At 44.1% G+C, this 130666-nt stretch overlaps 1 protein-coding gene across 1 annotated transcript; it reads right to left on the bottom strand.

Moving 5' to 3' along the window:
* Positions 1-19757: 19757 nt before the first annotated feature.
* C5 (complement C5) lies at positions 19758-109688 on the bottom strand. Its single transcript, XM_004003966.4, has 41 exons — positions 109569-109688; positions 102686-102878; positions 100013-100175; positions 94740-94810; positions 93339-93430; positions 91760-91842; positions 89404-89494; positions 87478-87592; positions 85595-85721; positions 82602-82717; positions 80653-80838; positions 79190-79393; positions 78082-78291; positions 77812-77961; positions 76110-76239; positions 74948-75010; positions 73670-73867; positions 71865-71955; positions 70329-70402; positions 69258-69397; positions 63667-63894; positions 62421-62481; positions 55978-56067; positions 54121-54333; positions 53576-53651; positions 49203-49362; positions 47423-47518; positions 44878-45049; positions 41106-41311; positions 39146-39298; positions 38253-38318; positions 37070-37151; positions 35588-35636; positions 29810-29912; positions 29370-29444; positions 29148-29253; positions 27932-28015; positions 26958-27047; positions 24735-24818; positions 20842-20980; positions 19758-20284 (listed from the first exon to the last, which is right to left on the bottom strand). The coding sequence occupies exons 1-41, from the start codon at positions 109631-109633 to the stop codon at positions 20146-20148; spliced, it is 5034 nt and encodes a 1677-aa protein (XP_004004015.2). The 5' UTR covers positions 109634-109688; the 3' UTR covers positions 19758-20145.
* Positions 109689-130666: the final 20978 nt, after the last annotated feature.

Here is a 130666-nt window from a genome sequence, read left to right as displayed (position 1 = left end):
TTTTGTTTTCGTTGCTCAGACCCATCCATTACGTTCTCTACGTGTTAGGATCTCATTTTTCTGTCCTGACACCCAACCGGAGTTGGGAACTGTGTGTTCCTTCTTTGGTTTGGTTTGGTTTGGTTTGAGCCTGGGATGTGTTTGAGCCTCTAGCTCACCTGGGGTGGAACCCCAACTTCTGCTGGAGCTGCAGGACGGTCCTCCTGGAGAAAGGAGGGCCCCCAGTCCGTCCTGGAGGGGAGGCACCTGCCTGCGGACGAGCTGAGGGTCTAAGGGGCCTCCGGCTTGCAATCTGTGGGGCACTGACAGGTGGCTCTGTGGTCACTCTCAGTTCTAAGAGAAACGCACTCAGAGCTTGGAGTCCTCTGATTTAAAAACTCCTTGGTTCTCAGTGCAATCCTTGAAGGCTTTGGGGCCTCTAAAAGCCGTTCTCTGGTCCCGTGTCTGTCCCACCCACCCCTTCCTCTCTGCCCCAAGCCCGCCTAAGTGAGCAGTCGACCTGACCTTACTCTCTTCGTGTGCCACATCCTGTTTTCAGATTAATGAGCTCATTTGGTGGAAACTTACCGGGGGAAATAGTTTAATTTTGGAAAGTACCAAAAACTTATCTGTAGTCACTCGACTTATTTTGGGGGGCTCTCGAAATAGAGGGGGCATCACCAGGGGACCTCTGAGGCCATCAGGGAGCGGCAAATTGAAAGGAGAACCCGATGAGGCTGAACGTGACTCAGAAAGGAATCAAAACCTTTTGGAGACCACTCATCTCTACCCAGTAGAAAAAAAAATTCCAAAAATAATTTGAAGAAGAAAAGCAGTACGTGTGGCTGAGGCCTAAGATCTGGTGGTGTGAGCCTGGGGCCACGACTGGGCACGAGAAAGCCCACACAGGGAAGTACGGGGTGTGTGAGCCGCAGCGTGCCTCTCACATCCCTATCTGCTCTCCTTGTCCTAAGTGGCACCAGAAGGTTTCCGTTCTCCAGTCTTCGCCCGGTCCTTCAGCTGTCAGACTCTTGGCCTTGAGGCTGCCTGCTAGCCTTGTAGCCTGTTAAGCTTGTGGTTCCTGCAGGGAGCTAAGGATTGAGTAGTTAGGAGGACTCTGGAAAATTAAAGTTTTTTGTGCCGTTCTGCATTGAAGATGGTAGAGCACTGGTGACAAGCCCCCTAAGTGTCTGATCACCTCCTTGGCCTGCCCTGTTTCCTAGAGGAGAGGCTTTTCATCCCTCCTAAGAGGTAGGATAGAAAAATGGTGAAAATTGACAAGGCACTGACAATTTAGTACTGGAATGAAATTGTGTCTTCCTTCTCTCTGCCCCGCCTTCCCCCAGCTGAAACCTGTATAGATATTTTGGAGGATATATTTATATTTTGGAATGAGCACTGGACTAGGAGTCAGGACATTTGTGTGTGTGTGTGTGTGTGTGTGTGTGTGTGTGTTTTCTCCGTGTCACTAAAGCAGTCTTGGGGGAGAGTAGCTGAATAAATGAATGCTCAATAGTTCAACAAATTACAGTCCATAGTGGTGTTTTTTTTTCCTAAGTGGGTGGAGTGCCGTGGGTTATCTCAAAACTTGTATCAGCTGTGAGACTGTCTTCAAAGGCTTTTTCACCTAGAGCCCAAGGATGCATGCTAAGTCGCTTCGGTCGTGTCCAGCTCTCTGGAGACTCCGCCAGGCTCCTCTGTCCATGGGATTCCCCAGGCAAGAATCCCGGAGTGGGTTGCCATGCCCATCTCCAGGGGACCCTCCTGACCCCGGGATCGAACCCGCGCCTCTTCTGTCTCTTACACTGCAGGCCAGTTCTTTACCGCGGGCGCCACCTGGGAAGCCCAGAGCCCAAGCCTACAGACCAGCTAGAAGCATGGATTTTCTGTTAAGCAAAGCAGACAGCTAGGAGTCTGTGCCTTGGGCTTCTTTCCTCCCCATCCTGACCTCTAGGCTCTAGGAACATGGTTTAAAAATGGTGGGTATTACTCCCAGATCCCAGAGGTGGAAACTGGGATTCTCTCCTGAGCTGGCTTGCCTCTGCTGTCCCAACCGTTAGAACTTTTTTTCCCAACGACTGAGCCTTTCCAGGTGTTAGAGTCCTGATGGGCATCGGAGGAGGGAGAGATTGATTGCCAGGGTCATCAGCCTTCCAAAGGGTGGGGGGCAGGACGAGACTGGAGCCTAAGCGCTTGGAGGACTGAGGGTGGCGGTCGCGGTGAAAGCAGCAGTGACGATGTCAGCGGCTACACGTTAGTATCAGTCACCGCGACACTGCTCTCATCCGAGCGCACCACAGGCCTCGCTCCCTTTACTGATGCCATCGAGAAGAGGAGAGAAAACGACTCTCTCCTTTCTAAAAGCCAGGCCCCATTATAGCAGCGAACGAGGCAGGCGGGGCTGCTGGCCTCAGGGCCGCCGGCTCCTGGAGGCGGATGCGCCGCGTGTGTCCCTTCTCCGAATGCCAGTCGTTCACGCTGCTTCTGTGTGCGCGTGTGCGTGCATGTGTGCGTGCGTGCGCGTGTGCGTGCGGGCGTGCGCGCGCGGGGTCGGGGGTGGCGGGGCTCAGTCGTGTCCAGCTCTTTGCCGCCACATGGATTGCAGCCTGCCAGGCTCCTCTGTCCATGGAATTTTCCAGGCAAGAGTCCTGGAGCGGGTTGCCATTTCCTGCGCCAGAGGATCTTCCCGATTCAGGGATCGAACCTGCGTCTGGTGTGTTTCCTGCAGCGGCAGGCAGGTTCTTTATCGCCGTGGCGCTTGGGAAGCAGCAGTTGGACGTGACTGAGCATGTTAAGTATGTGCGGATTCCTTGACTAGGGATCAGACCGGTGCCCCCTGCAGTGGAAACGGAGTCTTCACCCCCGGCCTGCTAGGGCCGGTCCTGTTTCGGTTGGTCAGCCCTTAAACGGGGGCCCAGAATGGGCTACTGGCTCCTCTTCTCGTAAACGCCAGACATCCCCCTCTTTGCCCCTATATTCCTTCTCTCCATTGCCAGCTGCAGGCTTTGTCCCTGTCCCTGTCTTTAGTAAAAACAGTTAGTGAGCAGCTTTCCCGCTAACATCATCTGTATCTCCTCTGAAAACTTCTGATTCCTGGACCAGGAAATTTAATTAGACAGATGATTACAGGTTATCAGATATCTAGTATTGATAGATTAGAAGAGCAGATGGTCCTGAGTTCCTCAACCCAAGTTAAGCACCTCCCCATGGTAACTTATACACAGCTGACATCAGCAATGGAACCATCTACCAAATGATCTTGTAAAACCTTTAGCCTATAAGACACAGCCTTTGCTTTGATGTGATGATTTAAAATGTCCCAAGTTTCCTTCTGTTACTCTCCATCTTGTTCTTTCTATACTTGTTATAAGTGGCAACTTATAAACTATGCTTGTTTACGGGTTTTTTTCCTGTACCACTAGAATCTGTGAATTATATGAATATAAGAAGTTAAATGAATTAAAGGTGTTAAAGCTGTGTCTGATTTCTCTGTTGTCTTTTCCCCTGACTCAGCACAGAGGAGGCAATCAATAAACATTTGTGCAATCAATGGCTAATACTCAAGACACCATCCATGACCATTAATGATGATCTCACCATCGTCACAAAATATTACGTATCTTTGGCCTGACTTTTAGGGTGTTATGAAATTAGAAATAGCATTCTAATGGAAATTTGATAAGAAATTTGGGGTTCTTCTCTGAAAAGAGTTTCTATGCCAAGTGATTTTTTGTATCTCAACAGACTTCCAGATTTTAAGGAAAGAAACAAATCACTTCAGAAGTTCTTTCAATTGTAGGCTCCAGAGCTGTCCCTAGGGGTTTTCCAACTATCTGTGGGACTGGCCGCTTTGAGAGTGCCGTGGAGATTCCAGTTTGTGATGGGGGTACCAATGACACTCACAGGGATGGTAATGTGCTCCAGGCAAAGAGCTTGGCAGATAGCCCCTTTGATATTGACAAGCTCTTATGAGGCCAACGATGAGGAAGGCAGACAACTCTGGGTCTGTAATAGTCTTCACCACCTCTGGCCACCCGGGTGCCTTGTTCTACAAATTTGGTTTTTCTATGTGTCAAATCCCTTTTTTCAGGGACGCTTGACAATTACAAATGATTCTGAAGGCGGATGCCCGGTCCTCCAAGGCCTTTTGCTGGGCTACAGAATTATTGCTCTTCCTCACACTTGTGAGAGGGTGGGTTTCCCAGGCTCTTGGCTCGAGTGGAACAGGGATGACTCGATGTCCTAGCTGCAAAGCAGTCGACATCTGCCTGAGGAGGGATAAGCCTGGGGACCCTTCTCTCACTTTGTCCTGATGACTCAACCTGAGAGAGAAAATCAATGTGTGAGCAGAGCTCTTACTCAGGAATCAGGAGACCTGCTTCTGACATTGATTTCAGGACAGTGGGGAAACTCTGTTCCATTTTTGGACCTCATTTTTCCCATCTGCAAAGTGGGTGAATGACCTCAGAGGCACCCTTCCGGGCAAATTCCTTGGCCATTCAAACCCGGTTCTGGGGAAGGGGTGCAGCCCTCCCACCTGGTGGGGGGCCGCTCTCCCCACCTGGGCCAGGAATGTCTGTAATGGACGCTGGAAGCTCCCACCAGATGCCTGGCTTTTTTGGACTCCACACACAATTTTTTTTCCAAGACAAAGCAATATGAAAAACCTGAAGAATTTCTTTCAGAGCCCAAGCTAGATGAATTTACCGCACAAGAATACGGGGCAGGGAGTAACGGGCTACGAACCAGGGCTGCGGCCTGTGTTCCCTCAAAGGATACCCGAGCTCGGGGCTCGGGTCGTGAACACGTGGAGCTGATGCTTACTCATCTCTTCTGAGCTTCTTGTCTGAAAAAGGGGAAACGGGAGCTCAGGTTGGGGAAAGAGCCTGTACAGTAAGTCAGAGTTTCAGAGGCATCTTCCTCTGGGTTCTGCTGCCTTTTGTCCCCAGATGTCTCATTATATCCCCATTATATATATTTTGTCTCATTATATCCCTGTCCTTTCTTGTTTCTGCATTCGTTTCTCCTTGGCTGTCTCCACAAAACTGAGTTTCCCGAGGGCCAGAGAGCAGGATGTATCCATCTTTGTCGGCCCCTCGTGTTCAGCCTGTCTCACACCCTAGTAAATATCTATTTAGAGAGACTGCTTAGCCATCTTAAGAGGATCCAGGAATGTTAGGAAAATATCCATCCTGTCTTTCACATCTGTGGGCTCCGCAAAAGTAATTAACAGTTTTCACTTCTACCACAAATCTATTTGCTCCTCTTTAGAAGAACCATAGTATAGACATTTAGCCACATTTTCTGCGGAGATCATTGCCTCAAGCGTTTTGGAGCTAGAATGCAGGAATTTTTAAAATGCAAAATCAAATAATACACAAGAAAAGCTAGTCTGTCTGGCTCCCATCCTTGGTTGCTCTCTTCTGTAACCAGCATCCAGCTATACAGACAGAGGGCTGTGTGTGTAGGGGGGTGCCCCAAGGCCTCTCTAGCCCCTCTGATTACTGAAACTGGAGCTGCCTGGGGAGGCCAGGGCCTGGCACCAACTCTCACAGGGTCCTGCCTCTCTGTTCACAGAGAACGTGTCTGCACACGAGCGCTCCCAAGCCACCCTGGAGTCCCTCCAAGGACAGGCCTGGAGGTTGGCCAGGGGGAGGGTGCTCCTGGAAAGGACACATCTCTGAAGCAGAACCGTGGCGTACAGGCACACACACGCAGATGCTTGCAGGATGGCCAGGTCTTCCAAGGTTTCTAGAGAAATTGTAAATCTGGATTTTTACGTGTAATAGCTTAAATTTAGAACGCTCCCAAAAGCCAAACCCTAACCAAATGAGCATCCTCACAAACTGTATCTGAGGGCCACGATATGCAACCTCTGGTAGAGCCTGGCACATCACACACACGGCCTAAGCAGGGGAGCGAACGCCCTGCACAAAGCTCACTGGGCTGCACACACCGTGGGTGCTTATCCAGGTGCAGACCTTGGGCACGACCGACAGGAGTCACCCAACGTTTGCACATGCTTGCTGCCTCCTAGGACGTCCACTTTCCAGCTAAGGAGACTGAGCGTCAGCGGTCTCCAGGGCCACGTCGCTGGGGGCTGCCCGGCCACAGAGCTGGTGTTGGCTGCCCACTCACCTCCGGGGCGTCTGCACGCTCAGCGGCGTGCAACTCTCCGCCATGGGACTCTCCAGCAAGAACGCCGGAGTGGGCCGCCACTTCCTTCTCCAGGGGATCTTCTGACCCAGGGACTGAAGCCCACGTCTTCTGGGTCTCCTGCACTGCAGGTGGGTTCTTTACCTGCCGAGCCATCAGGGAAGCCTGCGACTGAACTGGAAAGCCGGCTGCTCCGCACCTCCCCGTCAACTCAGCTCTGAGTTCAGGGGCTGTGTTCTATTCGCTGTTGCACCCTCATCACCCAACAGACTATACAAGGTGCTCAGCAAATACCTGTGGGATTGCCTACAGGCATGCAAGTGCACATGGATGGAAGCACAGGGGACCCAGCCGCAGAACTGCCCAGGAAGACCTCACCACTCTCGGCGTGCTCCCAGAGGCACATGCCCACCCCACGTCTCCCACCTCCCAAACCAGGCCTCCCCAGTCCCCCAGCTTTGCCCAAAGCCTTCACAAATTGTTTCCTGGACATCTTGAGGCGACTGTGGTGTTCTTTTCCCCTAACTCAGGAGACAACTCAGCAGTTCTGTTTTTCAAAGTCTGGGACTCATAAACCTGGAATCCTTTCTTCGATTTTTCCACTAGAATTTTCCTTGGCTGGGTGCCTCTCCCCAGGGCCCCGGCCAGGAGGTCACACTGAGAGCGCCCTCTGCTGGAAACCGTCTTCCCAACCTAGTGGGCAGTTCCAGAGTGGGTACCTGTCCAGTCACAACTGCTGTCCAGATGGGGACACTGAGTCAGGTGGTAGTCTTGGGGAGAGGTGCTGGGGGGGGGGCTGTGGACTCATTCCAAGCACGTGCCAGGGTGTGCTACTACTAAGTGGTTTGTGATCTTTTCTTTTTTCTTTTTTGGAAAATAATACAAGAAAGAGCTCCCAGAGCTCAGACACGGCAGAGAAAGGCCCTCCGCTCTCCCCGGGGCCTGTATGTGGAGCAGATGGCAGAGGTTGGGAACCTGTTCAGATCCAGCTTCCTCCTTGAATCCCCACCATGTTTGGTAGGAGAGGAAACCGAGCCACAGAGAGACGCTGGGGGAAGGAGGAGGGGGCAGACTTGTTGAGAATCTGCTGTGCCTAGCTGTGCTAACAACCTCTCGTTTAATCTTCCCAGCAACCTTGTGAGGTAGGTGGTGTTGTTTCCATTTTACAGATGAAGACATAGAGCTGAGTGAGGTCTCAAGATCAGAAACGAAGGGGAGAGCTGGGATTGCATCCAAACCCGCTGTTTTTTTTGGCTGTGCAGCCTTCTGGATTTTTCCCATTTGGCTCCCAAGGGCCCAAGGCGGGGCCTTTGTGGCTGGGCTCATCAAGGCAAGGTTTCCGTGGCCCTTCTCCTCAGCCCCTTCCAGAGGGCACTGTTGGGCACCCTAGGGAGATGGGTTGACCAGCCTCATCAGGCTTCAGGCTGAGAATTCCAGGGCTTGGAGGAGGGTCCTGGCAGCTGGGCCAAGGCCTCTTAGCTAACAGGGAAAACAGGATTGGATGTCTTTATAAACTAAACTTGTGAGAGGTTCCAAAGGGTAAGGGTTTTCCTGGAAAAGAAAGCAGGTCCTGGAAGGTTTTTGTTTTGTTTTTCTTCTTAATGGGGCCCTAGTTAATGACTCAAGGAAATGAAGAACACATTTTACCAAGAATTAGTCACTGCCCTTCCCAACCCTCCATCCTGCTGCCCTTTCCAAATCTTCCAAAACTCCTCACTTCCGGCAGGAAAAAATCCAGCCCCCTGGTTTTGTTCGTCTTTGGTCCGGTTGGGCCTTATCCTCTGTGTGTTGCACTGAAGGAAGCCGCCCAGGGGTCTCTGTGCACTCTCCCTTGCGTTTCCCTGCTCGGCATTTGCTCTCGTTACTAAGACTGCATTTTGGCCTGTCCCGATTTCAGCCATTCTTTAAGAGCCAGCTAAGAAGCTGCCTTCTTTATGGAGCCTTCTCCACTGTGCCCAGTGGGAACCATCTTGCCTTGTGCTAACGGATGCCTGCAGTAGCCCTCCTGACCATCTGAGACCGTGGGAAAGTGTTGGACTCACCTTTGACCCCCTGTTTGGGCACACGGGCATGTGTGCTGTGGGGCACCCCGCCTGGAGGCCGGGTGCTGTAGAAACAGCCCTGAGATTCTTTATTCTCTCATCACTTCTGACTCTGCAACCCCATGGACTGCAGTCCGCCAGGCTCCTCTGTCCGTGGGATTCTTCAGGTATGAATCCTGGAGTCAGTTGCCATGCCTTTCTCCAGAGGACCTTCCCAACCCAGCGATCGTCTCATGCGTTGGCAGGTGGGTTCTTTACCACTAGCGCCATCTGGGAGGCCCATAGAAAGACCCCTGAGACCTCCTGTCCTTTCATTAGCAGATTAGGGTTGGATGAAGACTGAATGTGCTGGAGAGAGTTGCTTCTCAAGTCGAGAGAAGAGAACTTTATGCAGCCTACTTGTAGAGTGTAAGACGTGTCTGCAGCGGTTTGAGATGGGGGGGCACATGGACTCACCTGACAGCCGCCAGAGACACTGAGGAGATGAGAGATGGGTGTCATCTCAGACCAGCAAGACAAGGTCAGCCTGAACTCCCGAAGCTGGTTTATGCACAGGGTGCCACTCCCACCCACTAGGCAAGGGGCAGGCACCGAAGGACTGACGCGAAGGCCTCTCCGGTCTGTCCAGCGGGGGACAGGCACCATTGATTCTTAGGGCTTCAGAGGGGCTGACCCGTGGGATAGAGGATCGTGCGGTACTCATGTAAGGGTGAGAGGTCCTCAGAGCTTGGATGTGCCCACATGAAAGTCAGCTTTAATGCCAGCTTAAGACAGGGCCTTCCCTGGTGGTCCGGGGGTTAAGAACCCGGGTTCTGTCCCTGGTCAGGGAACTAAGATCCCTCATGTTGCAGGTCAGCTAAACCCGTGCGCTGCAACTACTGAGCCACGGGTGACACCGTGGGCCCCGGTGACAGGCACTGGCTCGCTGCCACGCAGCCAGAGAGAGCCGCCTCCCCACAGGACTGTCCAGGACGCTCCTCCTGCTCCCTCACTCTCCTCCTCTCGCTGCCGACCTTAGCCCTGGAGAGGTCAGAGGTCAGCTCGCAAAGTGGGGAGGGCAGTCTGGAGAAAGGGAAGCAGTGGTCCATGCCCTCTTTCCCAGCTATAGTGGTCCCAGCTGCAGCAAGCCCTCACTGGGAGAAAAGACAGGACTTTAAATCAAGTTTGGATTTTGCTTTTGTATGGGACTGATTTATAAACAGAGTTTGTTGAGTGACTGAAGGGACCACAGGAGTTTCTTATGTCCTGAGAATGAGCAGATGATCAGAAAAGTCGTAAGACGTGTGAATTTTTATCAAAGGTCAGGAAAAGGGCTTCTCTCCCTTCCCTCTGAACACATGTATAGAGTGGGGTGGGAGACAGAGGGAAGCTGATTATGATTGCGTACTTCAAGTCCTGCTCACTCTAGGTGTTGATTCCATTTGCCATTGTAAATGGGTTGTTGTCTTCCGTCCTGTTTTTCTAACTGGTGGTATTTTCTCCTATCACTTCCAAACAATGAAGTCCCTGTGCGCCCCTCAGGCAAAGTCACTTAACCGTTGCCTGCAAGATCAGCTGTGTCTCAGGCTTCATATCCTGACCTAGTAGAGATCTGAAGGCACCTCAGCCTTCGGGGAGGGACTGAAGGAAGAGGTGGAGGGACTCAGCATCCAGGCGCCTCTCCTGCTAGGTACCGTGCCTGCCAATCAAGCTCTCCACGTGGCTGGCTTCCTTCTAGTCTGTGTTTCCCTCTCTGTGTGTTCTTGTCTTTCGTTGTCTTACCTGGACTAATGACCCCTGCAACAATCCGATTTCCAACCCTATTTCCATTCCGAGGCGCTGGGTGGGGGAGGATGCCGACGGATCTTTTAGGGGAGACACAGTTCAACCCGCAGCATCTTCCTTTCTCACTTTCCCAAGTTTGCGTTTTCTCCTGCTTCCCCAGGTGTGTAAAGGGCACCTGCAGCGCCTGAGCCAAGAACCCCGTCCCAATTCCTTCAGCAAACTCTTTCAGCCCTAGCTCCAAAAATATCCCAGACCCATCCGCATCTCTCCATTTCCATCATGCTAGCTGAAGCTGCTTTCACTTCTTGCCAAGGCAGCTGCAGTCGCCCTGAGCTGGCTCCCTCCCTCCCCCTTTTATCTGTAATGTGGTCTTACCTGCTTTGCTGACTGCTCTCTACTGACAAGTCCAAACACCTCCCTCATGCTTACAAAACCCTACTGATCTGGTCCCTCCCATCCTCCGACCTCATTTCCCATCACTTGCTTGCTTTGATCCAGCGGCCTGCTTGCAGTTCCCCGGATCACTGGCCTCCTTTATGGAATGATCTCCTCGAGGTCTTTGTGTGACCACCCCTTCTTGTCTGAGAGTCTCAGCTTAAACGTCATCTTATTTAGTGACATCTAAGAGAACTTCCCTGACCGCCCCATCATCAAACCAGTCAATGCAAAAGAAAATCAACCCTGAATATTCACTGGAAGGACTGACGATGAAGCTGAAGCTCCAGTCCTTTGGCCACCTGATGCGAAGAAGTGACTCACTGGAAAAGACCCCGATGCTGGGAAAGATTGAAGGCGGGAAGAGAAGAGGGCGACAGAGAATGGGATGGTTGGGTGGCATCACCGACTCGATGGACATGAGTTTTAGCAAACTCCGGGAGATGGTGAAGGACAGGGAAGCTGGCATGCTGCAGTCCGTGGGGTCGCAGAGTCGGACGCAATTGAGTGACTGGACAACGGCATCAAAAGAGAACCCCGACCGCCCCCTCGAGAGCAGTCACTCGGGTTTTCTCTGCTGCTGACCTTTAGTTCCCTGCAGAGAATTTAGTAAATAGATTATTTTTCTCATTTATGTGGGTATTTATTGTCCTTCTCCCCAGAATTCCTAGGAAAGCAGGGACCTTGTTTATCTTGATTACACCATCTAGAACTGTGTCTGGCACATAGGACTAACTCTGTAAATATTTACTGAATAAATAATCCTGCATAGACGATCTTTGTGTATGAACTTTTTTCTCCCCCTACGTTTGGGGATTTATATAAATAATCCAGCAGGAGGAAGATTACTGGATCAAGGGATGTAAACATATCTTGGCTCTTGGAATGTATCGTCAAATAGGTTTGCCAAGATGTTGGGTCAGTGTTCATTTGTTAGGCATCCTTCTGAATCCCCAATGCCAAGGCAGTGATTTCTGGCATGCGGGGGAGGGAGGGAGAGAGGGCATGTGCTAGAAACGGGGGTGGGGGCAAGTCGGGGCTGGGGTCGGGGCTGCAGCAGTGATCAGCCACCCAGCCGGCCCCTCCCCAGCGCCTGTCTGCAGGCGTGACTGCCTGGCCTTTGCAGGCCTGCCTGGGGCTGGCAGGGCTTTCTGCTGTGTGAATGTGGGTCTGCTGTGGGAGCCACGGTGGGCAGAAGGTGCTCCTGCCCTTCAGGGAGGCAGGCCGGGGGAGCTGTGAGGAGAAGCTGAGGACGCAGAGCGGGGCTCGGACTCGGTTCTGGAGGCCCCTTTGCCTGGGCAACTCCCGGGCTGGAGCTCTCCTGCTCAGGACCCTGAACGCGGGGAAATACGAGTCCCTCTATTGCACGCCCACCTACAGGAACACAGACACGCATCTCAGGCACTTTCACGCACAGCCAGGCCTGTGCGTTTGTGCCTTGCCCACTCTCAAAGAATTGCTATAAGAGCTAAAGTAGCAGTTGTCTGTAAGATTCTTGAAATACAGGACCAGACGGGCACCATCCAGGTGTGGGCCGTTATCAGGCCTCTCCCATATTCCTCACGCGACTGTAAGCTTCCTGACGGCAGAGACCAAATTTGAGGCAGAATTAGTGCTAATGAGTCAGCCTGCCTGAGTTCTAAATCCCTGCTCCACCACTTATTGGGCCAAGTTATTCAACCTCTTTTTCCTTGGTTTACTCCTCTGTACCAAACTCATGGGGTTGTTTGTGGATTCATTAAGCTGATGAATGTGGTGGACACATCACAGTCCCTAACACAGCAGGCTCTTGGTGGGTAAAAGGATGAGTTGACGCCCAGACCTGCTCGGGCCACATTCTACAAAGGCGATTCAGCTTTCTTTTAATGCTTCCTACCTCCTCCTTTTTCTCAAGACCTCTTTCTCTTTGAAGCTCTGTGTTTCTTTTGTTCCCAGAATCCCCCAGAGTTTTCTGCAAGGCCTTGGGCACAGTGGTTTTCAACTAAAGGGCTGGCTGATAAACAGTTGCTTCCGTTCATGCGGGAATCCCTGACTTTATTGAACAATCTGGAACCTTGCTAGGTCCAAGAACCAGCGCCACAGGCATCACTTGGGAGATGCGGAGTCTCCGGCCACCCCAGACCTACAAAGTTAGACTCTGCATTTTCACGAGCTCTAGAATAACGCTTCTTTAATTTTAATGTACCTATGATATTTTCCTGAAGATGTTTAAAATATAGATTTCGGTACTCCTAGAGTTTCTGATTCAGTTGGTCTGAGGTGGTGACTGAGAATGCGTATTTCAGCACTTTGAAAATCCTGCTGTAAGACCGCCAGCCTGCGGAGCCAAAGGGATGAAGCTCTAACAGGGAAATCTGACGCCCTGGGGATGACGAAGATGGCAGACGCTCTCTTAGCCTTTTAAAAGCTCACCAGGCAGTCTTTGCCAGCGGTATCTTCGCACAAAGATGCTTTTGATTATTAATGCCATTACCATGTTTGTTCAAAATTCTATGGCTTAAACGTTCTCTCACTTGTTTGATCTAACTTCGTCCTGCAACAGCCCTGTACGTTGGGCCGGCTGAAACGAGTACCTCACTTCCAAAGCAGAGAGCAGACGCAGAGGAAGCTGTGTGACTTAGAGACCACAGCCAGCTGGCCCCCAAAGGGCAGCTTTGACTTCTTCCCCGTGGTAACCACTTGTGTCTCTGTGTCCGTCTCTACACACACTCACACAGCCATCACATGGAGCAGGCTAAGTTGCTTTAGTTGTGTCTGACTCTTTGTGACCCTATGGACGGTAGCCTGCCAGGCTCCTCTGTCCAAGGGATTGTCCAGGCAAGAGTACTGGAGTGGGCTGCCACGCCCGCCTCCAGGGGCTCTTCCCAACCCTGGGATAGAACCTGCATCTCTTAAGTCTCCTGCATCTAAGTCCCCTGGCAGCTGGGTTCTTTACGACTAGCGCCACCTGAGAAGCCCAGTCAAACGGGGCGGCTGCTGTAATTTCCACACCCAGCATCTAATTACGGAGCAGGCCACAATTTGACCTCTGCCTTTAGAGTTGGTAGGAGCTGGCAGGAGGAGGAGAAATGACCGCCAACCCTGCCCCAGGCCCCAGCTGACCCAGAACACCTTCTCTCTGCTTCCTCCTACCGGCCACACCTCCTTTCTCTATTCTCAGAAATGAGGGTTCAGTCCTGACTCTAATTTCCTAAAGATTCTCTGTTTGGAAAAGTTTATTAAGCCATATAATTCTTTCCTCAGCTCTGATTTCCTTGTCTTAGTCAGCTTCAACCCCCCTTTCCACCCACCCCCAGCAACGCCAAAACACACACACACGTAGACACGCACGACTCCAGCCAAATGAAAAGCACTCTTTCCAGGACAGTTCTGGTTCCTCTCATCTCATCTGCTAGCGATGTGAGCCCTGGACCCCAGCCCCTGGCTCCGGACTCTGCCCGCCTGCCCCTTCGGCCCAGCCGGTGGGAACAGACCCCAGGTGCTGGTACGGGGAGGTGAAGCCTGGTGCTCTGCTCCGGCCCTGATTCCCTCGTGGGACCCTGGGAGAGTCCCTGCTCTTCCCTGGCTCGTTTCCTCCTCTGCAAAACGGGGAGAGCTAGGTTAGATGATCTCTAGGGAGGCTTTAACTTAGAACTTTATGATTCTGTGTAGGAAGCTCACAAAGGCAAAAACGTCAACTCTACTGGCAACCTAAGATCCTTGAGGCGACGTAGAGGACCTGTCAATCCGAGGTTCTGCCAGTTGTGCTGTCTCTGCGTGGAAGCTGATTCCAGGATCCATTTTACAAAGCTCTGACGTGTTCCCACTGCCCCAGGACCCTGTACCCAGAGCCCTCATCTGCCTCACCTGCGGTCCCAGCACAGGGAAGGCTCAGAGCCTCCAATGAACACACATCGCTGAGGCCCAGGGAGGCAGAAGCTTTGCCAGCATTACACAGTGACCATGCTAATCTCCCTTCCTGTGTGGGAAAACGCAGTCAGCTCAGAGGCTAGAAGCAGGGTCCCTGGAGCCCCAAAGATGCACATTTGAGTCGCGGCCCTACCACGTGTAAAGGTATGAGACCCGGGGCAAATTACTCAGCCTCCTGGGGCCTCAGCTGTTTCCTTCCTAAAGTAAAGACGATGACAATCCTCACACGGTGGGTGTGAGATGTTGAGAGGATACTCCACGGAATGCAGTCAGCACGATGCCAGGCAAGAGCTTTGTTGAGTTCATCCCTTGTCGCGTGCCAACTGCAAGCTACACTGATTCTGCCAGGCCCTATGCTCATCACTTCATGTCCAAGGTCTGTGTTATCTCACTTAAGTCTCACAGAAATCCTCTGAAGTGGGAATTGTTTTCAGATGTGAACATGGGGCTTAAGGGAGGAAAGCAGATGTTTTCCTTTCTATTAATGGCCTCTCGGAGCCGCAGGGACATTGGACGTCACTGGGGCCAGCCCCCTACTTAGAAGGCTTCTGCAGCATCCCTGGACGGCGGAACTGATGGGGAACCTGGTCCCCCCTGGAGAGCCTAGTTTATCTTTGAACGGCTCTGGCTCCAAGAAAACGCTTCTTTACAGAGAGCCCCACTCGATTTCTCTGTAACTTCCGCGCATCTGCATGGTGGAAAGAACACTGAGCAGAGTCAGAGGCCTTGGGCTCGTGCCCCAGCCCTCGTGCTGAGCAGCACCGTGACCGGGGCAGCCACGCTTCTGGGCCCGTTTTCCCAGGTGAGAATGAAGGAAGTGCAGGAGGTAAGCTCTAGGTCCTTCCTGGTTTGGACGTTTTAGGATCCTGTAACTCCTGATGGTGTACCTAATAGACCACGTGTCTGATTATGATGACGGAACCAGTGAAAGAGTGGACACCAAGCTCCAAGGAGCAGATCGGCTTCTGCCAACATGTCAGGGTGGGCACCGTGCCAGCTGAGAAGAATCCAGAAGGTTCTTAGAAACGGCGCTCTCATCTTATCCTCCGGTCCTTAAACAAAACCCTGTCCCTCTTTTCCTTCCATCTTTTCCTACCCCCCCACCTTCTCTGCTTCATTTTTTCCTTTCTTCCTCCTAACTTCCTTTCTTTCTGAGTCAGAGGCATAAAGGGATAATTGAATCTCAAGTCAAAGTTAAAGATCAGGCCACTGGTGACAAGGTACTCACATTACATTAACCTGCAGAATCCATCCGGTTTCAGGACCAGGAAAACCCTAGGATGCCGAGTTGCTTTGTATCTCTGAGAACCTTCCAGATTTGGCTGCTAAATTTCCAGCTCTGAGACAGAGGTTTTCTGTCACGAGGTCGATGCACGGACTTGCCTCTGAAATAGCATGCGAATTTGTGTGCTGTGCGCACACATGCATTTTAAAGAAGTTGGTTTTGGCTGTGCCTTGCAGGATGCGTGACCTTAGTTCCCAGTCCAGGGGTCAAACCCATGTCCCCTGCAGTGGAAGGTGAAGCCCCACCCACTGGCCTGCCAGGGAGTCCCAAGTGTGCATCTTCTAGGAAGAGGGGTCTGAAAGGGAGGAACCGCCCTGAGAGCTGTGCCTTGGGGTCCCTTGGACCCGGCCTGGTTCTCAGAGTCTGATGTCACAGAACATCAGCATCAGACCAAATGGATCTTTACCAAAAAAAAAGACTGCTCCTTAATCATGTTTGAGCAGAGGATAAAACAAGTACATAATCCAGATCACGAAAAGTGACCAAATACCCCCCTTTCCCGTCTGACATAAGGCTGGCTGCTCCTTTTTTCCCTCCTAACTGGATAACAACTAGCACCCCCAATAATAGGGTCACCCCTGTTCGCTGACAGCATCCAACCCGGAGCAAAGTCCACTTCCCTGAACCCTCCCCAGCTAGTCCATCACAAGCCCAAATCCTATAACAAGCTCTTTCTGACTGAGCTCTTTCCTTTGACTGAGAAGCTCTGGAAACTCAGCTTTGTTTCATTACCACCAGCTTCAGCGGTTTTCAGCAGTAGCCTAACTGGTCAGTTCTTACCAGTGCCTCATTTTCAGTGCAGCAATTACCATCATCCTCCTAACAGATAAGACGGACCACGGCATTGCTCTGCTCCAAACCCTGCCCCCTGCATAAGATTAGCAGCACCCCACCCGTGACCAGCATGCTCTTGTCCCTGTGGCCTCTCTGACCTCAGCCCCACCAGCCTCACCTCTGCCTCGTCTGCTCCTGCTACGTCGGCCTCCTTGCTCTCCCCGGAGCACCCCGGGCCGAGCTCCTGCCTCCGGCTCGGGCACGTCCCCTCTGCCTGGAACACTCGTATTCGGATCTCCTTGTGACTCCCTCTTTCCCCTTGCTTGAGCCCCACTGCTCCCTGAGGCCCACCCTGAGCAGACTGTCCTACTAAGACGCAGCCCCTCTCTCCACCACTCCCAGGCTCCTTTGCTCTGCTTTTCCTTTTGTTCACAGCTCTTTTATCGCCTGATATTCAAAGTCAGTCCCCTAATGACTGACCGTTATTCACGATGCACCTCCTCTCACTGGAATCCACAAGGGCAAGGATCTAGGGACCTGGAGCCTAACCTTTGATGACCAGTCAGTACATATTTTTCTGGATGTGGCTGAATAAATTAGCAGCACAAGGGCTGGAAGGTAAAACTGAGCGTGACTTTGGCCTAGATCCCGCCCTGGGAAATCAGGAGTGAGCCTGCCCGCTTTAAGCTTGGCGGGTTGTCAACTCCACGTATTTTCTTAAGACAGGGTTTCCTAAACTTCTAGTGTGTGCATGCCAACCTCGTGATTTTTGCCCTAGGAACAACCTAGACTTTTATTTACTTAAAAACTTTTCCTTAAATAGACTTTTTTGACAAATCCATTTATTTTCAAAGAAAATTTTATATCATGGCTTTGATGTGCTAGCTGTATGCTTTTTTCTAACACATGTTAGAATAAGCATATGGCTGTTTACCACCTAAATCGTCTTGCTTACCCCTAGTGGGAAACTGCCGTACCCTTCTTCCTTTAACCAGAAAGGCCCCTACCTCTCTCTGGACCATGTGCTCGGTCGTGTCTGACTCTCTGTGACCCCGTGGACTGTAGAGCTTCGGGCTACTCTGTTTGTGGAATTTCCCAGGCAAGGGTACTGGAGTGGGTCGCCATTTCCTTCTCCAAGGGATCCTTCGGACCCAGGGATCAAACTCACATCTCCTGTGTCTCCTGCATGGCAGGTGGATTCGTTACCTGCTGAGCCATTGGGGTATCCTTGCCTGGGAAATCCCACAGACAGAGGAGCCTGCCGGGCTGCAGTCCATGGGGTTGCAAAGAGTCGAACATGACGCAGCAGAAAACAGCAGCAAACCTCTTCCAGCTTCTACTACACTATGCCTCTCTCTACGTTTCCAAAGTCCTCCAGAAAGCCTCTGGAAGCTCCTCCAACTCATATGCTCACTCACTTCTCTGAGCTCCCTTCACATTTACAGGAAGAAACACACGCCTGACATGTGGATGCCGACATGCCGAGCAGTCTTGTCTTCCGTTGTATAACAAGAGATTGTAGCATTTCTTCTTGGGGCTCTAGATAGAAGAGGCATTAAGGTGCTTGACTCCCCGATGCACAGCCCACCCGAAAGATGAAGAGGCTTGTCCCAAACCCCTGCCAGGGTTAGAATCCGCCAGGACCTGTGGAGTCCCTGGAATGTGTTCAGCGTTAAGCCAGGCACAGGACGCAGCAGTAGAGAGAGGACCCAGACTCTGCCCACCTGGAGCTCACAGTGAGGCCAGGAGGCTGCACACCGAACAGCTACGCATGAGCGAGCAAACACGTGCAAGCGCCTCAGAAGGGGAGTCGGAGGAGGCAATGGCCCCCCACTCCAGTGCTCTTGCCTGGAGAACCCCAGGGACGGGGGAGCCTGGTGGGCTGCTGTCTGTGGGGTCCCACAGAGTCAGACACGACTGAGTGACCTCACTTTCACTTTTCACTTTCATGCATTGGAGAAGGCAATGGCACCCCACTCCAGTACTCTTGCCTGGAGAACCCCAGGGACGGGGGAGCCTGATGGACTGCTGTCTATGGGGTCGCACAGAGTCAGATATGACTGAAGTGACTTAGCAGTAGCAGTAGCAGAGGGATACAGGCTTGAGGAGGGGCCCCAGCTGTGAGAAGGGCCACAAAAGCCTCGATAAGGAAGTACGTCTAAGTCCTTAGGAGTTTGCTGAAGAGGGGCTGGTTGGTTTTTCAGTGGAGCCAGGCTCATTCACAAAGGCCTGCTTTGAAGTTTGGAGTTCAGTTGCATTGTGAGTTAATTAGGCCGCTGTGGCCGACCTACTTGAAACAGTGCTCAAGGAGTAGGCCGAGACGCTGGGGCCTTGGGGAGCGGGGTTACGGCAGAGGTCCTGCCGCCCGGCCTTCAGCGAGAAGGTGACTGGAGGCACCGCAGACCTGCTCTGGGGGCCCCTCACCCCTTGTTGGCAGTGAGTTTGGGCATATTGGACACAAGGGTTGTTTTTGCCAAGGGAGTGCCTTCAATGTGAGTTCTGACATTAACGAAAATAAATCCTTAGTTCCTTGAAGCTGGAAAATCTTAGTTTAACTTACGAGGCACAGTGCAAGGCCTTGTGTAGCTTCGCAAGGCTAACTGGTAAGGCGCAGATTTCTCAAAAAAGGGAATGCGTTTCAGTCACTGTTGCCGTTTCATCCAGGGTTTGCGTTTCCTTGTGACGTTTCAGTGGGGCTGGTTAAACTATAGCTAAGGAAGAAAGACACTCCACCTGCATCCTGCCTTGCTCTTAGGAAATCAAACCTGACAAGCGATGGGATGGGGCAGTGAGGTGGAAGAGGGAGGTGTTCAGACTGTGAGCAAGCCTTGGGGTTTGGTCTCCCACTCTGCCCCTTACTAGGCTGGGTGAATCGCTTCCTTTTCTGAGCCTCAAACTCCTCATCCTCAAATCCCTTTGGGTCCTCGGCCTCAAAGTCTTCATGGAATGGGGGTAATAATAATTCTCGTACTCCATGAGATTCTGGAGACATTAAATGGGAATAAATATGAGAACTCTTCCATAAGATCTAAAGTGCTGCAGAATATCACTTAGAAATGAGCCTGCTGTTAGAAATCCGCATTGATAAATCCTGAAGGGAGGCTCAGAGACCTGGTTAGAGCAAGAGCAAAGGTGTCTGGATTTCCACTAGGTTTCTTTTCACCAGGTGGCTGCCCTGGGGCCTGCCTTCCAGGAGAGCAAGTTCCAGGGGAAATGAGTAGGCACTGGGAGGGGAGGAGAGGCTCCACAAAGGGGTGCAGAGAGGGCACCAGGAAGGGAGGCGGCAAGGACAAGGCTCCCACCTTCTCAGGTTGCTGAGGGCTTTGAGGGGCGGCCTTCTCCACCTTTCTCAATTTGCCTGTCTTTGTGCGGTTGCAGCTGACCTAGCATAAAATAACACGCTTTTTCGCACATTTTGAAAGCAAAGTCAGGCTTTAATGATCGGTTTTCTGTTCCGTGGTATTTTCTTTCAAGCAAAGGCCATGTTTTTGTAAGATACTACATTTCAATGGGGCTATTCTTTGTCCCCGGCAAGCATGCCTGAGCAGTAGGTTTGAGGAGGGTTCCAATTTATTGCTTCTGGTGTCCAGTAACCTTGGAATGAGTGTCTGTCTCCAGGCCCCCTGAAGGACATGCTGTTTCAGAGAGTTACTGCTCTTAAATTGTTCTCTAATAAAAGCAAATGTCCCCCATTCTAAGTAGAGTGAACTTTCCAAATAAGACCAGCTGTGAATGTTGGAGAAAAAAAAAAAGAACCTTCAACAACAGGAGTCCACAGTGCAAACTGGATGCAGCCGACCTTCAGACGTTTGCACAGCCGTTTAAGAAGATGTCCTCAGTAAACTCATCTAGATTAGCTAAAAATCTCTGGCATGATGGACACGTGGAGCCTGTGGGCCAATATTCAATCCAGGTCGAGGAATCTAACGGGTAGACGTACCTGCCAAGGAATAATGCAAACGAATCACTTGTGACGGTGGCCACGGATAGAGAAGAGCTGAATTCAATTGAGCCAAGCTGCTCAGGTGCCCAAGGGTCAGGCTGTTGGCCAAACTCCTCTGAACTGGCCTCTCCCTGGGAAGGTCCACAAACCCTGGAGATCATGAGCTGCTCGGGGCTCCCTTGGTTAAAGGCAGGAACAACATCTGTTTCAATGTCTATTTTTAAAAAAACAGATAATAAAACATGTATCCAAACACTGTCCTCCTTAGACAGAACAGTCTGAGGACTGAGAAGGCAGGTGCGGTAAAGGGGGAGTCGACGAGTGACCCCAGATTGACTGCCAGACCTGGGCACGCAGTTGATATCCTCAGCGAGACCTCAGCTACCCTGGTGGTTTTGAGGAGTTCTTTGTTTTAAGCTCACATTATTTCATGTATGCTCCTAATGGTTTGTTGGTTAAGAGCAGGGCACGAAAGAAACACGTAGTGGGTTTAAGGATAAATTGCACTAAGTTTTGGATGGAAGATCAGAGACTCCAAAATACTGGTGACTTACTTGATACGGAAATTGTATTTTATCTGCAGGGCCTCTTTACCCATGATTAAGTACTGTTTCCTTTTTTCCAGGTTGGCGTTGGAACAGGTTGTCTTTTTAATGAAGGTGATTTCAGCGTCTCTCTCGGCAGCAGCTTCTCCTGAGAGACACACAGCAAGGTTATCACATGTCAGTTTTCAACTCTTTTGAGCATTCCAGTTCCTCATGGCTATTTGTTATTCAGTGTAAATTTCTATCGACAGGCTAATGGCTATTGGCACTGTCCCTGTGGTTAAGACTTCAGACTCTGGGATCAGGCTCCCCAGGCTAAACCCCCCACTTCCTAGCTGTGTACCTGAACAAATGAGGCTCAGATCCTTCATCCCCAAAATGGGCATCACAGTAAAACCTACCCTGCAGAACTGCTGTGAGGTTAAATGGGTTAAAACATGAAAAGTGTTTGGAACATAGTAAGCACTATTTAAGTGCTTTTCATTAGAACCAGGAATTAACAGAACCTTTCCAGAGTTGAGGGGCTTCCCTGGTGGCTCAGCTGGTAAAGAATCCACCTGCAGTGTGATAGACCTGGGTTCAATCCCTGGCTTGAGAAGATCGCCTAGAGATGGGAACGGCTACCAACTCCAGTATTCTGGCCTGGAGAATCCCATGAACTATTCCATGGGGTCGCAAAAAGTCAGACACGACTGAGCGATTTTCACTTTCTCTGTTACACCCATCTTTAAATACATCTTCAATCCTCCCAGTATTCCATAAACATTCCCTGGTGCTCTTTGTCCTAAGTATGTGTTTTCTCCTTATTCCCATCACACTTGAATGTCCATCGTCATGCCTAACTCCTCTGCTAGGCTGGAAGCTTCTTGAGGCCAGGACAGGACAGGGCACCCATTGCTTTATATTCAGGACTGGTGTCCAGTTATCACACTCTGGCTGAGTCATCCTAGTTGTTAAACCCTGAAAAACGTCTGAAACTGTTGCTAAATAGCACATAATAGTAACTGCACAAGTGGTAAATGTTAATTAGTAAAACAATGACCGTGTACCCACATTAGTTCAAGCTAACCTTCTTAGGCTCTGCTGGTGACCATTCATACATGACTTCCTGTTGCAGCAACATTCAAACAGCCTGCCCAGCACTGTTTGCCAAGTCAGCCCCTGTTATGGTAAGCAGTGTTTCTGTGGGGGGTCTTATTATTTTTAACAACCTCTTGTTATGGAAAATGTCGAGCATCTTCAGAAGGGAGAATAATTAACCTCAGTTTCAACAATCACTCATCTTTTTTTCATTTATAGCCTCACCTGTATTTTAGGAGAAACACCAGTCACAAGATAATAGCATCATTATCCTTGAACTACGTAGTTGCCCTCGATTCCAAATAGTTTAGTTTTTATTTTGGCTTATTTTTAGCAGCACTTCTTGTGTAAGTGGTAAATGTGTGGTGTTTTGATATTTTATATAAATTAAAAAATCTATATATGTTAAAAATGAAGAGCCAGAATGAAAAGATAACAAACCATGCAAAACTTTCTTAACATTTCCTTTTAAATGTCATAAACCTGAGTCTCCTGAACTGACAGAACAGAGGAGAAATGATAGGGATAAAGAACTACAGCTTGGGAATCATCTGGTTCTGCACAAAGTTCAGAACAGTCTGGAATATCTTTTGATACAAGGCAATAATTGATACAAAATAAGCAACTTGCGTTTCTGGAATGAAAAGCACTTGATTATTTCAGTAAAAATAGGAATGTCTTATTGCTTATGATGTGTATGTTGGTTGCAAAAGTGCTTGAAAATTGGGTTGTGGAAAGATCAAAGTCCTAAGAGTGCTTACCTATTTTGTCAAAATGGCAATCATGTTACAGATAAAGAACACTTGTGATCATCAGTGAGCCACCATCACAACTCAACTCCACACAGTGAAACATTTGAAATAATAGTCAGAAAAAAATGTCAGAGTGTTGATCAAGCAAAGAAAAATTTGGAAAGTATTACTAGAATTTTAAACTCTAGTGTATGGTTAAAAATAAACATTTTCAGATTTGAAATACTTGATAGCATTTCAAAAGGAAAAAAAAAAAGTGTAAACCCAGTGCCACAACTTAGAGTTACGGTCCCACTTACAGCAAAATTTCATACCTACTGTAACGAGAACACAGCTTTCGAGAAATATACACGAGGTAATAAAAGTTCAATCATTTTCTAGAAAATCAACTATTTAATATGAAACATGTTTTAAATAACTTAAAAATCTGAAGATGGCTTCAGGGGTTTTGTTGAACTCAAAGTACAGGAAGGACAACATATCAAACTGGGAAAAAAGGTGTCAATGAGAAATATTTACAAGAACAACCTTATTGGCACAAATGTAATGTCAGGGAGAAATCTGGGGCTTCAGTAAAAATCCTGAAATGTACAGCTGTTTCAGTTTGGCACCTTCTGAGTCAAGTGTCTCCGGATAATGCAATCAAAGGCACCAGGCAAACAAGAATCACTTTAAATATTGTTTTGATAAATTTGATATTTATTCTACCATATACCTAAGATATACTAGACAGAATAAACAAAGAGTGTGGAGACTTCAAAAATTGCAATAATAAAAATTGGAAAAATACTGGCATTTTGAAAGGCAGCCAATAGCACTAAAACTGCAAAGGTACTTTATAAACCACATCATCTGATAGATTCACTTTCACAGACACAGGAGTAAACATTTTAAGTTTTTTAAAATGTGAATTCTGAAACTTTGTCAAATATGTTTGTAAAACTCTGAGGGTTGAAGGGGAATAAAAATTAAGAAAATTAGGAAAATTAAACATGACATTTCAATAAATTGTTTTTATAATTTAGCTGATAATAGATATATATTAAATACATGGAAATGTTAGGTGATATAATGAAGATGAGGAACATTTGAATGTAATTGCTGCCAGTTTAGCAGAAACTGAGAAAGCATTCCGTACTTTGCACAATACTGTTGCTATTAGGAGAAATTACTTTGTGAGGCAGACATCACGTAATGACCATCAATTCGATAGAGACATAACTGGAAACATTTGATGTGGATCCTTGTTGTCAAATCAAAGCTCAAACAGAGGCCCCCTACAGCGAGTCAAACAAAATAACACTGACAATTTCTAAATAAACCAACAAAAGCTTATTTGGAATTAAATATGATTTAACGAATCATTGGTTTTTCCATGTCCATCATTTGACAAGCAATTTCATAATATTTGTAGGTTCTCTTACATAGGGAACAAAAGGGAACATATTTTAAGCTGTTGTTTTATGTGCTATTTCCATATGGATTCATTTTATTGTGTTGGTTACTATAGCTCATTTAGCCTATCAAAACTCATGTGGCCTCTGAGCCGAGGCCCTGCACCTCATAGATGCTCCTAACTGGTTTCCCTCTTTCAACTCTTGCTCCCTTCCGTTGGAGCCAGAATGATTTCTAAAATCAGAAAACGTTTCTTGCCCACCTGAAACCATTTATTAGCTACCCCTTGAACTTCTAGAATAAAATCCAAATTTCTCACCTTGCCTTAGAAACCCCAGTGCGACCCAGCTCCTTCCCATCTGACTCCTTCCATTCTCGCCTTCAAGAACGGCTAACTCTTACTAGCATTTCCTAAAATATACCATCTGGTACCACTCTGAAGGTATTTCCTTTATTAATTCCATGTCTGTTCCAAATATAGTACTTACACTTTGTAATTGTTTATTTTGTCCATTTCCTTAAAAAAAAAATGTGTCTCCTCGAATAGAATAGAAACTTTATGAAGGCAGGAACTCTGGCTGTGTTACTCAAGTTATATCCTTTGTGTCTATTATAATGCCTGCCACATAGTAAGGACTAAACATCTGTTGAAGGAAAGAACTAATGAATCCTTACCAGCTTTGTAGATATCCAGGAGGGTCGCGGTGTACTTAACAAAAGCATTTTCTTCAGTGACAGCTATGATCTCAACTTTATAAGCTGGTAAAAAAAAAAGCACACACAGTAACTTATGCTCATTACCACCAATGCCACGTCCAATAGAAGCCAGAGTCTGTCAAACAAACAAAAAATGAGGTGTGGCAAGCTCTTATGGGCGCCCTGTGGCAAATCTCATTTCTCCCAAGAAGGCTTCCCAGCACTCCCAGCGAGATTTTACTGCCCATGACTCTAAGGGATCACTCTGCCCACTGTTACAGAACAGGCTGACTAGGGTAAGAGCAATATTAAATTTTAAAAAGCACACAAAACAAAAAGACTTAGATGTAAAGTTCAGATTCTGATCTTTCCAGATGAAGCCTCTTCCTTCTCTGCACGCCCACAGAGGGGCCCTGTATCTATCATTCTGACCTGTCGTAGGCGTCTCCGTGCTCCCTCACCTCCTTGCCTCGATGACTTTTATTGGTTTCAATCTTTGGGTTTTGATAGGACCCTGTTTTCCAACTCATCTTTGCTTGGATTGGCAGCTATTTGATATGAGACATTCTCAATCTCGTCTTCCCTTCATTCAGGCATCAATTTTTAACCTACGGTGTGTTTGACTTTGCATCTGAAATGACCAGCTTGAAGAGACCCATCTCTTCTTTGCGACCTGAGAAAAAATCCTCTTGTTCTTGCTTTCTTTGAGGTTAAAGTGAATGACCTAAAATTTTTTGTTCATTTTTGGGATCCCAGCTAGGTAGCAAGACATAGAGCTCAGTGAATGAACTCACCGTGGCAGAACCAAAGGCTGTGTGAATTAGTGGCTTAAACAATGCCCTAAATTTCAGATTCTTAATTATTTATAGTGGCTAAGGGCAATGAACCTACTGTAGGCACAGGCGGAGAGAAGGAACCGTTTAATTTTGTTTCTATTCTGTGGTTCCATCATTAACCTGCAGCTCCAAAAAAGCCTGCTAAGCTTTTTCTTGAATGTGGTAAACTAAATCCTGATTGCATGTACTCTCTGTGTTAAAACAGGTTTTTTTTTTTAAAATTTAAGAGTCAAAATTGTTTTATTATGGTGGAAAGAAATAATCTGGATCTAAATTTTAGGGGAAAACAATATAGAATTCTCTTCAAGTCTCAGTATATTTTAAAAGTTGCAGTGGGTCTTGGCTGAGTTAGGCAACTTTTTAGCATTTTTTAAAAACTCAAGATGAACTTGAAGGAAAGAAAGATCATGAGCCACACATCCATTCTCACGGCTGTTATTTCCATTAACAGAATTCAGTGTTACCTCCTGGAAATAATACTGGAGACCAGAATGTATCCTGGTTCTGTTACTTACTGCCTGCATGACTTTGAGCAAACTGTTGCGTCTCTCAGAGCCTCAGTTTTGTCACTGTTACCTCCAAGGAGGCTCATGGGACACCAATGAGAGACCATATGTGAAAACAATTGGAAAACAGAAAAGGCTCTGTGAACAGCACTGTGCTTATTTATTTATAAAAACCCTCCTGCCAGTCGTCAAGGAAAATGTGAAACAGTGTACTATCTGTTGGTTCTCTTTTTCTTAAAAAAGACAGAAGTAAACCCTGGAAGCCACAGGTGGAAAATAAAGGGTCTAATTCTACGAGGAACTTGAGTCCGCAACTCTGCTTGGGCATTTGATTTAGCGCTGAGATCTGGACAACAAGAAGGAGATGCTCCTTTTGAGATGGAGAGAGTCTCAAATGTGGATTGCAGTTGTGATATATTAAAAATTATTCAGTACTGACACTTTCACTTTGTCTTTGGAGGGAGTTTGGAAAACACTCAGACCCCCAAACCATCTTTGTTTCTGTCTCTGCTCGATCAACCAGAAGAAGGCAGGAGCGAAATCATATACCTCTGCGGCTTTTCAAATGTTCTCTTTGACTATGTTTTAGCACTTTTAATTCAATGGCGTCTGGTGGAATAAAATGTTTTGGCTGTGTGTGCACCTCACTCCCACCATTTTTAATGAAAATCATATTTCTTTGCTGAAGGATAAATAACTTTGCATGTTAATGCTGAAAATTGATGACATTTTCCTTCAAGGGAGCACATGGAACGTTGCAGCTACATAATCACTGTGCGAAGCTGTAGATCTTCCTAACTGATCATGTTTTCATAAAACGTCATGTTTAATGGAACTATATATTAAACGTTCCAACTTACCATATGCAATGTCTGGTTTACATGCTCTTTCCTTTCTAGTAGCTGCAGAGATTGTCAGATCCAATTCCGCCTGCATTTGCCCACAGTCAGCTGGATTTTGTGAAAGACAGCACAAGTCAGGTTAACGTAAGGAACAAACACCTTTGGGAGCAAACACAGTTCTTCCTCATCTGCCCTGAGACAATCCAATACAATCTTACAAATATCAGATTCCTAAGACCTGTCCCCATTTTCTCCTCTTCCATAAAGTGAAACAGTATGCAAAGCAAAAACAAAGCCAACAAAAAACAAAATCTCGAGCACGGGACTTAGAATGGGTCGTCACTCCACATTCAGCTCTTCAGAAATATATATGCTTCGCTGGAGAAAGGAGGACATGTTCCCATGTTGAGTGTAATCAAAAATCTCTTGAAGGAACCAAACTGATGACTGATTTATGCTGTAAGAGGGAGAAATGAGTACCTAAGAAATGTGTAGATTTTGACGGATTTTGAAAAACAAAAGAAAACCAAAATCAACTCAGACCCTCATGGAGTCTGCAGTTGATTATTGAGTTCTGGGGCTTTTTGGCCAATCAGGCTGCCTTGATTGGCAAAAGATTGAATGGAGAGCGTCTCTAACTGGGGAGGACTAGGGGAAGCAGAGAGGAGATGGTGGCTCATTCCAGAGCCGCTGTTCTCTTAAGCAATGGTCCTATTGCACCAAAAAGACCAGGTTTAAGGTAAGAATTTCACATCATGTTATCTTTCCGATATCCAACAACTGCCTGATGGTGTTTCTCTGAACGGTAGGAACTATCGGGTTGTTCTGGAGCTGTCTCAATGTAGCCTTACAGTGCTCGAGGAATGCACTTTCCATCAGATGAGATTACATTTCTACTTCTGAGAAATGGCAGTTTGTCAAACAGCTTCCCCCAGATTAGCCCCAGATTACGAGTGGCTGCTTTAAACAAGTATAGAGCCTGAACACAGTACCTTCGATACACTTGCATGTTGCTCCCTCACAGACTTTCTGAAGCTTGGTGTGGGACGTGCTATAAAACATGGTACACTGTTTATCTGCGCCAATGAAAGTGCAGTTAGAAGAGGTGGCTCGGCGAACGCGCAGTTTACCCATCAGTGAATTCCGCCCATGGCTCCTTGATCACCCACTCCAAACCCTCCTTCCGTAGCTGAGGCCCAGGAAAGTTAAATTAGGAACTGCCTGTCCTAACACAGGCTCCTCTACACTCAAAATATTCTCCCTCTCTGTGCTTGAAATCTTACTCTGCCATACTCATTTCTGAGAATGAAAGTATTTGGTGTTTCAATGAATGAGAAGAAATAAATTATGTTACATGAGAGTCTATTGAAAGAATTACAATTGATAATTGTTTAGGCTAGAGAAGAAAAGCATTGTTGCTTTTTTTTCCCTATTGTTCAGGAGGAGAAAAGAAACACACACATATGGGTGTGTGTGTGTGTGTGTGTGTGTGTGTGTGTGTATAGTTCTTTTTCAAGGAGAGGCTAAGTATCATAATCTATGATTTCAGAAGTAAAACTGGTTTGAATGGGTCTGAGTTTTGGTTCACTTTAAGAGTTTTGTTACAAGTAGAACGGGCCAAAGTGGAGTCGTCTGCCTTGTGAACCAAAGTGGAGAGTTATCAGAAGTGGCTGAGTGACCAAACGCAGAGGTCATTCATCCAGCGCTTATTGATGCATGCTATGACCCTGGGTTAGATGCTCGGGACAGAGGGTGAGAATGTTCTGGGGGTGGCACAAAGACATGCAAACACATAATCACAGTGCAGCGTGACGAGCGCTGAGACAGAGCTCTCTGCAAAGTGTGCTGAGAATGCAGACGGAGGGGAAGCTGACTCTGTGAAGACTGAACTAACAGGAGGGTACACGGCCTTCTCTAGAAAGCAGAGACGCAGTGGGAACAGAAAACACCAAAGGTAAACTTGAGGCGGAGACCGTGAGTGGGAGCAGTCGAGTCCGGTTCGCCTACTCTAAACATGAAGAGCCTGAGGGCCGGAGCGGCCAAGTGGCTCGCTCATCCACTGGTTGTCTGTCCCAGTGGGGACGTTTGTGAAGAGTGAGCCCCGAGAGAGGAAATGTATACAATCTGCAGGCCTCAAGCGCCTTTCTTCAGATTCCATAATAAATACAGAGCAGTCTTCGGAAGAAATGTGAGAGTAGAGCTGATTACCTGGTCTGTGGTATTCATACACTGTGAACGTGGCAGGGCTCAGAAACCCAACTTCAAAAAGTTCAATTATCCGGAATCGAACACAGAGGAACTCGTTGGAAGGAATCTGTTTGACAAATTCAAAGATTAAGAAAATCATGAGAGACAAAAGACTTAAAATATTTTAGGCAGCAGCTGATAAATAGTAATGATAAATGAAAAATGGTGAGCGGTGGAACTTACCGAGTTCAGTTGCAGAATAACATGCCCATCTTTGATTTCGTAATCAGTTAATAACTGATCCACCTGTTCCACAAGCTAAGGGAACAAAGAGAAAAGCTCAAATTTAACTTTGCAACCTTTCTGTTTAAGTGCATTCACCCAGTGATGGAATGTGAGGTCATGGGGATGTAATCTGCTATTTAAAGACAGTGAAGAACAGCTCCTCCCCCTGAAATGGTCTGAGCATGTCATCACATGAACTCATGTTATTCTGTCCATGCAAGCATAATACTTGCCCCTGTTTCACCTTGAAAAATAAAAACTTTGGTAGCTTATCAGTTTGAAAAGAACATTCTGGGAGAGTCTCAGAAAGTGACATAGAATGAATGGAAAGAGCTTTGTAAACTAATGCAGTAAATAAAAGCAAGTATCCATAACAATATTTAGGAGAAGACATTTACAGCCTTTAAGTCTTCTGGGTTCGCGTTGACTCCCGTAGGCAGAGAGATATCCATCACTGCATGGGAGGACCCAGACGACGACTCTTCACTGCTGAACTTGTAGCTGAAATAAGGGAGAAATGAGGACATGAAACAAGTCAATGGATGAGATTCTTGAAGGAAAGGCCCTATTCCTTGGTAGGCTTTAACTTTCTAATTTGAGTCTCCAAGTATTTGCTTCTTTATGATATATGTGTTATAATCTCTGAAGTTTAAAGAGACCTCTTCGTCATCTATCCCAACCCTTTCCTCACTTGATCAGTAACCTCGGTGGACTGCCCGTTCTGGAGTTGGAGGCAATCATAAAGGCTATTCAGTGCAATCTCTTAATTAGCTAGTTGAGGAGACTGCGGGCGAGAGTAAGGTACTTGTTCAAGGTCGCAGGACTAGTTCACCTCAGGGCTACATAAGTCTATTGATTCTCATCCGAATTCTTTCTCTAGCAGAGCATATTCGAAGAAAAAAATTAACTGTATATTGGCAAGAGACTCGATAAGCATGTTCAGAAATAGACTGGAAGGAACACACTAAATGTTAGCAGCCACTTCCTCTGGATGATGAGATCATAACAGATTATCTCTTTTCTTTCCCGTGTTTTTCTCTATTTTCTAAAATTTTCACAATAGATATTTTATTTTTTAACAATGTTTGAAGGACTACCCTTTGTCTAGGAATTGTGCTTGTGGGGAAGCGGAGGAGAGAGGCAGAGGGTATAACGGGGGCAGTTGGATTTATTTTGTTCGCGCCTCTGGTACGAGAGAGAAGAATGCTGAAATGGGGAATTAGGAAACTTGGGTTTTATCCTAGTGCTGCTGAGCTATTTCTACACATTACTTCCCCTTTCTAGAGTTCATTTTCTTATTTGTAAAATTAATTGTGAAAAAGTATAAACTGGTGCTTTAAAGTTATAATTCCAAGACTTCATTTTGAGAGGCAGAGAGGCCTGTTGCTACAATCAAGCAGAGTTAATGGTAAAAGAGGAGAAGGCTGGTGGGGTAGGGACTGGATCCGAGTGTGTTCTGCAAAGGTTGAGCTTTAGATTCCTGCCTCAAGATGTGGGAGAGAAAGCTGAACATTTGAGAGCAGATTTTCGGAGAGGAGTCAGGATTAAAGGAAGAGCCTGGGGAGACAGCTTCACAGGGGGTGAATTGATCTCACCCCCCAAAATAAGCATGAGTGAAATGGGAGCTATTATTCAAATTAGTGAGGTGATAAGGACTCTCTTTTCCCAATCTTATCTAGCATGCATAAAGCAGACCCTATTAGAAGTTTGAGATATCATATTGGCCATAAAAATATAAATAGTATAAAATTTCTGGTTATAAAATTTAACCCCATTCTTCACCAAATTAATAATTTGGAACAAAATATAAGGCAACGTGTAACTGAAAATATGGCATCCAGCCTCCCCGTGCCTGGATGATGGAGCGTCACCAAAAGTGGAGAACTCTAGCCAACAGATGCAAATACTCTGTCAACGCGACGGAAAGGGCCTCCTGAGTGGAGAGTGTCTATGAGAAACTGCTGGAGCCTTGATGACTGGTTGCCATGGCGACTGTTTCAACCTCGGAACAGAAACCTTCCTTTCAAGAAGCCCTTTGCCTGCTGCCAAAGACAGCAAGCCTTCCCAAAGGCATTTTGTTCCAAGAGAAGGAGAGGAATGAAATCCTTTTTTCTTTTCTTGTGAATACAACAGAGAAGTTGTAAAAAGCTAAATACACGAAAGAGACCCTCTCAATATAGAAACTGTGCTGGCATTTTCTTAAACCAGGAGAGTGTGCATTTGAAGGCAAAGAATTTCTCACATGAATAAGTACTACACAGTTACATTTGGAATTTGTCCAATCCAACTTCAGCATCATAAAGCCAAAAGCATGTTCTACCTGGTTTTTCTGGGGGAACATTCTGTCCCCAGTTTATTTTTAAAAAACAAACAAAAGGCAAAGGATAGAATACTGAATACCATATCTCTATTGCTTTCTTTTGTAGATTAACAATCTGGAATGCAAATTAATAAGTTTTTGATGAGAGCCCTTTTATGTATAGCAGCACTGTGGCGATACTGGAAGGTGCTTTGGGATCAGGTAGAGATGGGGATACCAGACCACCTGACCTGCCTCTTGAGAAACCTGTATGCAGGTCAGGAAGCAACAGTTAGAACTGGACGTGGAACAACAGACTGGTTCCAAATAGGAAAAGGAGTACGTCAAGGCTGTATATTGTCACCCTGCTTATTTAACTTCTATGCAGAGTACATCATGAGAAACGCTGGACTGGAAGAAGCGCAAGCTGGAATCAAGATTGCCAGGAGAAATATCAATAACCTCAGATATGCAGATGACACCACCATTATGGCAGAAAGTGAAGAGGAACTAAAAAGCCTCTTGATGAAAGGGAAAGAGGAGAGTGAAAAAGTTGGCTTAAAGCTCAACATTCAGAAAACGAAGATCATGGCATCCGGTCCCATCACTTCATGGGAAATAGATGGGGAAACAGTGGAAACAGTGTCAGACTTTATTTTTTGGGGCTCCAAAATCACTCCAGATGGTGATTGCAGCCATGAAATTAAAAGACACTTACTCCTTGGAAGAAAAGTTATGACCAACCTAGATAGCATATTCAAAAGCAGAGATATTACTTTGCCGACTAAGGTCTGTCTAGTCAAGGCTATGGTTTTTCCAGTGGTCATGTATGGATATGAGAGTTGGACTGTGAAGAAGGCTGAGCACCAAAGAGTTGATGCTTTTGAACTGTGGTGTTGGAGAAGACTCTTGAGAGTCCCTTGGACTGCAAAGAGATCCAACCAGTCCATTCTGAAGGAGATCAGCCCTGGGATTTCTTTGGAAGGAATGATGCTAAAGCTGGAGCTCTAGTACTTTGGCCACCTCATGCGAAGAGTTGACTCACTGGAAAAGACTCTGATGCTGGGAGGGATCGGGGGCAGGAGGAGAAGGGGACGACAGAGGATGAGATGGCTGGATGGCATCACTGACTCGATGGGCGTGAGTCTGAGTGAACTCTGGCAGTTGGTGATGGACAGGGAGGCCTGGCGTGCTGCGATTCATGGGGTCGCAAAGAGTCGGACAGGACTGAGCGACTGAACTGAACTGAACTGAGTCCAATATTCTTGCTTTACAGAAGAGGCCTGGAGAAGTGAGGTGATTTGCTGACAGTTTCCTGAGTCCTTCATGGCAGAAGCTGCCTTCAGGAGTCTAGCTATCCTACCCCAGGGCCCTTCCTGTGCTCACTCGGGGTGCCTCCCTGTAGGTCCAAGACACTGATTCTCACTTTGCCCAGAACGAGTTTGCTCATACCTCCCCGTAACACATGCTAGGCACTTGGACAGCGATCATACCCCGTCTGCCAGAGGAGAGGCACCAAAAGGAGGAATGGCAGCAACGGGGCTGCCTGGGACAGCGTGGCCTCAGCAGGACCTCAGCGAATGAAGAGGGGTGTGGAGGGGGAGCAGGGGGCAGAGCCTGGCCCAGGACGGAAGGCGGGGCTTCACCAGCTGGTGAAGGGACCCCAAGAGGAGAGGGACCGTCCTGGGATCACAGACAAGGCTGGGAGATGAGATCGAGCAACTGAGAAGCAGTGTGCTGTTCTTAAGGCTGGCGGTCTCAGATAGTGCTGCCTGAAGGAGGTGACTCTACCTCTAACTGTGAGAACTTGGCAGGTTCCTTCACCTCCTGGTGCCTCAGTTTCTTTACCATTGCTGCTGCTGCTAAGTCGCTTCAGTCGTGTCTGACTCTGTGTGACCCCATAGATGGCAGCCCACCAGGTTCCCCAGTCCCTGGGATTCTCCAGGCAAGAACACTGGAGTGGGCTGCCGTTTCCTTCTCCAGTGCATGAAAGTGAAAAGTGAAAGGGAAATTGCTCAGTCTTTACCTCTAAAATAAGGGAATTACTATATCATTCCTAAAAGCCTTTTCAGCTCTAATCTATGACATAAAATGCATGGGATTTCTAAGTTACCCATTCTGAATGCTTTGCATCCTGTGTGATAACAAGTATAAACAGCAAAATACCAGCCATGGAAATCACTGTTGATGAGAATAGGAAGAATTAAGGAAACAGCACGGAACAGGGGCCCTAAGGGGTGGCAGAAAGGAGGAGGGAGAAGCCTGCGTGCTGGCTCTGGCTCTTCCGTTGTCTGACTCGCTCTGTGATCACCAGGGTATATGGGCATGTTTGCATAAACATTTTAGGATGGTGGCTTGGTAAGGAAAACAATGGCCCACCGAGGTGTCCATCTCTTGCTCCCCAAACTTGTGAATCTGATACCTTAAATAGCAAACAGGACTTGCAGTGTGATTAAGGCAAGGCTCTTGAGTCAGGGAGAGTCTCCTGAATATCCAGGTGAGTCCAATATGATCACACGGGTCTTGATAAGGGAAAGAAGCAGGAGAATCAGAGGAGGAGATATGACGGTGGAGTCAGGGGTTTGAGTCAGAGGGAGATGCTAAAAGATGCTGTGCTGCTGGCTTTGACGATGGAGGGAGGGAGGCTCAGGCCAAGGAAAGCAGCTGTCCCTGGAATCTGGAAGAGGCTCCCCTGGAGCCTCCAGAAGGAACAGGGCCCCAATAACACCTTGATTCGAGGACTCCTGACTTCCAGAATGATAACACGTTTGAGTTAAGTCGTGTGTGTGTGTGTGTGTGTGCTCGGCTGTGTCAGACTCTTTGAGATCCATGGACTGCAGCCTGCCAGGCGCCTTTGTCTATGGACTTTCTCAGGCAAGAATACTGGAGTGAGTTGCATTTCCTCCCTTAGTGGGTCTCCCCAACCCAGGGACTGAGCCTGCTTCTCCTACATTGCACGTGATCTGCATTGACAGGTGGGTTCTTTCTATCTCTGAGCCACCTGGGAAGCCCCTGCAAGTCATTATATTTATGGTAAATTGTTACTAGCAGCAACTAGTGGTCAAATCAGGCCTTGGAGTTAGTCCGCTAAGGGTAATCCAAGGTTCTTAGCCCTGGCTACCATTAGAAGACCCTGCAGGGGGTGAACTCGGACAGAGTTCTGCAGAGTTCTAAAAGCTCTCCAGATGAGTTCAATGTACAACCTGATTTGGGAACCACTGGCTGGCTGCTCGGAGAAGGCAATGGCAACACAGTCCAGTACTCTTGCCTGGAAAATCCCATGGACAGAGGAGCCTGGTGGGCTGCAGTCCATGGGGTCACTAAGAGTCGAACACAACTGAGTGACTTCACTTTCATTTTTCACTTTCATGCACTGGAGAAGGAAATGGCAACCCACTCCAGTGTTCTTGCCTGGAGAATCCCAGGGTCGGGGGAGCATGGTGGGCTGATGTCTATGGGGTCGCACAGAGTCGGACACGACTGAAGTGACTTGGCAGCAGCTTAGCAGCAGGCTGGCTGCTAATGACCAGGGATTTTGTTGGGCGAACATGATTTTTCTAAGTAAATGACTGGGAGCTGCTTCTGAGAGAATACTTTGCTCTTTTCCTAATACTTATATATCATAATCTACCTTTCTGGAAGACAAATTAATAATATAGTGTTTGAATTAGAAAAAGGCCAGAAAATGGGAGAGAAAAGTGAATATGAGCAAAACAAAACTGTTCTGTAGAGTAAGTAGCTGTTCAAGAATACCTGGTATATTCCACATGTTTAAAAGAAGCGGACATCTTTATCATTCAAAAAGATCTGGAGAGAGAAAGCTCTGGCAGAAGCGAGGCCCTGAGGTGTGCTCTCCCCCTGGTGGAAGCGGACTCACCTGGCGCAGGCCACTATGCGCTTGTACTCTGAGCTGCTGTAGCCGAAGGCTGGCACATAACACAGACAGACACACAGAAAGAAGAGTAAACTGTTTTTAGCTTGTTCTGGAACACGTCAGAGCAGAATCATTAATGAGCAGGCCTCTGAACACACTTAGAAATTATTTGAGATTTGGAAGTTGGCACTTTTGATGATTTTAATGGAAATGCTGGTTTTAATGGAGCGGTCAATTGGCTCCTGACCATCCAGGAACTGTGGAAATCATTAGAACAGTTCTCTGCTTTCCAAGAACTTAATAAGGAAGGAGTCGTTTAAGGTACATCTGTGTTGGTAACGTGTCTGGGGAGGTGGCAGGGAGGAAGCGCCCATATCTAGATTCTCTGGTAGTTGGGAGTTTCCTGCAGGAACAGGACTCTGAGTCACAACAAAAGCTTTCAGGCAGAGGAAAGGCACACTCTCTGGTCCCAGGGCATGGGTCAAGGAGGACTGCGGTGTGCAAGTGGCCTTGCTTCTAGACTGGGACGGGAGAACCAAGCGGTGAACCAAGCGGGAGAAGCAAGCGGCCTTGCTTCTAGACTGGGACGGGAGAACCAGCCCAGCAGAAGAGGGGTGTGAGGGCCACATGCAGAGAAAAGGCAGGAGCATCAAGAAAGACTCATTGGTCCTGAAGAGACCAAGCTGAAGATGGAGGCAGAGAAATGTGCGTTTGCCAGGCTCCTAGGGACACAGAAAGGGTACGGGATGGAAGCCCACCAGAGTGACGGGAGAGACTCAAGGCTTGGGAACGGGACACAGACATAAAACTATCAACAGAGATTCAAGGTTCTGAAATTAGGCCCTTACTACCTGTTACATCCTTCTTTTCCTTTTAAAGACTTTATTGAATTTGTTACAATATTGCTTCTGTTTGGGGTTTTTTTCCCCTTCATATTTTGGTTTTTCGGCTGGAGGCCTGTGGGCTCTTAGTTCACTGAGCAGGGGCTGAGCTGGCACCAGGCAAAGCCTCACCCACTGGGCTACCAGGGAAGGCCCTAGTCACATGCTTTTTCCCCTTAGCTTTTATTTTTAATAGACTTTTATTTGGAGGATGACTGCTTTACACTATTGTGTAGGCTTCTGCCGTGCAACATGAATCAGCCGTAAGAATCCATGTCTCCTTCCCCTTGAACTCCCCCACCCCAGCCCCCACCTCATCCCACTTCTCTGGACCCTAGTTACATCTTTAAAAGTGTCTTTAGTCAAAACAATTTCTGGATCAACAGTGGATACATTTAACCTAGATATTGTTATTTAGTATCAGTTCCCAACTGTTATTAATGAGCTACCTCTATTCTAATAAATGGCAGTTATGTTTACTCGGACGTCAACCTATTAAAGAATCTGAATGAGAAATTACTTTAGCACATTTTTCCTAATCAGAGAAGCTCTTCGGTATTCTTCATGCTTAGCCAACATTACAGTGTAAATCATGCTGTTTTACCTTCAATTTCCTGGGTTTCAATTTTCAGATGGAAGCTGCAAACTTCCTCTGAGGTACTGATTTTGTGAACCACAGTTTTTACCTATATTGGGACAAGGAAACAAGAAGACCGTTTTTAAAAACAGGGAGTGGAAAAGGTATTATGGCAGGACTGCGGCTGAAAACGGGATGCGAGTATTTTTATCACCCGGTGCAAATGGGATGATTTGCACTGGGATCCAGGACCCATTTTCCCAGCAACTGGACTTTTGGCAAACTCCACAATTTGAAACCTAACTGAGAAGCCTAAAGTAAGCTAAAAATGATCTCTCTCCAGGCAGAACCTTGGTCCAAAGTCCACGCAGTCAACTCTGAGCACCTCACTCTGCAGGAACGTTTTTCAGACTTTCACCCCTGTGCCTGTGTACTCTGATATTACTCAGAACACCACAAGGTCGTGAAGTATGGTCTTCTCCAGCCCACAAACCACTGTGGTAACAACAAATTACAGGTGTGCATGGAAGGGCAGGGGTGCCGCCAGAAGTAGGTGTAGTGAGAGCAACCAGAAGTGACAGAACGGTGGGCCGCCCATCTGCCCGCCCGCATGCATCTGATAAACAGGCTTTGAAGGAATAAATGTACAAAAGATGAGCGCACAATTCAATAATCAGGAGAATGTTAATTTATGCTCAGACCACGTCGTTTGTATTATCTGAGGCATTTGGCATGTACAGCTTAGCTTTCCTAAGCTGTTTATCTGTGTCCCTGCAGCCTGTGGTTAAAAGGAGAAGATACTTGAGCCCTTACATATACACATTAGTCAGCGGTGATGCTGGATAAATGAGATGTGACTGTTCCTAACCTCAGCATCCATGTATATACGTGTGAATGTATACATACATACACCTGTCATAGGCATATACATGTCAACATTATTATTATTTATCTCCGTACAACTATGCACATATACTTATATATCATTTCTAGAAACACACACACATATAAAGATTAACAGCCATTTTCAAAAAGAAACTGTGAGGACAGCTATCAAGATAGCCAGAAGGAATGGTGGATGACTCTTAGCTCAGTTATGGTTACCCAAGCCCAGATTTCTATAACTTTGTGTCAAAGTCTCTCTCTTTTAGATTACTTACCATAAGCTGACAAATAACCTCAATCAAGTTGTTCTGCACAAAATACTCACGCGCACTGTAGCCAAGCCACTGCTTTGTCCGGTGCTGAGGACGACGAGGTCATCACTGAGAGGCACCTGGAAAGATTTCTGAATTCAGCACTATTCCTCATGCTTATTTACTTTGCACAAAAGGCTGTGGAAAGTAACAACTACTTCCAGTTATTTGTATGTTTAAATATACCTTAAATAATCTAAAATGTGGTAATTAAAAAAATACATATCAGCCTCTATATACCGATAGCTACTGTTACTGATACGGAACCTAGTTTTTCCAAAGTATTTTTTCTCTTGGGAAATTCTCATTGGCCATCAAGGTTTTCGTTTTTAAAAATCCTGTAGTAGCAAAGGACATGGAGTAGGCTGCTGGGCGACCTGCAGGCCATATCCAGTTTGGCCACAGTCTGCATGTGTGAGCAGGGTCGCTGGAACCACTGGCAGACTCCTGAGTGCGTCTTCTCTCTTACTCTACTGCCAAACCTTCGTCTACTGTCAAACCTTTGTGTGTGCTCTCTACGTCTGAAACACGCTTCACTTCTCTTCGCCTGGCTAACTCCTTCTGATTCTTCCAGATTTACCCTGCCCATCTGGATGCATTTGAGAAACGGCTCTCACCGCTCAGCCTGGCTCAGGAGGCTCCCCTCTGTCCTTCCGTGAACCTAGCAAAGGTCCTAGCTTTCGCTGTTTGTTGAAATGACTGTCTCCTCTACAGCACAAGGGCTGTTTGTGCTTTACTTCTGGATCCTCAGCGCCCAGGACAGGGCAGGCATCCTTGCTTCGGACACACTAAGCACTCATCTTAGGTTTAAGGGTGAATAGTTACATTTGTATAAGAAGGGCAGAACCGATGATCTTGAAGGTCCCATCCACTTACAAAGTATTACTTTAAAAAATCCTTTAGTTACCTCTATTGGCCTCCCAAGGAAATACTTGTCTGACATCTTATAGTGGTAGAGGTCACCTTTATTCTTGTAAGACACTTTGACATCCATGTTCAAGCGGAGTTTTCTACCCAGGAGTGAATACTCTGTCAGGCCCTCGATGGCGTTAATTGTATCCTATCAACAAACAGCAAGGTACAAAAATAGGTTTACTCATTTACATACCCCGTCTACAAATATACTTTCTTACGAGAAGGTGAGTCAGTGTCTGGAGATGAAACTCTGGGTGACCGAGTGGAACTAAAGGGCCCCTGTGTGGAGAGGGAAGAAGAGTCTCCCTCCACCAGTAAGGCTGCTGCTGGTCGCAGGGACAAGAAGGCAGTGTGGCTCACATCCGGGTTCTCCATGTGTCTTGAGCCCGTGACCTCAGGCAAGTCTTCCTTTCCAGAATGCCTCCAGCTCCTTGCACAACTGCGGATCTCCTTCCCATCCTCATCTCCACGCTTAACTAGCCCCACAGGGAAGACATGAAGAATCCCCTCTTCTATCATTCTGTTCAGTGTCCTTCCCTTCCGCTCCTTAGAGCATGCTTCTCGACTGGTGATACTCTACGTAGAGTTTATCACGGGCATCCCCTCACTGTGCCGAGACTCCTGGGGGCAACAGTACGTCCTTCTTGGCACCCGTCACATTCAGCAGGCACGCACATGGTAGTCATTCAACAAATATTTGCTGAAGGAATAAATGTGTGCGTGAGTGCTAAGTCGCTTCCAACTCTAAGTCGTGTCCAACTCTACGCAACCCTATGAACTGGAGCCTGCCAGCCTCCTCTGTGCATGGGATTCTCTCGGCAAGAATACTGGGGTGGATTGCTGTGCCCTCCTCCAGCGGATCTTCCTGACGTAGGGCTCAAGCCCACGTCTCTTATGTCTCCTGCACTGGCAGGCGGGTTCTTTTCACCACTAGCGGGATGAACTTAATTTTTCTGGATCTTGTCTTCCTCGTCTACAGAACGGGGAGATGTGGTTGAATCAGAGAGAGCAGATTTGTGACAACCTTCTCTCTCATGTCCAGGCAGTGGGTCCTCTTTTCTCTAAGCCTCCAGCTGTGCCTGTGGTGAAACCCATTTCCTTCCCCTGACTGGAATTAGAAGATCACCAGCATCACCCTGAAGACCCCTCTAGCTCTGAATTTTACGTACACACACACACCCTGCAGCGCCCCAGCATCCAGGGAACGGGGAAGATGCTGACATTGGAGAGAAGCTTGAGTGTAGAGGCACACTGCAACAGCATGGGAGTTATCCCCCAGTCGTGTCCGGCCCTTTGCGACCCCGTGGACCGTAGCCCACCAGGCTCCTCTGTCCGTGGGATTTTCCAGGCAAGAACGCTGGAGTGTGTTGCCATTTCCTTCTGCAGGGGATCTTCCCGACCCAGGGATCGAACCCGGGTCTCCTGCACTGTGGACGACGCTTTGCCGTCTGAGCCTCCAGGGAAGTCCACGGTGCCAAATGCACATACTCAGATGAGCTTACACTGGGTGCTAGACAGACGGACAGGCGGATAATAGGCATCCCTCTTACTTTTCACTTAGTGTTGCGGAAAGGAACATCAGTGCCTTTATTTACGAGGCAGCCGCTCTTTCTTACATAGGATTTAATATGATTGCTGATGACTCTCCTAGCCCTTCATGGTAACTAAGAATCGTAAAGGAAGCTCTGGGCTTGGAGGTTGGAGGTGTGAGTGCTGATGTTGGCTCTGCCACTAACTCTGTGAATGAACCTCCTCGAGCCGAGCTTCGCCTCTGTGTGAGGAGGGTGTCAATGCAGCTGTTCCTTCGGGCCCTGGATTCTAGCCATTTATTCGTATCTTTAGTGTGCTCATTTGGTGACAGAACCATGGAGGCAGGAAGGAGTGTGGAGAATGCGGTGTGGGAGGCACTGGAAGCATCTCCAGGAAGAAAACAGGAGAGAAAGCAGCATTACCTGGGTTGAATAAAAGCCGCCTCCGTACCTCTGCTCTTCTGACAGCCACCTGATGATTGGACTCACGTAATTCATGTCCTTCAAGCTCAGACTGGTGAGTAAGGCATAGGCCGTGGTCTCCACCATGCGAGCCGTGCCAGTATTTGGCGCAGAGCTGTCTTTCTGTTCCAGATCATCTTTCCAAAAACGGTAAATGGGCGGGTTACCTAAACATCAACAAATCACATGGGTAAATATCATGAAAAATTTGAACTTGGCGTGACAATTCTAGCAGGGTTCTAGAAGTTTCTTCTGGTAGCGGCCTTCTGGTTTCCAAAAGTTTCATATTCTTTTGTAAGAAGAATTTTCTCAAGGTGACCAACACAAACAAGATCTCTTAATACAGGGCTGTTTTAATCTATAATGGAAGAGAATTTAAATATGAGCAGACAGACAGACAGACAGATGATAGATATAGCTGAATCATTTGGCTGTACACCAGAAACTAACACGGTAAATCAACTATACTTCGATAAAAATAAAAAAAACACAAGGCTGTTTGTCTTTATTCAGAAAAGTCAACCTGGAACATTACACGTACTTTTGCATGGTAGAATGGAAAGGGCAGTGCACTGGAAAGACTAACAGTGCCCAGGTTCTAGTCTCTACTCGGCTACTAACAGACCTGTAAACTTGGATGGATTCTTTTCATTGTGAGTCTTTCAGTTCCCTGAAGTATAGATAGTGCTTTCTTCCTTGAAACTGAGTTTCCTCAGTGAAACTCAACTGAGATATCGAATGTAAATGGTTTTATAAACCAGGAAGCGCCATATATATATATATATATATATATATGCATATATACGCTTATTGTTATTACTATTGACACTACCAAAAAAATCAGAGAACTTTTATCCTTGATAGGAAAAAAAACTACAGTTTGCAAATTTTGAGATCACACCCAAACCTTACCTATTCGATCTCCTCCCAATCTAAAACACTAAAGACAATTTCATGCAGGTAGCACTTTTCATGAGTTAGTTTCTGGATTATATTTGGTCTTTGCTGTTCTGTGCTGTGTGTGCTATGCTCAGTCGCTCAGTCGTGCCCCGCTCTCTGCAACCCCATGGACTGTAGCCCACCAGGCTCCTCTGTCCATGGGCTTCTCCAGGCAACAAGACTGGAGCGGGTTGCCATTTCCTCCTCCAGGGGATCTTCCCAACCCAGGCATCAAACCCGGGTCTCCTGCATCGGCAGGTGAATTCTTTACCACTGAGCCACCTGGGAAGTCTTTATCTATATCTATATCTACATATTTGGAGGAGGAAATGGCAAACCCCTCCAATATTCTTGCCTGGAAAATTCCATGGACAGAGAAGCCTGGTGGGCTACAGTCCATGGGGTCGCAGAGTCAGACACAGCTGAGTGCCTGAGCACAGTGTGTATATATATGCGTGTGTGTGTGTACACATACACACATATATGAGCTTCCCTGGTGACTCAGACAGTAAAGAATCTGCCTGCAAGTCAGGAGACCTGGGTTTGATCCCTGGGGCAAGATCCGCTAGAGCAGGAAACGGCAGCCCACTCCTGTATGGCTTGCCTTGAGAGTTTCATGGACAGAGAACCCCAGTGGGCTACATAATCCATGGTTTGCGAAGAGTCAGATACTACTGAGCAACCAACACACACACAAATACACACACACACACACACACACACGTATTCTTTTCAATATTCTTTCCCTTCTGGTTTATCGTAGGATATTGGCTATAGTTTCTGCGCCATCAGTAGGGCCTTGTTGCTATGCATCCTGTACGTTTAACAGTTCATCTGCTAACCCCAACCTCCAGCTCTATCACTCCAACATCCCCCCTCCTCAAAATTCTGATGTATCTGTTTACAACTCAGAATTACCTCGCTTGCTTGACTTGAGGGACAAAATGTTTTCCCTCCCTCTTGAAGGCTTTTTTTGGAAGGAAGGTTTTGATTTCTAAAGATAGTTCCAGTTCAAACATGATGTGAATTAATATATTCCCTTCTAGCTCTTAAATTCTATTATTTTATGATTCATTTCTTACAATACCCTAGATATTTCTTTTGTGTTATTTGAAAAGTATTATAGAAGTGATTGTGAAGGATATGTTGAGATTCAGTCATTTTTTTAAATGGTGACAGAAGTCAAATTTTGTAGATGGTGATAAACCTCATGCAGTATTTATTAAACGTTTAGGAAACTTCAGCCAGGAGAGGCCTCAGAAGTACCCAACCATGCCAGTGCTGGTCCAGGCACATTGGCCAGTGACCACTACTCCTCTCTATTTCTTTACTCTTGACCCATAGGAAGCAAAGTCTTTATTCTTCAAAATGAAGTATGTGCCTTTTGGTCAGCCTGGTACCATATAAGCTAGGTCATGCACTCTTCTGCTCAAAGTCCTCCAACGACTTCCCTTCTCACCTGAAGTGGAAGTTAAGGTTCTGGGGAACCCCACTGGCCCCCATGGGACCTTGATATGAACAGGACTCAGGCACTGCTTGCTCTGTGTAGAGGCCGACCCAAGCCAGGGAGCATGGCTGGGGCAGTGGAACAGAAGCTGGATTTCAGCCTCCATTCGCCCACGCTTGGTAGACTACACAGCTGTCTACGTGAGTCCTGCAGAGCTCTGGTCACGCCCCCAGGTCCTGAGTGGTGCTCGCTCGCCCTTCCCTTCCCTGGCACCCTCCTGCCCTCACCCCACTTCTCTCCAGTCACCCTGACCTCCTTGCCTTCCTTGGAGCACCAGGCGAGCTCCTACCTCAGGCATTTTCCTAAACTGTCTCTATCGGGAACTACCCTTCCAGAAAGCCACTGGTTTGCTTTCTTGCCTCCTTCAGGTCTTGACTCAAATGCCATCTTCCCAATGAGGCTTAAGCCTGACCACCCTGTTTAAAGTTACAGCCAGTCCCCTCACTTTCTCTCCCTTCCTTGCTTTATTTTTCTTCATATCAGTCATCACTAAATAGGTTACTGTATCACTGAATAGTCACTATATGCCATGTTTTGGTTATTAATCATGTTCTCTCACTAAACAGAATATAAATTTCATGAAGGCCTGGACTTTCTTCTATTTTGTCTGTTGCATTATCCCCAGAGCCTAGAACAAAGCCTGGTACATAGGAGATACTCCATACACATTTGTTGAGTTGAGGAATGCATAAATACGTGCTGAATGAGTGCCTGAATGAATGAACGGTAGTGCTTATTATACAGTGTTGTGATGTCTTTGTTCCTTGAGGGTGGGGATTCTGTCTCACTCTACTGTGCATGCACCCACCTTTCCCAGAATTAGCAGAGGCTACGTGTTTACTTGGACCATAGAGAAGGCTGAGTGCCAAAGAACTGACCTTTGAATTGTGGTGCTGGAGAAGACTCTTGAGAGCCCCTTGGTCAGAAGGAAGATCAAACCAGTCAATCCTAAAGGAAATCAACCCTGAATATTCACTGGAAGGACTGATGCTAAAGCTGAAGCTTCTGACGTGAAGCTTCCTGATGTGAAGAACTGACTCATTGGACAAAACCCGGATGCTGGGAAAGATTGAAGGCAGGAGGAGAAGGGGGCAACAGAGGATGAAATGGTTAGATGGCATCACCGACTCAATCGGCATGAGTTCGAGCAAGCTCTGGGAGATCGTGAAGGACAGGGAGGCCTGGTGAGCTGCAGTCCATGGGGTCACAAAAAGTCAGACATGACTGAGTGACTCAACCACGTGCTTATTGGACACTTGCTGAACAAACGTCAGAAACGAGTCATACCTTTGACAAAAGCTTTCTTCTTCAGAGCAGAGACAATTGAACGGAACTGTGGGTGTGATTTATCTCCTAGGGAGAGGGCGTAAGCGGCAATGGCCAGCGTGAAAGCACTCTGGGTTGAGAGGGCGTTTTCATGCAGAAAGATGTCAGCTTTACTTACAGCTGTGCTGATTTTCTGGAAACAAGAGCAGAAGATACCTAAGTTTCTTTGACAAGATTTGAGCTATCAACTGACGGGATCTACCCCCAGGTTGCACCACCCTAGGTTGCAGGCAAGATGAAGGGTAGAAAGGAAAATGACCTAGTGGAAATGGATGGTGTCTCCCTGAGGCAAATCCTTCTGGGAGAAGGAGCAGAGGGTAACCAAGAAAATGAAAATAAGATTGTCCAAATCGGTTTAAGTTTTTGCTTCTGAAGCCTCCCTCCTTGGTGGAGGTTTTTCCATTTAGTTTCTGCTTCCCACGTCAGTCCTGGCCTCTGGGAAGAAGAAGCATCAAACACAGACCTGGCTTTCTTCATTCTGCTGCACCCAGCAGAGCTGAGTCAGAGTCACATTGTCAAAAGTTCTACTTGAGAAAACCATCAACAGCAAAAAAAGAGCCAAGCTGCCAAAGTGCTTTTTGATCCTAAGGATTCCTGGGAAAATAATCTCTATGCCTCTGCCTGCAGACAACTGAAATAGTTGTTTTGGATAAGTGGACGAGGAGGCAGTAGGGTGGAATATTCCTGACTCCTCGTCTGGCACCTTCTCGTCAGCTCCATCTGTCTCTCACTCACATAGCACCAGGCACTGGCAATGTTCCTTGCCGATTATCTTGTCTTGTTGAATATATATATATGCATGCTAAGTTGCTTCAGTCATGTCTGACTCTTTGCGACCCTGTGGACTATGGCCTGCCGGGCTCCTCTGTCCATGGGATTCTCTAGGCAGGAATACTGGAGTGGGCTGCCCTGCCCTCCTCCAGGGGATCTTCGGGGATCAAGCCCGCGTCTCTCACGTCTCCTGCACCGGCGGGCGGGCTCTTGGCCACTAGTGCCCCCACATATACGTGCGTGTTTGCAGATTGAGAATTATCTGCCGATTGAGAACTGAGCCCATGTCTCCTGTGTCCCCTGCACTGCAAGCAGATTCTCTATCACTGAGCCACCGGGAAGCCCCTCCTGTGTGTATATATACATACGTGTGTGCATACACACACAGGAGACGTAAGAGATGTGGGCTTGATCCCTGGGTCACGAAGGTCCCCTGGAGGAGGGCAGGGCAGCCCACTCCAGTATTCCTGCCTGAAGAATCCCATGGACAGAGGAGCCCAGCAGGCCACAGGCCGTAGGGTCACCCAGAGTCAGACAGGACTGCAGTGGCTTAGCGCGCATGCATGCGTATATGTACATGAATACGTCTATTTCGGGCTTCCCTGGCGGCTTGGTGCTAAAGGACCCACCTGCTGATGCAGAGATTTGGGTTCCGTCCCTGGGTCGGGGAGACCCCCGGGAGAAGGAAATGGCAGCCCCCTCCAGTATTCCTGCCTGGAGAATCCCATGGACAGAGGAGCCTGGGGGGCCACAGCCCAGGGGGTCACAAAAGCGTCAGACACAGCTTAGTGACTAAACAATAACCACAGCACACACACAGGACAACTCTCCTGAACTAAACTTAAAACTGGTTTCATTTTGTGGTTCAAGCCCTACCAGTCGCCTTGGGTTTTTCCATCTCGGTTCTGTCAGCTGGTTTGAAGGACAGGTCTAATCTACTTCCCAGGTCAGGATCTCATTTCTGTTCATCTGTAGACTCTTCTATGTTGATTCACTTAAGTGGATCCTCTCCTTTCTCCCCTCAGCTTCCAAGCAAACGAAACAGCACAACCCCAGGCAGAAAACATGGCTGGGGGTGTCCTTAGCAGTTTTGAGATACAGAGCACGTGAGCGCTCAGTATTCCATGTGAGTCCAGCCTTTGGCCACCTGATGCGAAGAGCTGGCTCCTGGGAAAAGACCCTGATGCTGGGGAAGATTGAAGGCAGGAGGAGAAGGGAACGACAGAGGAGGAGATGGTTGGATGGTATCACTGACTCAATGGACATGAGTTTGAGTAAGCTCTGGGAGTTGGTGATGGACAGGGAGGCCTGGTGTGCTGCAGTCCATGGGGCTGCAGAGAGTCGGACATGACTGAGCGACTGAATTGAACTGAACTGATTCCATGTAATAAAAGAACAGTCCCATACGTAATGTAAGAGTTAGTAGGGGTAACAGTAGGATCCCAGGGACATGGGGTCATCCTCTCATCAAATCAGAAGTTATTTATTCAAATCACAGGTCTACAATCCAGTATCTTGTGACATGGGACAATTAAATTCACCTTCCTTACAGGCCCCGCTTTTCTCAGCTGTCAATGAGTGGGTTGGACTAGATGCTCTTAGTATCTATCATACTGCTGAATTCCTCAAATTCTGGAGTTCAGGTTATTTTCAAGCGCCCCGTCCTATCCCCCGCTCCATTCCCCAAATATGGTACAGAAACAGACAGTGGGTGTTGGAGAAAGAAAACACTTACCTCCAAGGGGCATATATCAAAAGCCTTTCTAATTCCAATCACAGCAAAGGCTGTAAGATACAAAGTGTTCTCTCGGGCTTCAACAGGCAAGGTCCCCTAAAAGTAAGCAGTGTTTTAAAAGGAGAGTGAAATGGTGTCTTTCAAACGAAATGACCTGGATTGACTCTCCACTTTGGCCTCCCCTCCCTCTCTCTCCCTTCATGCGGGCCAGCTGGGCCCCTGGCGTTTTCTCAGAGCTCTGAGTTTTATGTGCTTTCACTTGCTTTTCTCTCCTCCACCTCAGCCTGGAGCTCCGCTTCATACCCCTTCACCACATTCAAGCTCACCTTCTCCTTCAAGACCCTGTTAAAATGCCAGCTCCTCTACAAAGCGCGATTCTTCCTCTGTCCTCCCGTATTTCTCCTCTTAGGGCAGTGACGTTCCAAGGCAGTGTTTCTCAGACCTCCCAGGAGATGACCTCCTACTCATCTCTCCAGCTTCATTTTGTGCCGCTCACCCCTGAGTCCTCTAGGCGCCAGCTCTTCGAATGAACCACCCTCTCTCCACTTCAAGATAACAGCATGATGCTTGTACTACTTGGGACCTTCTGCCTGCCTCCCTCCTACCTAGCTCCTAGGAACCAGGTCAAACCGTTTTCTCAACTTCCCCAATCTAAGTGAGAGCTCCTGCTTTCGAAGAAACTGTATTGACCTTTTCTTAGTGTGAATCACACACTTGAAATCACTTAAAGTCTGACTTTTCTGCTAGATGGTAACAATCGCCGTGGCCTCAGTGACCATACCTGTTCTGTTCACTATTATATCCCTACCAGGTAGCACTTGGTACACAATCTGTACATATTTATTGAATAAATAGATGAGCACACAAACTTCAATCTTGATTAGAGTTGTTAGTATCTGTGCCCTCCTCTCCCTACCAGTGTGTGAGCTCCTTTGTGGCAGGGGTACTTTCTGATCCATTCTTCACACTCCTCCTCCCTCAGGGTCCCCCAAAGAGGCCCTTGCACATTTCAGGTGCTCAGTGAATGGTTGTTGAATGGATAGGAACAGCTGGATAGATGGGTAGGATTTAAAAAAAGAATTGTTGTAGTATCTTACTTTTCAAATAGCACCTAGATGATGTCAGTTGCCCTCATTTCTTGTGGGAGTCCTAATCGGTCCTAATTATGGGACCCCGGTCAGCCAAGAAGGCCATTTGTGACGTGAAAGGGATTGGATCGGGGCAGGTAAAATAAATAAATAAATGAAAGCTGCTGGATCCTAAAAAATACATTCTAGGAGTAGAAGAGGCTGTAGCAGTATTTTGCAGAGATTTTGCAAATTTAAACATGTAAGTGGATTCCAGTATCAAGCAACACTTTGTTGTACTTCTTAATAAATTAACTCTAATCTTCTTTCTAACAGAGTGTATGTAGCATCCCTTCCATCTTTCACAACAACATCTTACAGCCTTGACCTATGCGAAGGCCTTGAAGTTCAAGTGCAGACTTTGTACCAAGTGTCTGCAGACCAAAGAGCCCACTTGCCCCTTCTGAGAGCCCAGCATTTGTGCTCTGCGACCCACTAATGCCTGTGAACCAGATGTCCAAGATCTTACTCATCTGACCTATTTTGAATTATCTGAATAACAGGATGAGAAGACCTTTCAAATTCTTTGCCTACACACAAGAGAAGTTTCTTGCAGGATTGCATATATTTTCCCCTTCTTCTAAAAATGAATGAGAACCCAACTCAGCCTTTTAAATCAAACTATTGTTCATCTGTGCATTTGGCTTCCTTACCTGTAACTTCACGGGTTGATAGTCAGAATTTTCCTTGAATGATCCATTTTCCAGCTGACATTTCTCAAGCAGCCACAATAAAGAATTACAAATTGAATTTTGGTTCTGATCTACATATTTACTTATTTGTCCAAGTACTCTTAGAGCAAAAGCTGTTAACCTTTGGGATGAAAATCAAATAAATAAACATTTAGACACTGAAGCCCTTTTGGCTTTCAACCTGCAGTGTGTTTTAGTTCACACAGTGTTTATTCTTGAAAAGAAAACATTTTAAAACACGCAATTCCGAAGTAAAATGTTACTATTTCAAAACATCAGGGAAGATACCAGGAAGATCTCCAAAAACAACCAAATGTAAGCAACACATCTGCGCCTGCAGCATTGCTAGCCTGCACACAAGCTGAAAATTGATGCCTGATGATACAAAAATCATTCTCTAAAGTTGGATAGCGTTCAAACAAATAGTTTAGAGTTAAAGCACTGACTCACAAACGTGAGACATTGAGGAGCAAGATCATAAAATTCTAGATGGTGAAATTTCTACAAGCTATCTGATCGAAATCCCCATCTGAGGTCTGAATTCTCTTCCCTAATACCCGTGGGGGTGTTTATCTTGCTTCCCCTTGAGTCACACCATTGATGGAGAGCTTGCCACCTCTCAAGGAAGCTTTATTTATTATGATCACTTAGTCAAAGAAAAGTTCGGAACACTTCACTGGTGGCCCAGTGGTTAAGAATCCACCTGACATGGCGGGGGACACAGGTTCGATTCCTGGCCCCGGAAGATCCCACGTTCCTCGGGACTATCGAGCCCGCCTGCCCTCGGGCCCGAGCTCCGCAGCAAGAGAGGCACCGGCAGCGAGAAACCCTGCGCCTCAGCTAGAGAGCCGCTCCCGCTGCCTGCGTTCGGTGAAGCCAGCTCGCAGAGCGACGACTGGCACCGCCCCAAACAAGCAAGCGCAGTCTCTGCTAACGTCCTGGAGAGACCATCCGAGGGGATCCACCGAGGGGATCCACTTCACGACCCCAAATGCCTCTTACACCTCCTCTCCTCCTCTCTGATTCCTTCACTCAGCAGCCTGGGGGCCAGAAACCCCCCACACTCAGACCGCTTCACTCTCTCCCTTACTTTAAAATTTTGTTTTCCCTTTTCTTTTTAAAATTAATATTATTCTCTTCACCTTTTTTTTTTTTATCTTCCCTGTATTTCTAAAAAAATTTTTTGGGGTATTCAGGTGTTCGCCATATATTTATATATATATATATATATATGTATATATGTATATATATATATCTCTTTGTCTACATTCAAATGGGTATATCTTTCCTTTTCTCCTTTGCTTGTCGCTTCTCTTCTTTTCATGGCTATTTCTAAGGCCTCCTCAGACAGCCATTTTAATGCAAAGTTCCAAAGAATAGCAAGGAGAGATAAGAAAGCCTTCCTCAGCGATCAGTGCAAAGTAATAGAGGAAAACAACAGAATGGGAAAGACTAGGGATCGCTTCAAGAAAACTGGAGACATTTCATGCAAAGATGGGCTCAATAAAGGACAGAAATGGTATGGACCTAACAGAAGCAGAAGACATTAAGACGAGGTGGCAAGAATACACAGAAGAACTGTACAAAAAAGATCTTCACGACCCAGATAGCCACAATGGTGTGATCACTCACCTACAGCCAGACATCCTGGAATGTGAAGTCAAGTGGGCCTTAGGAAGCATTTCTTTGAACAAAGCTAGTGGAGGTGATGGAATTCCATTGAGCTATTTCAAATCCTAAAAGATGATGCTGTGAAAGTACTGCACTCAATATGCCAGCAAATTTGGAAAACTCAGCAGTGGCCACAGGACTGGAAAAGGTCAGTTTTCATTCCAATTCCAAAGGAAAGAAATGCCAAAGAATGCTCAAATTACCGCACAATTGCACTCATCTCACATGGTAGTAAAGTAATGCTCAAAATTCTCCAAGCCAGGCTTCAGCAATACGTGAACTGTGAACTTCCTGATGTTCAAGCTGGCTTTAGAAAAGGCAGAGGAACCAGAGATCAAATTGCCAACATCTGCTGGATCATTGAAAAAGCAAGAGAGTTCCAGAAAAACATCTATTTCTGCTTTATTGACTATGCCAAAGCCTTTGACTGTGTGGATTACGATAAACTGTGGAAAATTCTGAAAGAGATGGTAATACCAGACCATTTGACCTGCCTCTTGAGAAACCTGTATGCAGGTCAGGAAGCAACAGTTAGAACTGGACATGGAACAACAGACTGGTTCCAAATAGGAAAAGGAGTACATCAAGGCTGTATATTGTCACCCTGCTTATTTAACTTCTATGCAGAGTACATCATGAGAAATGCTGGACTGGAAGAAGCACAAGCTGGAATCAAGATTGCCGGGAGAAATATCAAGAACCTCAGATATGCAGATGACACCACCCTTATGGCAGAAAGTGAAGAAGAACTAAAGAGCCTCTTGATGAAAGTGAGAGGAGAGTGAGAAAGTTGGCTTAAAGCTCAACATTCAGAAAACGAAGATCATGGCATCTGGGCCCATCACTTCATGGGAAATAGATGGGAAAACAGTGGAAGCAGTGTCAGACTTTATTTTTTGGGGCTCCAAAATCACTGCAGATGGTGACTGCAGCCATGAAATTAAACGGCGCTTACTCCTTGGAAGAAAAGTGATGACCAACCTAGACAGCATATTCAAAAGCAGAGACATCACTTTGTCAACAAAGGTCCGTCTAGTCAAGGCTATGGTTTTTCCTGTGGTCATGTATGGATGTGAGAGTTGGACTGTGAAGAAAGCTGAGCACCAAAGAATTGATGCTTTTGAACTGTGGTGTTGCAGAAGACTCTTGAGAGTCCCTTGGACTGCAAGGAGATCCAACCAGTCCATCCTAAAGGAGATCAGTCCTGGGTGTTCATTGGAAGGACTGATGCTGAAGCTGAAACTCCAATATTTTGGCCACCTGATGTGAAGAGCCAACTCGCTGGAAAAGACCCTGAGGCTAGGAAAAATTGAAGACAAAAGGAGAAGGCTGAAGCAGAGGATGAGATAATTAGCATCACCAACTCAGTGGACATGAATTTCAGCAAATTCCAGGAGATAGTGAAGGACAGAGAAGCCTGGAGTGCTGCAGTTCATAGGGTCCCCAAGAGTTGGACACGACTTAGCAATTGAATAGCAACAACAAAAACAATTCAGATTTATTAATTGAGACTGTCTTTCCCTCAAATCATCAGAATTTTGGAAGACATCGTGCCTCGCTGAATAAGTACTTACTCAGCACCTACAATACCAGGCACTAGGAATACTTCAAACTGCCTCTGTGGAACTTACATTCTAGTGACCAGACAGTAACTGAGATAAGGAGAATGTTAGGGATACATTTTTAGGAGAATAGGAAAAAGTAAAGTTGTGGAGAAGGATGTGAGGTACTGGAGTGGGATGTAATTTTAGGTGGACGATTACTGGAGCCCTCACTGAGGAGGTGACTTTTGGTAAAAGCTTGAGGGAGAGGAGGGGGCCTGCCTCGCTGGCACCTGGGGGAGCGTGTTCCCCAGAAGAGAGCGAACAGGGCACAGTCAGTGCAAAGGCTCTGAGGTGGAAGCGTGGTCAGCATGTTCAGGAACAGTAAGAAGGCCAGTGGGGCTCCGGGCGGGGGTGACAGAGAGTAGCGGGGGACGTGGCCAGAGAGGCGAGGGGCCGCTGGGCCATGTAAGATCTTGTAGATCATTGCAAGAAGTCTGGTTTTTACTCTGGGTAAGACGGGACACTTCTGAATGGTTCTGAGTGATGTGGCCAAACTTACGGTCTAACAGATTCCCTCTGGCTGCTGTGCTGAGTGCAGAGTGCAGAGTGAAGAGGAGACAGGGTTGAGGCTGAAAGACCAGAGGGGGCTAGGGTCATAACCCAAGTCAGAGCTGAGCATGGCCTGGACCGGCTGGTGTGTGGTGCTAGTGAGAAGTAGTTAAGCTCAGGGCTTCCCTGGCGGCTCTGAGGTAAAGAACCCCCTGCCAATGCAGGAGACGCGGGTTCCATCCCTGATTCAGAAAGACCCGCTGGAGAAGGGCATGGCAGCCCACTCCAGTGTTCTTGCCTGGGAAATCCCATGGACAGAGGAGCCTGGTGGGCTGCAGTCCCCGGGCTCACAGAGAGTCTGACGGGAACTAGTGACTAACCAGACGACAGCAAGTCAGGTTCAAGATGTACTTTGGAGGTGCAGCCAAGAGTATTTGCTAGCTCAGCTGGGGCTTGCAGGTGGAAGATGACTAGGCATTTTGGCCTGAGCCGCTGGGTGGAGCGCCCATTAAAGTTGTTGGTCTTCAGTTCACTACTATGTGAAGATACAAGCCAAAACTTTCTACTCACCAGGTGCTAGCGCCTCCGCCCTTCCACATGCTGTAGGAATAGTCAGCATTTCTGAAGGACATGATGCTCGCCATCCCTAAGAGGCATCAGGGAAAGAACAGAGTGCTTCAGTGACCCCCGTCTCTACTCAGCGCAGCATGAGCCCCTGGGAAAGGTAAGCTTCCTCTGGGGTTGGGCAGCGAACATATGCTCTGTGGCCAACACTGAACTTCTCGAAGGAAGTGCATGCATCGCTTGAACTGGGAATTATCAAGCAGAACATTCTGAGCTCATTCAAGGAGGAAGGAATGCTCTGCAGAGCTTGGAATGCAGGTGTCTTGTCTCTCAGCCAGGCGTTTCAGTAAGTTGAGCCAAAACGCTCCAGCAAACAGTATTTATTTGTGTAATAGAGCCCACGTCATGATTTTTTTTTTTTTTTTGGCGGAAACGTTTTTACAACTAAGGTTTTGTGCAATTCATAACCTAAATATTAGTTTAATCAAACTTTTAGCTTAAAAAACCCACAAGATTTTAATGTACAATATGTGAAACGGATTTTCTTTTACCTTCTTTTAATTTTGTCTTCAGGTTCTGTTTTTGAGTCAATGAGTTCGTAGAAAAGATGTCCCAATTATGTCCTGCTTCCAGGTAGTGATAAACATAGAATACTGGGACAGCGCTCATCAGTTCTGCCTCTGCATTCCCTTTGGGGAGGTGGGTAAGACTATCAATGCCTTCCTCACTCAGAACTGCAGACATGACCTCGCCTATAAGCAGGCCTGAAACAAACAAGCACACAAACAAAGGAATCAAAGTAGATACACTCAGTTTTTATCAGCTTCTGAGTCTATTTTCAGTGGTGATAAGAGCAACCATCCTTATTCTTTCCTTTTTGAATTTCTTCTCAGAACTGGGGAGAGGGAAAAATATCTGATTAGAAAGTTGTATTTAAAGAAACACCAGGCCTAAACATACCACTGGAACGTGGACGTAAGGTGGTGTAATACAGTGGGCAGATTATAGCATACTGGAAAAGGCAAGTTAGTTGCCATTCAGCGTGATAGCTTTAGCTGTTGTAAACCCTAGGATTCGATCATTTCCCCAGTGCAAAGCCAAGAGTCTGAGCTGTGGACACTCCGTGAGGGCTCTGTCTGTATCTCATCGTGAGACCTGGGAAAACCACTCTCTTGTATATCCAACAACAGGGCGGGGCATGCTTAGAAAGGTCCTTTCCAGTACTAACATTCTGTGATTCCAAGCTTTCATCTGAAATAAAACGTAGTCAGGATGTTCTATTATTGTGATGATAAGTCCCTGAATTTTTAAAGGCTAGAGGCCAGGGATCAGTTCAGTTCAGTTCAGTCGCTCAGTCGTGTCCCACTCTTTGTGACTCCATGAATCGCAGCACGCCAGGCCTCCCTGTTCATCACCATCTCCCGGAGTTCACTCAGACTCACGTCCATCGAGTCCGTGATGCCATCCAGCCATCTCATCCTCTGTCGTCCCCATTTCCTCCTGCCCCCAATCCCTCCCAGCATCAGAGTCTTTTCCAATGAGTCAGCTCTTCGCATGAGATGGCCAAAGTACTGGAGCTTCAGCTTTAGCATCATTCCCTCCAAAGAAATCCCAGGGTTGATCTCCTTCAGAATGGACTGGTTGGATCTCCTTGCAGTCCAAGGGACTCTCAAGAGTCTTCTCCAACACCACAGTTCAAAAGCATCAGTTCTTCGGCACTCAGCCTTCTTCACAGTCCAACTCTCACATTCATACATGACCACAGGAAAAACCATAGCCTTGACTAGATGGACCTTAGTCTGCAAAGTAATGTCTCTGCTTTTGAATATACTATCTAGGTTGGTCATCACTTTTCTTCCAAGGAGTAAGCGCCGTTTAATTTCATGGCTGCAGTCACCGTCTGCAGTGATAAAGCCCACTAAAGACACCAGTTCTACCAATGGCCCCAGAGCTGCTTTCCTGGGGCCATTTGCAGGACATGCAACTGTTTCTGGACTACGGCTGCCCGCTTGGATCATAGAAAGTCTTTAAATCCGGACACAGCTGCACTCTCATAAAGGCATGCAACTGTTTCTGGACTACGGCTGCCCGCTTGGATCATAGAAAGTCTTTAAATCTGGACACAGCTGCATTCTCATTTTAGAGAAGTCTTCGGGCCAGTGACAGCCCCCACCCTCCGTCACGGGAGCATGAATCTCCATGTAATCAAGCCTGAAAATCTCCATTAAACCACGAGCTGAAAGAGTGGTTAGGACGTGAAGGTGAGGGCAGGAGTGGGGCACTCCCAGAGTCCCCCATTGGACATACAACTGAGTAGAGAAGAGGAGAAATGGGAAAATCATGAGAATCCTTGACTTTAGTTTGAAACGCAGTGAAATAAGAAATAAAAATGGCTCTGGTTAATTTACCTTTTATACTCACAGTTCTTTTGACTTTTGTTTTGGGAACCATATTTAATGGTATCCTGTATGGGAACTCCTTTCGCCTACTAATGATTCCTGAAAAAAAAAAATAGACTCTTTTATAATCATAGTATTAAAATTTAAAAGGGAAGTTAAAAATAATCAAAGATTTTGATCAAACCCTAGGCTTACGTAATCTCATTAAATAAAGCATTAAAGTTGACTTCAAACTTCCTGGTCATTACAGGATAGGAAATAAATAGGTTATGTAAATCTTATTCACCAGTAAGAGGGAGCATGCCATTTTGTCCAAAGAGAAAATTGTTCTCGGAACTGAAATCTAAAAATAACTAACATATAATCCTTAGTCAAGGAAATGTGAAGATTAACTCCATTGGGAAGCATGCCCTGAAATCCTTTCCACCTTTTCCTCTCCATCTAACTTAGACACTTTTTCTCTTTGTACAGTTTTCTTTTTTTAGTCGCTTCTGTCGTGTCTGACTCTTTGCTACCCTGTGGACTGTAGCCCTCCAGGCTCCTCTGTCTGTGAGATTTCCCAGGTAATACCTATGGCTGATTCATGCTGAGCTTTGACAGAAAACAACAAAATTCTGTAAAGCAATTATCCTTCAATTAAAAAAATAAATTAAAAAAAAAAGGAAGAATACTGGAGTGGGTAGCCATTTCCTTCTCCAGGGGGTCTTCCCCAGCCTGGGATCAAATCCTAGTCTCCTGTGTGGCAGGCAGATTCCCTACTGTCTGAGCCGCCTGGCAGCCCCCAAGTTTAAGCATGCCTGTGTCAGAGCAGTTTCTACTGCCATCAGCGGCTTGTCTCATTAAAATGATAGTGTTTATCATTCTTCAGATAGAGTACCAAGCACACTACTGAGCTCTTTGTATGCATTATTGTAATGGATCCTCACAGCAACCCTGTGTACCGGGTCTATTCTTACTCTTTGAATTTTGTGGATGAGAAAATGAGGCTTAGAAAGCAAGTTGCTCAAGGTCACAGAGCTGGCACAGATGAAGCTGCGTCTGAACGCAGGAGGTTTTACTGCAGAGCCCTCAGTAGTCACCGCAAAGAGACTTCTCCCATCGTCCTGCTAAGAAAGCAGTCTGAGGGCAGGGACCATCGTGAATGTTACAGTCCCAAGCACTTAGGCCCTGGCACAGGGCAGATGCTAAAGAAATACAGTGCCATTTTATAATTTAATAGCCGAACTACCTGGCCAAAGAGACAAGAACAGGAGTGTTATTCAGGTAAGTTTTAACCTTTGATGAATGCCAAGGATATAATGTTAAGGTAAAACTGAGTGGAGGGCATTTGAGAGTATCTCATTGTGGTTGAAACAGCACTGAGTTCAGAAAGAGCTTATTCTAGAATGTGACCCAGGGCAAGACAGAGCCTTTCTATGCCTTGGTTTGCTCACCAGTTAAACAGAAGTAATAATATTTTCCTCAAAGGGTTTTTGTGAAGATAATAAGAACAAAGAGCCTGGCAAAGAGTTTGAGCTCCTTTTACAGTACTTTCGACAGTAGGTTGTTTTGAGATTATCTAAATTTTGATTCTCCATGATTTTTTTCCATTGATATCTGCCCTTGACTATTTCAATTCTCATTAGCAACTCTTCTACCAAATGGAAAAGGTACAGAAGAGAAAGCTAAATATTAGGGAAGTCCATTTTACTCCTGTTAGAGATCATGAAAACGATCCACCAAGGCCTCACATATAAAAGCAGATTCCAGAGAGATTAAAGCATGTAAAAGTTAAATCTGTAAAACCCAGGGGACAAAATATACAACAATGTTTTTGTGAACTAAGATATATACCTGTGAAGTGAAATTATAATGAATCTGACTATATCAGGATAAAGGATTCCTGTTCAAAACCCACTGAAGATCATTACTGCTCAAAGAAGCACACTGGAGACAAACACCAGCAAGAAGCAGGAAAACCCAAGTGGAAAATAGAGAAAATGCAGAAGACAGGAATAGGCAATTCACAGATGGGAAGCCCAAACGGCCAGCAAGCATTTGAATAGATGTTTAGATATCATTGTATTCAGAAGAGTTACAGATAAAACAATGATGAGATACTGCTTTACGCCCCTCAAAACTGGCACATTTTAGAGGTGAGTGGGCGTGGAATGAGAAGAATCCTACGGCAGTGCTGGTGGAGGTGTAAAAAGTAGAGCCATTCTGAGGAGCAGCGTGTCAGAAGTAAATGATATTCAATATGCATATGCCCTTAGACCCAGCAGCTCAACGCTGAGAAACAGACCAGATAGATGCCCACACAGATGTGTAAAAGGGAGGTGAAAATGGATGTTCACTGCAGCACTGTCGATGGTGGTGGGGAATCTGTCAGTAGGAAGTGGGTAAGCGAAATGGTGGTGGAATCAGAGCCAAGCAGAACCCTGCAGCCCCCCACCCCCCAACTAAGTACAAAAAGTCGCTGATGATTAAGGCAATGGTCACAGACTAAGTGTCTGGTGCACGTTCCTAAACTGTTTTGCAGATGCTGTAACCAGGACCAGGGGGAAATACTGTGATGGCCAGGCTGTAGCCGTGACCTAAGCAGCTCCATCTTGAGCAGTCTTGAATGTCTGGCACAATTCCAAGATCTGGCTTCAAGAGAGTGGGATTCACATTATTGCTCATAATAAACTATATCTTGTGGGCATCGAGATAACTGTAGCTTGCTCTGCCTGCATATGTAAGCAGGCAACTAAGACTGTCATCAGAGATGCTACAGACTCGTGTTGACAGATTTCACACTGAGAATACGGTCAGAGTGTCAGCATGGAGAAATTACAGAAGATGGCCGGTCACCTCTGATCCCATAGAAATGGAATGATATTTGACAATAGGGAATTGATAGCAGCTCTTATGCCCTTTTCCTGTTTGCCCATTTCTGTCCCCCTCTAACTTTAAAGGAACCTATCAACAATTATAGGAATGAGATCACTAGGCTGCTTAACCTAACTCCTAAATTGTGCTCTCCTAAATGAACACCATGCCTTGCCTAACCTGTTGATTCTTGCCTAACCTGTGGATAAAAAGAAGCAAGAATGAAGAATTAAGCAGTTTAGAGAATGACCACTCCACAGGGAACTCCCACTCAATATTCTGCTGCTGCTGCTGCTGCTGCTGCTGCTGCTGCTGCTGCTGCTGCGTCGCTTCAGTCGTGTCCGACTCTGTGCAACCCCATAGATGGCAGCCCACCAGGCTCCCCCGTCCCTGGGATTTTCCAGGCAAGAACACTGGAGTGGGTTGCCATTTCCTTCTCCAATGCATGAAAGTGAAAAGTCAAAGTGAAGTCACTGAGTCGTGTCCAACTCTCAGCAACCCCATGGACTGCAGCCCACTAGGCTCCTCCGTCCATGGGATTTTCCAGGCAAGAGTACTCAATATTCTGTAATAACCTAAATGGGAAAATAATTTGGAAAGGATACAGATATACGTGTCACTGAATCCCTTTGCTGTACACTTGAAACTGACACATCGTTAATCAATTATACTCCAATATGAAACAAAATTTTTTTTAAAAAAAAGAATGACTAGCTCTCTACATCTAATAGCCGCTTTAGAAATCCCGTAGGCAAATGATGTGGGCAAGATAACATCTTAAGAGTCAGCCAGTCTGCACACAGGGGAGAATGATGCAGAACTCAACCTCCTGCCTCCATGATTCACTGACACGCTGCCCCCTTCTCCTTTAAAAACTGCCATTGTTTAGTAGGTAAGTTGTGTCTGACTCTGACTCTTTTGAGACTCTGTGGACTGTAGCCCACCAGGCTCCTCTGTCCATGAGATTTTCCAGGAAAGAACACTGGAGTGGGTTGCCATTTCCTTCTCTGCGGAATCTTCCCATCCCAGGGATCGACCCTGCATCTCCTGCGTTGCAGGCAGATTCTTCACCACGGAGCCATCTATGAAGCCCAAAAAACTGTCGTAGCTGAGCAGAATCTTTGGAGTTGGTCTTCAGACATCAGTATACTTTCCTGCCAGATTGCCAGCTTTTCTGATTAAACATCTTTCCTTTCTGTTGACATTTGCCTCTCAAAATATTGCCTTTTGAGCAGCAAGCAGATGAACTTGAGTTTGGTAACAGAATATACTCTGAAATACTGTGTAAGAAGCAGTGAGTCAAATGTGTGCATAGCAATAGAAACACTAGTTTAAAACAAAGTACTGAGTTTAAAAACTTAACTAGAACAGGATCTATAGCACACCACCTTTCATATGTTGGGAAAAACCACACGCACACAAAACAACCTTACTTCCCTACTCAAAGACAGATACCAAGCATATCAGAGTGGGGGCATTTGAAGAAAGGGAAGTGGTTGCAGGGGTCAGGAATGAGGAAATAAAACATGGGAGGGCCCTGTCCAGACTGATGGTGACAGTGTGCTGGGAACTGAGGGGGCTGAAGAGCTAAACTCTTCGCATCCAAGATAAGAACTGGGGAGAGAGCTTGTCAGGCAGAGAAAGCAGGAACCAAAGGCTAGGCTAGTCTTGTGGTTTGAGCTTCTGTGTTTAGTCTCTGTTTAAGCTGATGTCACGTAACTTTAATTACTACGACTTTGCAATTTCTTTTGATGCCTCATCCTCTCTCATTGGTGTTTTCCTCAGATTTCCTCTACCATTATTGTCTGTTTACTTTTCCAAAATTTTTTTAGCCTTTTTTTTTTTTAAAAAACAAAAGCCTCTGTAAAGTATCACGCGTGCACGTGCGCTCAGCCGCCTTAGTCGGGTCAAGTCTCGTTGCGTCTGCGCAGCCCTGGGGACCGTAGCCCACCAGGCTTCTCTGTCCCTGGGAGGCTCCAGGCAAGAATACTGGAGTGGGCTGCCGTGCTCGCTTCCAGGCTCAACCCAGGGAAGGAACCCACGTCTCCTGCACCGGCTGTATTGCTCGTGAATTCTTTACAGCTGAGCCACCCGGGAAGCCCATAGAGTCTCATTCTTTATACCAACTCCAATATATACAGATTAGAAGTGTTTAATACAATCTTTGAAATAAACTGGAAAGAACTGATACTCATCTTTACCCTTTTTAGCACTCTGGAAAGTAACAAAGGTGCCTGAATCCAAGTTGTCTAAAATAACGAGCGAAAAAAGTCACATGACGAGATTGGAAAGAGGCATGGATTCTTTTTTTTAACCAAGATTTTTGATGGAGAGATCTACTCCCAGATAAAAGATCACTGCCATCTTGTGGCCCTCAGGTTCACACCTAGGATGGGTGAGGCAGGGCTGCGTTGGAAAGCTGTTTGCAGCGACGTGAGAACGGCAGGCTTAAGGGTGAAGAGGAAACGAAGGCAACGGAAGCAGCGGCTCTGGGGTGTGACGTGACCGCATGAGGCCAGAACCTCAGGACGCTCCGGGCACGGCCCTAAGGCAGCAGGTCCCTGGCGATCTGGCCTCAGAGAACTCCTCTAACCTTCCGTTCTCCCAGAGGAGGCTGGTGTGGAGAGAAATCCGCTCCCGACCCACCCCCTCCTACCTCCCCAGCAACTCTCCCCATAGATCCTTCACGGGGTGGAAGGAAATTTGTGTGGAGATAAAATTAAAGTGTGCATGAAGTCAACCTTATTCAATTTGGGCTGATTTGAAATGTAAATATTAATTCTTCGCTTTGCCAGAGGAAGTATCACTCTAAGTATAGTGGTCTTGATTTATTTTAAAAAAAACAAACTCCCCCCGCCCACCCCCCATTACTGTATCTCTGAAAGAAAAGAAAAATGATACAATGCAATAATAGGCAAATTTTAACTATTTATCAAGAACTACAGCAGTCTGTCTTTTTTGGTGAAAAGAACTGTTAACTGAGAACACTCTAAATTTCATAAATACCTGTGTATTTAGGCTTTGATTAAGTGCTCAAATGCTTGCACAATTCTAACTTTCATTTAGAATATCTTAGTTGGAGGGGAAGCAAGGAAGCAGGAACAATGGGGAATGGCTTTCTTAAGTAATCAGCATTACTGTGTTTTGAAATAAGCGCATTAAATTTAAGAACGTAAATGCCTTTTTCTTAGGTGTTCACTGGATTGATGGTTCTATAAGAAAGTATCATAGTGAAGGATAAGACGACTGATATATAAGGGGAGCGAGGCTACTGGCACTATTTCGATGTTTTGCGTTTGAAACTTACCCCGGGAATTCCCGGGGTTGGTACTCTCACTGCCTGGGTTTGATCCCTAGTTGGGGAAGTACGATCTCCAAACCCAGCCGATGTGGCCAAAAGCAAAACAAAAGCGCAGCTACTGGGGTTTTCTTTGCTCTAAGCCCATAGAGATGGGAACCTACGCTGCCAAAAGTGACAGTGAACAAGGAAGCGGGTGTTTCTGATTCTACACAATTAACATTTTTAAAAATAATGTTTCAGGTTGCACATCTCTCTTGAGCAAAAGACAGCATATAAAATACAAAATCATTTTGCCTACCATAGATACCCTGTGGATCCAGAGTAACACCAGCGTAGCTTTCCCTTTTGACACCTTCTGGCTAAAATAAAGGCAAAAAACATCCAGTTAAGAACATAACTAAATTTATATGACTTGAATGCTTGGGTCAATGTGACTACTTTTCCAATTAAATTTTTTTTTAATTGATTGATTTTTGGACAAGGCAAAATACGTTTTAATACTTATATCCATACATCCAGGAACAAAATTTTCTGGCTATGTGCATGATAAGCAGAGCAAACACTGAGATAGAAGGGATGCTATGTGTCAGGTAACTGATCTGAGTGCTCTGTATGTATTAGCTCATCCAACCTCAAAAATACTCCACGAAGTAAGTGCTATTATTACTCCCACATGACATATGAGGAAATCGACAACCAGAGAGGTCAAGAAACTTATCCGATGTCACACTGCTAGGAGGTAGTGGAGCCTGGATTTGAGCTCAGGCAGCGTGGCTCCAGAATCTGTGCGTGGAACACCACGCAAAGATGCACAGAACACAGAACATGCCCTGCACACAATAAGCCGATGTATGCTCACTGAAGTCAGTTTCACGGCTGAAAACAGAATTCAGGGAATGAAGACCTAGGAAGGCCCAGTTGTGTCCTGAAGATTTTCGTCAAGAATAACAGGAGAACATGTGAATTGATAGCTTTTAAGGAATGATAGCATTTAAGAAATGACAGTTTTTTTCCCCTTTTTAACCTGTTTACTCATTTACAAAATGGAAACTTTTCTTGACTATAAATTTTAAACTATAAGTTCGTAAGTCCTGTCTTAGTTATTGCTGTAGCTCCAGTACTTAGCATAATGTCTGGCACAGATTTCAAAACATTTTCCAAAAGCGCTGGGGGAAAAAATACTTCAAAAAATGAAATACCAAAATGTTAAAATTAGATATTTCTGGTTGTAGGGGTTATTGGTGATTTTAATTTTCTTCTCTGTAGTTTTTTGGTATTTCATACGTTCTACAGTGAGCAAGTATCATTGTTTTATTTAAATTTTAAAAACATAATTTCAGACTTAAAAGTTATGAGCAGTCCAAAAATATCTGAGATAGCCTCCACCCGGATTCCCCGACATGTTAACATTTTATTATGTTTGTTATCACTTTCTCTTTCTGTCTCTCTTTCTGAATCATTTAAACATGAGTTGCTGATAACTTCTTTTTCCAGAAAGAAAAAAGTATTTATGAAAGAAGTTTTAAAAAGAATCTTTTTCTTACCACCACTCGTAGTGTTTTTACTAAGATTTCATTTCCAACCGAAGTCTCCAGTGAGAAGCTGAGGTTGTGGAGGCCGATCTCCAGAGGAAGCACGGTGAAGGTAACCAGGTGGCTGGAGGAGCCCTCGATTTTCTGGGGCACACACTTGGAGAATCTTCTCCCCTGAGAGTCAGTGCCTGGGCTTCCCGATGAACAGATCCCCTCCACAGGATGCATTTTAACACAGAACTGAAATATCACCAGTGAACAATGACTTCAAAACACTTTATAATAGGGAAAGCACGCCCTGACTATGTTCGTCTGGACACAAATTCTCCCCGGTGTCTGTCAAATAATCCCTCATATTCTAAGGTGGTAGAGAAAGTTCATTATACAGATTTTCTAAAACACACATACCAGTTGCTACTTGGTGGATTACAGTCCATAGGATTACAAAAAGTCAGACATGACTGAGCAAACACACATTCAGCAATGTGCCACGATGTCCAGAAAGCTCAGCACTGGCTCAGAAACGTCTAATCTTCCTTAGACTGTTACCTACTAAATCGAGTATGACGCTACTGGAGTTCTCTGTCCATGTTGCCACGATAGCGTTTGTTACACCATCTCTTTACATGTTTATGAGACAGTGGGAACCCAGGATCAGGTAGGCCGTGTGCCTTATTCATCTTTGTATCTTACAGCTCAGCCTTTTGTGTTCAATAAGTGGTTTTATGAAAGACTGGAACTCCATCTCCTGGCATTCAAGGCCCTGACTAATATGTCCCCACTAGCTTTTCCAATCTTGCTTTTCATTAACTTCCCATTTGTATCCCATTATACAGCCAGACTGTGGCTCCAGGAAGATCTAAGTTCAAATCTTGGCTCTGCCACTTTCTGTGTGCCCAGAGCACATGGCCCTCCACTGCAGCTTTGTGATGGGGAGAATAATGACACCTACTGACTTCTGGCTCAAATAGTGAGCATTTTCCATCTCCGCTCCAAAATCTAATGACTTACTTTGCAGACTAAGGTCCGTCTAGTCAAGGCTATGGTTTTTCCTGTGGTCATGTATGGATGTGAGAGTTGGACTGTGAAGAAGGCTGAGCACCGAAGAATTGATGCTTTTGAACTGTAGTGTTGGAGAAGACTCTTGAGGGTCCCTTGGACTGCAAGGAGATCCAACCAGTCCATTCTGAAGGAGATCAACCCTGGGATTTCTTTGGAAGGAATGATGCTAAAGCTGAAACTCCAGTACTTTGGCCACCTCATGTGAAGAGATGACTCATTGGAAAAGACTCTGATGCTGGGAGGGATTGGGGGCAGGAGGAGAAGGGGACGACAGAGGATGAGATGGCTGGATGGCATCACGGACTCGATGGACGTGAGTCTGAGTGAACTCCGGGAGATGGTGATGGACAGGGAGGCCTGGTGTGCTGCAGTTCATGGGGTTGCAAAGAGTGGGACACTACTGAGCGGCTGAACTGAACTGAATTGATTGGCTTGAAGAACCCAGGGACAAAGTATAGCGCAGCCACCACAGTGGAAAAATGAAGGAGCTCCAAGTTGTGTATAAACTTTGCTCCAACCTGGCCAACCCTTGAATTATGCACAGCACAGTCTCCAAGCATCGTAGCTAAGGTTAAAAGAACTGGACTGAGATTTCAAAATTTGGGATTGATTAAGTGCAATCCAAATGAAAGCTCTTCAGAGGACTGCAATAGAGTCCAGAGTCTCTGTATCATTTTGTTAAAAAAGCCCAAACTAGCCCAAATGCACTCATCTCACAAGCTAGCAAAGTAATGCTCAAAATTCTCCAAGCCAGGCTTCAACAATGCATGAACCATGAACTTACAGATGTTCAAGCCAGTTTTAGAAAAGGCAGAAGAATCAGAGATCAAATTGCCAACATCCACTAGATCATCAAAACAGCAAAAGAGTTCCAGAAAAACATTTATTTCTGCTTTACTGACTATGCCAAAGCCTTTGACTGTGTGGATCACAATAAACTGGAGAATTCTGAAAGAGATGGGAATCCCAGACCACCTGACCTGCCTCTTGAGAAATCTGTATGCAGGTCAGGAAGCAACAGTTAGAACTGGGCATGGAACAACAGACTGATTTCAAATAGGAAAAGGAGTACAAGGCTGTATATTGTCACCTTACTTATTTAACTTGTATGCAGAGTGCATCATGAGAAACACTGGGCTGGAAGAAGCACAAGCTGGAATCAAGATTGCCGGGAGAAATATCAAGAACCTCAGATGTGCAGATGACACCACCCTGATGGCAGAAAGTGAAGAAGGACTAAAGAGCCTCTTGATGAAAGTGAAAGAGGAGAGTGAAAAAGTTGGCTTAAAGCTCAACATTCAGAAAACGAAGATCATGGCATCTGGCCCCATCATTTCATGGGAAATAGATGGGAAACAGTGTCAGACTTTATTTTTGGGGCTCCAAAATCACTGCAGATGGTGATTGCAGCCATGAAATTAAAAGACGGTTACTCCTTGGAAGAAAAGTTATGACCAACCTAGACAGCATATTCAAAAGCAGAGACATTACTTTGCCAACAAAGGTCTGTCTAGTCAAGGCTATGGTTTTTCCAGTAGTCATGCATGGATGTGAGAGTTGGACTGTGAAGAAAGCTGAGTGCTGAATAATTGATACTTTTGAATTATGGTGTTGGAGAAGACTCTTGAGAGTCCCTTGGACTGCAAGGAGATCCAACCAGTCCATCCTAAAGGAAATCAGTCCAGAATATTCATTGGAAGGACTGATGCTGAAGCTGAAACTCCAATAGTTTGCCCACCTGATGCAAAGACCCTGCTTCTGGGAAAGATTGAAGGCAGGAGGAGAAGGGGACAACAGAGGATGAGATGATTGGATGGCATCACTGACTCAATGGACATAAGTTTGGGTAAACTCCAGGAGTTGGTGATGGACAGGGAGGCCTGGTAGTGCTGCAGTCCATGGAGTTGCAAAGAGTCAGACACGACTGAGCGACTGAACTGAACTGAAAAGAGCCCAAGTGTCAGTGCAAAGTTACTAGGTGTAAACAGATAGGGAAATGTGATCTGCACACAAGTAGAAAGGTGATTAACCAGTAGTTAACCCAACATATTGTGGATGTTCTTGTTTCTTGTTTCAATGTGATGAAGAATGCATTGACAATTTAAAAAAGAAATAAAACATGGCAATACCATGAGACGCGTGACACTTAAATACCGCCTGGTTATAATCACAGCATCGCCGCTTGTGTGGATCCGTGAGCAGTAGTGCAAGCAGTGAAAGGGCCCCACATGGTCTGTGTCACGGCTGCTAAGCTCTGCTACGGGCAACACACACCGATGCGCGCAGCTTTAAACTTATTCATGGACACTGAGAGCTGGATTCCATATAATTCTGATGTGCCATGCCATATGCTCCTTTCACCTCCCACCCACCACCCCCAAACTTGTAGAGATGTGAAAAACATTCTCAGCTTATCCACCCTAGAAGAGGAGGGAGCAGGCCAGTTTTGGCCCACAGGGCATAGATTGCTGACCCCTGACCTACCGCATGAAGCAAAAGAATGAAGAGATGTAAAATATTCAATATCGTAAGCAGGTCAGTTTCCCTTACAGTCCATTCAGTCACTCAGTCGTGTCTGGCTCTTTGCGGCCCCATGAAGTGCAGCACACCAGGCTTCCCTGTCCATCACCAACTCTCGGAGCTTGCTCAGACTCATGTCCATCGAGTTGGTGATGCCATCCAACCATCTCATCCTCTGCCATCCCCTTCTCCTCCTGCCTTCGATCTTTCCCAGCCAGCATCAGTTTCCCTTACAGTAATTTGTAAATTCAGCATGTGCCTGCTAAGTCATTTCAGTTGTGTCCAACTCTTTGTGACCCTATGGATGGTAGGGGCCGGGCTCCTCTCTCCATGGGATTCTCTCTCCATGCCCTCCTCCAGGGGACCTTCCTGACTCAGGGATCAAACCCGAGTCTCTTAAGTCTCCTACACTGGCAGGTAAGTTCTTTACCTCTGGCACCACCTGGGAAGCCCAAATTCAGGATGATACCTATCAAAACCCGAGGACATTTTTAACTAGATCAGCAAGCAATTACTTGACACTTAGAATCTTATAATCAAAAAACTTAAAATAATTCAATTCCGGTGTATATACGTATTTTTGTGTATCAGAGTATGATTAATTGAGGGAAAACATTCAAGCTTAAAGCATATAACTTTATGAGAGTGGAATGGAAATATAAGTTCACAGATAAAAGGAATGGTATATAATCTGTTGTTAATGAGCTTATTTGGGTATTTTTAAATGGATTGTTATGGTATTTAGGTTCTGCTCTATAAAAGTTTGATATAATAGTTTTATTTTTAAAATATAAATACTTAAGTGTTTCCAAAGATATAGATTTGCATATTCTTTGAATTTATGCTGAAAATTTTTAGATGCCAATTTAAAAACGTGCCAACAGGGTACATTTTTTTTCTGAAAAAAATTTTAGGGAGGTATAAGCAAAATTTTTGGAGACCACTGGAATACTTATATCTAAGAATGAAATCACAGCTTTTTTTTTTAATAAAGTGAGATTTTCAGACTGCATTGAGTTCCTGTATAAAGTCCTGTGACTGTGATTTTTCAAGTGAAATCAGTCAGCCTAGTACATAATTTTGTTTAGAAATGTGTTGGGAAAAAGAAGACGAATGGTGGATCTGACAAGGCTGGAGTTTTTCACAGAGTAAACCCAGAGCAAAAGAAGGTAAAGGGGGCTGGTATGTTTTTAACCAGTGAGATTACAATGATGGCTTCTGAATTCTAACCCGAATGAGGAGTGAAGGAAAGGCTTTAGCATGAGAGGGCTGCTGCTGCTAAGTCGCTTCAGTCGTGTCTGACTCTGTGAGACCCCATAGACGGCAGCCCACCAGGCTCCCCCGTCCCTGGGATTCTCCAGGCAAGAACACTGGAGTGGGTTGCCATTTCCTTCTCCGATGCATGAAAGTGAAAAGTGAAAGTGAAGTGGCTCAGTCGTGTCTGGCTCTTAGCGACCCCATGGACTGCAGCCTTCCAGGCTCCTCCATCCATGGGATTTTCCAGGCAAGAGGACTGAGTGGGGTGCCATCGCCTTCTCCTGAGAGGGCTAATGAAGAATAAATGGTATTGAAGTCAGTGAGTTGCAAGTCTCAGCAATGCTGTTGCTGTAGAACTGTAGCTACGAAGTATCAAGGTTCATGAGTCAGAAGGACAGGCGGGAGGTCGTGGTCCATAGGTGAGATGTTTGAAATAAAGTTTTCCAAGGGGGAGGCAAGATGCAAAGTGAAGAGTGTGAATGGCCGAAAGAGGACAGGAAAGGGTTGTTAGAGGCAAAATCAGGAAACTCAAAGTCCAGGCTGATGGATGAACCAAACGTGAGCCTGTGCAGCATGCCGACTATCTCAAGGACCGTGTTCTTCATCAACGGGAACTGTATGAATGATTTTAACTTTTCTTCTTCCCTTCACTGAGTTTTTATTTTTTGTGTGTACATGGTAATTCCATTAATAGAATTCTCAGAAGACTAGGGACATCTTCATTTTTTCCCCATTTATTGAACGTACCATAAATATTTACTTACCTGAATCCCAGATGTTCTATAGTTGTAAACAGTTCCACTCAGTTGGATCTGTTCCCCTCGTACAACAGAATATGGTATATTCATTTCCAGGAAGACGCTTTTGAACACCTTTGCTTTCAGAGTATTAGCCACACATATACCTTCAGCCCCAGTAAAAGCAAAGTTGAGGTGAATTAGGAAATTCTCATAATACCTTATCAGTACTAAAATGTTTCAGATTTGCTTTGCTTCAAGGAAAAATGAATGCTAGATCATGTTTTTTCTCTGCCTTGTTATCCCTATGGATTTTTCCTTGAATTTTCTATGCACTGATTTTTAAAAACTGGGCTATAATTGACATGTAACATTATAGTAGCTTCAGGTGTACAGCAGAGTGATTCGATATTTGTATACATTGTAAATGGTCACCCCAATAAGTCTAGTTAACATCCACCACCATATGTATTACACAACGTTTTTCTTGTGGTGAGATAGTTTAAGGCCTATTCTTATATCATTGATCTTCGTTCAATAATTACTGGTATTAACAGAAAACTGTGTTTGTCCAAAACATATTTAATTCTATTTAAGGAGTGAGAATGATTACTAACCGAAGCACCAAATCTCCTTTTTAGATACTCATTACAGGTTCCATTTAACAGGCATGAAATTTTGGTTGTGGAAGCCAAGATTTATAAGAATACAAAACAGAAAGCAAACCAACAAGCCAGGCCTGAAGTTATTTGTAAAGAGTCTGCACTAAATCACCACAAAAGGGGACTAGTCCAGGAGGGAAATCCTGTATCTGTCTCTAATACCACTCCATCTTCTAGTCACTGAGAATAAAACAAGAAAAATGGGGGCTTCACCTCCATCTTTACAAAATGATGACTAATTGGAGAACAAAAGAGACTGATACAGTCCGAGATGTGAGCTTATCTAAGCCTCCTTGTAATACACTATAAACAGACTTTAAGAAACGGCACCACTTAAGTTCTGGATAAACTAAAAAGACAGTAATTTTTAAAAAACCCTGCGTTTTTGCCAAATCAGATCACTCTTCACGTAAATATATAACTTCAATTTGCTTACCACTGTTTGAAATTCCAACACCTTGAACTTCCCAGGTAGTTAGAGAATCAGGCAGCACAAACTGCAGTTGGCTTCTGAAAGTTAAAATGTTGATATTCAGATACAGTGGGACACTTACTAACCAAAGCTGTCAACTTGCAGAATTTCTGCCTCACATACTTTAGAAGAAGGAAATCACGCCAGAACAAAATCACATCAGGTCTTAAGGAGAGATCAAGCAAGGAAAATATATCCAGTAACTCTTATACTCGTTCCATACGTTTACGTATTTTACTGGGATGATGAGAATTCAAACTTGGAAGGATACCTTTGAAACACTGCAAACTCAAAACATACAGTTCAAAGAAAAAATTATGTTTATCATCTTGTTGTTTAGTTGCTAAGTCGCGTCTCCCTCTTTTGTGTGACCCCATGAACTGTTTATTGCGTAGTGTGTTCTAAAATAGGGAAGCAAACTACTAATGTATCTTAAAACTGCCCATAACAAAGCTGACATAACTAAAAATTTCTGATGAAGATCAAGCTTGTACTCATTCAACAAACAACGATTGTGCATCAAGTTTGTATCAAGCATAGCACTAAATACCGAGTATACAGGACTCGCTGATGCCGTTCTGCTCTCCAGCGGTTAGTTCACAGTCTATATTCAGTAAATAAATTGTACCGATAAGACAGAAAAAGTTCAGAGGCAGTGCGCATGGATTCAACACATTTGTTTTAGCGCCTCTGCAAGCTGGACCCTGTGCCAGGTATTGGATATAAAACTGGTCTGAATTTAGTCCTTGCTCTGGAAGTATTTACATTTTAACGTGATAGGTAGTTATTAGACTGCGTGATATGTGTAACAGGGTTCATTGAAGGGGTAATACATCCAATCATTAGGTGGGAACAGTGGTAGAAAGGCTTTTGAAGGGAAATGCAAGGCAAGGGGCAATGTCAGACGAAGTGGACGACACTGAGGAGGAGGAATCTGCGGGACAAGGGTGGAGACCCGGGGACCCAGAAGAAATCGGATGTCAGGCCCTGGACTCACTGCCTTGATTGCTCCTTGGAAAGTCTGTGCTTTGAGATCCCGTCCACCCCCACTCCTGGCCACCTGAGGAGGGGTGACCTGCAGGGAAGCAGCACTGTTTTCAGTGCCGGGTACAGAGTAGGCATTCCATAAACAAGTGCTGAATAAGGACTTTAACAGGAAAAGAACCTTTCTCCCCATTAATCAATGTTTGCTTTGTAGTTACAGATATTTCAGGATGAAAACAGCTGTGTAATACAGCATAGAGCACACAGTTGTGCTTGGCAAAGACTAACTGAAATGGAATGAAGCTGAATGGAATAGTACCCTTCTTCCCCAGGAGTTGATCTTGTCGTGGAACTAATTCTCAGACAAATCACATGTAAAAAAAAAAAAAAAAGTAAAATTTGACCCAGTGGTGGTATGATCTTAACTCCTAAATAAACTGTTGGGAAATGGGTAGCTTCCAGATTTTTGGTTATATTTTCCGTATTTTTCAGAGGAATGTCAAAGAAATATAATACCTTTTCGGGACATGATGAACTTCCCATAGCCAGCTTTCTGGAAAATAGCTTCTTATTTCTGGTTTGGTTACTGGTAAAAGAGACTTTACATCTAGGGGGGAAAGTATATATGATTATGGAAAAACAGCAAAAATTCTACCTAGGGCTGAATTTTTAAATGTAGACATTAATCAATAGCTTAAGTATTTCTGAAAGGTCAATGAAACATTTTGTTTAGCAGTTTCAAAATAAAACAATAAAGGCCTACTAGGATTTCTCCACTAGTAGCTCTGACAAAATGAATAAAGCATAAAAATATATTTAATAACTTTTTTCCTAAATTGCTAAATGTTTCATGTTCTGAAAATTGTACAAAATACTAATTAGTCTATAAAGTCTAATATAAAGTAAAGTAAACCCCTATAAAGTAAATCCCTATCTATTGCAGGGATTTTCCTGGTGGTCCAGTGGCTACGACTCTGGGCTCCCGATGCAGGGGCCCTGGGTTTGACCCCTGGTCAGGGAACTAAATCCCACAGGCCACAACTAAGGCCCAGTGCAGCCAAATAAATAAGTAAAAGTTTAAAAGTTATTTACATTTAAAAATCACAACAATTGTTATTGTTTCATAAAATAAGGAAGTTTATGCGATTCTTTGCCTTACCGCAGACATTTATTTATATTTCCTTTAATAAAAATGAGCAGAATCTCTGCTTATGTCCAAGATGTTCTGATACGGACTAGAGTTACTTCTCTGCCTTAAAAAAAACTAGAAACCAGACACAACAGCTTGCTTTCAGATATTAGAGCATAAGTGAGCCAGATCAGGGATCCCTCAGGGAAGGGAGATAGATTAGGTAAACCCCCAAATTATCCAGGTTTACTGTCTGGAGGCAGTTTACAGGCTTCAGAGCAGAGAGAGAAACCCAAACAGACCCTGGCAGAGTTGCAACACCAGGCGTGAGATTTGGGAGGCTAAGCTGTCAAGAACAAGGAACAGAGGAGAGAACTAGAGAGGCTGAATTCCAGGCAACTGATGCCAACCCAGATGATTCGAGTTGAAAACCTGGACCATGAGAAATGGATTTGCACTAGATTGTTCATAAACAATACTGCACATAATACGCAAAAATCTGAAAACAACCTACGTATATCTAATGACTTGGTTTCAACAAATGGCCACAAGAGTTTATTTCTGCAGAAATATATCCACTCAGAACAATAACATTTAAGACATACTGTTAAGCAAAACAATCAAACAGGATCTATCCTGTTTTTGCTTTGACTGTATATGAATGAACTGAAACTCCTAAAAGTTCTGGAAACCTGTTAATTCTGAAGATGTATATGGTGGTTTCAATTGAAATAAGATTTCAACTTTTATGTAAGTACATTTAACTTTATGCTACACTTTGAAATCTTTTGCTATATTTGGTCAGTATAGGTACAAACAGGATTTTAACGGTTGTAATATCATAGAATCACGAAATTTTAGAACTCAAAGGCATATTAGATGTCATCTGGCCCAAGTTTCTTGCTTTAAAAATGAGGAGAGTGAGGCTCAGAGAGGATGAAAAATCATTTACGTTTATAGACTGAGTCAGCTTCAGACTCGCCTGGGTGTTGACTAAGGGCGAGAGCACTCTGCTCTATACCGTATTCACCTCTTCTGATTCCCGAAAGTGACAACAATTTTTTTTCTGAAGAGCATTTACAAGTTATCTTTTCTACTTTCCATTTTAAGCAGAGCATGAACACCGCCTTTTTTGGCAGCATAAAGTTACATCAAATTTTTCATATTTTCCGATAGAAAATGCCAAACTTACGGAGCCTTCCTAGTTGGATATTTTTGTAAGTCTTGTTAGCCCGGAACTCGCTTGCGATGGCACAACATTCCTTGAATGCTTTGATACATATGGGGCCTTTCTTAATCCGAGCGGCTCGCTGCTCACAGTTTTCATCATCGTTCCGATGGGCTCCGTCATAACAACATCTCTTCACATTTATGTGTTTGTATTTAGCGGCTGAAACGATCATAATTCAAATGCCCTTGATCATGCACAGAGTCAAACATCTCAGGCTTAGAACGGCTCTCGAGGGATGCCCGGTTTCTGCTGCCACAGGGTCCCTGGCCCACAACAGTCGAGGCTGGTGGGCTGCCCGGCCTCCTTGTGGAACTGCCATAGGAAGAGTGTGGCCTCATAAAGTAGTCCCTTGTCCATTCTGATTCGCACTAAATGTTTGTGGGCTTCCTGCAACTCACCTAAGTGCTGTCTTTTGAAACGAGCACCTTGGATTCAGCACCCTTTTGAATAAAGCAAGTTAATCTGAGAAGTCTGCAAAATATTTGAAGATAGTCATCACTATTCAAGTATGCTCTTCAAGCTAAATATCCCATTTTTTTCAAATGTTTCTTGCAGTTTGTACACCTTAATCAATGGCATCATCCTTCATCATAAATGCTTGGATTGACCAATATCTCTCTTTTGGTATCATTAAAACTCAGAGTGAAAGCCAGGATTAAAATGACGTATAAAAATGCAAAGTATTCTTGTTTTGCTATAAACACCCTTATTGTTTGAGCTCAGGTCACTGGCTCCGGGTTCAGCGTTCTTTCTACTGTATCATTGCCAGTTATCATATCTCTGTTTAAATAATACTTAACAATAATTTCTATTGGGCTTATTCCTCCCAATAATCCAACCGACTCTTAAGTAGTAAATGTATGCAAGAAGAGATAGACATCTAGGTATATCTCGGAGTTAATTAAACCATGGATTTTGTTAGAATAAAATGGAAGAATGTAATTTTAGTCCCTAGATGAAGTTTGCAGAGAGGAATATTTGTAACAAATAAAAGTTAATCTTTTATATTTTAAAGGTAGAAATAATAAAGACTTATTTCCCTTAGCTTAGGGTTATGGCAAATGAACTACTGGATTTGTTTAGATGAATCTTTCCGAGGGAGATGCGCTACGTGTCTGTATATCGCTCCCTTTTCATCCATTCATCTGAACGAGGAGAAATTACGTGATGTTCAGTTTCTCCAGCCTTTGAATTACATGATCATAACCTTTTGACAATCACACGAAATCTTAATAATACCTTCTTCCTCTATCTTCTTTTTCAGCATTCTCTTTGGCCTGAGAATTTCCTTACAAGGTTCATCTGTTTTAAAAAGATAAAGAAAAAAAGGAGGGGGAAAAGAGATAAAAATCTCAAAAAACACAAAATTCCAAGGAATTATTTTTTTTAAAAAACATTCACATAACTCATTCAACAAATACTGAGAACCTGGTTTTGACCAAGCTCTGTACACTACACATCCCAGTGTGACTTGTTTTCGGAGGGGCCCACGATCTGTTGTTACACAGTTTGACTTGTTTGATCTGAGTTTGGTTTTAGATCCTATCACCTTTGTGATCCACTCATTACAGGGAAATACCTGAGCCCTTAGGAGTGAGCCAAGTTTTTGTTAGGTATGCTATTTTAATTATTTTCTGTGCTTATATTATTATAAGTAATAGTATCAAGCGTAATTATGAACAGTTTTAAAACCACAGGAAGAAAACGATTAAGGTGTGGTCCTTGCCCGTAAAGAATTCCCAGTGCAGTGACCAAAACAAGATGGGTCACTAAGTTTAAGGCCAGATAGTGGAGTTGGTGATGGACAGGGAGGCCTGGCGTGCTGCGGTTCCTGGGGTCACAAAGAGTCAGACACGACTGAGCGACTGAACTGAACTGAACTGAACTGAACTGAACTGAGTGATGTACTTCTATTGAATTACTTATAAATAGACCTAGTCCCTATAGTAGTCCTCCTATTAAAGGAGAGGAAGTGATCGATTCTATACGAGGAAGAGCTTGCACAGAGGAGATGAGTCGTCCACTAGCTTCTGCAGGCTGATGAAAGGGAGAGCAGTCCTAATGAGGAAAAGTCAAAGACGTAACACAGGCTAGTGCCACCCATAACTACACTTGGTTCTCTGTGGCATAAACGTAAGGTCCCGTAGAGTGGGATGAGAAACAGCTGCAAAGAGCTGGGGAGAAGATCACGGAGGGTCTGGAGCATTACAGAAAAGAATTTGTACTTTATCTTGAAGGCTAATGAAACCATTTGTACAGAGGAGTTACCCAGTCATGTCACCATAAGATCAGTGTAGCGAATTATTCTGGAGGAGGGACAACAACGAAGTCTGGGAGGCAAACTGTTCACGTAAATTTCAGTAACCAGTTTGAAGAGTAAACAAGAATCGGTGTTTTTTACCGTCTTCTCGGGTGTGATCTGCGTTTGCGTTGGTGAGGAAGGTGAGTCCGGCTAGATAGAACACGTCTGCATTGTCACGGCCACCACCTGCCCCGCAGCCCAGGTCACTCGTCTCTAAAGTTTGAAATACCTGTTCAGAGGTACTTAGTTAATTTAGTAATTCTTAGCACGCTTCCTAAAAGGCGAAATAGTAAGCCTAATCAGATACGGAAATCATTCCTCTGAAAAACTAAAGGTACAAACTGTTATATGAGCCTAACAAATCTGGGAAATGCACGGGCCTATCATTTATCAAATGGCCAAAGACCGAATTTCCCGACTTCCTTCCTTTAGTTTGTTCTTAAAAATACATGCCTATTCAAAATTAAATCAGGAACTAAGTTTCAAGCTTCGATGAGACGATGCCTCGAAATCGACCATGCTGTTTCGTACGTAGAGTGCATACTGTAATCAATATAATGTCCAAAAGAGGATAAATGAGTGCACGTGTAAGTGAATCAACAAGCTAGCTTTTGAATCACTGAAAGATTAAAAAAAAAAATCAGCGGATTCTCTCGTATTTTGGGAAAGAGGGCTCTAGGTTCTAAGTGAACGAGAATTTGTTTGGGGGAAGGCTTTTCCCAGTTTTAATTTTGACCCCAAATAGTTTTCCTTTCTGAATATGTTTAACTTAATAGTTTCTCAGTTCTTTCTTCCTTCTTCAAAGAAACTCAAGTCTAGAAAATTGTAGCAGAGCACAGGGGAGGTAAGGGCTTCCCTGGGGGCTCAGCTGGTAAAGAACCCGCCTGCAATGTGGGAGACCTGGGTTCAGTCCCTGGGTTGGGAAGACCCCCTGGAGAAGGGAAAGGCTACCCACTCCAGTGTTCTGGCCTAGAGAATTCTGAGGACTGTATAGTCCATGGGGTGGCAAAGAGTCGGACACGACTGAACAACCGTTACTTCTCATAGGGGAGGTAAATGGGAACATAGAGGAGAAGAGTCTGCCTGCAATGCAGGAGACCCTGGTTCGATTCTTGGGTTGGGAAGATCCCCTGGGGAAAGGATAGGCTATCCTCTCCAGTATTCTTATGCTTCCCTTGCGGCTTAGCTGGTAAAGAATTCGCCTGCAATGCAGGAGACTTGGGTTTGATCCCTGGGTTGGGAAGATCCTCTGGAGAAGGAAAAGGCCACCCACTCCAGTACTCTGGCCTGGAGAATCCCATGGGCTGTATAGTCCATGGGGTCACAAAGAGTCAGACGTGACTCAGCAATTTTCACTTTCACTTTCAGAGTAAATGAATAATTTTCAGATTCTTCTGGGCCACAGATTTTAATGAGTAAAAAAAAGGAAACAAAAGCAAAAATCCCCCAGAGCTTGCCTATTCATTCTTCCTTGGTGCTGCTACTGTAAAGTCCCCTGCTCCCAAATCTCCAAACCCTACCAATCAGTGGTACTCTGGCCCCATGAATGTCACTACTATCACGATCATATGCTTTTAAAGTGCTTAACTCCATACTTGGAAAAGTGAAAAAGGACAGACCTGGGCTTTGGAGACTAGCATGATGGCTTACCTTCCTAAGAGCCCCTGTTCTGAGAAGACTGTGTCAGCAGAAAAGCAAGTCTAGTCCGCATTTAGTTCTTTCCCCACCACTCACCCTAATGGCCCATTCGTGAAGCACTGCCTCGGGCCACCCCAGTAACGAACGTCACACACTACTTAACTCTTTCCAGGGGCCTCTTGGCTGTCCTTTGCACCCCATATATAGCACTGTCCACCGCTGTCAAAGCCACCCAGGAATCCAGCTCAGTTTCCATAGTAAGAGATACACGTTGGCCAGGGGAATACGTATCTGTCCTTGGAGACAGATGAACCTAAAGGTCATTTGGAAAAGAAAATAATCATTTGTACGACACAAAACTTCACAGATAGCTGCATTTACAGCCCCTTTATTCAGGAGAAAATCTGACTGGGACTTGTAACTTGTGGCTTACCTCAAGCTGGTTGCCACACTTTTCCTCGATATTTAACCAGACTGAATCAGACACTAATTCTGCAGTCTGCTCCCCTGTAACGATGTAATAGACCAGGAGACGGGCGGAAGGAACCATGTCCTGTGTCACTGGGATGTTTATACTTTGATAAGCTGAATCCGAAAGTTTATCCCTTGTGCCATAGTGAACAATTTTGCCCTTGGATAAAATCTAAAAATAAACAGCAGCAGAAATGGTGATTACAACACATAACCTTTGCTTTAGGATAGAGCTTGGGAGTGAGAGTAGAAATTGTGTTAAAGAAAAAGAAAATTTACATTGCCAGGGCCTACTATGTGCCAGGAACTTCATGTTCAATTAACTCTTTTAGTTTCCATGATAACCAGAAGGTTGGGAATACTATCTCCATTGTGCAGATGAAGGGACTGAAGTTCAGGAATTAACTAGATGTCATTTAAATTTTTTCCTTAAAACTGTTGAAAGAAAGTCATCATCACTTGTGTGGCCTGAACTTCAGAATAATTAATCCCATTGCTTTGGTAATTGTCATGAAGCCTATGACATTTTTTTTGGATTCTTTCCTAGCTTTCACTGACAGCCTTGACTGATCCCTCTGTTTAATGTAAGTGACGTAATAGGGATACTCCTGGAGCAGGTTTGAAATGATTCAACCCTTAAGAGAAGGATTTGGGTCCCTCCTGTATTACACTGAAATGCACATATTTTAAACGGGTCTAGGCAGGCAATCTGTGGCCATGAAGTAGAGCAGAGGTAATGTGAGAATTTAATCAGGCTCTCTCTGCGGAGGACTCGAGCTCTCTTTGGTGAAGGGCACGTCACATGGAGAATCAGAGGTTCCCAGTTCTGATCGTGACCTTTCTCTTCCAAGTTGGGTGACTGTGGTGAGTCTTAAGTCCTTGGTCCCTCAGCTTCCTCTTCTGTGAAACAGTCATGAAAATCATGCCCTGTCTCAAAGGCTTTTGAAAAACTGGCTATTCAATCAGGTGATGTTCTTGGAAGTGCTTTGTAAGAACTTATGTCAGGGATCATTCTAACACTTCTCTGTAAGCAAAGGACAGTCAGGTAAATCTATCACTATTATACTTACCAAGTAATTGTAGTGAGTTATTTTGTCAATATACGGACTTCTGGGTGTGACAACGATACTCAGATGTTCTCCCACAAGCAAATGTTTATCGTTTTCTGTCCAGTCAATATAAAGGTAGCTTTGGCTGAGAGATGAATACGCTACTGCTCGGTAATCTTTACTGGCCTGATTTTCTTCGGGAAGGTCTAGATCCTCTGTCTTGATCTGAAAAGGAAAAAAAAAAAGTTAAACAAAGATACGTGGAATGTGACGTGAAGGTATGTTTTCTGTGAAACACACCTTTTAAATTCCTTTCTTTGCTTTATACATTTCTAAATTTCACAACACCAATTGCTAAAGAAAAAGAAATCCACTCCTCCAATGTGTTTGTAACAGCTGTGGTATCAGATAACTTTACAGAGGCTATGGGCAATAACTGGGATAATACGGGACTGTGGGTTATGGTGGGAAAGTCCGGTGAAGTGAAAACAGAGTGATGCTCATGGAACAAACACCGGCATCCTCCCTGAAGTGTCATGGTGAGCTTGGGATTCTTCTCTTATGGGTTACAGGCCCCGAGGACTGGGGACAGGAGTTGTGGATGGACAGGACACAGACTTTTGGCCCAGTTTCACTGTGAAGCCGTGGCACAGGCAAGGGCTTACCAACAGAGTGGGGCAGGAGTGATATCATGGCAGTGATATCAGCCTTTGACAGCAGAGAGGTTAATATCTGGGGTGAGATATACATTGGTTTGCATTCAAGAGCCATCATCATTTATTAAGTCTGGATAAGTTATTTAACCACAAGAGAGGTTAAAAGCCTCTGTTTCCTCAGCAGCAAAATGGCAAAGACAGTATTCTCTGATTCAGAGAGCTGACTAAATGGGTATGGAATGTGTTCTACATAAAGCTCTTAGTACGATGTCTAGCGCGTCATACGGGCTCAGCAGATGACAGCGAATCTGTGCAGCTGACATGCTGTCAATGTCACTGACACACATGATTAAGTTATTTTTTACCTGGACTTTATCCTAAATATTATTTGCTGGGAGAGAAGACTATTAAGTGAACTTTCAGATAGAGTAATTCATATAGCTAGAAAAAAAAGAGAGGATTCCACATTTGACCCCTCTGTGGCCCTGAAGAGAGACAAAAGTTTGCGAGGTGGGAAAGAGAATTTTCTATCACTAATTTTCATTGCTATTCCTATTTCATGCTTCTAGATTTTAATACAGTCTTACTAATGCAAGAGAAAATAATTCACCTGAAATAAAAACTGATACATTTATCTTCCTAAACGACCATTCAGTTAATTTGAAGATTGCCTCTGGTGCTTTTTTTTTTTCCTTTGGTTGCAAAATTGTGGAACTGTTTGCTGGACTCATGTCTAAAATCTGCCACATTTTTTTCTGCACATTGGCCAAAACACACAGTCAAAAGTACACACTGTCCTAGAAAATTTAACAGGAGAATTCAGCTCACATTAAACTCCAGCACCGTCACTTCAGATGGGAGATTCACCACAAAAGAAGCTACTCCGTCACTGGAACGTGTTACACTCTTTTTCGACTCCAAGTCAGATATCTCTTGGTTCACGTCGAACGTTCTTGCGCTCAGGGTCACCGGTATCCCTCCTACTAAATGGTCAAATGAATCCTTGACTTGCACCTGTTTGCCAGAACAGTCCAAATTCATTTCCACAGCTCATCACTTCTTTTAAAGCAAAACAGTTCTGAAATAATTTTCCTTTCTCCTCACCAGTGTATAAATTATTCATATTCAATTAACTAAAGAGAAGCATGTTCTCATCTTATATATAAAAGAGTCTACTCTTATTTAGTTAAACCATTCTTGAATGGATTCCCCTGTATATCAAGAAGACTCAGAACATAAGCACTGTATTAGGCCTGCCAAGTAGATGAGATAAGGTCTTCTGCTCTTTCATTTCTGTGTTTCTTCAACTGGTTGAGAACTAGATAAAAGAGAAAATGAAGCAGTCACTTCTGGGAATTAATCTCTTAGATATGAGAGATAATAGTATAGCGCTTAGTCGCTCAGTCGTGTCCGACTCTTTGCAACCCATGGAATGTAGCCTTCCAGGCTTCACTGTCCACGGGGTTTCTCCAAGCTAGAATACTGGAGTGGGTTGCACGCCCTTCTCCAGGGGATCTTCCCCACCCAGGAACCAAACCTGGGTCTCCTGCATTTTAGGAAGATTCTTTACCAGCTGAACTACCAGAGAAGCCCCATGAGAAACAACAAATACATTTTTTTCTCCTTAAACTCTACCTCTCATTGCCATGCATATGCTAAATTCAAATAGAATTTCCACAAAGGTTTTACATTATTTATTTTTATATGTGATGTGAAATATATAGAGATATATAGTATATAAAAATATTTATATAAAGATAAATATATAATACATAGACATTTGAAAATAATAAATATATTCTATATAGTGACATATTTTATGATCTTTTGTACATATTGTATTAATACCCTCTATAATAAATTGTAAATTATCATATGCACTATACAGTAACATGTTATATATTATTAAATGTGTTGTATATGTATTAAGAAGTTATAAGCATGTCCAAAGGTTGCTTGGGGTCTGATAAATCTTTTTCTCTTAAAAGCCAGTGATCTACAGCTTTCTAAAGGATAGGGAATAAAAAGATTCATTTTATAAATGTAATAAAACATAGTATATGTAATAGAGTATGTTTTACATAATATATAATCAGATATAGAATACTAAATTCAATGAAATATAATTACAAAGTCAGATAAATGTTTTAGCTCCATACTATCAGCATTTTAAAAAGGAAAAGAGGAAGAAGGAGAGAAAATATTGAAAAGGAGAAAAAAAAACAAAAACCGGAGAGGAAAGAGTCAGGGACAGACAGAAAAGTGTTGAGATGGAAAGGACAGGGAACGATACAGAGAGATGAGCTCCGACGGCGTCACGTGCAGAGGCCGAGTGAAGAGCACAGCAGTGCCCCCTCAGGCCATGGGAAATAAACACACAGAGAAAGGGGTTTATTCTCAAGGAACGACATCTCTGTCTTAAGGCTTTTTAAGAACGTGTTGTCAAATGATTTTAAATGTTAGTATTTTTTTGAACTATAGACATATGGAGCTTTATTTATAACACATATCGTTAAGGTAAGGCTCATTTAGGGAATGCCTAACACGGGCTATCCTACTAAATGCTGATACTGTCCTAAGGTTTGATATTGTTCCCAAGAGAGAAGCTGGCTGGCGGTTCCCACTGCTGACCACACTGTCGGAGGGGCAGATCTCGCGCACGGACTGAGCTCCCTCTGTGCTTTGCCTCTCCTTTACCCTTCCTTTGCTTGCCAGCCCCCCATATTTTTTTTGAGAAAGACAATCACATCCAGCAGTACCCCCACCCCCAACCTAACCTTGATAGAATATGGAATCCCAGGCTTCACAAAAAGAGGAGTAGCAACCAAGTTCAGTTTGTAGGGAGAAAGGACATATTTGATGCCAGGAATTTCTGCTTCTTCAGAAAATCCACCTGAAGAAATGACAAAAATGTATTAGAAGTGTACTGATCTGTGTGGGGAGCCATGTCTGTCTCCACGTGCCTCCACAGACCCACTCATTCATTTCTGAACTCACTCATTTACCAGCGGCAAGTAGACATGGGTCTTGGTTCGAAGGGGCAGTGCAGAGAAGAGTTTAAACCCTTCTCAGGCATTTCCAAGGCCTTATGCTCAGGGCTTACGTGTAGAGACAGCCCTTGTGGAAGTAGGGAAATAGGATCAGACTGAGGCGAAATTTGAGGAGGGGACGCCACTTTTCACCGGTTGCTTGAGTTCCATTTAAATACGCAGAAGGCATTAAGGAGAGAAGAAAGGGTCAGCCAGAGACTAAGGCTTACAGGGGGGTCATCTTTAGGGAGCAGGGATTTAGAGAGAATTGAAGAAAACATTAAAAAAAGAGCATCAGGTAGAGAGAACCCAGAGGGTCTATTGGCAAGACCCAATAGTGTTACCCTTTGGCTAAAACTTATATATAATAAGTTATCAGAATAATATACAGAGCTCTAGTGTCCCTAACTTCTTCCAGAATTACATCCCTGACACTCCCACATATGGGCTTCCCAGGCAGCGCTAGTGGTAAAGAACCCGCCTCAAGTGCAGGAGACAGAAGAGACATGGTTTCGAGCCCTGGGCCAGGAAGAGCCCCTGGAGGAGGGCATGGCAACCTACTCCAGTATTCTTGCCTTGAGAATCCCATGGACAGAGGAGCCTGGTGGGCTTCGGTGCATGGGGCTGCAAAGTGTTGGACACGACTGGAGTGACTTAGCATGCACATACGCACCCCTACATATATATCCTATACTTCAGCCGACAGAGTAATCTGCTATTCTCAACGGTCACCCTTGGTATGTCCCCTCTCTGAAGAGTACCCCACTTCACGCTGCCTGTCACCCCTTCCTCAAAACCCTACTAGTCTTTCAAGACAAGACCAGTCATCTTCAGGACACCTTTGCTGGTTGCTCAGCGATCATCTGGGAGCTCGTCTTCTTCTGCAGGTCAGTAGCACTAAGCACTTTGCTTAGAGCACAGGTGGACTCCCTTCTTGTCAAAGAGTTCTTTGTATATTTGTCTTTAAGCTGATGGTGTTTGTAAGGCACTTGAGTACTGAAATTATGCACCATTAACATTTGTAAGCTGCATATTTAGCAGCGCTCTTTGCATATCTAACAAACATTGCTTAAACTGAATTTATTTTAAATAAATCGAGAAAAATAACAGTAAGAAAGAAACATTAAAACAATGTCAAAAATATAGAGAGGGCAGGGAGTCTAAAGTCATCATCATTCTCCTGCATCTTTTGAGCATCTGATGTATACAAGGTGCTTAATAACTCTGTAATCACCTCAGTTCTTCATTCTGCTACCCTAGAAGGACAAATTTAAAGAGGTGGAAGGAGACTTAGGAATCTTCTAGTGTAACAGTCATTTTATTGGAAAAAAATGGACTTAGTGTGTTTAAATTATTTGCTTATGGTTGACTGGGGGTTCAATATAGACCTGCAAATATAAGGTACATTAGTAATCAAGATATATCAGAAGTAAGACAAAGTAATCCAACTGGGAGTAATAATTATTAACTATTAAAACCATCGGAGTGAAGGTTAAGAGTACTAGACAAGATATTAAGAATGCTAAGGGAAAAAAATAGGTGGTGAGGAGGAGAGGAAGAAGAAGGGGGAAGACGAGGAGGAAGAGGAGGAGAGCAAGAGGGAGAGGGAAGCGCACTAGGGGGGAGGAGGGGTGGCGAGGAGGGGAGGACAGGAGAAAGGGGGGGAGAGGTGCTGGTCAGAGCGCTCTGCACACACGGACTCTCATTCCTGCCGTAACATTGAGAGGCGTATACCATTATCGGACCCATGTTAGAAACATTACCTCCACTTTTGGATAGAATTACTATTCCAGAAGAAGAGGGCTTTATCGTGTACTTTGTTCAACTCCCTCATCATACAACTAAGTGGATAAGCCAGTGGTAGTCGTGGTAACTTTCGTTTGCATGGTACTTCACCAAATGTCTGTACACACATATCTCTTTGGTTTTGATTCCTCCCGGGTGAGAAAACTGAGGTGCCAGATGTTCAAGCCAGACAGGCTGTGAGCCACTTGGGCTGTTCAATGGGCGGGTGACATCCCTTCTTGCCACTGAGACAGTAGAGACCCAGTGGCTAGGGAGTGACAACGCTACACTCCAATCCCAGTTTTAATGATGGAAAAATAAAATTTAACTATGAAAGGAAGGAAAACGTGAAAGAACGTATAATTATTTATACCTTTAATATGCTGTCTAAATATTTCCCAAGAGAAAGTCCCTTCTCTGGTGCATGCTAAGTCGCTTCAGTCATGTCCAACCCTTTGTGAGCCCATGGACTATAGCCCTCCAGGCTTCTCTGTCCATGGGATTCTCCAGGCAAGGCTCCTGGAGTGGGTTGCCATGTCCTCCTCCAGGGGACCTTCTCTGGTGCATGCTAAGTCACTTCAGTCATGTCCAACTCTTTGTGAGCCCATGGACTACAGCCTGCCAGACTTCTGTGTCCATGGGATGCTCCAGGCAAGGCTACTGGAGTGGGTTGCCATGCCCTCCTCCCGGGGACCTTCTCTGGTGGCTCAGAGGTAAAGAATCTGCCTGCCAATTCAGGAGACACAGGAGCTGCAGCTTCAGTCTCTGGGTCAGGAAGGTCCCCTGGAGAAGGAAATGGCAGCCCACTCCAGTATTCTTGCCTGGACAATTCCATGGACAGAGGAGCTTGGTGGGCTATATAGTTCATGGAGTTGCAAAAAAGTCAGACACGACTTAGCAACTAAACAACAGCAAATATTTGCCAAGAGAAAGTTTAAGAGGGAAAACAAACTTACCTGTAGACTCTGTGATTGTCACACCAATATAGAGGTACTTGTCATTTAAATCTTCTAGACTTTCATAGGACAATTCTTTAACTGCTGTTTCAGAGTTAAATGTGACTTGAGCCATTCCGTTTATCAACTTTTTAAAGGGGGAAAATAAACAAGTTATTTCAAAGAAGAATTTATAAGGAAAAAATGAATAAAATGTGCCTTTACTAGCCTCTCAATCGAAGACAAAGAGGAAAGCTTTACCACTAAAGCGAGTAACTGAGTCCACAGTTAAGCCCAGAGTGTTATCTTCTAATCTATTTGTTTAGAATTATAGATGTGGAAGGATCTTAAACATCATTTGGTTCCACAGGTCTTTTTTGTACTAGCTGGCAAAGATGACTTCTTCCCATCACTGAGTCATCATCGTCTTTCTAGGCCTCTCAGCTTACTTTTGCTCTTAACTGAGAGTTTATGGGATTTTATGATATTTATTCTGCTTGCATATTAAGACACTAATTTAAAAATGCACAGTGGATAATGGGATATAGGGTTATCTACGATACGTTAATCGCTAAGTCGTGTCCGACTCTCTGCCACCCCACAGACTGCAGCCTGCCAGGCTCCTCTGTCCATGGAATTTTCCAGGCAAGAATACTGGAGTGGGTTGCTCTGCCTTCTCCAGGGGATCTTCCCGACCCAGAGACCGAACCCCGGTCAGATTTTTACTGTCTGAGCCACCAGCGAATCATATGACATTATTTAAGTATTAACCACAGCAGTAAAACAGATATTGCCTTATTTTTTCTTCTAAAATTGAGTACTTCAGGGACAGGGATTTTTGTCTTATGTAGCTTTAAACCTCAGTGTTTAACATGGACTCTTGCATTAAAAAAGAGGCGTTTATATCGTAAATGAAACTGTACTTTGAAAGAGCAAGGGCTCACTAATTGGTGATGCAGGCTCTGTGAAAGGGCAGCAGTGACCCAGATGCCGTGAGCCCTTACCGTCCACAGCGCGGCGCAGAGAGCACCGAGCCGGGAAGCGGGCAGCAGGGCCCTCTGAGCTCCCGCAACCGCTCGGCCTTCACTGTGGGCCAGTGACTTCTCAGTGAGCTCACGGCAACTCATTCACTTACAAATCTTTACAGAGCACCTACAAAACTTGCCAGCAGCTGAGCTGGCTCTCGGCATATAGTGGGAATGATTCAGACCCCAGAGAGCTTTGTGTAGAGAACGGTAAAGGAGTAAACACAGCATTGCTAAATGCAGTGGTTTTCAACCTCAGCACTCTTGACATTTTGGGCAGGGTGATTCTTTGCTGAGGGTGCACTGCTCTGAAGGGTTTTTACAACGTCCCTGGCCTCGACCCACGAAATGCTCACGTGACCCTCTTGCCCAGTTGTGACAACCACAAAATCTCTGGACATTACCAAATGTCTCCTTGGGGGTAGAAATCACCCTTGGTTGAAAACCACTGCAATATAAAGAGTGAAACACGCTTCATCGAGAGTGACTCAAGGCCTGAGGGAGCAGGATGGGTGTTGATGTGGAGACAAAGATTGGGACGGCATTAGCCAGGCAGAGAAGAAGCAGGAGGTGACAAAGCAAAAGGGCATTCCCTGGCAGAAAGAGCAGCTCTGCAGACACCTGGAGGCGAGAGAGACTAGGGTGAGCTGGCAAAACGGGTGACCGGCGCAAGGGAGCAGAAGGGGAGAGATGGGCCGGCAGGGGGCTTGCTGACAAGGAGACTGAACTTTCTCCTCAGGATAGTGAGGAGTCAGTGCAAGGTTTCTGAGCTCCCATTTCCACACCTGCATGAAACAGCACAGAGGACCAGATTGTACAGAAGGGACTTTCCGTCTCCAGTGTCCATGATGGGCCTTCAGGTGCCAGTGGACCGCTTACCGTTGTGCTCTGCATCGCTTTTTGCATCATTTCTTTTTGATTATCTTTTAAGTTGTCTCTTATTCCAAAAGAGATATAAACGTCAGCCTCGTTGACGACTTTATTATAAAAATATCTGTCAAACAACCACACCATAAAATTGTTCTGCTAACACCGTTACAATAATAAAGTCCAGATAAAATATAACAATTTAAAATCACATAAAGCATTTGACATACTTTAAAGTGCCTTTCCATCCACTATTACATTTCATCCTCATAAAGCCACCGTAATAAAGCCAAAGTACAGATTTTTATTACTATGTGCTAGATGAAATAAACTGATTTTGAGGAGATCAAAAGAGTCAGGTCTGGGCCTCTTTCTTACAAAACACATCACTTCCTCAATGATTTTGATAACAGCGGAGAACTGCTCTTTATTCTCTTTTACATCTTTTAAAGCAGCATACCCAGTCTCACAGTTATATAAGTTCTTTTGAAAAACTCTAACTGCATATTTCCTTTTTTAGTTTAGAATTAAAACAATGATAAAGAAAACTTTCTGTAGAGCAAACATGATAGCAAGATCTTACTTTTGTTATTCGTAGTTTGAACAAAAAAAAGTAAGTCTCTCTGTTAAAAGAAGTCCATTTCTACAACTGTCTGTCCAGTGAGCCTTTTACAGGGGCTTAGATCAAGTGGCAAACACTCTATCTGAGGAATAAACGCTAGGAAGAGAGGCGGTATATGGTAGCATTTGAAGGCATGGGTTCTGGAACAAGAGAGACCACGTGATTTATTAGCTGTATGATCTTGGGCAAATTACTTAACATTTATGTACCTTCGTTTTTCTGTTTATAATGTGGGGATAGTAATTGTATCTATCACACAGAGTTTTGTAAAGATTAAATGAGCTAATACGTACAGAATGCTTTGGAAAGTGCCTGACATATATAGTTATATAAATCGGTTACTGTTTTTAATAATTATACTAGGTCATTTTTAAATGGTAGGTCGCTTATAAAAGTAACCCCAATTCTCCACCTCCCCATGTGTCTACTGCCTTTGCAGCTCCTTGGATGCAAAGGGTGTGAAGGGAGTCTGTTTCCTTCAGGTGGATGCTGTAATTTGCTTTGGACAAAAGAATGTGGTGGAAGTGACGGTGTGTTAGTCCCAAAGTGTAAACCTCAAAGGGACTTTTATGCTCCCATTTTCTCTCTTTGAGCATTGCTGCTGCTACAAGCTAGCCCGTTGGTTGATGAGAAACACACATGGGCCAGTCATCCTTGCAGCTTCAGTCAACTGCCAGTTAACTGTCAGGCATCTGAGGAAGACCTTCCTAGGCCAGCCAGCCCCCAGCTGACCTGCCAACTGACTGCAGGCACATGGGTGAGCCCCACTGACATCAGCCTGGCCCAGACAGCAGAACTGCCCAGCTGATTCGTAAATAGTCGTGGTTTTAAGGCACTGGGTCCCAAAGTAGTTATGCAGCATTAGCTAGCTGATGAAGCCATTAAAAGTGATAAGAAGTTAAAGCTTCATATCTCAGTTCCAGTATCCTAAGGCACGCTGCTTCCTAAACATACACACTGAGCTTATGTCTTTAGGATTTTTTGGGGGGGGGGGGCGGGGCGCTGGTGAATATTTAACTAGACTAAAATGGAATCAGCTAAAGTCAGTATGAGCAAATAAATTATAGGTGTGATGTCTTCTCAGTCAGGTAGTTTCAAAGTCATGCCAGACATTGCCACTAAATCACAGATCTCAGCGATGTACAAATGTATCAACTCACCACACAGTACACCTTAAACTTTCCCAATGTCATAGGTCAATTATACCTCAATAAAACTGGGGGTAAAAATCAAAGATCTCACTCTGGGCAAATGTCACCAAAGTTAGCACTCAGTTTAACTGAAAAATCTGAAAACAAAACAAAAAACGTTCTTACCTTGCTCTTATAGTAATTTCAAAATTAGTGAAGTCCTTATAACCAATGAAATTACTTTCTGGTTCTATTGAGATAGAAAAATGTGGCAACACTGAAAATAAAGACGAAGAAGCAACGTTACCATTTGAATTAGAGCGGTCTTCAAAGCGCAGCCACGGACTGTATTTCTGGTACAGCCGGGTAAGCTGCGACATCAGCGCGGCATCCACCCTGTCATTACTATCAGGGACAACGGGATCTCTGGGAAGCCTCCCGCTCCGCCAGTCAGAGGTGTGTTCATACGCTGAGTGCTAGGACTTCGCTTATACTCTGATTTCAGCACTTACAGGCGATCGACTACTTCCTCCGCTAGACGATGGGCTCCTTGAAACAAAAAAGACTCTTCTCTTTATTTTTGCGTGTCTCCTCCCTCAACCTTCTCATGAGCCACAAATACAGCATGTGCTCAACAAATGTTATTATATTGAAAATGGAAAAAGAATTGTCTTGCTTAACATTTCCCTTTTTTGCCTAGTAGATAAAATCTACCCAGTCTCCAAATTCCAACATGAAACTCTCACTTTAGTCAATAAGCGAGAGCTTACAATTAGCTACAAGAAAGAAGCTTCATGCAAAATTGAAAATTAGGGCAGAAGGGAAGGAGGGTTTTTTTCCCTGTCTCTTTGGTATCCTGATTGCCCAAGAGAAAACAATTTCACCTGTCCAAAATAGCATGGTCTTCTCTTTGCTCTAACACAGCCTGGGTAGTAAGGTTTACAGATTCTATTAACCTGCACAACACTTAACAGAAACTGGGTGATTGTATGACCTTGATATTGTAGATCAAGACTGTCACATGAGAGTAAGTGAGATGGGGTCAGACATGGCTTATGTGTTTCCTAGATGGTGAAAGGGCCTTTCTGCACAAACGGTAAAGAGTCTGCCTGCAATGTGGGAGGAAACAGAAGTCTAAGAGCAATGCAACCTGTTGCTCTGGGCTGCATTCCTGTGTCATTAAAGATCAAGGCAGACATGTTCTCTCCAAGATATGAAGTAGAGGAAAATATTTCATCGTTTCATCCAGTACCTACTTGCCATATAGCCTGCACACTCCTACCAAGAGGGATACACCCATGAACACGACAGACAAACCCTACCCTCACTGAGCTCACAGTCGAGCAGGGAAGACAAGCATAAGCAAAGAACAAACACTTGAGACCGCTATGAAAGCTGATATTTACAAGTGAGTACAGGGAGTCCTTCCCAGGAAAGAGAATTCAGGGAAAACGTCACTGAATAAATGGTTTTTCAACCGAGACTTGAAGGTGAGTGGGAGTTGGCTAGGTGAGAGGGAGGGGGCTGTAGGCAGATCATATGCAAAGTCACCATTAATGAGGCTGAGGAGATGGCAATGAGGAGGCGGTGGGGACTCAGTAACAAAAGAACGAAATAACGGCGAGAATAGCTTCAAAGCAGAGGTAACAGTTGGGGGTTGAGGGTGGGTTTTCAGTAGTCCATGAGGGAGCCTGGTGATAAAATTGACGTGTGGCTGCAGATAATAAGAAGTGGATAAATTTTAGGTATGTACAAGAAGCAGCAAAAACGCGTGGAGGAAAGGGGACCAGTTAGGACGATATGTTATTTAGAGCCTATAATCTTTAAAGTTGAGCTTCATGATAGTACATTTGTTTTGTCGCTGTTTGTTAATTGTTAAAATTCACGTGTTTATTCGCCACATTATTATGAGTCTATTGGAAGAATTAAAAAATGACTTCAAGCAAAATAAAGTTAAACTTTGTATCAGAGCACACAAATACTCTAGTAAACAAGAAATGGGAAGGTTAAGCGGTTTGAACGTTAATTATTAGTTCGTTAACATGACTGGTTTCAAAGTAAGACTATCTGATATTTTTGGATCAATGTATTAGGCATGTCGAGTCAGAAGGAAAACAGCACTGGACTCGGGGTAAGGAAGTGCACATGCTCCTGTTTGGTCACTAACGGGTGGTGATGAGGTGAGGTCGGTTCACCAGGTTCCGTTCACCTCAACTCAGGCTGCTGCTCCTAAAACCCTAATTCTGGAAAGGACCCGAGCCAGTCAAGCTCCTCAGGGGGCTAGGTCTCTTGGAGCTCTATGATGAGGAAGGCAAGTCCAGAGGGTTGGTGTGCTTGTTCAAGGTGAACAGGGCAGCTACACCCAGAGCTTAGGCATTCAGACAACGCCCACTCCTCCCTCCGCCGCAATCAGTACTTCTAACCATACCAGCAAGCAGCCTCATCTTCGTCTGGAGTGATTTTGCATTAAGCTCATTCGTGAAAAGAATTATTGCAAAAATGCTAACTCTACATAGGTAAACTTTTAATCATCAGAAATTACCATATTCTTTAACTTCAAAATATGCGGTTCCAGTTGTTGAAAAGTCTTCTTTATATTTAGCTCGAATGGTCCACACACCGTATCTATGGGAACAAAATATTTAAAATTATGGAAGTCATGAAACGTGCCTGTTATGTTGAGGGGCTAGCGGTATAAAAGTGACCAATACAGACAGGACCCCTGTCCTCAAGAAGTTCTTCGCGACCCCATGGACTGTAGCCTACCAGGCTCCTCCGTCCATGGGATTTTCCAGGCAATAGTACTGGAGTGGATTGCCATTTCCTTCTCCAGGGGATCTTCCCAACGCAGGGATTGAACCCGGGTCTCCCGCGTTGTAGACAGACGCTTTACTGTCTGAGCCACCAGGGAAGTCCCAGTTTATAGCCTAGTGGGGAGTAAAGGCAAGTAAATTAATAAAGAATTACTTACAAAACTGAGATAAGTGCCATGAAGAAAATACGGAAGTAAAGGGAGGAGAGAGAAAAGAAAATGGAGGAGAGGGACTGCGTGCGGTGTTGGATCCAAGAAACCCACGCCCTAGAGAAGGAGAGGAAGCCAGCTTCGTGAAGAGTGAGACGACGCACATTTGAAGCAGAGGGGACAAGCTGTGAAAAGGTGCTGGGTAGGAAAGCAGCGGTCTTGGGCGGCTGTCATGGCTGATGCAGAATCTGGCACAATCTACCACTTGGCATAAGATGGAGTTGGAGAAGTGATAATAGTTATACAATAATCGGATCAATTCTTTGCTATTATGGAATATTTTCAAGGAGGTACACAATTTTAAAACTACCCAAATTATGTAAATCCCCCAATTTCATCCAAATTTCTAGAAGATCTTCAGTACAGTGAATTAACTGTGAACTCCCTTCTAGAGGGCAGAGCAAAAATGACCAGAAGAAGATTTTAAAATGATATTGCGGTCATTTTTACACGCACTTATCCGTCCTCCTCTAAGTTGGTTGGAGGCAGGGGCTCTGTATTTTTTATTTCTATTTAAAATTTCTCATTCCCATTGTACTTTGCATTTCCCAGGAATGTGTTCACTAAATTTTTATCACATTGGGTTCTGTTTAAACATGTTCTTAATCCTCTAGTGTGAGACCAAATGGAGGAAATGAGTTTACTAAGCTCTTCCCTCTTGAAATCTGTCTTCTGGAAGTCTATGCAGTAAAGACTACAGAAGACCAATATTTTCATTGGTCATAGCAAGGCATGGGACAACACCAGCCTTTTAGACTGATAGTCTGTTAGATTCCCTGAAGGGTGGAAGGTTGATGGTTTTGATAGAAAAAGGCCTGGGAACTATTTTTTTCTTTTTGCTTCTTCCAAATTTTAATTTCTGTATGTAAAGAAGATTGGTGAGAAGTATTGGGAGTGGGTTGTTTGTTTTGCCAGAACCTGAGCCTAGCTTTTCATTAGACCTGAAGACTTTGCACATTTCTTTCACACTTAGCTTTTTGTTAACACTAGGTGGCTCCATTTGACTGGTTATCTACCTCACACCCAGAAGTTCCAGATGTCTGGTTTACAGAAAACTTTATTCAAAACAAACAAACAACAACAAAAAACTTTAAAATACTTAGGATTAGATGGAATCTTGAAGTCAGGAAAAGAAATAATTCCAGTATAATCATTTTCTTCTATCATGTCAACTTCTGATCCTTCGGGATCCTTTGAAGAAAAGCAGACAATTTCCAAGCACATAAATCACACTTAAAAAATTAACTGATTACATTGTCTTTGATCGATAGAAATATTTACTAACAAATATCATGTCTTCAAATTAAATATGAAGGAGGAAAACCATTTAAATGTTGTGAAAGACAAATATGGCTCATTTAAGGCATTTCCTCCTTTTTTTGACTTTCTTCCATCTCCTGCCTCACTTGAAAAAAAAAAGTAAATCAGTGTCCAGGGTATCCTAGTCTCAATTATCTAGAAGAGATTCAACTCTATTGTATGGCTAAAAAAAAGAACTATGACAAAAACTGATGTTATAATGAACCAAATAATAGCTTACACACTTTATAGATACCAGAATCTAAATTTTGTGTGTGTTCATTTGGAACTTTCCAAAGCAAATATGCTGTAAAATTCATTTATTAGCTAGAAATTTTGAAGGTTTACAGGTTATATCAATAATTATCAACCATAATCTTGGAACACACTAATGCTTCTCAAATAATTCATTATAAAATACTCAGATGTGAAAGTTTATGAAAGTTTCATAATTTTTATAAGTTATAAAGGATTCAAGGTTATTGCTGTACAGCCCTCTTTTTCACTCATGTTCTGTTAAGATTTTTGGCTTTTTGGTTCCTTGAGTAGGAGAAAGAGGCGCTGCAACCTGCAGAAGGGGACCTACTGTCAACAGGCGAGCAGTTATTTCCTCCCAAAACTTTGTAGGGTTTCGACGTGAACTGGGAAGACCATGGGAATTTATTGCACACACCTGTTATGTACCTCATGGCTCATGAAAGGCTGATAATTACTGATCTTTATCTCACGGGGTTAGCACTATTTTCCATGTGCTAGTGTGTCTTACTTACTAAGCTCTAAACTCATCGGGAGCAAGTGCCACAGGCTGTAATTCTTTACCTTGTATTGTGCAAATCAAAAATATCATACTTAACAGACATTCAACTACTTCTTAGTTGAATCGAAGGATTAATCCACTAAGTTGAATTCTTAGCGATTGAGGGGTGGTCTTTAAGAAATGTATCATGAAGGATGTATTTAAATGATTTGGTTCAAAACCATAACTTGTTGAGATTTTCATCTTCATGAGAGTTTTACATATTGTAAAGGAATAAACCTATAATGTTATACACCCAGAAGGTGTTCAATAACCGTTTCTGAACATCGAATAAATTAGTATGGTGTCAGGACAGGGTTATGGAACAAAGTATCTTGTCCTGATGAAAATTTAAATAATTTAAAAATTTTAACATAAAATTATTATTTAAATAAACATACTTACTATGAAAGTTAAGACAGTTTCTCTTTTGGCTGGCTTCAGGTCATCATTCAGTGAATAAACTCTAACCTTTACTGTAAGAATAATCGACATCATCAATAACTTTGTGAAGCACAGTATTTTGATATTTTCAATAATCATCCTTAAAAGAGATGAGCCTCATCTTAAAGATTCAATACATAATCATATATGAAAATTCGTATTTAAAAGAAAGAAAAAGTTAACTTGTAGACAACACATCACTAAAATTTTTTCTTTTATTGAGAATCCTTTTCAGTTCAGTTCAGTTCATTTCGGTCACTCAGTCATGTTCGACTCTTTCCAATCCTGTGGACTGCAGCACGCCAGGCCTCCCTATCCATCACCAACTCCCGGAGTTTGCTCAAACTTATGTCCATCGAGTCGGTGATGCCATCCAACCACCTCATCCTCTGTTGTCCCCTTCTCCTCCTGCCTTCAATCTTTCCCAGCACATCACTAAAATTTTTTCCTTTGAAAGAGAATCTTTTTGGATTCCTTTAAAGAGCTACTTCTAATGAATTTAAAGAACAGTTCACTTTATTAAAATGTATTTGCTTATATCTTTGGGAGAACAAATATGTAGTACAAAGTTAGTTATATCTGTGATTAGGCCAGGATTTATAAAAAATTTCATGGCAGCAAAATAGTGATGTCTACCCTATGGTTGTATTGAGTTTAGTCACTCAGTCATGTGGACTGAGTGTGACCCCATGGGCTGTAGCCCATCAGACTTCTCTGTCCATGAGGATTCTCCAGGCAAGAATACTGGAGCGGGTTGCCACGCGCGCCTCCAGGGGATCTTTCCAATCCAACCTGGGATCGAACCCAGGTCTCCTGCACTGCAGTCAGATTCTTTACTATCTGAGCCACCAGGGAAGCCCAAGAATACTGGAGTGGTTATACTAGGAGTATAATAAATCATCTCAGAATTGAAGATTTTAATGAAAAATTAGGTGGTTTGTTTCAGACTATACACTCTTACAACATGGCCCCAAATTGTCTCTTATTGTTGCTAAGGATAGTTTTGAATTGTACAGTTTTGTTATATTTATTGAGCCAGATCCTACAAATATTTGTTCATTGTTAAAAGAATAATGGCAGGGGGCTCAATAACAATTAGTTCCCTTCCACTTCTTCCTGTCAGGTAATAGATCCCCACCTTTTAAACAAATATATCTGCTTAGCTTTTAACTCTTAGCTGCTTGAACACGCTGGTTTAATTCCTTCCAATGGCGTATTATAATTTCTCTAGGGTTTTTCTGATGCTCAAATCACTTCATGGCCAGAACTTTAACCACAAAATAAAACTGAACTCATGTCATAAACCTTTTAAAGGGTCAGTATTATGCAAAGCTCTACCTGAGAAGTCACATATTAAGCTCTCTAAAATTGATTTCACCAAGACCATAAGATCAAAATGAAATGCTCAGTAAATCCCTCAGCCCTGCTGTCCCCTCACCTCTGTCTCTCAGCTCGAGTCCTCTCTTCTGCCTTATGAACATACCTGGTCCAGCCCTGAGCATCACTGAGCTGCTGCTGGAGGCAGTGTGCCGAAAAAGTTAAGAGTTTGGGCCCTAGAATTCAAAACTTTGGTTCCATTCCTATCTCTGCCACTTTCTAACGTGACCCAGAATAGGATACTTAATCCCTCTTACCCCTTAGGTCCCACATCTGTAACACAGGACTGCTAGTATCTGCTTCATAGCACGTGAGACTAAATGAGAAAAAGCTTTGCAAAACCCAGTGCATAATAACTAACCAATGAATGCTTATTATTTCTATTTTTATTATTTCTATAGCTACTGCTTGTCCACTTTCTCACTCAGTTTGTGCTAGGTTAGAAAATTAACCTTGTCTTCATAACAATGGTATATCAAGTGACGTGAAGTGAAGTCACTCAGTCGTGTCCGACTCTTTGCGACCCCATGGACTGCAGCCTACCAGGCTCCTCCGCCCATGGGATTTTCCAGGCAAGAGTACTGGAGTGGGGTGCCGTTGCCTTCTCCAGGTGTATCAAAGGCAAGTTCAATGAATGCTTTTTGTACCAAAGGTATAGCTTATAGACTTTTAAAATATATATGCTGGATGCCTTCTATGTGCAGACACTATGTTAGGCACCGAGATATGGTGGTGACGAATCAGACGTGGAATTCCTCTAACGGAGTGGAGTAGAGAGGCAAACACAAGATCCCACAAGTGACTGTCAACTTCCAGGGGTGGGAAATGCTGCGGAGGACACTCCCCGGCTTTCTGAGGCTGACAGAGGGAGCTTTGAAACAGAGAAGGCTGCCCTCTGTGTGATGGCACGGAAGAGTTGAGTGGAAGTTCAGAGGGCAAGGAAGGTGATGAATGTACCGGGAAGAGGTGCGCAGGCCTTACCACGGACAGGAGAAAGGCATAAGAAAGCAACTATAAAGAGGTCAGCTTGGCTGCTGTCCGCGGACGAGGGGCGGCCCGGTGGGTGATGAGGCAGGAGGGGAGCGCAGGACACAGGCTGTGTGAGATTGGAAGCATTTTGGTCACTATTCTGAAATTCTTCATCCTGTAAAGCCTTGAAGATCTAAGCCTCTATCCTAGAGGTACTTATATGAAAAATCCCTCAAGGATCTTCAGATTAAAATGTGAGGACTGGGACATTAGAGCTATAAATAGCAAGATGTAATTAATTTCCAAAAGAATTACTGAGTAATTCTTTTTCTTCTGTGTAATTAAGGCTTTGTGCTATTCCATAGATTAAACGATAATGGAAAATACTTTCCTGGTGCTTACTCTGGGGTAGGCAGTGTTTGCAGTGCTTTATACGTACGAATTCACCGAACTCTCCCAACAACTCTGTGAGATATGTTCCATTACTATCTCCATTATATGGATGAGGAAAATGGGACTCAGAAAGATTAACTCACACAAGGTCATGGAGCTAATAAGAGCCCCAACTGTGATTTGAACCCAGACAATTTGGCTCCAGAGTCTGCTGTTCACAACTATACTTCGCTACCTCTCATTAATGAGTCAAAAATTAGAGAGAGGTGCTCTGGTTTTCTCTATGATTTATTCTAAGATGGAATAGGTCTTAGAGAGATCTTAGAGATCTCTCATCTCTATTCTAAGATGAAGACACTATATATTTTTATGGTAAAGTTCTGATAAAGAAATAACAAATGGAGCCGTTCTTAAGGGAAACCTTAAGAGCTAACAGAAGCCCCAGGGTCTGGGTATCAGGCTGCTTGATGGACAAAGATGAGGACCCTAGGGACTTGCCTGGAGGGCCAGTGGTTAAGACTGTATGCTTCCATTGCAAAGGGCACAGGTTCAATCCCTGGTCAGGGAACTAAGGTCCTGCATGCCACAGGGCACAGCCAAAAATTAAACGAGAAAAAAAAGATGAGAACCCTAAATAGTAAGTAGTGTCAACAAGACCCAATTAAAGAAGCATCCTATAATATGCGAGGAGGACAAGGGTGTTGGTATATTTGTTTCGGGGTATGATGTTTAAAGGGCTTCCCTGGTGGCTCAGAGGTTAAAGAGTCTGCCTGGAATGTGGGAGACCCGGGTTCCATCCCTGGGTCAGGAAGATCCCCTGCAGAAGGAAATGGTCAACCCACTCCAGTACTCTTGCCTGGAGAATCCCATGGAGGGAGGAGCCTGGTAGGCTACAGTCCATGGGGTTGCAAAGAGTCGGACACGACTGAGCGACTTCACTTTCACTTTCATGATTTTTAAAAAGGGCTCAAAGTTTATGGGCAGAGACTATCTCAATGAACACCAAGTCATCTTCTTGGAGTCAATAGGATGCTATTCTGGCAATGATATTATGTCCAAGCTGGAAGCGATACCCCAGCCTTTCGAGGCCTTTTCTTTCTGAGCTGGCCGTAACAGGAGCTCCTGCTAAAAAGGTAATGGTGCAGGCCCATTCCACTCCATACTGTCATCAGCATCAGTCAACACGTAGCAAGCATGTACTACCTGAAAGGTTTTCAACAAAACTGGCTGGTCTTGCCTCTCGTCCTCTTTCCTTCGCCAATAATGCCATTATTGAAACTCCATAACCTTCCCCTTCCACGTACAATTCTCTTATAATACCGTCCTCATTTGCTCAAAAGTTAATTTTGGCAACAGGGAGTGATGGAGGAATTGAAGATTTTGCAGATACGTGAACATATGTGGGCAGCATTCACACTTTTCTGTGTTTGGTTTTTCGTTCATTGGGAGTAAATCCAGCCATTCACCAATCAGAGTTTTGACTGGCTACGCTATGCTTTCCCCCTCTAACAGATAAACCACTAATACAAAACAGTGTTCTAATAGGAACTTTCTTTAGGTAGATCTCCTTAGAAAACTAATATCCATTTATTTATGTGACTTCACTTACTTTTTCTGAATCATCTGATACCCTAGGGTTTGATTTGTTTTCTGAATTTGAGAATTAGCTGCAAAGTAATAGAATGTTTTTATGATCGCTACTTTATAACAAATTATTTTTAAATTGCCAAAATTATATTTGCAGTTACCTCTTCTAGCTTGTTTAATAATAAAACCTAACACTACATTTCACAATTCTTAAATAGCTTTTTTCCTACATGGGAACAACTGACAGATACTGTAGATCATGTAATTGCTGATTTTTGTGATTTCCATATGAATCTAAGATTTATATTTAAAATTTAAAAACTAAATTCCATATAATTATTTAACAATTTCCATATGAATTTAAAATTAAAATTATATTTATAAGTGTAAAAATCACTGGGGATTGAGACTCTTTTGATCAAGTTGGAAATCCGTCTCTACTTAAACTCAAGTGTTGAAAAGCTCACAGTGATATTGGCCTGTCATCTTCTCATTTTGTGGTGTCTCTGCTTCCGTTATCACAGTGCTGGTGGCCTCAGAATGAGCTCGGCAGTGTTCATACTGCTCTGTTTAGATAGATAACCAGCAAGGACCTATTGCATAGCCCAGGGGCCTCTGCTCAATAGACTGTGCTAACCTAAAAGTGAAGATGATTCGATACATGCATTTGTTCAAATGAGCCACTTTGCCGTATACCTGAAGCTAACGCAGATTTGTAAATCAATTTTACTCCAAAATGCAAAATAAAAACTAAGCACAGACAATTCTTCCCCACATCCAGAGTTCAGCTTAAATAAATGCCATCCTCCGTTATCTAGTTGCTCAAGCTTGAAGGGAAAAAAGCTCTACAGCATAGTGTCAACGCCCATCTCACTACTCCCCGGAGAAAGAAGCATCTTATACTCTACCTGACTGGTGTGGAGTGTAAACAGGTTTGTCTGTATGAATGAAGAGGAATCCATTGTCATAGGTTATTGGCATTTTTTTTGCTTGTGAAAAATGCTTTGATATAACTTCCAAATACACATGTGAAACTGAGCTTTGTCTTTCAGACAGCTGTTTGGGTTGTATCTGTAAAAGAAAATGTTGACGGGAAAGACTATAATAATTTTAAAGTTATAAAACATGTTATTTAAAAAGTAGTATAGGAGCCAAAGTAGTAAATAACTTTTGCTCCAAGCCCTTCCGTATCAAACATCATAATCAACATTCAGCTTTAAGTAATTAAAAAATTTTTGGTTTTATGCTTCCCAAATTTTATGTGCATTTAGTAAAACTACTACTATGAAAGTGTTAGCCACTCAGTCGTGTCTGACTCTTTGTGACCCCATGGACTGTAGCCCACCAGGCTCCTCTGTCCATGGAATTCTCCAGGCATGAACAGACCCAGGGATCAAACCTGGGTCTCCTACACTGTGGGCAGATCCTTTACCATCTGAACCACAGCTCTCTTAACAAGCTTTAACCTCTTCAGTGTGCTGGATTATTCCGTGCTCTCCATTCCCTCTGTTCAACATCCTGACGGATGCTCAGGGCACTGTACTATATTCACATCCTCTGTTCCCGTGGTTGAGCGGTACAGTTTCCAGTTTGAGATAAAAGCTAATTAATACAACCAACCATGCTGAATTAGATATATGAGAGCACTGTAAACGTTTGGAAAAGCAGTAAGAATCTATAAAGATTCTGCACTCAGATTGCTTTGCGAGTACCTAAGTTTTTTCTCTGCTTCAAGGAAACAGAAGCTGCAGAACAGATGATTCGTTAAAGGAGGGACACATTGTGAATAAGGCTTTGCTGCTGCAAGTGGGCCCAAGAAAGACCTTGGCACAACATCAAACGATTAGCAAATAAAGGTATATTGTAATGTTAAGGTAAATCTAAATGCTTAAGATATGCATCAGTTTTTATGATTTCCCCACCCTAATTTACTTTTCCAGATTAGCCTTTTAAGTTAGCACTGTTCAATAGAGCTTTCTGTGGTGAGGGGAATGTCCTATATCTATGCTGCTCAGTATATGCCATGTGTAGCTATTTAAGCACTAGAAACAAGACTAGTATGAGTGATGAACTGAATTTTTTATATTAGTTACATTTGATTGATTTAAATTTAAAGATAACAGCCACATGTTTGTGGCTCGGCAGCAGATAAAAGTGTCTTCTTTGGGGAAATGAATTTTATTTCTTCATAAACCTAATAAGTGGACCTGTTTGCTAAAAGGTTAGAGCACTTATCATCAAGGACATGAAGCAAAGAATTCCTACGTTTGGTTAGAATTTATTTAGATCAGTGTTTCTGAAATTTGAGTAATATATAGAACTCTTTTAAAGGGTAAGATATTCTGGAAGACTCTCAGTGCTGACTTTTTGTTATTTATAAAAATAAAGAAATATTTTCAGTACAGTGTTAAATATGTACAGACCTAAAAGTCAGTATAATATTCTTGTGCTTATGACTTTTGTATAATTCTAAAATCAAAACATTTATAAAATAAACTCAAAATGGTAAATATCAACGTAATTCTAACTTGCAGCTCTTTATAAAATTTCAAAGTTTAATCTCTTTTTAAAGAACTCACATTAAAGAAACAATGGTCTAATAAGCCTCAGAGGCCCTTCCAAGTCTAGAAGTCTCTGATTTTTTGGTTCTTTATTTTTGAATTTATATCAGAATTTAAAACAATATTTTTCACTTGGATAAGGAAACAGTAAATATGAAAGTTATTTTTTAGTTATCAGAGTTCTTAATAAGAAATGAATTACGAGCGATTTTCTAACCAAACTGTACAACAATATCTTAATCCCTCAGTTGTGTCCAACTCTTTCTGACCCCATGGACTGTAGCCTGCCAGGCTCTTCTGTCCAGGCAAGAATAACCCACTGGGTTGCCATTCCCTTCTCCAGGGGATCTTCCCTGGAGAAGGATCCAGGGGTCGAAATTCAGTCTCCTGCACTGCAGGCAGATTCTTTACCGTCTGAGCCACCAGGGAAGCCCAATAGAAGGAAAATTTACTTGATCCAGGTTGTTCTTTCTGTTAACTGTGGTTATACACGAGAGCTATTCACTTTAGTAATCAAGAATTTATTAGTTTTAGAAGTTTTGATTGTAGTTTATTGGAGTTTAAACAAACAAATAGCATCCATGGATTTTTGTAGGCAATGCATGGCAGACCAATATGCGTGTTCATATTGGCCTGTTTCCTTGCATTAGTAGTTCTCACAGTAAATAAGTGCTTTCCATTCATTTCCAGATCTGTTCACATTGCAACCGCATGGACTGTAGCCCATCAGGCTCCTCTGTCCAGGAGAATACTGGAGTGAGCTGCCATCTCCTTCTCCATAAGTCCTGGTTCCAATAAGAATGTTAAAGTTTTCATACACTACTTAAAAAGCAGATACAACTCTCCTATTTAGAATTTTCTTTTTCACCCATATCATCATTAGTGACTGACATCGTCTAGGAATCACACAGTGGTAGTTTGGTATAAGTGACCAAATCTCTGTTATCAATATCCAAACTGGGTACACATATTACTGAGAATATTCTGAACGTATGAAGAAGCTGAAGGATAAATACATACTGTTAAGGTGGCAGAATTTTGGAATTTATTTTCTGCGGATAAAGTAACATGGACTGACGAGTAAGTGACTTTTTTGTCGGGAAAGCTTCTGATTGAGACTGTTGCATCAAAATCTTCAGTGTATCCATAAACTTGAATCACAACATTTTCAGATGCTCCGACATGGAACACTTTTGGTGCTGAAATGACATACCTGTTGAAATAGGAAAGAGAAGGATCAGTATTTTTATTCGACATTTTTGTTATATTTCTGACTTTTTATCTCACTTGATAGATTAGGTTTACATTGGGCACTTTTTCTCAACTTGAAATGCTATTTTTAAATTAACATTTATTTGCGATCTACAATCATTTCAGCACAGTTTCCAAGAAAAAATACCTTGGAATTAAGACTTTAGAAATAGAGCTGGTGGCTTTGTTAACCTCTAGAAAGGTAGCGATAGCACCTTCCCTGAGCTTCTGTAGCAAAGGAAAACTTTTAATGATAAATAGGTTCAATATTTTTGCCTGATGCAGAAAAAAACAACATTGTTTCCAGAGACTGAATTCCAGGTCTGCCATCTGCTGGCTGAGTGACCATGGTAAAGTCACTAACCGTCTCTGAAGAGTTAAATAACATACCTTAAATATTACCTTTTTTTGTTGTTTAGCCACTAAATCGTGTCTGACTCTTTGCAACCCCATAGACTATAGCCTGCCAGGCTCCTCTGTCCATGGTATTTCCCAGGCAAGAATACTGGGGTGGGTTTTGCCATCTCTTACTTCAAGAGGTCTTCCCAAACCAGGGACTGAACCCACATCTCCTGCATTGGCAGACTGATGCTTTACTGCTGAGCCAGTGCAGAAGCCCAATCACCTTCTTTACCAGGGTGCTAAGGAGGAAATAAGAATATCTATCTGAAAGCATCTAGCATCTTCAGTTCAGTTCAGTCGCTCAGTCGTGTCCGACTCTGCGACCCCATGAATCGCAGCACGCCAGGCCTCCCTGTCCATCACCAACTCCCGGAGTTCACTTAAACTCACATCCATCGAGTCCGTGATGCCATCCAGCCATCTCATCCTCTGTTGTCCCCTTCTCCTCCTGCCCCCAATCCCTCCCAGCATCAGAGTCTTTTCCAATGAGTCAACTCTTCGCATGAGGTGGCCAAAGTACTGGAGTTTCAGCTTTAGCAACATTCCTTCCAAAGAAATCCCAGGGCTGATCTCCTTCAGAATGGACTGGTTGGATCTCCTTGCAGTCCAAGGGACTCTCAAGAGTCTTCTCCAACACCACAGTTCAAAAGCATCAATTCTTCAACACTCAGCCTTCTTCACAGTCCAACTCTCACATCCATACATGACCACAGGAAAAACCATAGCCTTGACTAGACGGACCTTTGTTGGCAAAGTAATGTCTCTGCTTTTGAATATGCTGTCTAGGTTGGTCATAACTTTCCTTCCAAGGAGTAAGCATGTTTAGTACTCAGTAAATGTTAGATTCATTAAGCTTGCTGAATTAGTTGAAAGGAAATACTCTTATAACTATTATGTCATCCTAGTGGGTGGATAGAGAAATGAGTAGAATAACAGTGAGCCAGGAAGCGCATTTAGAAATGAACGTAGATGGAGGTCCTTGCAGAGCAAATGGTAACAGTCTGAGACACAATGAAACACAATGAGAATAAGAACAATGAGGAATGAGAGGCTGTGCAAGGGCTCTACATGCAACCCTTCTAATCTTCACAACAGGCCAGTGACGTAGACGCCATTATTACTCCTATTTTGCAAGTGATAAGAGGTTAATTTAGACCAAGGTCACATGGCTTATAAGTGAATGGGGCAGGTCTTTATATTCAGGCCTCACTGTCTATTATGTGCATAACTGAGGTCAAGGTTATAAACTATGTTTGTAAGCAGTGGGCTGTTCCCTCAGTTTTACATTTTATGTGATGTATCAAGAATGGACATGAATCAATATAAGTTTTTGAAACAGAAATCTTAAAATGGGTGAATTTTCATAGTTTTATTAAAAGAAAACTTACAAATATAAACTAGGTTATTAACTGTATATTGTAAAAGCATCTAATTGGAATAGTGAGAGCTGCCTATGCTATTGACAGAGAAAGAAGTCTGTTTCAACCCAAAAGGTGATTGAATAATTCAAGCAGCTGATTAGGGCTGGAGGGCACAGGCCAGCCCAGTGGGCAGAATCACTGCCGATTCCTCCGACACCACAGGCTTCCCCAGTGGCTTGGCGGTGAAGAACCCTCCTGCCATGCACCAGACGTAAGAGGCGCGGGTTTGATCTCTGAGCTGGGAAGGTCCCTTGGAGAAGGGCATGGCGACCCGATCAGTGTTCTTGCCTGGAGAATCCCATGGATAGAGGAGCCTGATGGGCTGCAGTCCATGGGGTCACGGAGTTGGACACGACTGAAGCAACACAGCACACACGCGCGTCAACACTGACATTTCAAAGGCTTTTAAAAATCAGCAAGTCTCTAATAACAATGAAAGTAATTTGGAAGCAAATGAACACTTTAAAAGCAACTGGTAATTCTTCTACACAACAAGTAATTTGGAACCATTTACAGAAAAGGGGGAAAAGAATCTCTAGTTTTCCAACCATCTTCTCAATTTCCCATGTATTTATGCAGGAACAGCAGAAAACGAGAAATGTTCAGGTTTGATGATACTAAGATATATCTACTGAAACCTTACTCAGTTCTAGGCACTATTTTAAGCACTATACATACATATATGTATTTATATATGTATATATGTCACTGTGCTGTGACAACCATCCTATGAAAAAGACCTTATTATTACTCTGATTTTACAGAGGAGGAAGCTGGTAATTAACTTGCCCAAGGTCACACAGCTATTAAATTACAGAATTAGGAACTGAACCGGAGCAACCTGTTTCCCGAATTAACACTTTCAGTTGCTAGACTAAATTGAATTTATCAAGAGTTTTTCGAGAGAAGTTTAGTCGGGGTGGGAGTGGGTGGGAAAGCTGTCTTAATTTTGGCATCGGGCTTCCCCGGTGGCTCTGTGCTAAAGGATCTGCCTGCCAGTGCAGGAGACATGGGTTCGATCCGGGAAGACTCCACACGCCCAAGAGCAGCTAAGCCTGTGTGCCAGGACTACCGAGCCTGTGCTCTAGAGCTCAGGAGCCCAGGAGCCACGGCTACTGAAGGCTGAGTTCTCAAAAGCCCATGCTCTACAGCGAGAGAAGCCACCACAGCGAGAAGCCTGAGCATCACAACTGGAGAGCAGCCCTTGCTTGGGGGAGAAAAGCCACGAGGCGACAAAGACGCAGCACAACCAAAAGTAAGTAAATAAACAACAGTGGACTGTGGGAAACTCTGAAAGACAGGGTAAATGGACGGAGAAACAGTGGAAACAGTGTCAGACTTTATTTTGGGGGGGGCGCCAAAATCACTTCAGACGGTGACTGCAGCCATGAAATTAAAAGATGTTTGCTCCTTGGGAGGAAAATTATGACCAACCTAGACAGCATATTAAAAAGCAGAGATGTTATTTTGCCAACAAAGGTCCGTCTAGTCAAGGCTATGGTTTTTCCAGTAGTCAGGTGTGGATGTGAGAGTTGGACTATAAAGAAATGTGAGCGCCAAAGAATTGATGGTTTTGAACTGTGGTGTTGGAGAAGACTCTTGAGAGTCCCTTGGACTGCAAAGAGATCCAACCAGTTCATCCTAAAGGAAATCAGTCCTGAATATTCATTCGAAGGACTGATGCTGAAGCTGAAATTCCAATACTTTGGCCACCTGATTCGAAGAACTGACTCATTTGAAAAGACCTTGATGCTGGGAAAGATTGAAGGCGGGAAGAGAAGGGGATGACAGAGGATGAGATGGTCGGATGGCATCACTGACTCAATGGACATGAGTTTGAGTAAACTCCAGGAGGTGATGGACAGGGAGGCCTGGCGTGCTGCAGTCCATGGGGTCTCAAAGAGTTGGACATGACTAAGCGACTGAACTGAACTGGAATAAAAGTTATTTTTTTTAATTGGTGTTATTAGAAGTTTTCGGAGAAGGCAATGGCAACCTACTCCAGTACTCTTGCCTGGAAAATCCCATGGACGGAGGAGCCCGGTGCGCTGCAGTCCATGGAGTCGCTGAGGGTCGGACACGACTGAGTGACTTCACTTTCACTTTTCACTTTCGTGCATTGGAGAAGGAAATGGCAACCCACTCCAGTGTTCTTGCCTGGAGAATCCCAGGGACGGGGGAGCCTGATGGGCTGCCGTCTCTGGGGTCGCATAGAGTCGGACACGACTGGAGTGAGTTAGCAGCAGCAGCATTAGAGGTTTTATATTTTTCAGTTCACTATTGGTTTAATTTTGAGCGTCTACGTGGTAGTAATGCTGAAATAGAAGATGATCCATGTTGCTGCTGTTGTTGTTGTTGTTGTTGTTGTTGTTGAGTCACCGGTGGTGTCAGACGCTTTGTGACTCCACGGGCTGCAGCACGCCAGGACTCCCTGTCCCTCGCCATTTCCTGGAGTTTGCCCAAGTTCATGTTCATTGCCTCAGTGGTGCCGGCCGGCCATCTCAGCCTCCGATGCCCTCTTTCCCTTCTGCCTTCAATCTTTCCCAGCATCAGGGACATTTCCAATGAGTCGTCCGTTCACATCAGATAACCAAAATACTCTAGCTTCAGCTTCAGCATCAGTCCTTCCAGGGAATATTCAGGGTTGATTTCTCTTAAGATTGACTGGTTTGACCTCCTCACTGTCCAAGGAACTTTCAGTTAATTCATGTAATTCATGTTTTAAAGTCCCTAAAGATAGCTCTGCAACCACCTACTCATACATATTTCGATCCTTACTGATGCAATGCTAACACAATCTATCATATAAAGCATTTCGTATCTTTCTTTCAATAGTTGTAGAGAACATGGCCACTGAACTTGCAAAGAGGCACACATGCTAGCTTGGCCTCTATCTGGAATGTTCTTTCCCCAAATATTTGCCTGATTTGCTCAGTCACTTCCTGCAAGCTCTGCTCGGGTGTCGCCTCTGTAGAGAGTGTTCCCTGTCTACACTTTGGTATGGTGCCCAATCATTTCTTTATCCTCTCATTTTCCTTTATATCTTTTTCTTCATGGTACCTATAGCCACTGGACCTTATTCATTCACTCAGCGGTTTGTTCATTGAGTCATTTTCTTCTCCCTCTTGAATGCAAGCTGTATATCATCTACTATTGGGTTGGCCAAAAAGTTCATTTGGCTTGTCCTCACGAAGCCGAACGAAATTTTTTTGGCCAACCCAATACATCCTCAGTGCCAAGTTCTTGAAAAGTTTTAGCTGAATCAATCAATTAAGTTTATTGACTCCCATGTTGTAAATGGTATACTGTTACTTTTTCAGAGAAACAGAGAATGTGCTTATTAAGGGTCAGTGCAGTGTAGTAGAGAAAGATGCAGTATCAGGAGACCTAGGTTCTAGTCCTTGTTCCACCGCTAATCTGAAGGCATTTAATCCAATCTCTCTGAACTTCAGCTGGCTGTCTTTTAAGACGGAATAACAGAATCTAGGAAATGGGGTGGCCATGTGAGATTAGGGGCGGGAGAGTGCTACACTTTATGACATCTCAGGTATACACTGATATTCATCGTGTGTTTTACATGTGTACGCTTATGACAAAATGGAAAAAATTTGAAGAAATAAAGAGGAGCCCTTAATACAGATTCTACCTCTGTTTGTTTTAGTGGTGTGACCTCTGGCGAGTTACTGCCTCTGTTTGGATTTATACTTACACTTGATATAGGTTTGATTAGATATTCCCCAGTTCCTTTTCAATACTAAGATGTTATTTCTAGATATGAGATCAATATTTTAAGACCTGGTTTTAAATACAATTGTTTCAATAATAGTTTTCAATAAACTATCATGTGTAATTTGTGAAGCATGAGCTCACAAATTTAGAAGTAATTATATCAATAGATTTCGGACCACAGGATTAGAATTGACCCCCAAGTAACTCTTGCTTCACTAGGTACAGTACACAGAAAACACAGGAAAATTCTACACCACATAGAAATAAGCAATCAGTGCAAGAAAGTCTGCTATCTTGAATTTAGCTGTGTGTTTTAAGAAGAATTTGAATAATCACTCATGTAAAGTTTTATAAATAACAGTCCCCTAATAGACATACTGGAGAAGGCAATGGCACCCCACTCCAGTACTCTTGCCTGGAAAATCCCATGGATGGAGGAGCCTGGAAGGCTGCAGTCCATGAGGTCGCTGAGGGTCGGACACGACTGAGCGACTTCACTTTCACTCTTTACTTTCATGCTCTGGAGAAGGAAATGGCAACCCACTCCAGTGTTCTTGCCTGAAGAATCCCAGGGACGGGGGAGCCTGGTGGGCTGCCGTCTATGGGGTCGCACAGAGTCGGACACGACTGAAGTGACTTAGCAGCAGCAGCAGCAATGGACATATACACACTGCTATATTTAAAATGGTTAACCAATAAACTCCTACATGGAATTCTGCTCAAAGTTATGTGGCAGTCAGGATGAGAACGGTGTTTGGGGGAGAATGGATACATGTATATATATGGCCGAGTGCCTTCACTGTTATCTGAAACGATCCCAATATTGCTAATAGGCGATACCCCTATACAAAATTTAAAGTTAAACACACACACACACACACACACACACACACACACACACACACACACACAAACCTGTACAACTGTCCCATTGTTAGCCACACATCAAATCAAAATGCTGCATGATTTTCTTATTCAGAGATGAGACTATTAGTGTTCCCAGAAGTAATATACAAATTAACACAGTTTGTTGTATTTGACTTTTCACTCATCGCCTTGATAAGATGCATTGAAAAATGAAGATAGTTTCTTTTACTTACGTTTGTTCCTGGCCCCAGCTTCTCCCGAGGAAGATTAAAAAGCAAAGTGTGCCCCACAGGCCCATGCTGGAGGCAGCGGTAAACCATCGATATGAGCTTCCTGAAGTTCCTCTCCTTTTTAAAGAAACCGAGATTGAAGAACTTGGGTAAGTTGGTTTACTGGTTAATTATTAATGTCAAGAAGAGGTACTTCTGAGTAGGAAAAGTAAAATTGGAATGGAAACAGTCTTTAATGCCCAGGTATAAAAGTAGAAGATTTTTATGAGAAGATATTTTATACAGATTTACACCTAGAGAATTTATTTTGATTAATACAAATGAAGGATTCTAACATAAAAGTTCGGCACCGCAATGAACGTCTCAAAGTTAAAAATCAGTAAGTTGATTGTCTTCTGTCTCTTGACCAGGCAATTGCTCTGAAAGTTTTATCATGAGAGTGTGCCTCTGGAGACGCTCTGATGGAGACCCAGTGGGATTCAGTTTCACATGAAGGTGATTTCAGAATGGGCCTGGTTCAGAAGGGCTTGTGAGCTATGTTTCTAGAGAAGACTTGAATGGTAGCGTCATTGGCGTTGGAAATGGCAGAAGAAGACAGATCTGCAAAGGAATAAGTCCTTGGTCTGTTCAGTTCAGTTCAGTCAGTTCAGTTGCTCAGTCATGTCTGACTCTTTGCGACCCCATGGACTGCACCATGCCAGGCCTCCCTGGCCATCTGTCCCAGAAAGAAGCTGAATGTTAGGTGGAGAAAAAATTGTGACTGGCAATGAAAATATCCTGCTGAGGATGCTGTATCATTTTCTACAAAATAAAAGATGAATCAAATACTTTAGTTTTTAGCAGGAATGGATATCCTCAATATCTATTAATTCAGACAACACAAATTCAAAATTTGCATTCATTCAGGCACAGAGTATCTTTCTTTTCTAAAAAATAAACTTACGCTATACTTTTAAATGAGGTTTTTAATCATTTTCATATAAGAGCTTAAAGAAAAAAAGCTTCCTATGGTATGAGTCTTGTACTCAATTTAGAAAAAAAATTTTAAGATTTTTATGATGCTTGAAAGTGTTAGTTGCTCAGTCGTGACCAACCCTTTGTGACCCCATGGACTGTAGTCCACCAGACTCGTCTGTCCATGGAATTTTCCAGGCAAGAAAACTGGAGTGGGTAGCAATTCCCTTCTTCAGGGAATCTTCCTGACCCAGGGATCAAACATGGGTCTTCCGCATTGCAGGCAGACTCTTTACTGTCTGAGCCACCAGGGAAGCCTTATGATGCTGGCTAGAAAGTTTCTATTTACTACCTCCCTTCTACTAGCACTGATTTCTAGTTAGTAAAATAGATTTCTCTAAACAGTTTTCTATAATTCGTATGTTTTATGTTCGCATTGGTGACCCTTCTTTTGAATTAATAAGATTCTATTTTACCAGCACTTTGTACTGAATTCATTGGGAAAAAAGGTGCACAAAGGAAAATTTGATATACAAAGTTCACTAACAGTGTCTCTTACAGAGATTATTGAAATGGCAAAAATCTGTTACTATTGTCTGACCTTGGAGAAGGAAATGGCAACCCACTCCAGTATTCTTGTCTGAAGAATCCCACAGACAGAGAAGCTATGGGGTTGCAAGAGTTGGACACGACCTAGAGGCTAAACCACCACCATTATCTGACCTATTTGTTTCAGAAGGAAATCTGTAAAATAATTAAACTGGGTTGCGAAAGACGGGTCAAGTTAAAACAAACAAAATACTTTTGCCATCATTTTCGGGAAAAGATCTTCAGGAGAAAGCGAGAACATTCAAATAACCATCGATATATCTGAAGTGAAGGAAATTTATTTGCGTGTATTATGGAGTCAATATTGATCAGTGATATTAGCCACTTACCTTTGGCGTGTTTCTCTGGTAGAAAACATTTAAAAAACAATGGATTTCACAGGTTCTCAATAGAACTACAGTTCAACGCTTACAGATTTCCAATTGCCTTTAACTAAAATGTTTTAATCTGCCTTACAAACATGGCTCAAAGATGGACTCTTCTTTACATTTTAAAATGTTTACCTCTGGAGGAGTCTTTGGTTTTTATACAGATGTGTGGATGGTGCTCAGTTGTGTCCGACTTGTTGAGACCCTGTGACTATAGCCCGCCAGGCTTCCCTGTCCCTGGGATTTTCCAGGCAAGAATACTGGAGTGGGTTGCCATTTTGCACTCTAGGGGATGTTTCTGACCCGGGGATCAAACCCACGTCTCTTGCATTGGCTGGCAGATTCTTCACCACTGTACCGCCAGATAATCCATCTCTAAAGAGGAGAAACCAGGTCTGGCAGGAATTTTGGTGGTCTCTTGACCTTCCTGCTAATGCTACCTCAATTTGACCCTCAGATGGACCCTACATGACCTCACTTAGCTCACAAGGCCTCTCTTAATCTGAGTCTTGCTTGATTCTCCAGCCTCTATGCACCTCTTCTTCACTGCAGCCAAGTAGCTGAATTACTTATTATTCTCTGAAGTCACCATGACATGAAAATACTCGTAGCAGGGTAGTAAACAGTCAGTCAAGTACTATTACTATTATGCCTAACCTATTTATACCTTCAGTTAGGTGTCCCTTCAGAAACGAGGGTTAAATGTGGGTTACCGCTACTGGCACTGCAGGACGCCACTCACTCAGAATCTACTTAAGTGCTTGCCCATAACACCAGTGAGGGAAGAAATCTTGGGGTATACACGCAGCTAGCTGTGGAACCCTATGAGTAAATGCCTCTCATTGGTTGCTTGTCTTCCAAAATATTTAAACAAATTTGAAAAGACATTTAGCTACGAAAAGTTTATTGAAACAAAGTCTTACAGGGAAGTCCAGTGTAGAAACTAGTTAGAATGGAGGTGCTCCAGGTGAGTAGAAGGGATGGCCCTGCTCTCTGCTCAGGGGCAGTCCCAGGTGGCCTTGAGGAGGCTCTAGGAACCCTAGGGTGGTCCCTGGACATTTGGCTTAAAAACACTCTTCCAAGTGTTCCTGTTTCACTTGGCCCATTCCTTATTTCCCTCATCTCTTAATAAATCCCCACAACCATCTTGAAATTAGTTTTCAGTTGATTAGGCCAAAAGAGAAACCAGCATCACTCTCCTTGAGTCCAAGATCCACTGCTTAGCTGCATGTTGAAATTCCTCTCTCAAGTGACCTGGGCTATCAACATCACACCCTCTAAACCCCCCCCCCCTTTTTTTTCCTCAATCTTATACCTCTATCCCACATCCAAGACTCTGATATCCCAACATTGAATCAGGAATTCACCCCAGCCTGCAGGAAACCTTATTAGAGGGTAACAGGAAAATAAACACTCTAGGTTTATATCCCAGAAAACTTTCACACATTTGCCTCAAACACTAGTATAGGAATGTACTTTGTAGAATTATTTCAATAGCGAAAACTTGGGAGCAACCTAAAGCAATGTTGACAATGATAAATATATTACTGTATGTTCATACCATGGAATGCAGTGTTGGCGGGATGACACAAAAAAGCATAATAACATTTACATTTATACAAATGTAAAAGCATACATGGGCTTTCCAGGCGGCTCAGTGGTGAAGAATCTGCTTGTTGGTAAGTGAAAGGTAAATACTAAATCAGAATAGTTGTTACGTCTGTGAAGGGAAGGAGAAATTTGTGATAGGAAAGAAGCATATGCTTCCACTGTATCTATGACCTTTTGTTTTAAAGGAACACCTGAAGCCAGTATGGCACTGTCTTACAAATAATTCAGTAAAGTTTAGTGGTAGTTATACGGGTGTATAGGTCAGTCGCTGTGTTTTTCTAAACATTTTAAATATTTCATTGAGAAAGAAGTATGGGCTGCAGTGAGGCTGGCTTGAATTCAAACCCTGGCTCTGTCTGATTAGCTTCGTGATTTATCTATAAAATCAAAACAGTAACCTCATAGTGCTGATGGGAGAATGAAATGAAACAGGTATAAAGCTCTTAGCACACAGCATGAACCTGAAAACGGTCGCTATTATTTACTACTAGTGTAAGATACAGTCGTGATCTTCTACTTAAAAATATATATGTGTGTGTGTATAGGATCGCACCAATCTGTCTTTAAATACAGTTCTACCCTCCTGACAGCAGCCAGTCAGAACTGGTATCAGGATGAAAGAATCTCTTTATCACTGAGCCCGGCAGAATTTCGCCCCCACTTCCTTTCTTGTTTGTTCATTTGCTGTCAGTTAAAGATCTGAGATTAAATGACTGAACTCTTGAAGTCCAAATAATTGCTACTTCCTGAGAGTCTGACATTCTGACTTAGTGAGTGAAAGAGCACAAGAAGTCTCCCATGGAACAGAATCTTTCTTAGAAGATTTAGAATTTTTTCCTCTTATTTAGGCATTGATCGCCATTAGCAGATCATGTGTACCCTCCTACTTTTATCTCATAAGCTGTAAAAGATCTACACTTGGAAAGATCTTCCTGTCTCTGTATCAAAGATATTGCCTGAAGCGTTTTTCTTACTTCCCAGGAATAGGTCTAGTAATTAAGAAGAAAGCTTATAAATGTTAATTCGCAATTTCAAGAAGGGCTACAAACTCCATTGCATTTTACCAGGTGCTATATGAAATTCAGACATGGAGAATATGCTTTGAACCTTTAAAGAGATCATCCAAAAAATGACAGCACAATAGGTACCAATTATCAGCTGCATGTCACAGGTATTGTAATAATTAACTTAAATAAACTTTCTAATCTTCACAACCACTCTGAAAGGTACTATGACCTCCGGTGACCAATGAGTAAATAGTGATTACCCAGAGAAATACAGTGATTTGCCTCAAGGAACACATCTCATAACTTGCAGAGATGGGGATTTGATTGTGTTCGGATCAGTGGGAAAAAGAAGAGAGATAGCAAGCCCTGCTGAAGTCTGTCTTTCTCTTTGACACAGTCTTCAGCTACCTGGGCTTCCCAGATGGCGATAGGATCTGGAAGGTCCCCTGGAGGAGGGTATGGCAACTCACTCCAGTATTCTTGCCTGGAGAATCCCATGGACAGAGTAGCCTGGTGGGCCATGGTCCACAGGGTTGCAAAGAGTCGGGCATGACAGACGTGACTTAGCACACACACCAACTCTTTTGTGTGGGATTGAACCTCTGTTTTATAGACTCTTTAAGGATTTGTAGCCTACTGCACGCATTTTGATCTCTACATTCTAGGTGAAGGTTCAAAAGTACAAGCTGGGAAGAGATGGGATGAAAGTGAAGCCCTACTCTGGGTCTCCCTCATAGGGCGTCGGGTTGAGACTGACTGGAGGGGCAGCCAGGCGGATGACGTATTGGGGAGAAGGAGAGGCTAGAGAAGGGAAGAACCAAGAGCAGCGAGATGAGCCGTGTCAGAGGAAGCTGAAAATCCAAGGGGGGATGATTTAGCGTCTAAGTTCCCAAATGGTAACTGAAGAAAGATAAAGAAGAAAGCTGTTGCTCAGACTATTTTTGTACGTCTCCAGAGTGGTGGATTGAAATAACACGTCCACTCGGGTTCCTAACTCAGTAACAGAATAAGGGAGGATTTCTGAGGACAGAATGGAGAGGAAGTGGAAAGTAATAAGGCCCAAAGAGAAAATCAATCATTCTGTTTGTGATAGGATGCAGTTAAGCACGTTTCTTCAGAGGAAACAAAAAGAGACAAAAGAAGGTGTCCACTCTCCATTTTTGTCTCCGTTTTATAACCTCACTGAAGCTATTTTTTCCTGTATGTTAGACCTTGGGGCTTCCCCGATGGCTCAGAGGGTAAAGCACCAGCCTGCAATGCGGGAGACCGGGTTCGATCCCTGGGTGGGGAAGTTCCCCTGGAGAAGGAAATGGCAACCCACTCCAGTATTCTTGCCTGGAGAATCCCATGAATGGAGGAGCCTGGTGGACTACAGTCCATGGGGTCGCAAAGAGTCAGACACGACTGAGCAAGCTCACTTCACTTCACTTCAGCCCTTGTAAAGAATCAAGCTCCAGCCATTAACCTCTTGTTTGGCTTCACCATCACAGACTTTTTTCAGATAATATACTTCTTGTTCAACATGAGCTCTCTTATCTGATTCTAGTGCCTGTGATGCACTGGTACTCACCCACTCAGCCAGTGGCTAGATGTGGTAGCCAGTCTCCAAGATGGCCCCAGTGTCCCTGCCTCCCTGGTGTTCATGGCCTTGGGTGACCCCCTCCCGCTCTGTACCAAGGTTGGCCCATCTGACCAATAGCATACAGCAATGCAGAGGTGTGTGGCTTCAGAGGATCACGGAAGACATTGCCCTTCCCACCTGGCTGTCTCTGAGATGGCCTGCTCTGGGGGAGGCCAGCCACCATGTAGTAAAGACACTCAAGAAGCCTGCGGAGAGGCCCAGGTGGAAAGGAACTGAGGTCTCCTGCCTCACGTGAGTGAGTTCCTGTGGAGATAAATCCCCGGCCCTAGTCATGCCTTTCAGTGACCACAGCCCCAGCTACAACTTGATTGTGAACTCTTGAGAAAACCTGAACCCAAAACAAAATTATGCAGCAAAGCCATTTCTAATGAGCAGTTGCCCGTTGGCAGTGGTAGTGAATACAGGTGCTTTCATGAGACTTGCATCTTTAGAAAAACAACTGTTACAGAGTACAAGTTAACTATTGCTATGTTATCAATTACCCCCAAATTTAGGGGCTTAAAATAAACAATTATCTTCACAGTTTTACTGGGCAAGAATTCAGGAATGGTTTTATTGGGTGATTTTGGCTTAGGTTCTCTCTTGAGTTTGCAGTCAAGCCGTTCGCTGAGGCTGCGGTCTCCAAAAGGCTGGACTGTGGCTGGAGGATTTCCCTGCACGGTGGCTCACTCTCTCAACTCTAAGCAGGAGGCCTCAATTCCTTTCCATACAGGGCCTAAACTACTATATATAAAATAAATAAGCAACAAAGATATACCAGTTAGTGCAAGGAATTATACCCATTATCTTGTAATAACCTAAAATAGAGTATAATTTGCAAAAATACTGAATCACTGTGCTGTACACCTGAAATTAACACCATATTCTAAATCAGCTATTCTTGTTGTTGTTTGGTCATGCGTCAATTAAAGAGGAAAAAACCTTTTATTTGCAATTGCACGTTCAGTTCTTAACGATGGGCTCAGAGGCCTGCTTAAAGGCGCCATCTGCTGGTAGTAACTTGATAGCATCCCAAGAAGGCTGGAATAATGCACGCTGAGGGTGAGAGCTAATCCATGACATCTTTCCAAGGTAAATTCCAGCTTCTCACTTTATGTCTCTTCTGAGAGCTAGCCTCTACAGTTCCTTGAAATAAGAACACCTGCCCTGCATTCTTCATGGGAATGCTTAAATGTGATAACCCTGAGCAATGAAAAGTCGTATAAACATTTAAGGAGTTCATATGTCCATTCTTTCTAGCATCGTATCTCTCCTGCTTTACCAACTCCTTTCTTTCAGCACGCAAACATACAAAAGTCTCTATTAATAGGAAAAAGGCAAATATCAAAAAACTTTTTGATGGATTCCCCCCAAATAACTTCGAAAGGCTTAGTCCGCCCCCCCTCCCAACTTTGTATAATTTTTGTTTCCCTCATTTATCCACAGACTCCTTCAGAATGTTTTCTGGATATCTCCATGGAAGTTATATAAGAAATAAATAGAATGAACAGCGGCAGAGGCCACTTGATAATGGTTGGCACGGTTTGGCATTATTTCATTTTACAGATAAAGAAACTGATGCTCAGAAAGGGTTACAAGACTGGCAGGAAGGAAAGAAGGAGGAATGGCAGGGCTGCCCGGAATCCTAGGAAGAAGCAGTCAAGGGCATCTACAGAATTCGAAGGTCCCAGGGCCAGACAAAAATGTGGAGCCGCTTATCCATGAAGCAAGAAAAGTGCCGTTAAAAGTTTTACAGTATAAAGCCTTTTCTTCTGCGGTGTCTCCCTTACCTTGCCAGGTGCACCTGCTGCACAAAACCGCCTCAGCTGCCTCAGTTTACTTCCGGATTGTGTGCACTCGATCAACACTCAGGCCTTTGCTTCCTGATAAACGAGAAGAGCCTGAAAGCTAGGGGAGCTACTGAGTGCCCTGTCTTTCCCTGTCCTTCTATGTCCGCATATTTCATGTAAGTGTTCGGCTAATAACAGCAGGAACAAGAAAGAATATGATGAAGCGCCTCGGCCATGCACGTTTCTTCGAATGCCTCTGTCACCTCTCTGCATGCAGACCATGTTCTGGTTCCTGTGGAAAGTGTGGCTTCTAGGGGCTGTCAGCACAGTCGCAGACATGACTCCTCACTGTGTGCTCACTTTGAGTCTCACTAAACTTCTGCACACTGTCCACTGCAGGGGTCCACTGAAACCCTGTATTCACAGAGTATTATGAATGCTGTACGGGAATGGGGTGGCCAGGGGTGATGGGCACCTGTATCACACACACATCTTCGGTAACTCAAATGCATACTCCATTGTCCTGTCAGAGTTTACCTATGAAACACAAGTTCAGGAATATCCCTGGTGGTCCAGTGGTTAAGAATCTGCCGTCCAGTGCAGGGGACATAGACCTGACCTCTGATTGGGAACTTGGATTCCTGTATACGGCAACTAAGCCCCTGCCCAACAACTAGAGAAGCCTGTGTGCGGCAAGGAAGACCCCGTGCAGCCAAAAAAACACCAAACCAAAACAACAGCAAAAAACAAGTTCAAAAGATAAAATTATTAATAATTTCACGACAGGAGCAACAGAGCACCAAACTCAGCGTGGGGCCCTGCAGAGCGCCAGGCCCTGTTCCGCTGCGGAGGCTTCACCCCCACAAGCCAGTTCCGGAGCAGCTAAGCCACGAAAGATCTCAAATCTGACCCCGGGGGCAAGTCTCTTAGCATATCACATGGAGGCCTCCTCGGATAACACAGGGCAAGGCACTGGCAGGGTGACAAAGATCGCCAAGACGATGAGAAGGTTTTAAGAGGCTGTATAATAGGCAGCATTGAACTGCTGGCCTTGACTCCAAGAAGGTTAGAGAATTCCTGAAGACACAGAAGGACTGAGGACAAGGATAATGGGAACGGGAGAAATTAGGATGAGGGCTAAGATAATAGGGGCGATGGGATTAAAATCCAGAGGAGAAGGATGAGGCGGTAGAAGCCTTTGGAAGGAGATGGTTATTAGAAAGATAGAACAGTCTAATTACTTACAGTGGATGTAGATTGTCAGGGGTTATGACCTAAAAGTAAGTCAGTTCCCAAGGGTGGGACAGACAATGTCCTAAACTCTAGATGCCTAGGGAGCACTCATGTTAGCACCCGGTATCTACAGGGTACTTTCCAAAGGGGACAAGAGAAGGCAGCCAGTATCAGCAGTCCAACAAAATGATGTTACAAGAGCTAGGGCAATCCTGGGATGTATTCCTCAGGAGGCCAGGCCTACAGGTAGGATCAGCTACAAGGCTGAGGCCAGAGAACAGTCAAGTGTAGGTGGAGTCCCTGATCAGGAAACAGACCAAGAGGGAGAGATACTGTCTGTGGGTACAGGGTTTCTGTTGTGGACGATGAGAAAGTCTGGGGTTAAATGGTGGTGATGGTTCCATAACATTGTGAATATATTGTGACTGCGAATGTCATTGAGTTGTGTACTTGTGTACAATTAAAATGGTAAACATTATGTTATGTATATTTTGCCATAGTTAAAAAAAAAAGAACAAAAACAAAACCTCTAGGTAAAAAAAAAGAAATAGAGTAGGGTATTAGGTTTACCAGACCACGGAGGAGCCAGCTATCCAAAGATTAGGATTAAGTCACATACACCATAGGGTATATATATGGGGTGAGAGCTGTTAAAAACTTTTTTCTTCTCTTTTAGAGGAGGAGGCAAAGCAGGTTGAGATGGACACCTCAGCAGCCTTTTCCCTTCCCTGGGCTGGTTTCCTCGTCTCAGCAGCTACTGCACCAGGTCCTGGAGACAGACTCCAGGGCTGAGACCACGGGGATTTGGGCAAGGTTCTGCCCAAATTCTGGGTGAATTGGGGTGCATTCTGCCCTGTGAGGAGGGCCCCTCCCACGGAGTCCAGGCCTAGGCAATGGCTCAGGGGCACCTCAAGAAGCGGTAAGGTCCTGGTTTAGGTAGGGAATTACCTCTCAAAATTCCCTCAGCGCCCTAGGAATCCAAACCCCCAGGGCCACGTGGAATCTAGCATCAAGTGTGCTTGGCAAGAAGGTCTGCATTGAAACCCCAGCCCTCCTGCCTCCTTTTAAGAGTCAGCTTTTGCACCCTTGTAACTGGCAGAGCGCATCCAGCCATCCCTAGCTTGGAGAAGAGAGCTGCGGTGGAGAGGGAGGGGGCGGTGGGGGATGAGGTGCTTGGATGGTGCAGAGAGGAGGTTGGGTTTTCTGTAGGGATGGAGAGAGGTAAACAGTGGCTCAATCGGATGGAAGTGGTTGGCAGCTGGGATGCTCTCTAAAGAAGGAAAGGGAAAAGAGGTGCGAGGCTGAGATTTAGGTGCTTCTACAGTCATTCATTCAGCAAATGTTTACTGAACACCTAAAATATGCCAGACACTGAGCTAGGTGTGAAGTAGCCATGGAGAAGGAGCTTGGGTCTAGCACTGAAGATTGATCATCAAGTAAGCAGTTATACCAACCTGTGATGAGTATTATGATGGGGAAACAAGGTGAAGAAAAATGAATTTATATTAATTAGGATTAGGTGCTGCTGCATTTAACAGGCAGCTATTGCTTAAATGAAATACACATTTATTTCTTTCCCACATCAAAGAAAGCTAAGACTGGAATGGCAGATCCACATGTCATCAAAAGTAGGGGCTATTATAATTTCATCCCACCATGCTAGCTTCCATCCTCAGTGTTACCTCATGATCCAAGCTGGCTGCTGGAGCACCAACAATTGTTTCTGAGTTGAGGGCTGTCAAAAAAAAGGCGGGGGGGGGGGGCAGGGGGGAAGAGAGAGAGAGAGACCCATTTCTGTTGAAACAACTTTCTTTTGAAGACCTTTTCTGGAAGTCCCGTACAATTTATATTTCCTTGGAGACTTGGGACTTGGCTGTACTCGAATCCAAGGAAAATGGGCCAGCAAGGTAGCCATCTAAAATTCAGGTTTTGATAATAAGGAAGGTCGCTCAGTCATGTCCGACTCTTTGCGACCTCATGGACTGTAGCCTACCAGGCTCCTCTGTCTATGGGATTTTCCAGGCAATAGTACTGGAGTGCATTGCCATTTCCTTCTCCAGCGGATCTTCCTGACCCAGGGATCGAACCCGGGTCTCCCACATTGTAGACAGACGCTTTACCGTCTGAGCCACCAGGGAAGACCTTTGATAATAAGGAGCGAAGAAAGAATTAATGCTGGTTAGTTAGCAGTCTCTGACACAGCGTTTTCATCTTTTGCCTTTGCTATTCAGGAATATTGAGGATGGGATGCTCAGATCTATGAAAGATTATTATTTTGGGAAATATAGAGAATTCCCTTCTAGTAGAAGGCAGAGTTCATAAAGAAATATACTTAAATATTTCAGTTTAAGACCTTGATTTTCAGAGGAATAAAGTGAAATTTCCTGCCAATATGCAATAAATAAATTAGTCTTTAGATGAAGTATTTTGAAGAATGTAATTTATGAAACATACTTACTTTTGTCATCCTCTACATTTGTATTTATTTAAAAATTAATTTCTGTTCAAGTTGTTTTCACATCCATAAACTTATTAGGGTTTTTACAACTCTCAACATGGTGGCTACAATAAATGTTGAATTCAGAGAGGTCAAATGACTTGCTCAGGACCACACAGCCAAATATGGGAGGTTGCTAAGCTAGAATCCAAGTCATGCGTGTATTTGACAGATATGTAGTGTGTGCCCGGTGCTGAGGAAGTGAACACCGTCACCGCTCTCAGGCAGCGTCAGAGCGTAGGCTCAGGAATCAGACTGCACTGGGTCCTGACTCTATTAGCTGTTTGACCTCAGGCAAATTACCTCATCACTTTGTGCCTTGGATTCCTTATCTATGAAAGGGGAGCAGATAAGCTACCTACTTCATAGGGTTGTGGTAAGAATTAGATGAATTAGTTCTGATAAAAAGTTTAGGACAGAATCTGACCTTAAGGAATTCCCCTGTTAGACATTATTAGTGAGACAGACATTAAGTAAACAAGCATCATTTTAAATGTGTTATGATAAACTTGAGATAAACAATTCACAGGAAAGTAACAGCTCTATCAGAGCTTGGGCTTGGGGCCCATGGAAGTTTCGCTTAGAAAATGGCTGTAAGTGGTGCTCTGAGAAAATAAACTGGTGTTAACTATGTGATCAATGCAAAGAAATAGAGGAAAAGAACAGAATGGGAAAGACTAGAGATCTCTTCAAGAAAACTAGAGATACCAAGGGAACATTTCATGCAAAGATGGGCTCGATAAAGGACAGAAATGGTATGGACCTAACAGAAGCAGAAGATATTAAGAAGAGGTGACAAGAATACACAGAAGAACTGTACAAAAAAGATCTTCACGACCTGGATAATCATAATGGTGTGATCACTCATCTAGAGCCAGACATCCTGGAATGTGAAGTCAAGCGGGCCTTAGAAAGCATCACTACGAACAAAGCTAGTGGAGGTGATGGAATTCCAGTGGAGCTATTTCAAATCCTGAAAGATGCCAGCAAATTTGGAAAACTCAGCAGTGGCCACAGGACTGGAAAAGGTCAGTTTTCATTCCAGTCTCAAAGAAAGGCAATGCCAAAGAATGCTCAAACTACTGCACAATTGCATTCATCTCACATGCTAGTAAAGTAATGCTCAAAATTCTCCAAGCCAGGCTTCAGCAATACATGAACCATGAACTTCCTGATGTTCAAGCTGGTTTTAGAAAAGGCAGAGGAACCAGAGATCAAATTGCCAACATCCGCTAGATCATGGAAAAGCAAGAGAGTTCCAGAAAAACATCTATTTCTGCTTTATTGACTATGCCAAAGCCTTTGACTGTGTGGATCACAATAAACTGTGGAAAATTCTTCAAGAGATGGGAATCCCAGACCACCTGACCTGCCTCTTGAGAAATCTGTTTGCAGGTCAGGAAGCAACAGTTAGAACTGGACATGGAACAACAGACTGGTTCCAAATAGGAAAAGGAGTATGTCAAGGCTGTATATTGTCACCCTGCTTCTTTAACTTCTATGCAGAGTACATCATGAGAAACACTGGACTGGAAGGAGCACAAGCTGGAATCAAGATTGCCGGAGAAATATCAATAACCTCAGATATGCCGATGACACCACCCTTTTGGCAGAAAGTGAAGAGGAACTAAGAAGCCTCTTGATGAAAGTGAAAAAGGAGAGTTGCCGGGGTCCAGCCCCTGTGGATCCAGGGAATTCGAAGCGGGGACAGAGTCGGCGTCTGGGAAAGGACTATTTAATTAGAAAAGAGAGATTAGGAAAGAATAGTGTAGTAGGAAATTTAGAGGAAGAAAGAGGCTGTATTCCTTGGTTTACATAGAAAGCTAATAAAGCCCCGAGACAAGGGACTTGAACTGTCTACGTAGGGCCACAGGTGCCCACTTGAATAGCGGAGGGTGCCCCACCTTGGGCTCCCTCTCGGGTGGATCTTAGAAGCCCGGGCAAATAAGTAGACACGGCTAGCCTCTATGCCCCAGATGGGAATCAGCCAGAAAAAAAGAGTAAGAAAGAAAAGAAGACACGGGGGAACCAGTCTTTCCAGGAACTGGCCCATCCTTTATTGTCCAGAAAAGCTTTTTATACTTTTGGTTGTACATAGAGATCAATGGATAATACAAAATTAAGCAGTGTTAGCAGCCCTGACTCTTATCGAGACCAGGCTTTCTCTCTGTATACCGAGCTGTATACACAAGTCTTAGGTGATTTACATCATCTTCTGGCCAGGAGGCCTATTAGCATTTTACGGCCCTTTTCTGATAAGGGTCTGTCACCAGAAAACTTATTTGCCTTAAAAGTGTCGTTCTTACTAAAGTCTGGTGCCACTCTCAGAAAGCACTAATTAAGGTTACATTCTTATATAGCAAGAACACAACAATTTATAACAAGGAAAGAGGAGTACAGTGATTTATAACAAAGAGAAAGCTCACTAACTCAAAAGTCTAGTGTTGCTAACATCAAAACTACTATATTCCTTTTTCTATATCCAATTAAATTGATTAATATCCTTCAGGTGCCTAAAAGATAAAGAATATGGAGGCCTGGCAGCAGTCATTGACTCAACAGTGAAACCCATCACCAATATAATTTTTAGCTTTTTAGAAAAGGCTCTATATCTTTAAGATGCTTTAACTTCATGCCTCTTGCAGTTGGGGGCCGTGAACAATTCACATTCGTAGTTGTAAAAATCCGGACAGACAGGTCAGGTAAGTTAGAAAGCTATCAGAGGGATTTAAGCCGAGACATTCTTTTTCCGCCCAGGAGACTTATTGACTGGAGCTCTAAGTTAATTCCTTTTAGAGGAAGGTGGTGGGGGACAGCCCCCTGTTAATGTCAGGAGTTGGTGAGAGCATAATGCAGTAAGGCAGGCAGACTCTGGTTTTGGGGGTAGATGTTCGAGAAAATTCAGCGAGGCTCCCTTAAGGCCCGACTTGCCTTTGCCTGTCGGATCCCTTAACCTCATGACCTTTGCCACGGGCGGGACTCCTCGTGCTGGCTCCCGGCAGAGAGTGAAAAGTTTGGCTTAAAGCTCAACATTCATGGCATCTGGTCCCATCACTTCATGGGAAACAGATGGGGAAACAGTGGAAACAGTGTCAGGCTTTATTTTTCTGGGCTCCAAAATCACTGCAGATGGTGATTGCAGCCATGAAATTAAAAGACACTCCTTGGAAGAAAAGTTATGACCAACCTAGACAGCATATTCAAAAGCAGAGACATTACTTTGCCAACTAAGGTCCGTCTAGTCAAGGCTATGGTTTTTCCAGTGGTTTTGTATGGATGTGAGCGTTGGACTGTGAAGAAGGCTGAGCGCCAAAGAATTGATGCTTTTGAACTGTGGTGCTGGAGAAGACTCTTGAGAGTCCCTTGGACTGCAAGGAGATCCAACCAGTCCATTCTGAAGGAGATCAGCCCTGGGTGTTCTTTGGAAGGAATGATGCTAAAGCTGAAACCCCAGTACTTTGGCCACCTCATGCGAAGAGTTGACTCATTGGAAAAGACTCTGATGCTGGGAGAGATTGGGGGCAGGAGGAGAAGGGGATGACCCAGGATGAGATGGCTGGGTGGCATCACAGACTCGATGAACGTGAATCTGAATGAACTCCGGGAGTTGGTGATGGACAGGGAGGCCTGGTGAACTGTGGTTCATGGGGTTGCAAAGAGTGGGACACAACTGAGCGACTGAACTGAACTGAACTGAACTAACTATGTGAGCATTCTAGACTAGAATTTGGGATTTTAATTCCTGTATTACATATTCACTTTTAATACACAGAGATTCTTTTTTAAATTAATTTTTATTGGAGTATAGTTTCTTTTAAATGTGTTAGTTTCTGCTGTACAGCAAAGGGAATCAGTTATACACACACATCTATCCCCTCTCTTTTGGACTTCCTTGCCATCGAGGCCACCGCCCGGTGCTGAGTCTAGTTCCCTGTGCTGTGCGGCAGGCGCTCATCAGTTACCTGCTTTACTCACGGCAGTGCACACATGTCAGCCCCAGCCTCGCAGTCCATCACACACCCCCTTCCCTGCACTGCAATTCGTAGCACAATTAATCTAAGGCCAATTTGTTGGTCCAGAGCATTTGGAACCTTTTTTCTTTTTCTTTTAGTAACAAGAGCATGGGCCTGGAAATCAAAAGACCAAGGTTCCAGTTTTAGCTATGCGTCAACTCACTGATGATTTTATCTGCCGACCTTCCTATTTTTACAGAGGAGCCACCTTCCACTCCTGGCTCCAACATTAGCCTTTCTTTAGTTTTTGTATTGAGGTGAAATTCGCTAACAGAAAATTAACCATTTCAAAGTGAACAATTCAGCGACATTTAGTGCACTGACAATGTTCTGCAGCCTGCATGTTTATCTATTTCCAAAATATTTCCATTGCTTCGAAGTAAAACCTCTTACCCAGTAAGCAGATATTTCACATGCTCCTAGTCCATCCCCACCACTGGCAACCGCCAGCCTCTTAGAGTTTCTGTCGATTTACTGAAGGAAGACTTTTCTCGCCTCCCACCATTCCCAACAGAAATATGAACTGATCCTCTCCAAAACCTCCATTCAGCTTCCACGGTGATGCATGAGTCGCATGCACTCTGAGTCTTTCGCGTCTTCCCTCTCCCTCCCCCAAGCTCCCCTGGCTTAACACCCTTCCCACCCCCAGCGCTCAGGGCGGCCTGCATCACAGTGAAGTGAATCACACACAGGGCTTCCACCGCCAGGTTCCCCAGCCATTGGCTCCCGTGCGACACTTACCTGCCCATTCAAATTCCCGGAGCTCTCGTGTGGGAGATTAGCCCTTTTCATTGGCTCTTGTAACACTGTTGTTTATGGCCGGGAATTCATCTTTGCACACCTGCAACCACAGTACATCAGCCGTACACAGACCTGTGAGAGGCAGCGGGGCACAGAAGGCGCTGTGGGGCTCCCAGAGTGCTTTACCGTCTCTAAGATTCTTATGTTTTCTTTATTTGGAGAAGAAGAAAAACATGAATTGAGTTTCCTTTTTTTTTCTCTCTCTTCTCCTGAAAGTTCTACTTAGTGACATTTTCTCCCCCTCATCAATGAATATTTTGAGAGTCTGCCAAGGGCCAGCCTGCATACTGGCCAAAGCAGATAACAGTGGTGAACAAGACAAACAAAATCTTCCCTCTAGTCTGGAAGACCTAAACAAACATATGATAAGATTTCAGAAGAGTATTATGATTACCTGTAAAGTTAAAAAGAAAAAAACTTTTTGTTACAGATAAGTTCAAGCCTATATAAAAAGTAGAGAGAATGGTATAATGAAACTACTATCCAGCTTCTGTGATTATTAACTCATGGTCAGGTTTTTTTCCCTCTATACCCACCTCATCTAGCACTCTGAATTATTCTGAAGCAAATGCCAGCAGCATATTATTTTATTTATAAACATTTCCATTTATTTATGTCTCTAAAACAATAACTTCCTTTTTAAAAACCCAACTCTCAAAAACAACAGTTATTTTTTAAAATCTCATCAAATATATAGTCAGAGTTTATAGTTATACCAATAGTTCATGAACTTACAAAAACAAACAACAAGGAAAGCAGAAAAGAACATGGAGTCACTTCCATTAGCTCTAGAGTAATTTACACTGAGGCATTATGGTAAAAATATTACTTATATACCCACAATATATGGGCGTCCCTGGTGTCTCTGACGGTAAAGAATCTGTCTGCAGTGCAGGGGACCTCGGTTCAATCCCAGGGTTGGGAAGATCTGGGGAGGAGGGCACGGCAACCCACTGCAGTATTCTTGCCTGGAAAATCCCCATGGCCAGAGGAGCCTGCTGGGCTACAGTCCATGGGGTCACAAACAGCTGGACATGACTGAGCGACTGAGCACAGCACAGCACACCCACAACATACAGTATAGGACTGAACACTGCTGAGTGGTAATGCCTGATACGTGAGGGAACGGGTATCCCACCATTCATATGCACTTTCCCCCGGCACTTTAAAGTTTCTGCTGCCACACAATAGCAGCTGAACACAAAGTATGTGGACCAGCTGACTGCCGCCAAGAAATGAGAAATAAGCACTACGGCGTCTCCCTCTTGGTTCAATCTGGCCATCAGCTCTTCCAGACGTCCGTGCAGTTCACGGTCTTCATAACCCAGCCCCCTCAGCCCTGCCTCGCGTCACTTCCTGTTTTTCTTTTTGATACAGGACTGCGTTTACTTTTTTGGTTTTAATGATGAACTTAATATCCTCTTAACTTCATCAGATTGTTGCTCTCGAGTTGCTGCTGTTAGTGCTCTGGCTACCCAGTTGCACAGATATTTTTTAACAGTCTGTCTGAATCCTGTTTTTCAATGTAGCAAAAAAAAGTCATTAATTATTATGGAACTCATTTATTTTGTGAAAATACTGACTTGTGAAAAATCAAATAAATTTTCTTTAAAAATAATTTTACAAATGGTATGGGTATGTACTGTTACCCATAACTTGGGGGAGAACTCAGTGATGAGACTTGTTTTTAATCCCCTACCTCAACCCCTCAGCAAATCAGAAAGATTTTAGGAAAGCTGGAACTTGAAATCATGGCTCACAACATGATGGCTGGCCGGTAAAAACTTTAAATGAACAAAGTATGCCCCAATACATAGATATTTCTTTTTATTCTAGGTTTGGATGAGAGTCTAAAATAGATTATTGCCAAAGTTCTGGTTGAACTGTTGATGAAATGACAGACATTATGAACAAACTGTCCCCTAATGCAGTATATCAGTCTAGCTGCTTACCTTTATTTGAAACACCAACAGCTCGAATTTCCCAGGGAGTTAGAAAATCAGGTAGTATCAACTCTAGCTGATGCCTGATGGAAAATAAAATATTTCAAAGCCATCAACCATAGGTGATCTTTGATTAACTTGGAATCAATTTAACATGCTCTCCTATTAATTAGAATATTTGTGCTTTTCCCATATGGGCTCTTTAGGCAAACCACAAACAGACAAAGCTGAATCAGTGGCCACAGGTGGGAATGAAGTTAGGAAAAGAATAGAGGCTGACAAAGTCCTTTTACGTTTTCAGACTAATCACCTGTATATCTATTAGGTTGAGCCACTTGAAACTGCTGTTTGTGTAGGTCAGAATTGCTTAGATCAGGCAGATACATATGGTTTGTCATAGACTGAATGTTTGTGTCCCCCGCCCCCAAATTCATATGTTGAAATTTAATTCCCAAAGTGCTGTTACCTGGAGGTGTGGTCTTTGGAAGGTGATTAGGTCATGAGGGTAAAACTCTCATGAAAGAGATTAGTGCCCTTAGAAAAAAGACCCCCGGGAATTCCCTCATCAGATTGAGGGGATTCCCTCATCATCTAAGGGGCTGGAATGAAAGACAGCCATGCATGAACCAGAAAGCAGTCTCTCGTCAGACACTGGATTTGCTGGTAACTTGACCTTGGACTTCCCAGGCTCGATGACTGATAGAAGTAGGTCTCTGTTGTCTATAAGCCACCAGTCTGTGGTATGCTTGCATAGCAGCCCGAGTGAACTGGTTCAGCCTAGACTACAGGCCCTCTTTCTGTTTTCATTGCCATACATTGGAGGGACTATGGTAAATTAGCAAATAAAAATTAAATTACATTCAGTGAACCCTACTAAGAAAAGTAGAGTACACAAAAGAGCTGAAACAAAAGGGACTTTCATCACACCAGAGTCCATTACTTAGTTATCTTTTCAAAGGACATTTCCTAACTGTCTGTCATGTGCCCAGTACAGTCCTAAGACCAAGTATGGGAATAAATAATAGAGGGTCTGCCTTGAAGGAATTCACTCAATAAAAAGAGAGAAATAGGTAAACAAACACATTACCACAGAGGGTGATAAGTACTTCAATATTAGCATGTAATGATATTACAGACTGTAATGAGAATGCAGAGAAGTGTTTAATTCTTTGGGGCCACTTTTTGGAGAGCTCAGTGTCTGAGCTGGGTTGTTAAATGTGAAATGCAGATCGCCAGGAGCGAGGTGGGGGTTGATTAAGAAAGAGGACTTCAAGGAAAGAGTATAAAGACTGCAAAGAGCAGGTACTGATGATACAGAAAGTGTACAATAGGGGGATGGTGATGAGGGTTGCTGGCAGATAAACTGGAGCTGTAAGCAAGAGCACTGCTGAGGGTGTCTTAACCTGCATAGACTCTGCATGGTAGGTCAAGGAGACGTGGTTTTAGACGGGGAAATGGCATAAAGGAGGCTGTTGTTCATCAGACAAGTCATGATAACTGAACAAAAACTGATTGCTTCCCAAGGCCAACAGATCATCAGTGTTTTACAGTGTGTGTTTATTATGTGAGGAAAGTAATACCTCCTTTTATTTGTTAGATAAATAGCTTTGGAGATACTTTAATACATACCGAAATGGATGATATATTGTTAGAGTGTTTATTACAAAGCAGTTGTCTAGAAAGACTCAAATAATTATGTAGAAATGCAAAGCCCAGATCACCCGAAAGTACTTGCTTAGTAAAAGTTTAAGGTGAGTAAACTTGTTATTATTGTTTAGTTGCTAAGTCGTGTCCACTATTTTGTGGCCCCATGAACTGTAGCCAGCCAGGCTTCTCGGTCTGTGGGATTTTCCAAGTAAGAATACTGGAGTGGGTTGCCGTTTCCTTCTCCAGGGGATCTTCTGGACCCAGGGATCAAACTTGGGTCTCCTGCATTGGCAGATGGATTCTTTACCACTGAGCCACCAGGGAAGCCAAGTGAATTAGTATTCTTCTGCAAAGATCATTAATTTTTCTAAGTGCTGAGGGAAAAAACCAACTCAGCGATCAACCAAATTAACTGTGACCAAATGTCAGTGCCATCCTTAATTATCAGGGAATCCTTGGAAGAATGGCAGCCCATTTGTCTGTCAAGCTCGGATAACTTAAAATTTCTTAAGGCAATTAAAAGTAAAGTTTTAGAATACCTTTGAGGAACATGATATACTTTCCATAGCCAATTTTCCAAGGAAATTCTGCATGCAATTTTTATGTATGTGTTCGATACATCTAAATTAGAAATATATAAAAAAATTAGAAATATAAAAAGATAGGGTAAACATAATATACAATAGAGTCATTTGTTAAAGTACAACATTGAACTTTTAATTAAAAATTTTAAGGAATTTTACCAAACATTTAATTTTTGTTACATCTTATAGAAAAATTAAATTCTTGATTTAAAGTGTCTAAAATACATTAAGTATAAAAATCAAGGTGCAGAATGGTAATAACCCATAGAACAAAATACATAGAGGTATAGATATAGATGTGGATATAAATGTTGATGGGCATAGAAAATTTCTGGAAGGATATAAAAATGTAAACAACTACAGTATCTTGGAAAGCAGGTAGGTAGTGAGGTCAGGGATTTTTACTTTATACTTCACACCATT

The sequence above is a fragment of the Ovis aries genome, chromosome 2, assembly GCF_016772045.2.
Source record: "Ovis aries strain OAR_USU_Benz2616 breed Rambouillet chromosome 2, ARS-UI_Ramb_v3.0, whole genome shotgun sequence".
NCBI lineage: Eukaryota > Metazoa > Chordata > Mammalia > Artiodactyla > Bovidae > Ovis > Ovis aries.
This window is presented reverse-complemented; position numbering and strand designations above follow the sequence as displayed.

What these genes read in the sequence shown, in the direction of transcription:
- C5 (XM_004003966.4), bottom strand. Translation starts at nt 109,633, where the DNA reads ATGGGCCTGTGGGGCACACTTTGCTTTTTAATCTTCCTCGGGAGAAGC. An exon ending in TAAAAACACTACGAGTGGTG is followed by an intron (nt 62,482 to 63,666) that starts GTAAGAAAAAGA and finishes CCTTTATTTTAG; the next exon opens with CCAGAAGGTGTCAAAAGGGA. An exon ending in ACCCAGAAGACTTAAAGGCT is followed by an intron (nt 29,445 to 29,809) that starts GTAAATGTCTTC and finishes TTGTTCCCTTAG; the next exon opens with CTTGTGGAACAGGTGGATCA.